This window comes from Mesoplodon mirus, assembly GCF_964341445.2.
Source record: "Mesoplodon mirus genome assembly, chromosome: 14".
Lineage (NCBI taxonomy): Eukaryota > Metazoa > Chordata > Mammalia > Artiodactyla > Ziphiidae > Mesoplodon > Mesoplodon mirus.
The window spans coordinates 75,037,831-75,182,009 of record NC_138990.1 but is presented as its reverse complement, the minus strand read 5'-3'; the positions used below and the strand labels follow the sequence as shown (position 1 = coordinate 75,182,009).

General features: G+C 43.8%; 1 pseudogene across 1 annotated transcript; it reads right to left on the bottom strand.

Annotated features, from left to right (window-relative positions):
- Positions 1–28,422: 28,422 nt before the first annotated feature.
- LOC309815522 (small ribosomal subunit protein uS19-like) lies at positions 28,423–109,615 on the bottom strand (annotated as a pseudogene). Its single transcript has 2 exons — positions 109,509–109,615; positions 28,423–28,856 (listed from the first exon to the last, which is right to left on the bottom strand). The product of its transcript is annotated as a small ribosomal subunit protein uS19-like (transcript).
- Between the last annotated feature and the right edge of the window lie 34,564 nt (positions 109,616–144,179).

Sequence of the window (144,179 nt, the reverse complement as noted above, 5' to 3'; positions counted from 1 at the left end):
TGGTCGAAGCTCTAGATCAGGTCCCAATATTTTTTTATGAATGCAAAGAGAAAGCACCAAGGCACAGAATGAATAAGGAATGTGAAGGCACAGCAAACCTGCGATAAAGTGAAAATCCTCTTACGTTGGAGCCTGAGGTTGAGGGTGGGGGCTGGGGACTGCCAACTGCTGGAGTAGTGTGTTTAGAAAGAGAGTCTGTGTTATGTCTAGTGGTCCTAGTATTTTCTGTTACTCTGACCCCGGCATTGTATCATTTCAATGCAGTCGGGTGCGCAAACGTTCAGTTCTGGTCCATGGAAGGCATTTTGTATTCAAGACAAATCTACATTTCAGATTTGAAATGGGGGGAAGCTGGGGGGAGAAAGGGGGTGGGGCTGAATGGGGGCGAAGGTCAGTGTTCACAGGTCTGAGACCATGTTTAATATCACATGACACCTTTGTCAAACAGTGTGTCACCCCCACCCCTCCGTACACTCAGGCTGTCTGGGTTTCAGTACCTAAGGGACCTTCCTCTGTATTGTCTTCCTGCCCAAACGCTCAGACTTGCTTTCCGTAAACCAGATGAAATGAATGAAATTTGACCTATCACATGATTTTTTTTTTTTTTAATGTGGTGGCATGAGAAGCCCTGGAGGGTCATGTGCTCCCTTCTCTCACTGTTCAGGCCTGTCTGCAGCCCCCTCCTGGGCTCCTGTGGGCTATCTGAGGCCTTGGGGATTGACTGGAGGCTGGCAGGGAGGGAGTGGTGTTGTGTTTCGTGCCCATGACCTTGCAGGTGAGCCTCGGGTCTGCAACCCTAGGGTCGGGTCATCTTCTGAAAACTCAAAGGAGATGAATAAACCTGGACAGTCAGATGCATTCCAAATGGCCTCAGAGAGCAGTGATTAGGGCTCTGGGTTCTGGGACTGTCTGCTGCCCTGCTCTAGTAATGCCCTGCTCTAGCCCACAGGGAAGTGTGGGCTAATGGTCTACCATTCACCTTATGGACCAGAGTTCATCTCTGGCTTTGATCTTCACTTAAGACGCCGTGGTCTTCTGTCCCTATCACTATGGTCCCTGCATAAGCACTGCTGCTCTAGATGAGACCCTGGCTGGGATGGTGCAGTGACATACCTCTCTGTGTCTAGAGTCTCTGGGTCACTCATCTGTGCTCTATAAGAGGGGGTAACATGGATGGATATTGTAGTTGCTTTCTTCTTTCATCTTTCAGACCAGAGAGAGGTTTGAAGACCAGGGAGAGAGAGAATGAGCCACCAGAAATAGCAGTTTCCCAGTGAAACTTTATCTGAGCTTTATGAAAGAGAGAGCTCCATTAATGAGCACAGATCAGCAAAGGCAGGACTTTGGAGGCACAGAGACCTAGGTTCAAATCCCAAGTGTCAGTTGAAGCTGTACCTTCTCTGAGCTCCTTCCTTCCTCATCTTGAAAATGGGGATAATAATAACTCAGCTGTGAGGTTACTGTGAGCACGGATGAGTTATTGCGTGCAAAGTGTCTGGTGTGGCTATGGCTTTCGATCTATGTTAGTCATTATTCATTTCTTAAGATTTATATCTAGCTCTTATTTCAAAGAGTTAGAGGCAGTTTGTACATATATCCATGGGGCAAAGGCAGAGTTTTGAGATGGGCATCTGGAGAGGGAAAGGGATCTTGCTCAAGAATGAGGTTTGAATTCTTTGATCAACCAATACTCCTGACAAAATCACGACTTCCCTTATTTTGGGAGCTGAAGAATTCTCCTCTCCTTGGTGCATTGTGTTGGGAAGAATCCATGCAGAAGCCAAGTGGTACCCCCAGGATGGGCATGAAGGCTCAGTGCCCTCCTTTAGACCAGCTGCTATTTTGAGGGCTGTTCTTAAATGGATTAAGGTCAGTTTTACCTGCTTAATGATCTGCCTGGTTGAGGAAACAAGATGTCGGGAACCAGTTGGGGGAGACTGGACAGTGATACCGTGCAGAAGAGTCCTAGCAGTGTCCCGGCCCCCCTCCATCCTCTTCCCTGCCCCTATCTCCCAAGCCCTGCTTCCAGACTGCTAAGGTTGCTCTTCAAAATAAGACATAATCTTTGTAATTATGCCTGAGACATCACAAATCATACACAGCAAGTCATTAGTTCCTTCTATATGAGCTTCTTAATTCGTTAAAAAATCTGGTCCCTTTCAGTGTGGGAAATAACTGCTCACTGCCGATTTTGAAATTCCTAAAATCAAGGAAAAAGCCAGAAACACTGGGCAGAGGGAGATACTGTGATATGGTAGAGAGGCCAAGAACTGAATTTCATCTCTGGCTCTGACACTAATTAGCCACAATTAGCCATAAGATCTTGGGCAGGTAAATCTTCTAACCCCTGCCCTCTCAGTTTCTTGTTCTGTAAAATGGAATGATGGTTCCTGCTCCATCTCCTGGCTTTGTTTTGATATACACTGAGATAATGGATGGGAGGGGAATAAAGTGCTCTGTGTATTATTATTTGTCCCCCCACCAAGCTGTGATTCTTCCTTGAAGAAGCTAAACCCAGCTTCACATGGCCAGTTAGCCTGCCGTTCCGACTCAGCGTATTTCCCTGAGTATTAGCAGTAGTCACCAAAAACCCTAACAAGGTCCAACTTGCCTAACCCTGTGGCTGTCTGGAGGGCTTGACAGACTGGTGACCATGCCCAAGACTTCAGTCCTCCTTGACACTGTAGCATGGAAGATGGCAAGATCTTCAGAGGCGGCCCTGTGATGCTCAAAAGAAGTCACAAAATGAGGGACTTGTTGGTATAGAACAGGGGTTGGCAGACTACAGCACGGGGGCCAAACCTGGAGCACCGCCTACTTTTGTAAATACTGTTATATTGAAACACAGTTGTTCTTTTATGGATCTATGTCTGCCTAAGTCAATGGCTGCTTTCAACGGCAGAGTTGAGTAGCTGTTGCAGAGACTGGCCCTGAAAACCAGAAATATTTACTACCTGGCTCTTCACAGGAAAAATCTGCTGACCCCTGGTATAGAATGTTGATCAAAGTAGGCTGTCACACAAGCCTCCTATGAATGTGTGATTTCACCAGTTATTTAGCTTACTTACTAATGAATTCCTATTTATATCTCAGGGGAGTTAATACTGGTTCTGGGCTCAATGGGGAAACAAAGTATCATTTTCTTTGTTTTTTCCCTTTTCTGGAAGTTTCCTCCACAAGAGACAGAAGAAAATTAACCATCTCTGTGCCAGACACTTTAATTATGCCATTACCTTTACTTTTTAGGATAAACCAGTGAGTTAAATATTTTACACGTGAAGGAACCGACCTTCAGAGAGGTTAACTCAGTCAAGATCACACAGCTAGTATGGGGTGAAGCCAGGATTTCAATCCAGGCCTGTTAAATACCAGACTCTTCCCATCAGAGGTTGCTGCCTCCATGCCCTCTGGCCCTCCCTCTGAAAGCTCCTCAGAGACCAGATCTAGACATTATCTAGGCCTTGGAGGCATGAACTAAAGCCAGGGGGTTACCTCTTGGGGCATGTTATAGCCTCAGTTCCAATCGTGGAGTAAAAGGCTTTCTAACTTACAGAAGGGATTTGAGGCATCAAATTGAAAGATGAGAAATGTTTTTGGAGAGAGGGGATTAGGAAAGTGTGACAACCTTCCCTGAGCCCTAAACTCACCTTGAGGGGTGATGCCTCATCACCCATGTGAGGGGCAGTTTAGAACTGTTGCTAATTTATATGGATTTGTCTATGTAACTACCCCAATCTTAAATGAGTTACTCAGTTTCACTGCATTAGCAATCCTTTACATACCCACATTTCTCTCAAGTAAGGGGTAGAGATCTGATAAGTACTGACCTGGAGGACCCAGGATCCGATAGCTCCAACCTCATCCATAAACTTTTGTCCATCCACCCCACAGCCTCTCCACCTGTAACAGAGCAAGTGCTCTTGCTGGCTTTGCTGTCTGGGTTGTTGGTGATGGCCCTGTTTTTGAAGGCAACAGGAGAGTTCCTGGATTCTGGAACCAGCCTGGACATGGGGACTGTCTGTGCTGGCTGAGCTGTGCTTCGGCACTGAAGCCAGCCTGGGAGAAGAGGCATCTGATCTGTGATAAGGATGAGAAGCCAAAGGTATCTGCAGCTGCCTTCGACCTGGCCCTTTTGCTTAATATATGGTCAATCTTCTGATGAAAGGGCTGGGGGTTAAAGGTTGGCTCTGAGTTGACTGTTAATATACCTGCCCTCCTCTTGCTCTCTGGGGGAGGGATTTTTTTCCGTAAGGTTAATTCAGGGTAAATGCATTTTAGGGAGAAGCAGGAATGACAAACACGTTAAAAAAATTTTTTTTAAAGGAAAAAGGCCAATGATTAATCTATTATGTTCTGAGTTGCAGATCTGAGTGTTACACATGTCTAATTCTTTAAAGGCTCAAAGCTCCTAGGCTTACGAAGGGATGTTAAATAAGAAATAGTAAATAAATTAAGGATGCGCACACTGGCCCCTCTCAATTCCAGGAAGTTTGAAAATGGACTCACCCTTTGTCATAATTAAGGCCCTCACTAAGGATGTTCTGGTGGTACTGAGCTGAAGGAGGCATCACAGGATCTCCCCCAGGGGCGCCTCAAGCTGTCGCAGGTTAGCATCTCCTTTGGGAGAAGGAGAGGTGGAGAAAGAGAAGGCCCTGGGCAGGGGCTGAGCTGGCTGTGGCTGCATGGCAGTGAGAGGGAGAGGCTGAGGGGTCAGACAGACGTTTACGGCATGGGGCCGGAGCTGTCGGATTCTGGGTCCTCTGGGGCCATGTTTATCAGATCTCTATGCTAACTTGAGAGAAATGGGAGCATATAAAGGATTACTAATGCAGTGATTTATTTGGGACTGGGGTGGTCTTATGGAAAAGTCCGTGTAAAAGCCACACTGTCTCCTCTGGAACTGCAGCTCTGCAAAAGGAGGCTGCAGCAGGGACTGAGGGGGCCACTTTTTTAGCCTCACATGGAAACCTTGAGCCCCTCACTTTCCCAGGGCTGTCCCACCCAGAGTAATGTTGAAGAGACAGACCACAGCTCCAGGAACAATCAAGGATGGCCATTGCAGCTCGTAACTCAGGCTATGCGATTTTGAACAAATCCGAAACATTGAGATAATAATTCCTGGAGGGAGGAGGTCCTGGCAGCCAGACATGTGAGGGTCAGTCTTCATGGAAGAGAAGGATCAGAGGCATTGATAACATCTGGATGGGTGCGAGTGAGGAGGGACAGAGTCATGGGAAAGTCTGTCTCCTGCAGTCACTCGTGGGGCTGAGGGAATTGGTGTGTGTGTGGGCTGAGGTGGGAAGGGCTGAGCCTCTGACCTCTGGGTTAAGGAAATGCCATTTTCTTTCTTTCCTTAAAGAAAACACACACACACACACACACACGCACACACACATGCACCAAAAAAGAAAAAATTCCAACAGTTCATGGTCCTGTTTATTCTCAGACAGGGAGTGGACGGCCTTTTGGAGGTGTCCGACTGTGCCGTCCAGCCAGACTGACATCTGTGGGAGTTCAGGGTTTTAAATGTTTAGTCTGCATGAGACCCCCAGGCCCCAGCGGGCTCAACTCCTGATAGGCCTGACTTAGCCATCTACCCACACCCCTCCTGTGAAATGGAATCTTGGGGGTTTGTATGAAGGAAGCTGGCTCCCCCTGAAGTCCAAGGGCAAGGACCGTGTGCAGGGCTGTCATCAAAGTTGTCGGGAACCTAAGCCTGGGGACTTAGTTAAGGCTGTAGGTCAGTATCTGCCCTCCCCTCCCCTTCTCCCCTACAGCTAGCCGACATCTTCTCCTCTGATGGGCATGGCCAGGGCTATGCTCTGTTCACTTAGCCCTTCACACTTACTGCTCTCACTGCACTTACACACAGCCCTGCAATTGTTTGTCAGCATGTCTGTGTCCCCCCAGTAGTTCTGTTCTTTTTTTTTTTTTTTTTGCGGCACGCGGGCCTCTCACTGTTGTGGCCTCTCCCGTTGCGGAGCACAGGCTCCGGACGCGCAGGCTCAGCGGCCATGGCTCACGGGCCCAGCCGCTCCGCGGCATGTGGGATCTTCCCGGACCGGGGCACGAACCCGTGTCCCCTGCATCGGCAGGCAGACCCTCAACCACTGTGCCACCAGGGAAGCCCAGTAGTTCTGTTCTTTATTTTAAGTCTACAGCTCCTAGAACAGTGACTGGCACAGAGCTTTTGTTCAATAAAAACTCTTGGACTTGGCTTGAACTGAACTCAGCTGAACATGCTTGTCAAAAGCCCAAAGATTTCACTGGGCCTGGTGGCACTTTGGGCACACGCAGGGAGAGAGCTTTGCAGATCTCTGAGTCTGTGTCTGTAGAGTTCCTGGGCCACAGTCCTGGAGTAACCAGTGGGCAGGGGCTGCCCTCTGAAACCTGTGCTCAGCTGTGGAAGTTGGCCCATTTGGCCATAGAAGATGGACAGCTGGGGTCCGTGGGACAAGGAGGGGAGAGAGAGGGGATTACCCCTGTGCTGCAGGTGTGCACTGCAGTCACTGCTTTCCTAACTGGAGGTTCTGCAGGGCCTGGGAGAGGGGATACCCTGGGAGTGACATCAGGCTGGGTCTCATAATCACCTACTTAGTTCCTGCTTGAATAAGCAGCAGGCAAACTACAGTTAAATAAGTCTTGTTTAAAAAATATGTTGTTGCTAAACCTACACTTTTTAACCAGTTTATGTAACACTTTGTCCTTCAGGGTTCCCAGACACTAAAGGGCGTGAAGATGCATAAGGCAAAACAAACAAGTTCAGCCAGCAAATTATTTACATTGATAAACATAATTTATATAGATCAATTAGCAGAATATGAGTTGTAAAAAAAAAAAAAACACCCCCCAAACATCAGTTTGAACTGTATGTTAGAACAGTGGCTTATGTATTGTGCTAAATGCCTAATTTAGAGGTCACCTCCAGGAAGAGTTCTTGTCCTCCTGGGGTCTCTTTTTGGCAGCTCCTGCAGTTTGGCCAGTTGTTCTCAGACCACAGGAGCTTCGGATTTGGAGATTCTTTACATGCCAAGGACAATTCAGGGGTTAAGCTTAGCTTCGCTATTCTTCAGCCTACACTGTCTGCTCTGATGTTGATCCATGTATCTGTTTCTACTTCCATTTAACATTTATTATAGTGAGCCTACTATGTGCATTATGTAGCATTGTGACATTGTGAAGGTGATTCCAAAGATATGGAATGCCTTCACCCTGAGGAACTCACCATCTAATTCAGGATTTCTCAACCTCCGTACTATTGACATTTTGGCCTGGAAAATTCTTTGTTGTCAGTGGCTGTCCTGGGTATTGTAGGATGTTTAGCAACATTCCTGGCCTCTACCGGCTAGATGCCAGTAGCGCCCCTCCCCCCACTTCACCCTCAGTTGTGACAATAAAAAATGTCTCCAGACACTGTCCCCTGGGGGGCAAAATCACCTCCGGTTGAGAACTGCTAGTCTAATTGAAGACAGACACACCTGACACAGAGCAATGTGCTTTAATGGATGTTTGCTCCACTGGTTATGGGATGAGAAAGGAGGGAACAGGGGACATTTGAGCTGCACCTTGAATAGGGTGTGGAAGTTTGCCAGGCACAGCAGAGAGGAAAGGGCATTGTATGCAGAAGGAAGAGTATGCAAGGTGGAAAGGCATTACAGAGCATGGTGGGCTCGGGGAGCAGAAGGAGTTGGACATGGCTGGTGCGTGGGCTGAATTATGGTGGGGGAGGAGGAGGCAGGAGAGGGGGCTAATAAAATAGCCAGGACCAGGTGAAACAGCACCCAGCAGGCAGTGATACACTTGGACGAAACCCTTTTCTGACAGTAGAGTATGAAGATCTTCATACTTAGTGAAGCCTGGGGTGGGGTGGGCAACTGGGATACCACTTACGTACTAACCAGCCAATTAAATCAAATCAAATCAAAGGAAGGTAAGTGACTTATACTTAGTCTTCCTCTTCCTTGATCACCTACTCAACCTTAAAAACTAGAAACTAGAAGTAAAATGAGCTGAACTCATCATATGTAAGCCAAGATTTTTCCTGGGAGCATAGGAGTGTACTGTGCCCCTTCCAGGCGATGACTATCCCATTTTCTTTTCCTCTTTCACCAACCCTAGGGGAATGACGCTTCAGAGCATGTCAGAGCCACAGGACAGAAGGAGCCTGGGCCCTTGAAAGACTGTGTGGGAGAGAGCTGCTCACAGCCAGAGCACCCTCCCAAGAGCTTACACAAGCAAGAAATAAACTCCTGAGGTGTTAAGACACTGCATTTTTGGTTACTGCATCTTACACTTTCTTAACAAACACAGAGACTGTATTTGCTAATCCAGTCCTAGAGCACAGATGTCTACTCTGTTGCCAACACTGAACTGGATATGAGGCTGAACACTGCATGTGAAATGGCGATGTTTCAGGTGAGATAGCTGGGTGGAGAGTGAGGTGCTGGCTTGAACTGATCCTCCTTCCCAGAGCTTGCAGTAAGATTTGCAGATGGTAGCTGCCCTCTGTGCTTTTACACCTTTCCCTCCCCACCTACCATTCCCTCTCATCCCCCACTATTCTCTCCATCCCCTTTCCCCTATTGGTTACAAAACCTCCCCAGGAAAAGCTGGAGGACTCAGCCTTTGGTTTTCTGCTAAGGCACCAGGCAGAGAGCTCACTGGAGCTCTCAGGAAGGTACAGATGTCCATTGCTTCTCTTTCTGTGGTTGAGCCCTAACACTCCAGGCCAGCTGTGTCATCTGGTCCAACTGGCTGCAACTAAACAGTAGATTCCTTCTCATGCTCCTGAAAATAAGAGGGCTGTCCGGTGTGTGTGTTGTATGTATGTGTCTGTGGGCTGTGGGCCTGATATTAGACACAGGCAAGTGAAGTGTCATCTGTTTACATGTGGGGATCAGAGGACTGGATATGGGGACTTACAAGAGCATACACATGGATACCTTTTACCCTTAGGCTTGGTGAGGGAAACGACCTGTGAGATTTTAACAGGAGCTTCGTATGTGCATGTTGGTGACTGTTGGCAGCAAGATAGCAGCAAGAAAGGCATTGCTTTATGAACTCCCTTTCCCAAATGACCCCTTTTTACCCAATCTGCCTTACCTGCTTGCATACTGTTTAATGGAGGGGAGGGGGAGGAGGAGGAGGGGGAAGTGAGGGTGGTGGTGAAAAATAGAAGGGAAACTTGAGTGTGCCTTTTCTTTCTCTTTCTCCACCCTCAGCCATCATTAACAGAAAAATATTTTTAAAAGATCCCTTGATGGCATCCCCAAATGCAGAGCCTGACATTTTCTTAGCTGATGGCCTCCTCCGTGAAGGTATTTTGTGTCCTCCCAGCATGCCTGCTGGATCCCTGGCTTGCTGTGGTTGCTAAGGTAAATACTCTTTCCATTAAGCACCACAGCCCAGGAGTGGCCTAGAGCTCAAATAAATGACCAAGGAGCAAGTTAAACATTCCCTGGGGTGATTTTAACCTATGCAATGACTTTTTGGGAAAATTGCCTATTTTTTCAAGTTTTGGCCTGGGTGGGGGGGCTGTCTCTTATTCCCTTCTTTTCTCTTTCCTTTTCAGCTGAGTATACGTTTTCTTCATTTATTCATGCATTGGATGAAGGGTGGAAGCAGGATTAATAAATCACACAGGACTGCCCCCCCAGCCCCATATTTGTAAAGAAAGCCAAGGCAGGATACATGCGTTATGTTAACTTTGGGGGGACCTGGGCCATGTAGCCAATTCAGGCAGAGGCCCCACTTCCCTTTCCTGTGAAAATACCACAGCACAAAAGGCACTGGAGAACAATGTCCTTCTGGAAGACTTCTCTGGCAGGAGGAGGATTCAAGGATCCTGGTCCCCTGTGACATTTCCAGATGAGTGTGCCCAGAGGTTTGCACATGGCTTGGCTTTGCTTGTTCTCCTTTGCCTCAAGAAGGATATGTTCACAGACCTCAGGGGAAAAAAGTGTCCTGACAGTTGTCATGCTTCGTTATTTGACTAAGACGCCATAGGACAGTCTTATCTTCTTTTAATCTTTCGTGGTGGAGTATGGATTGCCTGGCAGAAGGCGGTGTTTGGCTGATAGAAGGAAATCATGAACGGGCAGTGGCCCCTTGATGCCGCTGGACCCCCGCGGAAGAGAATGTGTCAATTCTTCCCTGACTACCCCATCTGGGGCTTTGCTACTTGGCTGGGTGTGCTTTATCTCCCTGCTAGATGACACATTCCTGCTGCCCCAGACTCCTGTCTCTTTCTTCTACACTCTATAATGTCTGCTATGCCCAGGATTCTCAGCAAAATGTCCGAAAGCACCTCTCGTCACAGAAGTCAAGCACTGAGGGGACTGAAGACCGTGATCATAATTCCCCAGGTTGGTACTTTTCAGATCATGTTTCTTGGCTTCCAGGACAACGAGAGCCATTGGGCATGGACGGTGGTTTCTTGGCCATCGTGATCTTTTTGGAAACGTGAACCAGATCATGTCACTCCACTCACTGAACTTTGAACAAAACTGCGTTCCAAGAGTTTGGCTTGTGTGACCCCACCTTTCTCACTGCATCTCATGTCCTTTTTCTTCCGGGGGGCTGAGGGCTCCTCAGCTCCCTCTGCAGTTCTGGCCTCCATGGCTCTTCCCTTGCACGTCACCTGGCTACTTCTGTGCATCCTTCCTTTGGGTTCCACTTAAACGCCTGTCCTCTGAGAGGCCTTCCTTGACCTGCAGACAAAGTTGGTGTCCCCGAGGGCACATTCATAGAGCCTGGTGGTGCTTTTTCTCCATTGCATGAGGCCCAACCGAAATTACGTAGGTATTTGGTGTGATTATTTTCTTAATGTCCATCTTCCCCACTAAACTGTAAAAGCCACAGGAGCAGGAACAGGCCTGTTCCATTTGCAGATGTATCTCTAGCCCATGGCATATAGTAGGTGCTCGATAAGTACATGTTTAATGAAAGAGAGAATGATTGAGTGGCACTGCTTCTCCCTGTCAGAATGGTATCTGGCTTCCTTTTAATTTTTCTCCCCACTCTTCAAGTTGTCTGTCAGCTGTTTAACAGAGCAGATTAAAATAATTTCACAAGCACTCTTTTTTTAAAAGGGAGGGATGAGTGGGCCTTTTAAAGCATCTTCTTTAGGCAGCCCTCAAAGGATATAGTCTTTCTTTCCCTTCCTGGTGTGGGAAATCAGAGCTCCCGATCAGTACTCACGGGGTCTGGATCCTGGAGATGTTGGAAGTGACCTGGATGTCCTGGAGGCTGTCCAGGGCCTGGAACCAGTTGAAGGGGCCCCACTGCCCATTGCTGAGGCCTGAACTCCTTGTTCAAGCAGCCTCTTTGCCAAACCGCTTTGGGCTACAGAACCAGGCTCCAGAGCAAGACTTGGATGGAGATATTAAAGAATAGTTCTGACACCCCCCTCCTTTTCCTTCTGAAAAAGCCCAGCTTTATGGCCCTTTCAGGAAATATGGGAGGGGAAGGCCCAGAATGTAACGGGGGCAGGAATAGGGGTGGGGGAGAGATGGAGGAAAATTCTTATGTTTTTCGTTCTTGACGCTAAGTCAGTCTGTTTTTGTACTTGTGTCTTTTAAGCTTTTCCACATGTGCCCCAAGGGCCCATCGGTGAGTGTGTTTTATAAACTGGAAAAATGAATAAAAATAAAACCCAGAAGGGAAATACCAGAAGGAGTGTGAAGGGAAAAGTGTTAGTTCCTCTGTACCTCCCAGCTAGGCCTGCCCTGCATTTGTGGGAGTCCCAGGGTCAGCTTTATTTGGCTTTACGGATAAAATGTGGAGTCTTCACTCAGAAAAAGCCTCATCGGTTTTGTACTTGGCCTGCTCCGTTCAGCATTAATTAACTTCAGGAAAGTAAAAAGTGATCCCGTTTTATTTGGCTATCTGGCTCCACAAACCTGGTTGGCTTCCTGTCCCATAGGTGTTGGATTGATGGGACTGCAAATGTGTAAAGTCTTGTACAGGAAGCCCCCCCGGCACGGCCATTCAGAGGCTCTCACCTCCCGCCAGACCCTGAAAACAAGCAACGAGGAGGCCCAGACTCCATCTCTGAGTTTGCACTTTAGGAAATGGTACCTGAAAGAAAACTCCATTTTCTTCTCTTACCATGCTTGGGCCAAAACAAGAGCCCAGGAAAGGGGCTACTTGGAAAACAAATTTTCCAAATTGACTGAAAAGCCAACCACAACCAAAACCCAAACTATTTTGAAAAGCAGCATATTTAGGGAGTTTGAAGAACTTCGAAATAACTCCAGAAGGTTTATGTTGACCCCAGCATGGTCTCTGTCTTGTGACCTAAGGCTTTGTCTTCCAAACCCTGCTTGAGCAACTTTATCAGCAAAAACATTTTTGAGAATGTACACCTAAAATATGTTTGTTTGTTTGTTTGTTTGTTTATTGTAATTTATGTATACACACTTTTGTATTCACTTAAAAAATTTACTTATTTATTTTTGGCTGCACTGGGTCTTCATTGTTGCGCACAGGCTTTCTCTAGTTGTGGGAATAAGGGGCTACTCTTCACTGTGGTGCGTGGGCTTCTCACTGCGGTGGCTTCTCTTGTTGCGGAGCACGGGCTCTAGGTACGCGGGCTTGAGTAGTTGTGGCACTCAGGCTCGGTATTTGTGGCTCACAGGCTCTAGAGCGCAGGCTCAGTAGTTGTGGTGCATGGGCTTAGTTGCTCCGCGGCATGTGGGATCTTCCTGGACCAGGGCTCAAACCCGTGTCCCCTGCATTGGCAGGCGGATTCTTAACCACTGCACCACCAGGGAAGCCCTGTATTCACATTTTACATATATTTAATAACAAACCCCTAAATAAAATGTTAAGAACTGATATAAATGAAACAAATATTTTAAAATAATGATTTTAATCTATTAACAGTACAAAAATCTTTTTGTTCTTACTAAGATATATGATGAATAATTATATTTTTAGTGAGAGCAGTGGATTGGTTAGGCTCACTGTTTTTGAACATATAATGCTTTGTGACACAGTGAGTCAAAAGTCTGGTTCTAGGTTTAGTTTTTCAAAACCTGGGCTGTAATAGCTTAAAAAAATATATGATACATAAGCCCAAATGGAGGAAGGGCACTGGGGCTCTCATTTCTGAATCCCAGCCTCTGTGAAGGCATAAATTTTAATCTGTCCTAGTGTGCCACAGCAAACAAACAAGTGAAGGTGCCGCTGTCAATCCCTCTTTGTATGGGATTCCTGCCTTTCTCTCAAGACACATCCAGTGCCTTATATGACAGTGATCCTCTGTAACACAGCAGCAGTCTGTCTATCAAATATTAGTAAAGCTTATTTTCTTTATTATTGTGTAGGAAGAATGTTCTCCAAAGGTGTTCACGCCTAATTCCTGGAAACTATGAACATGTGACCTTATGTGGCAAAGGAGACTTTGCAGGTGTGATTAAGGTTAAGGACCTTAAAATAGAGAGATTATTTTAGCATATCCAGGTGTACCCAATCTAATCCCTGAGACCTTAAAAGCAGAGAACTTTCTCTGACTGGAATCAGAGAGATGTGACAAAAGGGGAGGTCAGTTCAGAGCAATTTGAAATGTGAGGACTTGGCCCACAGTGGCTGGAGGAGTCCCCATGGGAAGATGGGTAGCAATGCAGGTAGCTTCTAAGAATGAGACAGCTGGCCCCCAGGTGACAGCCAGCAAGGAAACAGTGACTTCAGTCCTACAGCCACAAGGAACTGAATTCTGCCAGCAACCTGAATCAGCTTGGAAATGGATCCTTCCCCAGGGCTTTCAGTAAGGAATATGGCCTTGACCACGCTTTGGTTTTGTCCTTGTGTGACATTAAAGAGAGGACCCAATCAAGTCCAGCTGGACTTCTGACCTACAGGAACTGTGACATCATACATTTGTGTTGTTTCAAGCTGCTAAGCTTGTGGTAATTTGTTTTGGTAGCAACAGAAAACTAATGCAATTATACATTAGAAAAACTGTAAGTATAGCCAGGACATGGAAGCAACCTAAGTGTCCATGGACAGATGAATGGATAAAGAAGATGTGGCACATATATACAATGGAATATTACTCAGCCATAAAGAGAAATGAAGCTGAGTTATTTGTAATGAGGTGGATGGACCTAGGGTCTGTCATACAGAGTGAAGTAAGAAAGAGAAAAACAAATACCATATGCTAACACATATATATGGAATCTTTAAAAAAATATATGGTTCTTATGAACCTAGGGGCAGGACAGGAATAAAGATGCAGACGTAGAGAATGGACTTGAGGACATGGGGAGGGAGAAGGGTAAGCTGGGGCAAAGTGAGAGAGTGGCACTGACATGTCTACACTACCAAATGTAAAATAGGTAGCTAGTGGGAAGCAGCTGCGTAGCACAAGGAGGTCAGCTCGGTGCTATTTGACCACCTAGAGAGGTGGGATAGGGAGGGAGACGCAAGAGGGAGGGGATATTGGGATATATGTATATGTATAGCTGATTCACTTTGTTATACAGCAGAAACTAACACAACATTGTAAAGCAATTATACTCCAATAAATGTGTTAAAAAAAACAACAACTGTAAGTAGAAGCTCTAATATTTCCTTCCCACACCCCATTGGATCAACTTGTGCCCCCCTTGAGGTGTGGGAAAACCCCTTGAAACCACTGTCATCTAGGATTCTAGCCCCTACCTGGGAAAAGACCCAGATACAACTTTTAGACTGTATTTCTGAGCCATTCACAACAAACCTAGAGAGAAGATGTAGCCTGCCCAAGTGCCAAGCAGCATGATAGTAAATTCTGGATGTAACAACTTTAACAACTGTATCAACTCTCCAAATGTCCTCATAGCAATGAGAGAGAAGGAGTGATGAGAACCAGGATCCCAGCTGTTGGGGTACTGTGGCTGGAGCTTGCATTTTGAGTGGAATGTCATTCTTGTTCATGGCCTGATCGTATCCTTTCAGATTTTGTAGCTGGTTATGTTTGCATGGCAACTTCTGTGAGCACAAAAATGGTGTGGTGGCCCTGATCTGCAGGACCCTTTCCTGCTTACAGTGACTCAGTGTGGACTATCTCTTGGATATTTACAACAACCAGATGAGTGCGGGCACAAGCACCAAATAAGCTCAGAGAGAGTAAGTGATCTGCCCAAGGCAATAAGGCAGTAAGCCACAGACCCAACATACTCAGGGTGCCCGGCTCCAACAGGGGTCTGGACTAGGGACCAGGGCCTACAATACCAGGGCACTGGGGAAGAGAGAACATTGACACGTGGGGGAATGAGCATCCCCCAGCCAGGACTGACTTGAGGATGTGTGCAGCTGTGTTACAGAAAGTGGAAGAGCCTGTGGCACTAGGCCTCACCCAGCCCAAATGTCTCACTCATTTTCACCACCATAAGTCTGCTTGTCCCAGTCTATATTTGGGATCCCCTCCTACTTTCTCTCAGCCTCTCCATCCTTCAAAAAGCCGTCCTGAAATGCCTCTCCCAGGCTTTCTCTTACCTTTCTTTATTCCCTTGAATTCCCATTGTGTTAATTGTTCAAAAGACTAATTCTGGAACTTACCATATGCTACTTTGTATTACTATTAAAAAAACAGCTGCTATCTTGACTGTTGAGATGGACCTTACATGCCATGCTTTATACACTGCTGTGGCCCTACCCTACCTGGTGCAGTGGGGGCTTAATAAATATGTATATGTTGAATGAATGAATGAATAAGTGAGATGATTTCATTTCCTTTGTTCTTTCATTCTGTCTGATTTCATGTCTTAAACAGTGTCCCCTTTAATAACAATAATTATTTGACTTACGTATAGGTTAAAATAGGGACTATAAGCCCCTGCAGTCCCAGCTGGGTTAGTGAGAGTATACCCATCTCTGCCTGAAACACAAACACGGAATCAGTTTAAAGGCACTGTGTAAAGAAGGCAGGCTGGATTCGATTGGGCTTAGCCTTGGAAAGAGCCACAACACCAACTCATCTGTTTCCATGTTGTGTCTGATTTCAGGCAATAGCTTTGGTCCCCCCACCCCCCATCCCCAACCAGGACTAGATAGTGGAATGTGTTACTAAAAACCAGCTCTCAGCCTGGCTCCCAGTAGACTCTCTAAAGGTCCAGTCTAGCTGCTGAGTGATGGTGGCATTGGACCCCAAACCTGCACATACAGGCTAGTTCTGAAGACTCACTTTGGGCCGTGAGGCTGTGTCAGTGTTGGATCCGGCCCCTGACGTGCCCTGACCTTGCCTCTGGCTCGGCTCCGTCTGCTCTTGAGCTTACACTGAACAGGACTGGCTGAGTTAATACCCCAGCAGGTAGCCTTCGCCCTTCTCAGGGGGACTGACCTTTCCTGGACCCCCAGTGCCCAGCAAGTCAAGCCCCATACCCTCTACCTGGCATTCAAAGCCTGCCAAAAGGATTTTGCAAATTTTCTCTCTTCCCTCTCCCATAGGGCTCCTGTGACCCAGCCAAGTTGGGCGCCTGGATTTCCCCTGCACACACCACACCCATTCCTGACTCTGAGCTACTTTGTCATCCCCTTTTTCACAAGCATCCATTTTTCTCTGTGTCCCTCCCAACTTCAAATCTTGCTTTAAAAAAAGCCATTTCTGATAATGCTGACCCAACTGGCCGTTTCCCTCCTTGATCACCCACAAGTCCCATTGTTTGTCCCACACATTTTGCCCATGATATAGTCTTTTTGAATTAAATTTAAAAGTATTTATTTTTAAACACACAGAAAAAACACTTTAAAAATTACTAGTAAGTCTTCTGCCTGGTACTTAAGGGGGATCCAGAGGAACATGGGCTACCAGTGATTGGACACTTAGTAGGTGTCAGGTGTGGTGCTGAGTTCTTTGTGATTCTGGCTTTATGTGATCGTGATTAACAAACACCCATGAACAGGCAATTCTACTTGGAGGAGCAACCCTAGAAAAAATCTGGTGCACGTGCACAGGAGATGGGTGTCAGGGTGTTTCTGCAGCCTTGTTTGTAATAGTAAAGAACAGCCTGAATGTCCATCAAGGTATATAAGCTGTGTGAAGTTCATGTAGTGAAATCTTATAAATAAGTTGTGGTAAGTTCATATAATGAAATCCTATACAGTAGTAAAAATGAATAAACTAAAGGTTACATGTAATGGCTCAGACAAATCTTAGCAAACATAACTTTAAAAAAAGAGTGACCAGTTGTGGAAGAAAATGTACTACATAATACCATTTATATGAAATTAAGACACACCAAACAACACTGTATTTGGACATACACATGTGGAGTTGCAGTATGGAAGTGTGTATGGGAATGATATAGACCAGGGGTTGGCAAACTACACCCACTGGCCATGTCCATCCTGCCACTTGCTTTCTTTATGGCCTGTGAACTAAGAATGGTTTTTGTTGTTTTCAGTAGTTGATAAAAATTATATGTCAATTATATCTCAGTAAAGTTGGAAAAAAATGTAAGAAAAAAGTAGCTGATAATAAAATCAAAAGAAGAACAATATTTCATGACACCTAAAAATTATATGAAATTCAAATTCCAGTGCCCACAAATAAAACTTATTGGAACACAACCACACTCATTCCTGCTTTTGTGTTCCACAGTCCTGGTTGAATACTTGTGACAGGGACCATATGGTCCACGAAGTTGAAAATGTTCACTATCTGGCCCTTTACAGAAAAAGTTCGCCAACTCTGGCTCTATATTAAATTCAGGGAAATGCTTACCTCTGGTAAGGGAGGAAGAGGAATGGAATGGAGAGGGGCACAAGAGGGGTGTCAGTGTTAACTGACAAGCTGCTGATGGTTGTATATTATTACTTATATTTTCAATATCTAAACTATTTCATAATAGTCAAAGAGGTAAAACACAATGCTTCCTTCCACCCACCGAAAACCCCTCCTATAATTGGTCCCCTTACCCTTCCTAGTTCATAGATGAGAAAGCAAGGCTTGGAGCTGGCACAGAGAGTAAATGCTGTAAGAGGAGTGAACTCAGGAATGTCTGACCTGGAGCTTCCAAAGCACTAGCCTGTGCTGCCCACCAGGGTCTGCAGGCCAGCTGGGGAGAAGCGACTTAAAGCGGAGCTAGTCTGGAGTTAACATTTGCCCCCAGAAGACAGCTGTTGTTTGAAATCTTCCACCCACATCATTGGCATCATCTGAGGCTGAGAGGAGTGCGGCGGACAGGCCATCGTCTGCAACGTCAACTGGGACTGGATTGCCTAAATAGTCACAATACCCAATATTTTAGAGAACTTTCTGTTTCTCCAGGCTGTTTCCACAGACTCACTCAGGAAGCCCGGCTGGAAGCAAGGCCGTTGTTCTTGTCTGCATCATGGAGATGCTTAAAGGGACGTTCTGAGCAGGGCTCAGTTCTTTAACATCCCTGCGGCTCTGTCAGGAGCTCGGATGCTGGCGTCTGACTCCAAGCCCCTGTGGTCGCCCAGCTGAGTGACCTTGGACAAGACCTGCATTCTCTCCAAGACTCAAGAGCCACATCTATAAAATGGAGACAATAATTAGTTCCTACTGCATAGGCCTGTTGTGAGGCTCCCTACACTCCACCTACTGTATTGTTTTTGTTTTATTATTAATCAAATTCAGTATAGAATTCCTCCCCACAGTTCTCTTTATCACTGTTAAGACTTGACCATGTTCAGGATGAGTGGTCTTTGACAGAACCCTGGTGGTCCGTAATATTATGTGACTCCCAGTGTAACTGTAAGGCAACTGAGTCTCAGAGAGCAAGGGCCTGTCTCTACTTTGTGTGTGGGCACGAGTGTCCCACGCTCCAGGCACGGGGACCTGCCTGCTTTTACTCTGTAAACATCAGAAACCTGAGTGTCCCAACCATCAGGGCAGGACAACCATGACCAAGTGGCAGTTGCTGGGCACTTATCAAAGTGGGTGTGGTTTCCTTTCACGTGGTATACAATTCATGGCAGTTATTCTTTTCTGAAGCAGGGCTCCTTTTCTTTCCCTGGTGAGGTACTTGTAACAGATGGGTGGGGAGAGGCACTGGAGTGAAGAGTTGATGGTGGGTGCCGGAGAGTGAGATGGGATTGGCATAGTTCAGAGGCTGACGGTCCAGACCAAGGGGGCTGGCAAAGAGAGGCAGGAGAGGCACTGAGAGATGGAGTGCTTGCTGTGCTCAAGTGGTCCAGGAGTTTCCATTCTCATTGTTTTTGGTAGTCAGTGTTGACATGGAACAAGGAGCTTAGTGTTCAAAAGCAGTGGCTGCAGGTTCTTTGAAGGGGCTTGACCTAAGGTAAACACCTTGGCTGGGATTTGCAGGCAGACCACTTTAGGTTGCGGGTGGCAAAAACTCAGCTCAAACTAGCCATAAAAAAGAGCAGTTGTTGGATCATGTATCTGGGAGTGCAGAGGAACATGGGATGCAGGTACGGCTGGAGCTGGGTATTTCACAGGGTTGTCAGGATTCCGTCTCACTCTCCATCTCTCAGACATTTCTCTGATGCAGGCAGCCCCAAACTCACAAACTGTTAGCTGAGATGGGAACATACAGTCTTTCTGTATGATGCCAGTAGACTGTGGGGTTCTGGCTGACTGGACCTGGGTCACTGTTAGGAGAAGAGATATTTACTCCACAGTACAGGGCAGCAGGGGCCTCAGGTGTTTTTTGTCACTTCACCATGAAAATGAGGATGATTTTGGTGGTTAGCACATTCCCTCTTATTTTGCCTTAGTCTCATCTACACAAACTAGAAAATATAAACGTGTACATATTTTTAAAACTGTTTTTAAAGAGGGAAATGGGAAGAATCTGTAACACTGGAAACTTAGAACAAGAAAATCTGCTGTGTCCTGCATGAGGTACATTTATACTCTCAGTTACTCTCTGAGGCCTCCTTGCCCTGCTATCTCCTTTTGGCTGAGTTGGGGATGATTTCTTTTTTTTTTTTTTTAACATCTTTATTGGAGTATAATTGCTTTACAATGGTGTGTTAGTTTCTGCTTTATAACAAAGTGAATCAGTTATACATATACATATGTTCCCATATCTCTTCCCTCTTGGTCTCCCTCCCTCCCACCCTCCCTAGGGGATGATTTCTAACTTCAGTTTTGCTTGTGAATGTAAAGAAAGTCTGACCTCCCACCCCCAGAACATCAGGGCTGTGCCCACAGGGACCCAGAAAATGTATGGTTTTCCCTAGAGCCCGAACCCACATTCCTTGGGGACAGACTGTCTCTCTAGGCCCTGGGGAGAAACCCAACTTCACTTGGCGGTGTAGACGGCTGCTCCGGGGAAAAGCTCTGGCCATCCTCTGGTAAATCTTCTCCTTTCCTTCTTTTTCCTTCCACAGGGGATGGAGCTGGTCCTTTGCATGAAAATGAAAGATACTAAATTGGGGTTCAAGAACTGACTTTGGGGGATCTTTAGTTACAGGGTAGAGTCCACACATGTGGCTCAAGTCTCACTGGCTAACCCAGTTTGGAGGGCCCAGGATCAAAAGGCAAGTCCATTCGTTTTCTAGAAAAATGTCTTGCAGAATGTTTGCAAATCTTGCTCTGAGGCTGTGGAAAGTCTTTCGTGTCCTTCCTTTATGCCTGTCTGGAAGCCTTTCCCCTAACTGTGGCATGTCCACCTGGAGCCCCCTTGGAGTAAGCTAGAGGTGTTTTCCTTTCACAGGGCAGCCTCCACAGCTTCCTCCTCTTCTCCGTGATGGCTAATGCAGCTCTTCCCTTTTCTAGAAAGCTGGTTAGCAGAGTCCCAGCTCCTCTCATGGTGGCTGAGAGGGCACTTCATCCTCAATCCTCCCTTCCATCCTCAGCCCTGTCGTTTCCTTCTCCCTCCTGCCTTTGCAAATCCTTCCCATCCTTTACAGCTGCAAGTCTGACTTCCTTCATAATCTGAACTTCAAAAGCATTTCTGATCTGTACTGCCTGATGCTTATTTTTCCATGTTGTTCTCAGTTTACGTGTACCCCCCATGTATTCTTACTACTGGGCTAAACTGTGGGAGGGTGGGGGTCATGGCTTCTCCTTCCCCAGCATCCCCCCATCCTAGAACTCACCCTAATGTTGGGCCCATAGTAGAAGCTGAAGAGGTACTTGTTGATTGAGATTAAAAAAAACAAACAAACAACAGAACTCTTTATTCAAATGGAGTCTTCAGTGGAAACTAAAACATATAAAAAGAGCAAGCAGAAGTGTTCTGGTGGAATGAGGAGCCTGGAGTCCCACCAGCTTGGACTTTTCTTCCTATCTTGTTACTGGCCCCCTCCCCAGACCCCTGTCCAATCCAGCCCTAGAGCAGCTCATGGAAGTCTTGGGGACTGGCCCACAGCCATGGTCACTACATACCTGTTGATTTACTTGATTGATGTTGATATTCATGGCACCTAGTTTCTGTGGCTTGAGTCACTGTCATTGAGCAAATCCGTTCTGCTGAGTAGAGGCCCTGAGTGTGGTGGGGTGTCCTCCTTGCCTGCTGGTCACCCTAGACCAGGGTTGGGCAAATTTTTCTGTAAAGGGCCAGATGACAACTTTTAGGCTTTTGGGGCCATAAAATCTCTGTCACAGCTTCTCAACTTTGCAGTTGTAGGGAGAAAGCAGCCATAGATCATAAACAAATGAGTGTGGTACAAATGTTCTAGCACAACTTTATTTACAAAACAGGTGGCAGATCAGGTTTGGCCCATGAGCCACAGTTTGCTGACCCCTGGTCTAGACCAAGGATTTAGTTGGCTTCAGGGAAGGCTCTTTATGATGACTGGAAGAAGGAGATTAATAAATCAAGTGTACTTTGAAAGTGTTACCAGCACTGGCTGTCTGTGCTGAATACTTTAGGTTGTGCTTCATCCTTTAAGGCTCAGAAGGGCAAATGAGGGCCAGTTAACCTCCTTTAGAGGACCTGTCATTCTCTGCTGTCCCCACGAGCCACTTGATGGGAACTTCAGTGTCTCTGTATAAGTTAGATGCTTCCAGTTTAAGGAACGATGACATAATCCCATCACTTTAGGAGATGGGGGATTATCAGAAGGACACACAAGGAGGTGAGGATGAACAGAAAATCGTCAGAGTGGTCACAGAGCAGGCTTCACTGAGAACCAGAACATCACTCGTGGCCACATGGTGTGATTTAACAGGAGCGTGTGAAACCTAGTGAATGAAATCTCATGTTCCATAATCAAACTGCCTGGTTCAAATTCCAGCTCTGCTATTTACCAGGCTGTGTCGCTTCTCTAGCCTCAGTTTCCCCACCTGCAAAATGATGACAATAATAGCACTGACCGAATAGGGTCCTCGTGAAGATTCAGTGTGGTCACATGGGTAAGGGCTTCAAAGTGCCAGGCACAAAGTTATGTTCGACCAGTATGGTTGCTGTCGACAGTGGCTCCATTAATCGTGTTGTTGTTAATACTTGTTATTAACAGGTTCTACCGACAGAGGTAGTTATCAATGACTGTCTACTCCAGTGCTGGGTAGTTGGAGTGATTCAGTTACATTTTTCTGTTCTGCTGCATCTATCACTACTTGCCGACGGTGGCTCCCCTGTCACAGCCAGATGTCCCAGGAGAAGATCTGATAGCTCTGCCAGATGTTATCCATTATTCAGCAGTCCTGCTGGGCACAGTTTTCACACTAGGCCATCTCATTGGCCTCCTGGCTGCCTATGAATAAATCCCTGTTCAGTCAGAAGTGGCCAGGACAACCCATGACTGAAGACCCCCTCAGACTGTGGGCAGGAAGGCATTTTGCAGAGCTTATCCAATGAGACACTCTGGGAACTCATTTACCCATCAGGAGCCCTGCCCGGATGACATGAGGGCACTTGTGCTCTGCCACTGAAGGCCCTATCTCCATCTCACACCATAAGCGTCCCTCCCTGCCTCTACTGGGCTTCCATTTTCACTTTTCCTCTCACATATTCTCAGCTTAAAGCAAAAATGAAATATCTATATTGAAAGCTAGAAATGTTGGGTTCCAAAGCAAACTTTTCAGAGAGGGTCCCCTTAGACCTATGTCCATGAGCTAAAGATAAAGGACAGAGGGCTGGCCTTGTCACATTTCCTAGGGAGCCCCAAGTCACGTAACTAAGTGTCCTTCCCCGAGATGACCCCTCCCTCATGGAAATGGGAATTGTAGGTAAAAGGGGTGCTTGGCATAACTTTAGAAGTCTGCTGGCTCTCTGAAAACATCCCCTAGTGAATGGGCAGGGAGGGGGTAGCTGTCTCATTGTTTTCTAGACTGGCTTCTTAGAGACCCATTTGGATGTCGTCTCTAGAAAATTTGCTCTTAAGCTCTTGGTAGATTGGAGGTAGACTGTGAGTTGAAGCTTCAGAATCTCCTTTCTTCGATTCCTTCAGCAAAGTCCCAGCCTGTTGACCTTTGGGTCCCAGTGCCGAGCCCGGATTTATCTACCCCACTGGGGCTAAATGCCTGACTTGTTAGCCATGGTGAATGGTTTTATTTGTTTTTGTTGTGCATTTTTATCATTTTTGTTCATGTGTCTGGAGGCTTTCCTTAGAAAATGATGGATGCGTTTTCATAAATCAAAAAATAAATGAGAAAGGATATAAAGGCAAGAAATAGACACAAGCCTGGAATTTGCCACTCTAGGCTGGAAGGAGCTGCTAGCTATTTCCCAGTGAGAATGCACTTTTTGATTTTACGAGGGCAGATCCTGACTTATTTCACAGAGAACAGTTTTCAGAGCATTTCCTAATAGTAACAGCCACAATAATGATGATGGTAATTCCAGCGGTGCCTGGTACCGTGCTAATCACATTTAACTCTCACTCCAATCCTATGAGCTGTGTTCCACTTCCATTATACAGATGAGTAAAGAGAGGTTCAAGAGGTTTTATTTAACCAAGGTCACACGGTTGGTAGGGAGTGGAATTAAAGTGCAAGTGTCCCGAACACAGATCTCATGCACTTGACTGCTACACTGAACTCCTTTTTAGTACTTGTTGGAGGTGCTGAGGGGTTGTGGGTTCTCCTACCAGCTCTGCTGGAAGGCAGGTGGCTGGGAGAGATTTGGCAGCTCCCAGTTGGAGGCATTCATGGAGAGAATCTGGTGTCACTGGCTCTGTTTATGGAGTGCCCCAGGGCCAGAACACCCACCTTGCTGGGCAGCATATTGGGACAGTTCCTCACAACTGTTTATGATGTTTTGGACAACGTCACTGTCACCACCAGCAGAAATTCCCCCCCCATCCTCTTTTGTCACCCTACAGCCAAGGTCCCCTCTTCCCCTAGGGTGTCCTCTAGGACTAGACACAGGATGGTGGTCTGATACAAACCAGAAAGCAACTGGTGAGAGTCCACATGCCTCCTGCATTAGTTATGAGTCTTCTGATTGCAAATAACAGAATCAGCCCTGGGACCAGCTTGAGAAGAAAGGACGTGTAGGATGTTTATTGGTTCATGTAACCAGAGCAGAAAATGTGTTTTCTTCCTCTTGGGGATGAATCCTGATATCCCTGGTCAGTCCAATGCCAATCCTCAGATCAATGAACGGGATGGGGAAACTGATTGGCTCAATCCTGGTCACAAGCCCACTTCTCTGGCAAGAGGATAAATGACTGTGATGGGCTGCTGGAACCACAGAACCAAAGTGGGGGTGGATGAGGCCCACAAAAGAGAAAGTTGCTGTTCTTCAAGACAATTTGGTAAATGTCCAGGATCTTTTCTATTGCTTTTCTTCTATCCCATGCCTCCCTCCTTTGTCTGGGCTATAATATGCCCAGCCCACGTTGAAGTTGCGGCATAAATCTCTGGTGAACTTGTGAAAAATCCCACTTGCTCTTTCCCTGCTCAGAACCATCCTGGGTGCCCCATCCCACCGGGGGTGTCTTTTGTGGTAGGTGTCCATATTCTGTCTTAGGGCTGCTGACGTCAGACCCTGCCCTTTGCTCAGGCTTGGAGATTTCAAGTGGTGTCACTAGGAAGAGTGCAGGATTAGAGAGGGAGTTAAGCCCATAGAGTTTCTAACTGACCAAGTTTGGAATTTGCCATTCAGCAGAGCTTAACCTTTGTGAACATCTGGTAGGAACTGAATCCCATCCCGATTCTGTGTTCTTTTTCTGACATTTGAACAGTAACAACGTGTAGTTTTGCAAAAGGCTCTTTCACAATTTTATGAGTGGGTGTAAATAGGTTAATTAGCCAATCACTTGCTATTTCTTCATCTGTGTGGCACCACCTGGCCCAGGAGCATGTAATCCCTTTTGAGCTCCAGGCAATGAGACGTGGCAAACAACCATCTTGACAGGGTGCAGGATTAGGAATTTCAAGACCCTGCCCTGGAACTTTGGCCAGGAAACCCACTCTTTCTTCTTGATGGGCAAGGATGAAGGTTTGGGGACTTTCTGAGCAAAATATCTTAGAGCAACTTAAAAAAAGAAAACAAAGAAACTTGCAGGAACTGTCATGTGCCTTTGTAATGAACGGTTCTCTGCTTCCTACCTGGTGACCCTGTTACGTAATGGTCTCTCAGCTCCTCTGCTCCACCCACATCCCCTCTTGTGTTGTTCCAGTTTGTCTTTCAGGGTTGATCTTGTCTCGCCAAAGACGTCCTGAGCTCTATGAGGACAGGAAGCCTATCTCCTGTTTCTTTTGCCGGGCACTTGGTAGGCACTTGAAAAGCCTTCCCTGGCTGAGGAGTTATAATTGTAATTGTGTGTGTGTATGTGTTGGGGTGGGGGTGGTGTATGTATTAGTTCGCTAGCGCTGCCATAATAAAGTATCACAGACAGGGAGGCCTAAACAACAGAAGTTTATTTTCTCACAGTTCTGGAGGCTGGAAGTCTAAGATGAAGGTGCTGTCAGAGTTGATTTCTAGTGAGACTTCTTCCTGGATTGGTAGATGCCTTCTCACTGTGTCATCACATGGCTTCTTCTCTGTGTGTACATGGAGAAAAAGAGATCTCTTGTTCTTCTTATAAAGACATAAATCCTACCGGGTTAGGGCCCCATGTTTATGACCTCGTTGAACCTTAATTACCTTCCTAAAGGCCCTACATCCAGGTTCAGTCACATTGGGGGCTAGGGCTTCAATGCATGAAAATTCAGTCCCTAACCGGGTGGCAGCTACAAGCAAGGGCCCTGAGATCCCTGTGGCCCTGATCTCAGAGTCACCTAAATTGCATATATAGAGGTTTTAATTTTGGGAGGGAGGTGCTGTTTCCTAACGGTGCAGATTTCCAACTGCCCCCTCCCGTCATTGCTGGGTCAGTGAAAGCTCTGAATTGTGCATTGGAAACGCCACTGCTTTCCATAACAGTTATGTATTTACATGGGACCGAGCTGAGGCCAAACAGTGCTGGCAGCTATTCAAAGCCTTCCATAACCTCCCAAAGTTAAAGGCCAGTCACACGCCTGACCTGATGTTTTGGCTTCTCTAAAGCCACATTCCAGCCTTGGTTGATTTTCTGTTCATTTGAAATAGATCTGTATGAGATGTATGTCCTGTAGGAGGGTGTGGGGGGAGAGTGAAGTGAGTCAGAAGGGAAGAGGGGGATCTCTGTCCTGACCGTGCTACTGCCTGCTCTCTTCTGATGAGTCTAGATGGGTTTAAGGGATTTGATGTGGCCACGTGAAAGCATGCCTTAGAAAAAGCAAAATGTCAGTGTTTTGAGGCCTTTCCGTTGGGGAGGGTGGGAAGGCGGTGGTCACTGCGTGTTCTCCTTAGACCAGGCAGGGGAAAGGGAAGTATGTGCGAGTCTCTGATAATCCTCTTCTCTTTCTTCCCCTCGCTTTTGTTCTTCAATAAATCACTCAGGACAATCTGCTTCTCTTTAGTGGTGTGTTTTCCTGGGATTCAGTCTTTGTTTGAAATTCTAGAACAACAGAGTTGCAGTAAATATGGTCAACCTACGTGTAATTATGCTGGTATGTCAACTTTGCCCCTCAGAGTCGGGTCTGCTCTGGTTAACCAGAGGCCCCCCCTGAGTCAGAAACAGGACCTCCTGCAGGACCCTGTGGAGGGCCGACCCGAGCCCTGCATCTGAAGGGGGTAAGCGAGCCCATAATTACGCTCATTGTTTAGGTCGGAGCACAGGAGGGTTTACATTAAAGACCTCAGCTGGCACACACAGCGCGCCTATGGAAAACATGAACCGGCTCCTTCGCCTGCCCCGTGGTCCCGCATTGCCTGTCCAAGGGCTTAGGTTTCACAGACGCCTTCTGTGACTCCGCTTCTGACCACTCCTGATTAGAAGCTTGGATTCCCCCAGTTCCAGGAGGCATCTCAACCCTGAGGTCTGGAAATTGAGCCACGAGCCGCCTTTTGAGAATCTCAGAATTTAGGTCTTGGGAAGGACATGGAGATGGTCTCAGCTGGTGTATCGCAAACTTTACTGTTCACACGAATCACCTAGAGATCTTATTAAAAGTGCACAATTGAATGCAGCAGTCCTGGCCTGGGGCTGGAAAGTCTGCAGTTCTAAAAAGCTCCCTGGTAATGCCCTGGGGCTGATTACTGGACTGCCCTTGGAGTAGCCTGCTAAGCCTTACGGAGGATAAAAGGGAGGCCCAGAGACTTGAAAGAGCTTGTTAGGGCAGAGTAGAGACTTGATCCTTCTTGTCCTTAGAGTGGTTGCTGCCCAGCATGGGCACTGCTGGCAGGGCTGGGTGGGTCTTAGCAGAAAATACCCTCCTGTGACCACACCTGGAATCTTGGAGCAGGGGCTCTTTCTCAGACGCTCTGGGTAGATGTAGATCCCCAGAGCTCTTGACATGAGCCCGTGGGCCTCAGCAGCTGGGAACCTGGATAGGAGTGGATCACTGTGTGTTCCTTCCAGGGCTTCAAAGGGGCGTGGGAAGGGAGGGCACTTTGAGCATGTTGTCTATTGAGAGACGCGTGCAGTCCCTAACCCCAGGCCACTGTGGGAGATGTCGGGCAGGGCCAGTTGGATAGGCAGGGGAGTGTATGGCATCGGGGTAGAGGGGAATGAGTGTTTTTAGTAGAAATCAGAGGATGTGAAGCTCTGTTTCTGTCCACACTACCATGAGGCCCTGGGCAAGGGAGTAAACCTCTCTAGACCCCACCAGTATAATAGGGTAGAAACAAAACAGAGAAATCTACTCCTATATGCAAAGCCTACCTGGCTATAGAGTGGATCAAGGAGTCTAGGATATTAGTAAAGAGCCTGAGCTTTGGAGAGAGACAGACCTGCAGGTGAAACTGGGCATTTGTAGTTCTTGATTGATGTGGGCATGTTACTTAATGCCTTTAAGCCTCGGTTTTCCCATCTGTAAAATATACTTACCTTGAAGGCATGTTGAGAAGATGAAATGCAATCAGGTATGGAAAGTACAGGGCATGCAGGGAGCACTTCATAAATGGTTGTTGTTGTGATTATTGCTATTATTATTACTTCTGCCTTTATTGGTGGTGTGATTTACTTACCTATTTACCTTTTTTTTTTTTAAAAAAAAAGAGAAGTCTGTGCCTTGGTTGGCCAAGCAGGCTACTTGAGGGGGATGAAGCAGGAGGAGTGAGTGGCCCCCGGCCCTGCTTCACAGGTTTGTAGGTGATTCAGAGCATGCCTAGGTAGTGACCGATCATCTCAGGCTTGATTTCCACCTGGTTGAAGGTCTTGTGGTTGTAGATGCCCACCATGCTGGCCACCTCCTCAGGCAGAATGATCGTGACCCACAGGTGTGTGTTCACCACTGCCGGCTTCTCCTTGGGCGGTGCCTCCTTCTGGGCCTTGCGCAGGCGCTTCTGCAGGGATGCTGTTTCCTCCACAGGCCTCTGTTCAGCATCTGATGCTGTTGTGCGCTGTGCAGCTGCATAAGCTGCCGGTAGAACACATCCAGTATCTGACCAAGGTCCACACTGCGGTAGGTGAACTTGCGGAAGGTCTGCTTCTCCTGCTCCACTTCTGCCGTCTTGTCGGTTCTTCGGCAGCCTTATTTACTTTTATACTTACTAACATTTTGCCTTGTTCAAAAAAGTATTTGAGTGGCCCATATACATGGAAATAAGATAGCCTGATAAAATAAACTACCAAGAAGTAGAAAAAGAAGTATTGGGTAATTGGCAGCAGCAGCTGAAAACGTGGGATGCCCTCTTTGTGGGGTTCTCCAGGAAGACCAGGTCTGCTGAGGGGTGGGCTGCAAGATTGGGCCTGGCCATCTAAGATTGGGAGGGCTGCCACCAGAGGCATGGTGACACGTCTTTACATCAGGGGTAGGGGATGATCTTGTGGAGGCCAACAGTTTAGAAGGATAGCAACTCACCTGGCTTGGAGGGGAAGAGAGAGTCAGGTCTTTGGACTTCGCATCTTTGGACTCACTCAGTCACAGCTTCTGTGTTTTTCTAGTTGGTAAGTAGAATGTTCATTCATAGAGGTATGTGCTATGCTGTAAAGAGCTGGGGTAGAGAATAGAGGTAACATTTGTTTTTGGAAACCTTTCACCTCTACTATCTATTCTTTCTCTTCCTTTTGTCACCTCCAGGCATTGCCAAGTCTCTCCAGAGGCTATATTTTTTCTTACTTCTCTTATTTTTTATTACTTCATAACTGATAAGGGTTTTAGACATTGGCCCTTCCAAGAAGATTTCTATTTTAATGGGAGTGGGGAGAGGTCTCCTTATGAGCCACTATAGTGATAAGATACGGTGATAAACTCTATTGATAAATAGTGAAACTTAAAAGGTAGAACAAAACATTCTCTATCCCCATACCCTCAACTCAAATCCTAGAGAATTGTACTGAAGAAGTTCTGTCTAACTGAGCATTCCAGAGTCCAGCAAATCAGAGTCCTGAATTACAGCTCTGACATTGACTAGCAGGTCACTTAATCTCTCTGTGCCTCAGTTTTCTTATCTGTAAGAAAGATAGGGATAACAATAGTATCCACCTCACAGGGTTGCTGGGGGGAATAAATGACCTAATAATATAAAGAACCATTAGATTTTGGTGGCCAGTGGTGTTTCAATTACAAAAAAAAGTTGGATATTAGAGTAGTTCAGTCTTTTGATCACAAAATACTTGATTTGCACAAGTTGACCACTGGCATCTTGGGGTCCCTTAAAGTTTTCATCAGTGGGTTGGGAGTCCAGCAGAACAGATTAAAAATGTGGAAAACAATGTCCTTTTGTCATTCATCAAGTCTGATTAGCAGTTGGAATGTTTGTGGAATGGATCCTATTTGGTTAAATAATGGAAATCAACATTCTTTTTATTTGGCAATGAAGCATTGAAGTGTTGGGGATGAACAGTCCCTGGTTTGATGGCAGGTCCAGATTTCCCCAGCCTTCTCTTTGACCATGGTCTTCAACTGCTGGATCTTGAATTAGAATACAGTTGCAAGAGCACAGTGGAGAGAGTGCAGGATCAAACATTAAGACTGAGTTATGCATGGGACTGGATAGATGACAAATTTTGTGAGTCTTGGTGACTAGAATGAACACTACAAAACTTCCTTCGTAGTGCTGTTAGGACTAAATGAGATGATGTGTTTGAAATGTTTTGGAAATGATTAAGGATAATGCAAATATTTTTTATTGTTTTATCCTTGAAATGAATTGACTCATGTCATTGCAACTAGAAGGAGGCCCAGATGGGTTCAGTGCCTTGCTCAGGATGAATTAGAGGGAGGAGGCGATGTGCCTTGGGGCTGTAATGGGGCTGAGCTTAGCAATCACCTCCCGCACTTGTCCAGCATGTCCAGCTGTCTGCTGATCAGGAACAGATTTGAGTCTGTTGTTTTTTTTGTCTGCTTGGTTGAATTGTAAAGATCTGTGCTGTGTGTTGGATTAGGTTCCATTCTGTGTCCAATCACTGATTAATTCTGTGACTCAATTAAGTCATGTAGGTCTGGTGTCTCCACGAAATGGGTAACCTTGGCTCTGCCTGTCTCAAAGGGAATTTGGAAAGTAAAGGCAACTAAAGGATTGAAAGTAAAAGCACTTCTTGGAAGATGCTTCCATTCTGGAGGCAGGATAGCATCGAGTTTATGTGCACAGACTCCTGAGTCAGATGCCTATGTCTGAATCATAGCTCTGACACTGACTACTAGGTCCCTTAACTTCTCTGTTCTTCAGTTTTCTCATCTGAAAATGGGGGATAACAGTAGTAAGTTGGGATTGTCGTGAGGATTTAATGCTGAACGGCTTCACATGGTGCCTGGTCCAGGTGGGTGCTGTGCACTGGTTAACTACAGTAGAGCAGGGCCTGTCCTTTGTCCCCTTGGAAGGTAAGATTCCTGCAGAAGACATCAGTCAGGGATGTCTGGGACACTTTGGTCCCAATTTGTTTGTAGTCTTGTCCCTCATAAGTCACTGGTAAGGGGACAGTTTGCCAAGTGCTCTGCCAATCTTTGTAAAAAAGTGGATTAAAAATGTTTAAAGATAAATCTCCAAATATTAACCTCTCCCTGACTGTCCTAGAGCCCAAAAGCAGATTTGTATTTATATGAACTTAAGGGGAAAGAGGCCTTTAGTGGCTGAATTAATGCACGCAATGAGTTGTTCAGTGGTAGTTGTACCATCACAATGGAAATCTCTCATGTTCTAGAACTGATGGACAAGGTCATGCTACAAAGTTGATCAGTTAATTCTACCTTTTATTTGTAGAGTCCGTCTTCCCAAATGCTGAAAGGAATGGTGTCTGTTCTCTGACCTGTTATTCCAAGTTCAGTGCAGGCACGCAGCTGCCCGTTTTGTAGACCATGAGCCTAAGACCCAGAGGCACATTTACTAGCCATTTTTACCACGAATACTGATAATGGTTGTGTTATTTTGACACCAGTCGTGACAATTTTGGACACTTCTGGATAGAAATCCCACTTGAAGGAACTTTGGAGTGTTTCATCAGAAAGCATGCCGGCCTAGGCCTGGTTTAGGAAGGGTTAGTCGTCATTCATTATGAGTGTTTGTAGAAAAATGCAATCAACGTGACATTTCTGATATAGCATCACCCAAAGAATACCAGTGTTGATGTAGTTGGACACAAAACACTGTCCAGCTGACTGGGGTCCCAGCTCTGTGTTGTAGCTGGTCCTGCCCTCAGAAGGTTTGTGTGTCCTTGCTGAGGCTAGAAGGAAAGAAAACAGAGCTGGGCGAGCAGGATCACCAGCAGCAGCTCTGGATCCACGTGTGCTGAAGTGCTATTTGGGATAGAACAGGACTGAATTTGTGCCCCAGGACATCTGCTCCTGGTGCAGCAGTGAGGTTTCCAAGAAAGCTTTGCATTGCTCTATCTCCCCTCCTAGAATTGTTTTTATTATTGTTCATAAAGGAAAGAGTTTCTTTGTTTGTTTGTTTGTTTGTTTTTTCATTTCCAATCATACAGGTGAAACTTGTCCAGTGGAATTCAGTGCTCTGGGCCAAAGGGGAGGAAAATGCCATCCTAGCCATTCCTTATTGGCAACTGTAGTTAGGTCCTGTGTGTGTTGTTATGCAGGGTATGGCATAGTGCAATATTCTTGGAAATCATGGGAACATTAGGTATGACACAGGAGCTGTGTCAACATTTGGGCTGTAGCATTCTCTTATCTGTTCACTCAACAAGTTTTTTGTTTGTTTGTTTGTTTGTTTTTTGCTGTACGCGGGCCTCTCACTGTTGTGGCCTCTCCCGTTGCGGAGCACAGGCTCCAGACATGCAGGCTCAGCGGCCATGGCTCATGGGCCCAGCCGCTCCACGGCATGTGGGATCTTCCCGGACCAGGACACAAACCTGCGTCCCCTGCATCGGCAGACGGACTCTCAACCTCTGCGCCACTAGGGAAGCCCACTCAACAAGTTTTTTTTTCCCTCCTATTTACTCCTCATCCTTTCTAGAAGAGAAACATTTTTTCTAGAAGAGAATGTTTTGGAACATCTGAGGGTCTTGTAGTATATGCTGCAGTTGGCTTCCCAGCTCCCCCCTTCAAAACCAAGAGATGTTGGCTCCTGCTCATTCACAGCTGTACTCTCTCTGGAACCAGCCCTAGAAGAAGGAAGCTGCCTTGCCCAATCTTACTCCTTCTCCCAAGGGCTCCCTGCATCCAATTATTAGTTACTTGAGAATAGGAAAGCCTGGTTCCCTTGCTTTAACTGGGGCAACTCAGAAGGGCATCTCAACTCCTGAGTTCCCTACGGGATTGTCACGAAGGCGACAGCTGCATCACACAGTTCAACTCTTCCACCTGTCCTTTTCTGTTTTCCCTTCTCTCTTACAGGTATTATTTCCAAGCATGCTCCCCAATTTGCTCCGCACCCAAATCTCTGTCATGGAGTCTGTTTCTAGGAAATCTGATCTGAGGTAGATCCCTTGGAGCCATGATTAGGGATGAAGTGGTGACACTGGTCTCTGACCCTTTTTATCTTTTCCAGAAATGTTTCCTAGTCATTCTTTCCTAAGAATGATCTTGGAGGCAGGGCTTCTGAGCCTGTCTAGGCCATTATTATTTCCATGTATATATATGGAAAATCTGCAAGGATACCACTGAGCTGTTAACAGTAGGAGAGGAAGTGAGGAGTGAGTTTCTGTTTTACCTGTGCAAACTTCAGAATTGTCTAAACAGTAAAATAAAAATGCATAATGTATCAACTGTACAATTATTATATTTCTTACTTATTAGTCGACTTTAATATCTGAGTGTGACCAGTGCACAGCCCTGTATTCACCATCGCTGGTCCTCTGAGTGTTTAGTGGAGAGACCATGGTGGGGTGAGGGGTGGGGGAGTGGGGATGACTCCCAACCATAGGGGTCAGCTTCCTCTGCCTCCTTATTTAAAAAATTATTTTATTTTATTTTTGGCTGCGCTGGGTGTTGCTGCGTGCGGGCTTTCTCTAGTTGCGGCGAGCGGGGGCTACTCTTTGTTGTGGTATGTGGGCTCCTCATTGCGGTGGCTTCTCTTGTTGCAGAGCACGGGCTCTAGGCGCATGGGCTGCAGTAGCTGTGGCACACTGGCTCAGGAGTTGTGGCTCGCGGGCTCTAGAGCGCAGGCTCAGTAGTCGTGGCACACGGGCTTAGTTGCTCCGCGGCATGTGGAATCTTCCTGAACGCGTGTCCCCTGCACTGACAGGTAGATTCCTAACCACTGCGCCACCAGGGAAGCCCTCTACCTACTTACTGACATGAGTCAAAGCAGAGCAATGCTCTGTACCCTTTACCACAATGAATGGAACCCTCTTACCCTAGTGTTTGAAGAAGTGTTTCCTAGTTTTTTTTTATAGGGGATGACATAATTCATGGAAACCATCTAAGGTGGCTGGGAAAATGCTTAATAAATGACGGTTATTTTACCATTATTATTATGTTGTTGTTGTTGTTACTGGGTTTTGTATTAGAGCATTAGCTCTGGAGTTTTTACCAGAAGGGTTCCCCTTCCTGCCCCTGGAATTCCATGGCAAAGCAGGAGAATTTAATGCACAGTGAGCACTGTGATGGGGCTCTGTCCCTCCAGTTCTTTCATGGGCCAGGAAGCTGTGTCTGGTCCCTGGTCTGCTGATGCAGGATGGTTAGGAAGAGGGACCCATAGAAAGCTGCACTTCTTTCTGAAAGTTTCCTTTAGCATTTAGGGCTACCTCTTTGGCGTTATCTATAATGAAAAATGTCAAAGACTGATCCTTTTCCACTGGGGGACAAGGATGAATTGTCTTCACTTTGGGGAGCGCAAAGAAGGGTGAACCCTCATACTCACTCCCCTCTCTCCCATATGTGAGCCCTAGTCTTCTTTGTCTCTTCCCCAGGTAGCACTGAACACAAGGTGTCAAAGGACAAGCAGGCCACAGAAATCGAGCCTGTTAAAATAATTTACCAATTTGACAGTAATCCACAAAATGGAAACCCAGATCCTATGCCTTGTTGTTCTAAGAAAAGTTACCTCCAGCCCCCTTGCCTCAGTTTACTCCCATGGGACATTGAAGTAGCCAAACAGAGGCTGGAGAGATGGAGGTGGATGTTTGTGAAGTGGGACTTGGGGCAAATCCTTTCTTATTACCTGTCTGGCCTCCCTCACAGTGCTGTTTGGACCTTAATTGGCTGGGTTAATGAATGTGGCTATATAAAGCAGATTGTATGTAAATATAAGATCAATGAAAAACATAGTTTATTTGCTTTAAGTAAACTCTTCAAATAAATGTCTTCCTAGAAATCAAATGCTACAGTGCAGCTACCATGATAGATAGATGTGGTTAAAAAGAAGCAACTTTGCTCTGGGGCAGTGTTTCCAAATGTGTTCCAAGGAACCCTAAACCCAAAAGATGTTGCTTTGAAAAAAGGCTGCATGTATTGACATTTGTCTGTGTGTATATATTTGTGTGAACAACATGTTTGGGAAACAAAGCATGCACTTTAGAAGGAGGGAGGCTCTAAAAGTGAATTCATATACAGAAGGAAAAAATAAATCAAATTATATAATTATTAAACATGCTGACAAATGCTACAAACATGACAAAGTCTAGAAAACTGACAATATTTTGAATTAGTTACTTGACATACTTCTATGATACTTTTCCTTCTATATTCTTTGTTCAGCTCTTTGTACACAACAATTTTGTGATATTTTCTACAAAGAGAATAGAAAGATAATTTAGTCTTTCTCTAACATGGCTGATAGAAATTTGTCTTTTATTATTGACAATTAAGAAAATGTCAGCTTTGCTGCTTGTAATTGGTAATGTCATAACTTTTTAGGTTGTTGACAAACTTGGGACAACCTCTATCCAGTTTGCTTTGTATGTAAGCTGTAAGATTTCAGGGTGTTTCAGGTTTTCTGGTATAGTAATTCATCTTACCTACTCTTTACCTTGATGACCCTCATTAACCTACCAGTGTCTTGGAAGGGCTCCATGTAGTGAGGGACCCTGACACTTAAGCTTCATCCACTTCAGGGTAAATTTGCCTTTGTATAAGACTCCTTCCCCTATCCCCAAGCATTTTATTTGGAAAAATTTCAAACCTAAGGAAAAGTTAAAAGACTTGTACAATAAACATTTATATACCATTCACCAAGATTCACCAACTGACATTTTTCTACATTTGCTTTACCTCTTTCTTTCTCAGCCTATACCTTCCCGCCTTCCCCATCTAAACACACACACACAAACACACTTCAGACTACATCTTCTAGGAATAAGGACATGTTCCTACATAATCACAATACTATTACCATGTTCAACAAATGTAACATAGATATAATAGTATAAAGTTTCCCCCTACAACCCTTGGGAGGACAGCTTTGGAGACCTTGGTACACACCCTGAGCTAAGGAGAGTCAGCAGGCATGGGCCCTGAGGGGGCAACTAATGTGACAGCCAGGGTTCCTTACATGGACTTGCTTCCCCGGAGTCACTTCACAGAGTCATTAATAAGTTTTGCGGGTGTTTTTTGTTTTTTATTTTCATGTTTTTTTGAGAACTGTCCTTTGAAAGAGTCCTAGGGAGGGGCTGATTCTGTAAAGATGGTGCTACCCAGAAACCAGAGGGCCAGACGAGCTGGCAGAGGAGATGAGGAACCCTGGAGATGCTATCCCAGCTGTTAACTGGAGTGCTCCAGGAGAGGCCCTGGGGAGGCACTGATGAGCTGGAACTGGAGGTGGCCACTGTTGAGAGCTGCCAGATGTGGGGACAGACAGGAGAAGCCACCCAGCTGCTGCCACGCATAGCAGCTTGCACTGAGACCGAAGACCCTGGCAGGAAGCCCTTCCATTGGAAGCAGAATTTCCCATTGTTCTCCTGCCTGGGCAAGTGACTAAGGGAGAAGGTTGGAATATCAGTTAACCTTTCTCCAATGTGATTTCCTCCCCTTTAAACCAGGGGACTGGATAAGATGACTGGTTTTCATGACTTTTTAAAAAAATTAACAAAACGAAGCCTTCTGTGGGAGCCCGATTAGGTAGAAGTACAGCTGCTCTACTTGAAGAGGAAGTTGGGGCCCCAAAGCCTTCCCAGAAGCCCCACCCCCTCACCTTCTTCTACCTCTCAATGGCCTCTGAAAGGAGTTCTGGGTTTTTACAAACAGATTCCATCTGGAATAAAAAACAGAGATCTAAAATATTTTCCTCATTTCAAACATGCAAATGCAGGCAGAAAATTGATTAATTGGAATCCTGCATGGAATGCGTTTGTGAGTGCTGGTTTAGGAGGCAAAGGAAGTGCCTCAGAACCATGTGTTTATATAGCTGGGGAGGAGAGCCATCGAAGGACCCCAGAATCATTACGACTGTTGGCTCTGATCAGGGCTAGAGGACCAGATAAACCCCAGTCCTGTGGCTGTGACTCTTGGATATAGGAAGTCAACAAAGCCTTGGGCTCCAAGTTTGAATGCATCCCAAGTGCCTTCTAAAGGCTTCATCCTTTCTGTTCTGCTTACCACGGGTCTGCATTGATACTGTGTACACAGGCTATAGCCTTTAGGCTTCCTAGAAAATATGAGCAATTCTGGTAGTTTTGGGACGCTCTATCCTATCCAATTCTTGTTGTAGAAGAAGGTGTATTCCTTCTAGTTTTGCACAAGATCCATAAGAGTATGAAAATACTAGATAGGACGTTATGCTTCCAGAAGATTTTAATTTTCAGAGGACATATCATGACCTCATTTGATTCTCACAACAAATCAGAAAAGTAGGCATTAGGCTCATTTTTCAGATGGGCAAACAGAAGCCGAAGAGAAGGTAAGTGACTTGCTCATGGTTACATGGCTGACACCCGGTGAAGCTGGGACTGGATTTTATGATTCTGCTAAGCCAGCCCCAGATGGCCACTTCTATCCAGATATTAGATCAAATGCAGGTGCCTAGAAAAGAGTTTTGTTCCTGTGGCTCCTGTGGGGAAGGTTAGCCATGGGCATCATTAAAGGTGGTATTATGACCCCTTGGCACCAAGTGCCTGCTCCAGGTTCCAGACTCCACAGCACATGTTGGTACCCACTGGGGAGGGTAGTGCTACCTGCTCCTGCCCGGCCTCCAGCTGTAATTGCTTTTCCTCTCACTCTCTGGGGCAGTAGGATGTCTACAGATCTGAATACTGCTCCTAACTCCACTGCCAACAGGTTATGTGTCTTCGGCAACTTCTCTGAGCCTCAGAGGATATTGGAGTACATCCTTGTTTCTCAGAGTGCTGTGCTTGGGCCACCTGTGACAGAGACGTTGTGTGTGGGCAAGCGCCTGGCTGGCTTTCAGTCCCACTGCAGCAGAATCTCTGGGGCTGGGTCACAGGCTCCTCTGGTGATTTGGTGGCTACCACTAGACTGAAGAGTCCCCAAGTGTCCTTCCAACTTAGTGCCTCCTTTCAGCAGTAACTCTTTGCCTTGACCCTGGACGGGCTGAGGTTTCTATAGGGAGAAGGTGGCACTTGACTTAACTGCAGATTTAAGAAGCTGTTTCAGGCAAAGACTTGCAAAAACTTGAGAGTCTAAGGAGGAAGTTAGCAAACAGGTGGTTCAGGTGTGGTATGAGAAGATGTCCTTCATGCTTATTTCAGGAACTGCTCTAAGTTCTTAAACTCTGCTCATGCCAAGCGTGTGGGGACTGTCTTGCCTCTCATTAAAGCCAAAATAAATGACCCTTCTGGGGAGATGCCTCTTGCTGTCCTCTGCCTCTCTGTCTTAATTCAGGGGCTGTCTGGGGTTTGAACCCAAAGGAAGACCTGAATTCTTCCTTCCATTTCCCTGGGCAGACATGGCTGAAACGACTTACTATGTTGACTAAAGAAGTGATACCAGGAGCACTGAGATGAGGAAGAAGGCCAGCAAAAGAGTCACATTTAAAAATATGTGCAATGCTTATTATAATTGTTTTGTGTGCTCCTATGGTGTCTTAAAAGATTTCACACTTTATAAGGTCTGCCTTCCAAACTGAATGTGATATTGTCATGTACTCAGGTTGCATATAAAAGTAGCTAAAACAGCCTAAAGAGCTAGTTTTAGGATTAGACTCACGAATCAGTGTTAGATAGTTGATGCTTACAAGCTTGAATATTTTAATACGCTGGGGTTGATAAAGTTATCAAAAGTGTCATGGCAAGAAGTCAAATCCTAAAGGGAGGCCATTGTCTTAAAAAGTGGTTAGCATTTATAGCTTATATGGGAACATAAGGCTTACTCACCTAAGACTACAGAAAATTATGGTTTTTTGATGCAGCAACATGTGACCTGTACGATTTAATGTGAAGTACAAGAAGTGCTGCCAAGTGAGTGGGACATCTTGCTAGATAAGCTTTTGGTTATCTATTGTCTCTTTATGTAATTCAGAATCTATTACTGTTAGCTAATGCCTGTAGATTATTATTAGCTGCCCATGAGATAAATTTTAGGTATACTCTTTTCTGTGGGGTCCAGAAGGCTGTAGTTTGGAAATGAATTCTGGTCAAGAAGTGGACATGATCCACTGGAACATTAAGAGGTGCTGTTTGGATCAAAGATATAAAATTGGCCCCCACCAGAGTTCTGACTCTTTCATTCTCATTCTTTAATTCTTCAAAGATCATACACGGCAGATCCAAGGCCAAAGCTGCAAGTTGTTTCAGTATCCTGGGATCTTATTCAACAGAGCTAAGGAGATTCAGGTTTATTTTAAATTGCTAGGCTCATTCTTCCCAGCCTCTTATCTCTCCTGTGTGGCTATTCCAGTGTCCACCCCTAAGCAGCTTCATTGCAGCCAGCCAGCTGGACGCCAGCATCTGTGGTTAAGCAGAATTCTGACTTTGCAGCCCTCAGTTTCAGCTACTGCTGCTTTCTCCCATCCAATGATTATATTGAAATAAACTGTTCAGGTGGAGTGAAAATATCTAGAAAGAGGCCTGTAAATCTGAGTCAGTGGAAAAGTCTGCAGAAGGGGATCCTCCCTGAGATGTGTGTTAGTGGTGGGAGCAGCAGTGTGGGGTGATGCTCACCCTGCCAGGGTTGCTGTTTCCATGTGGAACATCTTAATTAGAGCTTCACATAGTTAGAATAGTTTGCATATTACTGTTTTTTTATTTCAAAATTATAGCTACTTTAAAAAAAGATAGTTCTTAAAAAGTTGCTGGGTTTTCCTTTTGTTTTTTAAATTATAAAAGACACCTAACATTACTGATAGTTTGAGAAGTAAAGATAAGGGAAAATAATCATTCATAATCCCTAACACAATTATTATTTTTGTTTATTCCTTTCTGGTCTTTTTTTATATATATGCTTTTACCTAGTTGTAATCACAGTGCAATACAATTTCCAGTCCCTTTCCCACTTAGCATGTGTCACTTGCATTTTTCTATGTTGCCATGTGGCCTTTATCCTCCTAATGGCTGCGTGATGGTCCATTGCAGTGTATTTACTTAACACTTACCTATTGTTATCATTTTGATTGCTTCTAGTTTCCCAGTGTTATAAAGCATATTGTGATAAGCATCTTTGTACATACTGTTTTCCCATATTTGTGTTATTTGTTGCATATTTTAAAAAGTGTTATTCAGGAACCAAGATATTTACTCAACAATGGGAGTTACATTTGAAGCTAATGAGGAAATGTGGCATTATTTAACAATTTGTTGGGTCTTCACTATTCCGTAAATTGAAGGGAACATGCAGCAGAATAGTATTAGCACAATCATAGGTGTTTAGACATCTGAAAAGTGCCTCTGGTTCATTCAGAGGTCCTGGGTATTGTTAGACTCTTCCGTCCTTAGCGACATGATTAAGTACTTTGGTGCTGATCTTCATTGCTTCATTGCAATTTCAATGCCATATGCAGATACATAAGAGGCTATGTGAAAAGGTAAAAAAAAATCAGCATATTCTTTGATCAACATCTCTCAGGAAGGATACCAGTGATTCCTCTTTTCTGAACTTCACCTAAAAGTGTGGGTTTTGTGGCTGTCGTAGCAATGCCATTCTCATCATGTTCAATGTCAGTAATATAGTCCTTAGGGAGTGTCCAAGCGAAGGCTGTGATCTCCTACTTAATATTCCTGAGGCATTGAACATATTGGTCACTCACATGCCAAGTACAGGCTCATAATTATAGTGACGGTCTATTTTTTTCAAGGGTCGCAAAGGTTTTATTTAATGAAACATGCTTAAAACTAACTAGAACACTTCTCTGTCTCTCTTTCTACCCCTTTTTTCTTGACTGAACTTCATTCCCTCAGTGTGAATGAGTAAGGGTGAGTTTCGGGAGGCAAGGAAGCAGGGTTCACGGTAGTGGGTCTCTGTGAGGTAATAGCAGGGAAGAAAAATAAGCATTGCAGTTTTTAAATGGGGGAAAAAATCAGGAAAAAGGCATGCATAAAGGATTTATCCTTTCCACGAAAACACTGATTAATGAAATCTAGTATGAACGGGGTGTCATGCCCTTTAAATATTAGATTTCATTCTTAGTGGATAGTAGTCTTCTGAAAGGAGATATTCTGCCTCTGCCGGCTCTTTACGGACACATATGTTTCAGGCCCTTGCACTGATTAAGGATGCAAATGCTTCAGGTAACCGAATCACTGGACGGGGTGAAACATTGTGCTGGACAGATGTGTTGTCAGGAAAGGGCTTTTGCTGATAAAAGGGACAGCTGCCCTCGGGATGGGGTGGTGGTGGTTGGGGGGAAGGGGAGTCAAGTAAGAGGGAAGGAAGTATGCAAGGGAAGGTGACCCAACCACACGAAGCCAGCCTCTCGAGCCCCCAGCTGGGAAACTCCACCAGCTTGCTAGCTCTTCCGGTTCTAGCAGAGCTGGCCAGACATCTGGCCTCTGTTCTAATTAAAGTGGGCAACCAATTTGGTGGCTGTAGTGAGGAAAACAGCAGTGAAATCTTGATGCCTGTAGGGTCATAACAAGGTCCCACATAGTTCTTTAAGACTGAGGCTTTGCGAAGTCGTATCCATTTCCTAAGGGCCATTTAATTCAACTCCACTTAGATTTATTGAGTGCCAGTTATATACAAAGCCCAGAGCTCAGCCCTCAGAAAACCCTTGTCTTTTGGGGAAGGAAGACAAGGGGACAACAAACTATGTTGTGGAGAAGATTGAATTAAAGACCATGATAGAGGACATTCAGGGTTCTCTAGGAATGTAGCAGAGGAAGTATTTTATTATTGAGAGAATCTGGGGAGGCTTCCTGGTGGAGTTGACATTTTCTCCAAACTTGGAATTTTGAAGTCAGGTTCTAGGCAAACATTCTAGAGGATTGCTGTGAGCAGAGAAACAAGCTCCCTAAATGAAATTTCCCACCTGGAGCTCTCTTCTCTTTCTGGGAGTGAGACAAAAGACTCATTCCAGTATAGTCATGGAATTCCTCACATTTCATGGGTGGCAACTCAGGCCCTGAGACCTCTAAGACTAGGACTTTAGACAGATGGAATGAACCAGGAGCCTGGCTTTTCACACGACTCCAGTTGTTGGAGAAGGATCATTTTAGCCCCTCGATATCTGGCTTTTGTTTATGCTCCAAACAGTGCATATGGTAACCTGTTACTATCAGGAATAATTAAGCCCAATCGACCCAAGTTATCTCCTGCTAGGTAGTTAACCTGACTTGGCTCTGTTGGTGGCATTGGCTAAAGGCAAAGTGAGAGCTATCTCCATATAAATGAGCCAGTTGGAGCTGATTTGTTAATTGTTTTCTTTCCCTTCCTGCCCCCTCTGCTATTCTTCCCCCCCATGTTCTCTCTGAGTGCCAAAGGACTGGTTGGCAAGACTGTGCCAGGGATCTGAAAAACTCTTATTTTATCTTTATTACTGAAGGCAAAAATGATGTTATATATATTTTATAAGAAAATGTGTTTTGTTTGTAGCTCTACCGTCAGCCCTCCCTTTCCCCCTCCTAATAAGCTCATGTCAGAACTCTGAAGTAAGTTTGCCATAATGGTAGCCTAAAGGACATATTTTGTAAGAATGAAAAATGAACATATTATTTATATATCAATAGTGTAAGAAGCATTGATCAATGTAAGTGGCCTGATGTTTTGCTTCTCTGTTTCCCCTCCAACCCTCCTTTACCTTACCCTGCTTCCCCCTCCCTTCTTGCCGCAGGTGCCTGCGACACTCCTACTATTTAGAAAGCGAGTTCTAGCCTGTCCTGGTCAGTTTGTGCTGGGCTTTGGTCTTTAATACGGAGCCTTCAACGGCCGAGCCTCCGAAATGACTCTCTGACAGCCAGCCATTAATTACCATCATCCGCATCTAATTCATTCATCCCTCTCCCTCTCATGTAGAGGGACAGCTAGGGCTGAGGGCACTCAGGGAAATGTAGGCATGATTCCATGTTCTTTATGCAGAGAGGGCTGCCGGAGACTTTGTTGGATGCAGGGGCTTTAATTGAATTGGCTTGCCAATAAAGCTGTTGTCATTCAGTAAGTGAATTTGTTGTACTACTCAAACCACAGCTGCTGCAGACAGCCCGGAATTTCCTGAAGGCAAGCCAGGCCATGGGCTTGCCTGGGTTCAGCCTTTTCGATTGATCCTGAAGGCCATGCAGAGTGTGGCCCTGCCCTGTGAAGGTTGATTTTGGCACCCATTTGGATGACAGTGAGTTACAGGGGCAGGCTGGAACCTGTTGAGCCGGTGGGGTGTGACCTTGGGGGATCTTGTAGGGATCAGGGAACCCATAGGTATGTTAGGGACAGTAATTGGTGGGTGGAAAGCCTTACCCACCACAACTGGGTGCTTTCGTCAGTCCCCAGACAGCCGCTGCCCTTGGCTCCATCGAGCTAGTCATAAGAGGATATCACTTCCCATTGTAAAAAAAAAAAATTGAGAATATGACAGTTAATATACTTGTAGAGCCTTGTTTAAGAGGTCGAGTGGTATTGAGGAAATGCTGCAGCATTAGAACTGGCATTTGTTACTGGGAGATCGTTGGGCCAGAAATACTCTACCTCTCGCCACGGTTTATAAAACATGGCAAGATTGGCAGGTTGTGTGATTTATGATGGCTTTAAAGTAACATCAAGATTAAGGAAAGTTTTTCAAGGGACTGCAGGACCATTTTTATTTTCTGCATCCAAGCACATGCATGTAGTTGGCTCAAGCGAATGAGAGCAGGACTGGCAGGCAGATTTTCATGTTTTGGTGTCTTTACAATTTAAATAGATGGGGATCTCTTGTTGAACTCTTCATTCAAGTGATTTCTCCCCCTTGTAATTTGGAATTCCCTGACCAGTGCTCAGACCTTTTCAGGGAACCAACTCTCTCCAGCTGTGGAGAGTTCATAGAACAGAAGGATCTCTAGTCTGCTTTCAATTATTCAAGAGCAGAGCATTTTTCCAGCCCTTTGCACCTGTTCTCCATCGTCTAACTACCTTTTGGCTATTTTGTTGTATCTTCACCAGGAAGTGGGAGGGAAAAAAACCCTCTAAGTCAAATTTCATTTTTGTTTGCATCCTGAAATTCTAACAACTCAGAAACTCTTTAAATTAAGCCAACATATTGGCCCTGTTCTTGACCTGACAAATGAGAACTGAATTGATATGTCACATACATGACTCTAAGCTTATAAGGAAAAAAGAGGGTGGAGCATGGGAACGAGACTTTGGGATTCTCTATCACCAGGAATACATTCAGAGTGAGGGAGAGTGAGGTGGAGTGTATATGTGCTTGTGTGTGTGTGTGTGTAAGAGAGAGAGAGAGAGAGAGAGAGAGGGAGAGAGAGAGAGAGAGAGAGGTTACTTTGATGTCTGACTTTGGGGTGAAATAGAGAAAACAGTGCCCCTAATTCTAGTCAGTAAATCCATTGACTGTAACTTTCCCTAGGTATAATCATGCTTTTGTAGACTCTTCTCCTGAATTTAATCATGAAGGAAAATGGAAATATATTAATTACTATTTCATTGCAAGAAGGTGGATTGAACTACAGGTAAAATTTAAGGTCCATTTTCTGAAGCTTCAGGCTTAGGTTAATTTTTTTTTCCAAAACTGGCTAACTTTTAAAGTCAGAGCCAAATTTAAGTTATGTTGAGTTGAAGGCGAGATCTCTTTTCCTTCTTGCAAATGAGAAGTTTGTTTGTCTAAGCCACAGATGTTCTGAAACAATAAGAAAAAGACAAAACAAATTAAAGTTATTCCTCCAAATGGCACAAGCATGCCTCCAGAGGACAGGATTTTGGTGGCTGTTCTCCATTCCCACCATCTGGCCTCTTTTGTTTTCTGTTCTCTGTCTTCTGGCCTTTGTATCGTTCCTACTATTCCCTACTCCTTCACCCTGATCTCCTTACTTCCTCTTTCTCCCGTATGTCTCAATCTTTTCCTCCTGATCTCATCCGATCATATATCAAATTATATAGGAATAATATTAAAATTTTAAATGGTCTTGCCTTTAAACACACAATTTCCTTAACCTTCTTCCCCAGCTGCTGCTTCTTCATTCCTTAATGTTGGGGGGTTTGCACAGCTGGTACCCAGTGAGGAGGCCACCATGATCCTGGTGATTTGCTCCCAGATGCTGCTTCCCACTAGCTACCGTCTCGGGTGGAAGACTTAGATCTGTGTTGAACTTTCCAAGGTAATAAATTCAGGGAAACCCAGCTGAGACCAACCCACAATATTCTTCATTTTGGGTTTCTGCTTTTCATAATGAATGCCTTTCTGTACTTCTCTTTGATAAGTGGAATTAATATCTCCACCTGAACTGGAAATGCTAAATTGATGATAGTCTCTCGAGGATTTTGCATCTTGCTCTGACACCTTCAGTGACTTCATCAGAATTTAGGTGTATTAAGGGATTAAGGAGTTTGGCTTTTATGTATGAAGTTCTCAAGGTGTTCTCAGAGGCTGTTCCTAAGCCAAGTCCTGATGGTCCCTAGGGGAGAAAACTTTTCAATGAACACAGTTCAGTGTGAAACCTCATGACAAGCCAGCATAATACTTTAATCATTTTCTAGCAGTGGCTATGGAAAATGGTTATGGAAAAAATATAATCAGTCTCCCCCTACTTTGGTAAGCATTGTTTTCACTTCTCTTTCCAAGATTCAGAACTCTGCTTTGGTTCCCTCGTTGCTTTTCTTCTCAAGCTGGGGTATGTGGGGTGAGGTGGTGGTATGCTGGCCAAACCTTGGGGCTGTAGGATAAACGTGGCAATTTCCCCGGAGCATTTATTTTATTGAAGGATTTTTGAGGAAATGTTAATTAATGGAAAGATTATTACATTATAAAGTTGAATACAAAATTTGCATTAATTTTAAATAAAATAAGGAAACTTCAAACTTCTGCTTTAGATTCTCTATGTTATCCTCTATGTTGGGCCCCCAGAAGTGTGATTTCACCGTTCTCGGTATGAGGGGTTGGAAGTTGCATGAGCCTTGAGCCAGTCACCCAACTGGTCTTCTTATCAGAGCTGAGAAAGACTGATTTGTCTGACAGTGGATCTTAATATCTTTGGAGCGTGAATCTTATTGTATATATAACGTCAATTCAATCACCCCTAATAATGGTGCTAGATATTAGCAGCTGTGTTATAGGCAAGTGTAAGAAGGGTGAAAGACGTTGGGCAATTTAATCTCTTCTTGGTTTATGAAAATGTCTTGCTGTGCATATATATATTCAACCCACAGTCATCTGGGGACATGACATTTGTGTGTGGATTATCTCAGCTTCTTATGTTCCAAATTTCCATTTATCTGCTCGTTCAGTCAGTTGTGATGAGTTGGAAAGCTATTTAACCAGGTCCTAAACGTCAACTCTTAGATCAGGCTCAAGGGAGATATGCAGAGTGGGCACTCTTGGCAAAGGCATCCTATTGATTTCATCATGGCTTTGGCCCCATGCCCTAGTGTGAAACTTCTGTTCCTGCTGAAATCTGCACTAGCATGGGTCACAGGGCTCCTTTAGCCCTTCTGGCTGAGGGCCTGGCTCCGAAGCAGTCTAGTGATCCCTTTAGTCCTGTAGCTCCACACTCTGAGCTGAGTCTTTCAGTTTTGCCTCTTGAGATGAGAAAAAGTGCAGGTCTTCAAGGAAGAGCCAGTGAAGAGGACATTTCTCTTTAAGGCTAGCGTTGAGCTAAGACGCCCACCTTCGCCAACCCACAAAAGTAATAATCCCCGGTTCAGTGGCACAGGAATACTAAGAGAGGAGTATGAGTAGATGAGACCGGAAAAAGCACCGGACCCAGACACTCCACACTTCTTCACCCTTCTCTCATCACAGGGAGAAGCTTGGGAGTGGGAGAAGGGGAAGAATTAGGGCACCAAGGCCGGCTAGTGAGGAGCAGGATACAGAGGAAAGTTTAACGGAAGAAGCTGTCAGGGTTCTCCTGATGGCTGGAGTGTGGGACTACCGTTTTGTCCCCCACCATAAGAAGGCCCCTGCGGAGAGAGGCAGTGATGTTACACACTCCTTTATTTTTTGTTTATATTTCAGGTTCTTAGGTGTGGTAAAACGGCTCCGTTGTGGTGGAAAATATATTGTTTTCTCAAGGTGGCTTTGGATTGTGTGTGTGCTTCCCTGGCAGGGCACCTGGTGCTAATGCTTACACGATCCACGAGGAAAGGCTTTGCTGACCAGATTAGCAATGTGAACAAGACTACAGGAGAGACCATTTATCTGCCTGAGAATAAACTGTTTTCTAGCACTTCAGTAGCACCACTTACATACAATTTTAATGTGCTAATGGCAAGTGATTATTACTAGTGAGTTCACTTGAAAGAAATAAAATAGCCTTCTCTGTTCTCTAGTTCAGACATCTCACTAACTCAGACTTGCCAGGTGCTCTGAACTAGAGAGGTGCGACGGGAATGTTCTCTTGGATTTGGGGCGTTGAGCGTGCATGCAAGCAGGGTTCCTTTTCTTCAGAAGAAAAATAAATGGCAACATTCTGTTTTGGGGTTTGAAATCGCATGACTGAAAATATAAAGGTGACAACTGTGATATGCTTTTTTAATGAGGGCAGAGATGTCAAGAGAAACCAGCCTTCTAGGAACAAAACAATATTCTGTCAGGTGCTATGGACTTAAGACCTTTTTCTCTCTTGGAATAATGTCCTTAAAAATAACCAAATTTTCCATTCAATAGAAGAATGTTCATACTTCCCTCCCCATCAATATGAATTGTTGTCATAGAGCATGGGGCACTAGTAAGCCATATTGACTTTGGAAATTAAAATGGGAATGTTCAAGAACGTTTTTGAAGAATTATATGAGATTTTAGCCATCTTAATGGCTTTCTTTTTAGGGTCAGTGAGAGTGTTCTTGCTAAAATGTAGCCCATTGCTTTAGAAATAGTTTCCTTAATGTCTTTCCTGTTGCCCCTGCTGGGTCTGTGCAGGAAATGTAAACCAACATACAATATGTGTGTTTATTTTCATGTCCCATTTTATGGGAAATTGGATGGGATATTCCGCTGAGGCTTCAGCTATGAACTGTTGACAATATGGGGAGAGCAGGGCAGGCTATTGCTGAAAAAGTTTGCCAGGGAAGAAGGGGCTTCTGAAATCTTTTAGAGCTTTGGGGAAGAGCCAGGCCTCCCTGCAGGAGTTTCGTTACTCAGGGGCAAGGAGGGGAGGAGTGCAGTAATGAAACTGGCTGGTGAGCTACTGAGCCAGGAAACAACAACCTCACCCTCCAGCCCCAGTTGCCAGCACAGTAGGGTAGGTCTGCTGTACCACACCTCATCTTGTGGGATGTTAAGTCTGATACTGTGTGGTCTTCCTACCTCTGCAGGATACAGGAAACTCAGGATACCAAACACCCAATCCAGAGTCCAAAAGGAGTCATTAACTCGGCAGAGGGCAGAGTTACCCCAAGGACCCCTGCAGAACCGGAGAGGCTATAGGTTGTCAAACCAGTCATAACCTGGCCATGTGCAAGTGGTAGCTAAATAGAACCTTTTCCTGGGATCCTACTGGAAAAGTAATTTTAAAAGTGTCTGGGCAGTGTGGGGCCTGGGCAGGGTGTGTGTGTGTCAGTGTGTTTCCTGTAGTATGTTTGAAATCTCAGGGCTAGGCCCATCTGTAAGGCAGCGGTAGGTGTCAGGGGGAATGCAAGTTCTTCCTACAGAAGTAAGGAGTTAGTATGTTTGCATTTTAAGCTCATAAACAGCTGTAGCTTGGACCATCATCACAAGCACATTGGGGCTGGAGGCGCTAAGGGCGGCCGTTTGCCAGTGCGCTGTGGCAATTTCCAAGCTGTAGACTGAAATAGTGTATAAACTTCCAATTTGATTAGGATTTTGTCTTGTGTTTCTAAACAAGAAAATTGAAGAGTGTCAAATTAATTTTGTAGTCTTGGTCACTTTTTAATTCCAGTTGGCCATCTCAGCCTAGATTTGTGCAAATACTGATTCCAGGAAATAGTCAAAGTGCTAAACTTGGTAAATAAATGTGTTTATTTTACAAATGGATTCAAGATGAAATACCCAGCACTTCTCCAGGGCATTTCTGTCCCTGCCTGTTCATTTTAGCAGCTTGACCAAATGAATTCCCTTCCCTTAGTATAATATTTAAATGGACTTCTGGCATCTGATGCATTGCCTGCTGCTCCAATTTCCTAAGAAAGTCATTTAAATAAAACTTGACTATCTTGCATCTACTATGGAAGCCAATCCATTAAAAATCCTGGTCACTTCTCTCTCTCCCTCTAATTTTAGACAAGCCATGTGGAATTATTGGCGTTTGAGAAAATTCATCTTATCAGAGCTGAAAGTTTTGGATTTAATTTTTAACAATTTTTTTTCTTTCCTAGCTTTCTAAATGAACAAAAAGACAAATAAGAAAAGGTTGCCATGAGAAGTTAGCAAGCTGTCAATGGGAATTTCACTACTAAATGAAACCCCACTTCAGCTTTTTGGGGGAAGAGTTGCACCTCGCTTCCTTCCAATTGCCAGCCTTCCCTCTACCCTGCTCTTCCCGTGCCCAACACGAGAAAGGCAAAGAACCTTGGCAGGTGTCCTGTCTTCCAGGAATTTGCAGTCTGGTTAAGGAGACAGGCTCTAGCCATTCAGAGGGTAGCCTGTGTGATTTGGGTTGTTTGCTGAGCACAAGATGAGGGTGCAGAGTGGAGAGGGCAGAGAGATGGTTACGCACTGGTCAGGGGCCAGGATGCGGGGGTGTTGTTAAGTTGGTCTGAAGGGTAGTGGGAAGTGGTTATATGAAGAGCAAGGGAGGAGATGCTGACAGTAGCGCAAAGATGGTGAATATGAGAGGAGCAGCCTCCACAAAAGAAAGAAGTGCAAAGCAAAAGGTCAAGCTGGAGGGAAGGGACTTGGCCAGCTTGACTGCACCCCCAGAAAGAGAGGGGATCATGGAATTGCCGGAGACAGGGCTGAAACAGCCCCGGGGCTAGGCTGGGCGAGGCCTTGAGGTGGGGTTAAGGAGTTTAGATTTGTGGTGTGGCTGGTAGGAGGGGATGTGCCGGGAAGTGGTGGAGAAGAATGAAGCCCAAGGTAGAGGGCTTCTGTTCTCAGTGTTCTTGGGCCTTGGGTGGCGCATGTGTCATATCACAACGTGGGTCACCAGAGCCAAAGCCTCCTAGAGGCAGGGGCCAAAGCATGGCTCCACGTGGCGCGAGGTAGAGGATGCTGCAGACTGGGGGTGGCTGGGAAGGTGTCTAGGAAGAGAGGAGGGCTTTGTGACATGGAGGGCGTGGTCCTAGGTAGTACTTAGAGTCAGCTTTTATCACAGGAAGATGATTATTAAAGCAGCACTAGATCCTACCTTGGCATTCAAAACGTATGAGTAAAAATATATTGGTTGCCAAATTTACTTGTTCTCTTTCTTCCCGTTCAAAATAGTAATTGGTGCTTTTTCCCCCCAAACAGATGTTCTCAATTTTTTAGCACGTTGTGGGGTTGCAGAGTGTGTGGGGGGGGCAGCAGCTGGTGATAACATCTTTTATTTTTTATTTTCTGGCTGTGGGTTGGAGTTAGAATCAGGATTTAGAAATGAGGAAGCCGTGGCTTGTGCTCCTGCATCCTGACATCTCACACTGCATCTCAGGTAGCAGTTGTCCTTATGAGTCAAACCTGCAACCTATTAGCACGTAGGTTGCATCTTTATATTATGTAAGTTATACCTGCTTGTGGTTAAAAAAAACCCCCAAAACCAGAACATTTCCTTTTCTCCAGTATCTCTCTCCAGAGGAAACCACTGTTAACAGTTTGGTATTTATCTTTTGTCTTTTTTGCAGATAATAATACTGATGACAACTAACTTTTAATACGTGCCAGATACTTTTCTAAGTGCTTTACCCAGAGGAACTCCTTCAGTCCATACATTAGTCCTATGAGGCAGGTATTATTATTTTCTTCATTTGACAGATAAGGAAACTGAGGCACAGAGAAGTTAAATAATTTGCTTAAGTTCACATAGGTAGTAGGAGATGAAGCCAGGATTGATACTCAAGCAGTCTGAGTCCTGAATCTATGCTCTTAATTATGGGTTTATGCTGCCTCCATGAATGTGTATAATATACATACACAAAATTATATATTTAGTTCTTAAAAAAATCATTCTTTTTAAAATCTGCATAGAATCTAACTGATGTACCACCAATAATTTTATTTTTATTTTTACATCTTTATTGGAGTATAATTGCTTTACAATGGTGTGTTAGTTTCTGCTTTATAACAAAGTGAATCAGTTATACATATACATATGTTCCCATATCTCTTCCCTCTTGCATCTCCCTCCCTCCCACCCTCCCTATCCCACCCCTCTAAGTGGTCACAAAGCACCGAGCTGATCTCCCTGTGCTATTCGGCTGCTTCCCACTAGCTATCTATTTTACGTTTGGTAGTGTATATATGTCCATGTCTCTCTCTCGCTTTGTCACAGCTTACCCTTCCTCCTCCCCATATCCTCAAGTCCATTCTCTAGTAGGTCTGTGTCTTTATTCCTGTCTTATCCCTAGGTTTTTCATGACATTTCTTTTTCTTAAATTCCATATATATGTGTTAGCATACGGTATTTGTCTTTCTCTTTCTGACTTACTTCACTCTGTATGACAGACTCTAGGTCCATCCACCTCATTACAAATAGCTCAATTTCGTTTCTTTTTATGGCTGAGTAATATTCCATTGTATATATGTGCCACATCTTCTTTATCCATTCATCCGATGATGGACACTTAGGTTGTTTCCATCTCCGGGCTATTGTGAATAGAGCTGCAGTGAACATTTTTGTACCACCAGTTATTTAATGATTCTCTTACTGCTGGCCATTTGTTTTCTTTCCAGATTTTTGCTATTATAAACAATGTTGCAGGGAACATTCTAACAACAGTAGCAGCAGCAACAGCTAGCTACCATTAATTCTGGAGAGTATGATTACTATGGGCAGCGTCCTGTTCTAAGCTCCTTTCCGAGTATTTCTACGGGTTAGATGCCTGGAAGTCAGGATGCTAGGTTAGAGTCCAAGAACATTTAAAATTTTGATTACATCTGCCAACTTTTCCTCCAACAAAAGAGCAAGTATTTATTGAGTGTCAACTTTCAATTCAACATTCTGTTAGGGATTGTTTGCAATGCAGAAGCATGTAAGACTGGGGCCCTCCTGGAGGTCTACAAAGGAAGAGAGACAAGCGGTACAAGTCATCAGGTGATTCAAATAGACTTTACATAGGGCAAGTCTGGTGGTATAGCTGGGAGCACTACCGGGGTGCAGGGAGAAGGGAGGTCTGTGAGTGACAGAAGGTTTCAGCAGAGGCTTCACATGGGCTGCAGGAAGCTTGGAAGGATTTGGAAGGGATGGGGTGGGGAGCAGTCCTGGTGAGGGTTGGAGAAGAACAGCGCTGGGGGAGGAGCTGGTGTAGTTTAAGGATGAGGCGGTGTGTCGGTGGGATTGTGGTTCCGACTGAAGCGAAGGGTGTGTGTTGGAAAATGGCGAGCCAGCCTATTGCCAAGAAAAGAGCAGGATTAGAGTACAAACAGAAGCCTACCTGTCCCATGTCTAAATGTTTTAAAATTACAAATAAAGTGAATAAATTGCTAAAATATATCCTATTCTTCTGCCTTGACACATGAATCTTCATAATGACCTGGAAGAGGTTTGAACTTAAAATTCTCACCTCCATGGAATATGGCACTGGAAGGTGATGAAGTATGTTTCCAGATCAGCTGCAAGTCAGAAAGGGACTAGGGCTTGTGATAATCTGGTATATTGGCCTTAGTCACTTTGATTAGCCCTTCTCTTCTGTCAGTGCTAAAGCATACAGGTGGTATAGCTGTTTTCAAGAGCAGACAATCACAGCCCAGAAAAGGTGTGTGGGTGCCCTGGACACACAGAGGTTGAACCCTCAGTCTCTGGCTTGAAGTTGAGAGGTGGAGATGGAAGTGTCCCTCTTCCTTCTCCCTTCTCACCTCACCCCCAACCAACAACAAAGAAAGACATGCAGGTGCTTTTCTATGACTTTCTGTTCTGCAATGGAAATGGCCTCCGTGTTTTTGTTTCACAAGCATGGTTAAGGTCTGATTTCAATGCTACAAAGGAAACGAGGGCAATGGTAAGAAACCCAGAACTTGGATGCAAATCATGAACCATTTTTAATTTGTTCGATATATTCAGGTAGGGGAAATTCTGTATTTGAATATAAGTAGCCACTTTGAACCAGGTATGGAAGTAGCTATGTAAGCAGTGTTTGGTGACGCATTGCTGAAGTTGTAAAATTTGTACCTCTCAAAACAAGGACATTGAAAAGTTAAGTTTCTCACAGCAGTACTAACATACCTACATTGCATTGCATGGGCAATTCTGCATCATAAATAATGGATTTACAGGCTTAACTACTACTCAGGAATATTATACATGTGGAATGTGGCTGAATTAATGTCACCATGACACCCTTAGCTTTCTCTGAGGAGGTTTCTTCAGCCTTAGGCTGGAGCCAGGCAGGGCTGGGCTGGAGAGAGCCACTGTTGCCTGGCCCAGAAACTTTGCCTAATGGGCAAGAACACTGTTTGGGACTCAAGGATGTTGAGTGCCACAGGCTACAAATCGCAGGAAAAGAGAAATCAAGCATTAAGGTCTTCCCCAGATTATGACTGCCTGGAACAGTCTGGAAATTGTAGGGTCCTTCTAAATGTTGGCAGGGACCTGTGTGAGGTCCAGCTCTGCAGCGGTGTTTGCTTTTACTGCTGCCGTTTCTCCATTTCTGGTTTTACTTGCTCTGAGCCCTGTCAGAGCGAGTATGGAGAGCTGCTCTCACTGGCTTTTCCTAGAGCTGGAAGGAGTCCTGGGGGAGAGTTGGGTGGTGGGTAATGCACAGAGACCGGGGCGTGACTTATACGCAAGTCCTTATGAGCCCCGTGACCACACCAGTCTTAACTTATCCACAGGAGGAATTGGGTGAAAAGAGACTTGAGGGGTAGCAAAGGAGGGAAAATGCAAGGACATCGCACGTGTGTGTGTGTGTGTGTGTGTGTGTGTGTGTGTGTGTGTGTTGCAATGTCTGGAAGGAGGTTGGAAGGTGGGACTTACCGGTCCTGGTCTGCCACACTGCAGCTGGTCCGTGAGTTAGTGTGGAGCCCGCCAAAATGGGTTGACTTCTGGTCGTTGCACCCTGGAGGCAACTTGCCATGATGAACTCCTCTTGGCAGAACCTCCTGGGGTGCTGGTGTGGGGCACACATGTTGGTTTCCCTTTCCTTCAATGGGAGGAACTGGAATCAGTTGACCAGCAAGTCACTATGGTGCACTTTTTTATGTGTTCTGCTGGGCCAGGGGCTGTGGAGGACGCTCAGAGTCTTTGGTCAGATGATTGCAGATGTATGTGCATTCTAAAGAGCAGCCCAGGACATGTCATGGGAGCCCAGTTAAGAGGATGGAGACCTTGAGTGTGTGTGTGTGTTGGGGGGAGGGGCAGGGGGTGGGGGGGTTGGGATGGGGGAGTATAGTCAGGGAAGGCTTCAAGGAAGAGGCAGCCCTGAGCTGCTTTTCAAAGGAGAGAGAGAGGATTTTAGACAGGCAGAGAGAAGTGGGTATAACTCAGTAGAAGGAGGAGATTCCAGAAGCCCTGAGGATCTCTAGCCCTGTAGGGAACAGGGCTCCTAGTGATAGCTTTTTGGTCTGAGTTGAGGCCCGAGTCCCAATTTCAGTCTGAATGCTGGTCAGCTGAAGAAGACACTGCCACTTCACTCTCCTCCCTCCTGTTCTGCTCATGATAGTCATGATAAGTTTATAACCAACATTGTGCCCCCGGAGGCAGGCAGGCAGGTAGTTGGCCTTCGCCACTGGTGCAGAGAACCAAATCAGCCAACCGGGGTTCCCGCCAGAACAGGAAACCATGGGGAGTATCTGCCTGGCTGCGTCCTCTGAGACACTTTCTCACCCTGTTCCCTGAGAGGAGAGCCTTGGTGTGGCACCTGCCTCACTGCGGACATGTGGACAAGGCCTCCGGAAGGAGGGAGAGAGCCCCGGCTGGCTTTCCCGAGACAGGTTGGGTGGCTTATCATTGATGACTGTTCCCCCTCAGGCAGCTGTTTGCCCTGGGTGAGTGAGTTCCTCTCTCTGGACTCAGTTTCTGAATCTGTAGACTGAGAGGGTGGACCAGATGGCTTTGGAGGTCCCTTCCAGGTCAGCTCTCTCCTGTCCCTAAAGGCAGATGGAGGCAGGTGGGGAGGGCAGTGGAGCAGAGAGAAATCGAGAGGAATTCCCCAGCCAGGCTCTCGGGAACCACACAGTTCCCCATTCTAGTGCCACCTGCTCGGAGGTTGCGGGTAAGAAGGGTGCTGGCCTTGAAGGCTCCATGGATGGGTAGCTTGGCCTCCCCAGATGTGCCCGTAGGCTTCTTGGGGTCCATATGTGGACAACTGTGGAACCCTTGCTTAGGCCATTCTTGACTTATCAGGAAAAGTTCAGTCTTGCTTTGGGTATACAGCTGCCTGTGGTCCTGGGGAGGAAACTGTTGCCCTGAGATGCTCACTCACTGTCTTGTGACTGCAGCAAGGGCTGTGTCATCAGCAAACACAGGTCCAGGGGAAATGCCCCAGGTGCCTTCCATGAACTCCTGGGTGCAAACATGCCCTTACGCCCACAGCACATGACATCTGCAGAGCCAAGGCTGGAAGACCCTGGCCAAGGACTGCCCTGATGCTGGAAGCCTCTTTGAAGAGTGAGACCCAGAGAGGACAGATGACTTGTCCAGAGTTTTGCAGCCACTTGGGGATGCAGTTGCAGCTGACTCCAAGTCTCCTGACTCCCAGGCAATTGTGCTTTCTCTTCCACCAAATTGAAAGGTGGAAGGAGGCTTGGCATACCACAGAATAAAACTTGCACTGACCCCCCTGAGGCTCAGACCATTCTCTAAAAATGTGTCAGAGGAAGTGAGAATGCAGGGCCTCTCTTCACACGTTGGAGTTGTAGGTGGGGCACGTGCTCTCAGCTCCAGGCAGGGCAGAGAAAGTTGTGGAAGGGCAGCCAACCAAGAAGCACTTATTTAAACATTTGTGTGTGCCCAGCCTTGAGCTAGTCATAGTACAGCATGGAGGAGCTTTAAGGTACACACCTCACACGGCAGTTTCACTGCAGCTGGCAAGGCAAATTTAACTCCCAAATTAATTGCAAAAACACCTAAATGCAAGCTCCTGTTTGTGTTATAAAATAGAAGAACATATATTTACATTTGCGTAAAGAAAATCTGGAAGGATACAAAAAGCTAATAAAAGTGCTTAATGAGCAGTCACGTGACAGGAGTGGGGGGATAAGGTGTTGTCCTTTGTGCCTTTTGATTATAAAAAATATTTTGGACTATGTGAATGTATTATCTTTGCAAAAAATTAGGTGTAAACGACAACACCAAAACCAATCAATCACATGCTGAATTGAGTGACTGGTGGCCAAAGGAATTCAGAAAAAGCAGAGCTCAGGGGGTCCCCTAGAGCCTTCTAGGGCTCCTGGAAGATTAGAACTGGAAGGGACTCTAGGTGCCATTTTATCTGACTTCCCACTCAGTGCTGGCATGTCTCGTACAACTACCAAGACATGGATGTTCCAGTGTCCCTCACCCAATAATTCCTAAGTCCCATGACATGCATGGACAGTGCTAATCCAGGGATCACAATGCACAAAGAGGCATCTGTCCTTAATGGTCTTATGCTCCCAAAGTGCACCTTTAATTGAAACGCAAGAAGATTTTGAGTCCCAGGGGAATGAACAAGGTACTAAGGGGCTTGGAAGGAGGATGAAATCAGGGAAAGCAGCAGAGTTAATATAGCATTTGAAATAAGCAAGGATGGGTCCCATTTTGACAGTCTGAGGGCAGGAATACCAGGTAGGGAGAACGTGAATTCATGAGTTCAGGAATTCTCAGGATTGGCTAGAGAATAGCCCATGTGTGGTGGAATAGTGGGATGGAAATTTGGGTTGGGCTAATGTTGTGGACTGTACTGAGTGCCAGTCTGAGGTGTTTTTTTAAAAATTCAGTAAAAAGTGGGGAACCAATAAAGATTTACGGGCATGTGCTTGAGTTATTTTTGAGATTCTCTAATGAGTGAGTACTCTCTACTTCATCCAAGAATCCATGAGGAGAAGCTTCCTGGAAGCAGTAGGAATTGAGCTGGACCCTCAAGGATCAGTAGAATTTAGAGAGTATTCATTCTTGAGGGGGGAAGAGCATGAGTCCAGTGTTGATGGTCACCACTGGAGGACTTTGACCGTGAGAGAGCATGTTGATGCTGTGCATTGGAAAGACAGCTCTGGCTGTGCTATTTAGGATAGAATGGGGAAGGATTACCTGAAGCAGGGTGATTGGTGAGGAAGCTTTCTCTGCAGTCTCAAGGCAGGACACTGAAGGCGTGACTTAGGTGGCAGTAATGGGAATGGAAAAAGTCGGACACACTGGAAAGACCTTTTCCTCTCCTATCCATAAGGTCCTCTTTGCTTGGATTTAGCTCATTTGCCAGTCCTGAGGGAAGAGATCATTCTTAGCACAACACTCCAAGCTCTCTATTTACCGGATGTTTTCCTGGGTCATTTCACCACTGGCAGGGAGTGGCAGCCATGTTTACCCCAGCCCTGCTGTTCATTGGCACTTTGCTGCAATTTGGATTGTGTTGATGGTGGGATAAACATTTCCATCTTGGGCATCTTCTTCCCAGCAACTTAGAAAAAGTTGCTCAGTGGTGGTGGGACATCGCTAATACAACTAGACTCAGCATACTCATTTTGCATGTAAGGGTTTAGAGGTTTGGAGATTTAAAGGAACATGCTCAAACCAGAGAGAGAAGTGGGGACATGGGAGCAGAATTATGTCTTTTGACTCCAAGTCCTGGACATTTTTTTTTTAGCATACCTTACAGTTTCTGTTGAATAATGCTAATATTTACTGAGCACCTACTGTGTGTCATACACTGTGCTAAAACTTCAGTATCATTATTTAATCCCCCAATGACCCTATCATTATCCCTATCTCTTCAGATGAGAAATGGAAAGTCAGAGAGATGAAGTAACTTTCTCAGGGTCACATGACTAGGAAGTTGCAAAGCCAGAATTTGAATCCAGGTCTCTCTGACTCTAAGTATCTGTTCAGGTATAAGAAACCTTCAAAATTATTTATTAAAAATAATTAACTCTCAATAGGAGTTCTACTTTTGACATTTACTGTTTGAGAAGATACAGTGAACTCAGTAATACCTTTAGGTGAATTTGTATTTGAATAATCAGTGTCTACATACATTTTGGGAAATAACATATTTGAAAAATAATAGTATGTATATGTGCCAGACCTGGCAGGAATGAGTTTTTAGAACTCATCAGTTGGGTGGAAGAGGTAGTATAGTAAGTTAGGTGGGAGAAAGTGGTGGCTTGGGAAGTACAGTAAGTCAAGCAGTCTCATTGGAGTGAGTGAGAATTTTCAGGTCTCTGGTGTAACCTGACCCACCAGCCTGTGGGTATGAATAAAGTCACACATTTGATTGGCTCATTATTCCTACCTGTATAGCTCATGACCTTGGGTCCTCCTGCAAAATTTCCTACTCAACACTAGTACTCCTGGGACACTCTAAGAGGTATTGTGTATAAAAAAGTTTGTAACTGCTGATGGACCCTAGATATTTGTTACGTCTTGCTGCTCTTCCCATGTCCTGCTCAGTGCCTCTGTGCTCCAATATGCTGCTGTGTTGGAGGTTGGTGGTCTGTGGTAAAGTGGGGGGAGGGAGTTGGACAGGGGAATGTTCCTCTTCTTTGTAAGAGGCATTTGTTAGAGGGGGTCTTACAGAGGGCTGCTTGAGCATCAATGTGTCACAGAGTTTAGGGAAACATTTCTTTCTGATTTTTGATTGAGTATAATTTATATTCAATAAAGTACACATATCTTTAGTATTCCGTTCAATGATTATCGACAATTGTGTATGCCTATGTAATCAAAAAAGATACAGAACATCTCAGAAATTGCTCTTGTATCCCTTTAGAGTCAATTTCCTTGTCCCCAGAGGAAACCACTTTCTAATTTTTATCATCTTACTTTAGTTTTAACTTCATCTAACTGGAACAATAAATATGTACTCTTTTGTGTCTGGCTTTTTCCTCTAAAAGAATGATTTCAAGATTTATCCATGCTGTTGCATGTATATAAATTTTTGTTCATTCTTTACGCCGTTGATTTATATTCCATTGTATGGATGTGCCACAATTTATTTTTCTATTCTCCTATAGATGGATATTTGGGCTGTTTCCAGTTTTTTACTATTATGCATAAAGCTGCTATTAACATTCTTGCATAAGTCTTTTTGTTGAAGCATGTTTTTATTTCTTTTGTGTAAATACCTAGTAGTGAAATGCTGCACCATAGGATAGATGTATATTTAACTTTATGAGAAACAGCCAAACAGGTCTGCAAAGTGATTGTACTATTTTATACATGCACCAAATACTGCTCCACATTGTCTCCAATATTTGGCATTGCTAGGGTTTTTATTTTAATTGTGCTAGTAGGTGTGAAATTATGGTTTTAATTTTCACTTAAAGATGATGTTGAGCAACTTTTCATGTTTAATTTGCCGTATCTTATTTTGTAAGATGTATTTTTCCTATTTTAAAAAAATAGGGCTGTTATTTTTTAAAAGCTTGATTTGTAGGTATTCTTTATGTATGCTGGATACACATCCTCTGTTGAATATATGTATTATAAATATTTTTTCCCAGTCTGTGGATAGCCTATTTATTTTATTTATGGTGTCTTCTGATCACAAAATTATTCTTATTTTCAGAATGCTCCAGATACTATTATTACATAATAAGCTATCCCCCAATTTTTTTTTTTACTTAAAATAATGACAGCATTTATTTTGCTCATGAATCTATAATTTTGGTAGGACTCAGTAGGGATAACTTGTCTCTGCTCCCTTAGATGTCAGCTGAGGTGGCTTAAAGAGTGGGACTGAAGTCATCTGAAGGCTTGATTACTCACATGTCTGGCCATTGATACTGTCAGCTTAGATCTTAGATGGGACTGTTGGCAGGAATAAATACTGTGACCTCTCCATGTGGCTGGGTTCCAAGGGTGAGAGCACTTCCAGAAAGAGAGAGAGGAAAGAGAGAGTTAGATGGCAGCTGTTTTCCTTTTCTGACCTAGTTTCATCACTTCTACTTTAGGAATTGAGCAGCTACAAGCTCACCCAGGTTTCAGGGAAGGGTTAATCAATTCAGCTTCTTGGTAGGGGAGTGACAAAGTTTTGGAAGAGCATGTGGGACTGCTGTAGCCATTTTTGGAGAATAAAATCTTCCCCAGACTAATTTTTCTTTTTGGCCATGCTGTACAGCTTAGTTCTCTGACCAGGGATTGAACCCGCACCCTCAGCAGTGAAAGTGTGGAGTCCTAACCATGGGACCACCAGGGTATTATTCCTCCCTAGACTAATTCTAATACGTGAGTTTATTTTGTATTGGTTAGTGCTTTTTGCAACCATCCTAAAAGATCTTTGCCTATCCCAAGATCACAAAAATATTCTATGTTCTCTTCCAGAAGGTATATAGCTCTAATTTTTACATTTAGGACTATGATCCATCTTTCTTGAATTAATTGTTGTGTAAAGAGTGAGTTAGGTGTTGAGGTTCACTTTGTTTTTAACACAGATATCAAGCTGATCTAGCACCATATGTTAGAAAGACTTTCCTTTGTAACAGAAGTTGAAATCAATTGACTATATATATATATGTTAATTAATGGATTCTCTATCATGTTCTATTGATCTATTTGTCTATTTTTACATCAATATCAAATTATAACTTTCTGATAAGGCTTGAAATCATGTAGTATAAGTCCTCCAAATTTGTTATTCTTTTTCAAATATTTTGGATATTCTATGGCCATATAACTTTTAGACTTAGCTTGTGAATTTTTCAAAAAGGTCCACTAAAATTTTTATTGGAATGGCATTGAATCTATAGATCCATTTAGACAGAGTGGACATTTAACAATATTTTGTCTTCCAATTCACGAGCATGGTACCTTTCCATTTATTTATCTCTTTAATTTCTTTCTGCAAAAATTTTGTGACTTGCACACTTTAAAATAGTTTTATTTATCAATATTTAATGTTTCTGATACTGTAAATGGAATTTAAAAATTATTTCCAATTATTCATTAGAACTATATAGAAATTAAATTGTTTTTTGTACATTGGCCTTGTATCCTGTGACCTTCCTAAACTCATGTATTAGTTCTACTAATTCTTTTGTTGTTCCATAGGATTTTCCACCTGTGCAATCATATTGTCTACAGATAGCAATGGTTTTACTTCTTTTCTAATATTCTTGTGTTGTATTTTTTTTCTTGCCTTATTGTACTGACTAGGACTTCTAACATAATACTGAATAGAAGTGGTAAGAGTGGATATAAGTATGACATTAGCAGTAGGTTTCTGGAGATTCCATTCATCAGATTAAAGAAGTTCCCTTCTCTTCCTGTCTTTCTATATGTATATATAAAGCTAAATTTTTTGCTAATATTTGCTTAAAGATTTTTGTATTTATGCTCATGAAGGATATTTGTATTTTCTTCTTGTAATGTCTTTTTCAGGTTTTGATATAAGAGTTGTATGAGCTTCATGTAACAAGTGGGGAAGTGTTTCCTTCTCTAATTTCTGAAAGTGCTTCTGTAAAATTGGCACTAATTCTTCCTTAAATGTTTACATAATTAATTGGTGAGGCCATCTGAGCCTGGAGGTTTCTTTTTTAGTAGGTATGTTATTATGAGTTTAATTTCTTCTTTTAAAATTATTTATTTATTTATTTATTTTTGGCTGCATTGGGTCTTTGTTGCTGTGCACAGGCTTTCTCTAGTTGCAGTGAGCAGGGGCTACTCTTCATTGTGGTGTGTGGACTTCTCATTGTGGTGACTTCTCTTGTTGGAGAGCATGGGCTCTAGGCATGTGGGCTTCAGTAGTTGTGGTATGCAGGCTCAGTAGTTGTGGCTCATGGGTTCTAGAGCACAAGCTCAGTAGTTGTGGTTCACAGGCTTAGTTCATCTGTGGCATGTGGGATCTTCCTGGACCAGGAATTGAACCCATATCCCCTGCACTGGTAGGCAGATTCTTAACCACTGCACCATCAGGGAAGTCCAAGTTTAATTTATTTAATAGATATAGGACTACAAATTTTGTTATGTTGTGTTTTCTTTATTATTCAGGTAGAGATATTTTCTAATGTTCCTTATGATTTCTTTTTTGAGTTCTGGATTATTTACAAGTGGTAATTTGGTCCAAGATGGCAGCATGGGAAGACCCTGAGGTCACTTCCTCCCATGGACCTACTGAATTTCACCTATATATACAGAAATTCCTCTTAAAGAAGAACTGAGGGCTGATTGACACGAACTTCTACACAAGAAACAATAGAGGGACAACATAGAGCTGGATAGGAGAGATGGAGACATGGTATTGACAACCTGCAGAGCGAGGGATATCACTGAGGAGGGCCTGCATGTAGAATCAGCCACCCTGGAGCACAGAGAAAAAACAGTGGTCTAAAAGGCACCTAGATTATGTGAAGGAAATCCATTTAATAACCCTAAAGCATCTGCCAAATGGGTGGGGAATTGTTGGAACTCTCTCCAGGGTTGGAGGCACTGGAGAGCACCATTTTTTTGCATTCCCCCTCCACCTTGATAGCATGGGCAGGAAATTTAGCCAGCCTGTCAAAGCTGCCTCAGCATACCCCTGGCCTACACCAACTCTAGTTCTCCCATGAGAGCAACCCCAGTGTGGTGCACACTGGGACACCCTGTCCCATTCCAGCTGTTCTGCCAGGACCGCCCTATTGTGTTGAGCCCTGGAGCCCCCCTGGCCCATCACTGCTCCAGGTCTAGCTGGCCAGCCAAAACCACTTGGCACATGCAGTCACAAAGAATCAAACAAAACGAGAAGACAGAGAAATATGTTCCAAAGAAAAGAACAAAATAAACGCCCCCCTCCAAAAAGCCTAATGAAACTGAGATAAGTAGTTTACCTAATAAAGAGGTCAAAGTAATAGTCATAAAGATGTTCACTGAACTTGGTTGAAGAATGGAGGAACACAGTGAGATCTTCAACAAAGAGTTAGGAAATATAAGAAAGAATCAGTCAGAGCTGAAGGATGCAATAACTGAAATGAAAAACACTAGAGGCAGTCAACAGCAGATTAGATGATACAGAAGAATGGGTCAGTGATGTGGAAGACAGAATAGTGGAGATCACCCAATCAGAAAAACAAAAAGAAAAAAAGAATTTAAAAAAGTGAGTATAGTTTAAGGGACCTCTGGGGTTAACATCAAGTATACTAGCATTTGCATTATAGGGGGTCTCAGAGGGAGAAAAGAAAGAAGGGGGTAGAAAACTTATTTGAAGAAGTAATGGTTAAAAATTTCCCTAAGCTGGAGAAAGAAACAAATATCTAGGTCCAAGAAGCACAGAGTGTTTCCAACAATATGAATACAAAGAGATCTACACCAAGACAGATCATAATTCAAATGCCAAATTTGAAGATAATGAGAGAATTTTAAAGACAGAGAAAAATACTCAAATACAAGGAGACTCCCATAATACTATCAGCTAATTTTTTAGCAGAAACTTTTCAGGCCAAAGGGGAGTGGCAGGATATATTTGAAGTGCTGAAAAGGAACAATCTTACAGCCAAGAGTACTCTTACCTGTCTAGGTTATCATTCAAACTGAAGAGGCTGTAAAGAGTTTCACAGACAAGTAAAAATTAAAGGAGTTCGTTAACACTAAACTGGCCTTATAAGAAATGTAAAAGGGTCTTCTTTAAGCAGAAATGAAAAGGCCACAACTAGAAATAAAAAAAAATATGAAAGAAAAAATCTCACTGGTAAAGGCCAATATATATATAAAAAAGCAGTGAATCAGACTTAAAAAGCTAGTATAAAGGTTAAAAGACAAAATTAGTAAAATCAACTATAATTACAATAAGTAGTTAAGGGATCCACAAAATAAAAAGAAGTAAAATGTGATATCAAAAACTTAGTGTGTGGGGGGTAATAAAAATGTAGTGCTTTTAGAATGCATTCAGACTTAAACTGGTTTATATATCATATATATGTCAATATATATGAACCTCATGGCAACCCCAAACCAAAAACCTTCAATATATACGAAAAAATAAAGAGAAAGAAACCCAAACATAACACTAAAGAAAATTATCAAACCACAAGGAAAGAGACCAAGAGAAGAAAAAAGGAACAGAGAACTGCAAAAACACCAGAAAACAATTTAAAAAATGTCATTAAGTAAATACCTATCAATAATCACTTTAAATGTGAATGGACCAAATGCTGCAATCAAAAGACATATATGGTGGGACTTCCCTGGTGGTACAGTGGTTAAGAATCCGACTGCCACTGCAGGCAACACAGGTTTGAGCCCTGATCCAGGAAGATCCCACGTGCTGTGGAGCAACTAAGCCCGTACGCCACAACTACTGAGCCTGCGCTCTAGAGCCCAGGAGCCACAACTACTGAGCCCATGTGCCACAACTGCTGAAGCCTGCATGCCTAGAGCCCATGCTCTGCAACAAGAGAAGCCACTGCAACGAGAAGCCCATGCACTGCAACAAAGAGTAGCCCCTGCTTTCTGCAACTAGAGGAAGCCTGCATGCAGCAGCAAAGACCCAATGCAGCCAAAAATAAATGAGTTTAAAAAAAGACATATGGTGCCTGAATGGATAGAAAAATAAGGCCCATATATATGCTGCCTACAGGAAACTCACTTCAGATCTAAAGACACACATAGACTGAAAGTGAAGGGTGGAAAAGGCTATCCCATATAAATGGAAACAAAAAAGAAAGCTGGAATAGCAGTACTCATGTTGGACTAAATAGACTGTAACAAGAGAAGAAGAAGGGCATTATATAATGATAAAGGGGTCAATGCAAGATAACATTTGCAGATATTTGTGCACCCAACATAGGAGCATCTAAATATATAAAGCAAATATTAACAGACATGAAGGGAGAAATTGAGAGTAATACAATAATAGTAGGGGACTTTAATACTCCATTTACATAAATGTATAGATCATCTAGACAGAAAATCAATAAGGAAACATTGGCTTTAAATGACACATTAGGGGCTTCCCTGGTGGCGCAGTGGATGGGAGTCCGCCTGCCGATGCAGGGGACGCAGGTTTGTGCCCCGGTCCGGGGGGATCCCACATGCCGCGGAGCGGCTGGGCCCTTGAGCCATGGCCGCTGAGCCTGCGCGTCCAGAGCCTGTGCTCCGCAATGGGAGAGGCCACAGCAGTGAGAGGCCCGCGTACCGCAAAAAAACAAAACAAAACAAAACAAAAAAATAAATGACACATTAGATCAGAAGAACTTAATAGATATATAGAGAACATTCTATCCAAAAACTGCAGAATAAACACTCTTTTCAAGTGCACTTGGAACATTCTCCAGATGGATCACATGTTAGGCCACAAAATAAGTCTCAATGAATTTAAGAAGACTGAAATCATATCAAGCATCTTTTCCAACCAACAGTATGAAACTAGAAGTCAATTACAAGAAGGAAACTGGAAAAAACACAGTCACATGGAGACTAAACAACATGTTACAAAACAACCAATGGATCAATGGAGAAATCAAAGAAGAAATTAGAAAAAATTCCTTGAAATAAATGAAAATGGAAACACAACTTTCCAAAATCTGTGGGACACAGCAAAAGCAGTTCTGAGAAGGAAGTTCATAGTGATACAGGCCTACCTAAAGAAACAATGTAAAGAAAAAGACCCTCAAATAAACAATTTAACTTTACACCTAAAGGAACTAGGAAAGGAAGAACAAACAAAGCCCAAAGTTAGCAGAAGGAAGGCAGTAAAAAAGATCAGAGTAGAAAGAAATGAAATAAAGACTAAAAAATCAATAGAAAAGATCAGTGAGACTGAGCTAGTTCTTTGAAAAGATGAACAAAATTGATAACCCTTTAGCCAGACTCATCAAGAAAAAAAGAGGGCCCAACTTAATAAGTCAGAAATGAAAAAGGAAAAGTTGCAGCTAATACCACAGAAATACAAAGAATCATTAGAAACTACTATAAACAATTATATGCCAACACATCGGACAAACTGGAAGAAATGGATAAGTACCTAGAAACGTGATCTTCTAAGACTGAATCAGGAAGAAATAGAAAATATGAACAGACCAATCCTAGTAATGAAATTGAATCAGTAATCAAAACCTCCCAACAAGAAAAAATGCAGGAGCAGATGACTTCACAGGTGAATTCTACCAAACATACAAAGAAGAGTTAATACCTGTACTTCTCAAACTATTCCAAAAAATTGAAGAGGAAGGAGTGCTTCTAAACTCATTCTACAAGGCCAGCATTACCCTGATACCAAAATCAGTCAAAGACTACAAAAAAAGAAAATTACAGGCCAATATCCCTGATGAATATAGATACAAAAACGCTCAACAAAATATTAACAAACCTAATTCAACAATACGTTAAAAGGATCGTACACCATGATCAAATAGGATTTATTACAGGAATGCAAAGATGGTTCTATATCTGCAAATCAACCAACGTGATACAACACATTAACAAAATGAATGATAAAAATCATATGATTATCTCATTAGATGCAGAAAAAACTTTTGACAGAATTCAACATCCATTTATGATAAAAACTTTCAACACAATGGGTACTGAAGGAACATACCTCAACATAAATGTAAAGGCCATTATGAAAAACCTACAGTTAACATCGTAGTCAATGTTGAAAAGCAGAAAGCTTTTCCTGTAAGATCAGGAACAAGACAAGGATGCCCACTCTCACCACTTCTATTCAACATAGTATTGAAGTCCTTGCCACAGCAATCAGACAAAGAAAAAAAAATAAAGTAAAAGGCATCCAAATTGGATGGGAAGAACTAAAACAGTCCCTATTTGCAGGTGACATGATACTATATATAGAAAGTTAGAGACTCCATCAAAAAAACTATTAGGACTAATAAAGAAATTCAATAAAATTGCAGGATATAAAATTAATATACAAAAATCTGTTGCACCTCTATACACCAATAATGAACTATCAGAAAGAGAAATTAAGAAAGCAATTCCATTTACAATTGCATCACAAAGAATTTAAAAATTGGGAATAAATCTAACCAAGGAGGTGAAAGACCTGTACTCTGAAAACTCTAAGACATTGATGAAAGAAGAAACTCCCAGAAGAAAACTTAGGCAGTAAGCTCTTTGACATTAGTCTTAGCAATACTTTTTTGGATCTGTCTCCTTAGGCCAGGGTAACAAGAGCAAAAATAAACAAATGAGACTACATCAGAGTAAAAACCTTTTGCACAGAGAAGGAAACCATAAACAAAATGAAAAGGTAACCTACTGAGTGGGAGAAGATATTTGCAAATGTTATATCAAACATGGGGTTAGTATGCAAAATAGGTAAAGAGTTCATACAACTCAATATCAAAACAAAAACAAAAACAACCCAATTAAAAAAATGAGCAGAGGACCTGAATAGACATTTTTCCAGAGAAGACATGAAGATGGCCAACAGCACATGAATTCATGCTCAACATCACTGAACATCAGAGAAATGCAAATCAAAACCACAATGAGATAGCATCTCACACCTGTCAGAATTGCTATGATCAAAAACATGAGAAATAACTAGTGTTGGTGCGGATGCAGAGAAAAGGGAATCCTCGTGCACTGTGAGTGGGAGTATCAGTTGGTACAACCACTATGGAAAACGGTATGGAGCTTCCTCAGAGAATTAAAATAGAACTTACATATGATCCAGCAATTCTACTTCTGAGTATTTATCCAAAGAAAATGAAAATAATAATTTGAAAAGATCCATGCACCCCAAGTTTCCTCATAGCATTATTTACAATAGCCAAGATATGGAAATGACACAAATGTCCACCAATAGATGAATGGATAAAGAAGATACGATGTGTGTGTATATATATAGTCTATTGTATATATATATATATATACACACACACACATATATACATATGTATATATATACACATACATATATATATGTATATACATATACCCACACACATACACAATTCACTATTACCCAGCCATAAAAAAAGAATGAAATCTTGCCATTTGTGACAACATGGATGGATCTAGAGGGTATTATGTTGAGTGAAATAAGTCAGAGACAGCCAAATATCGCATGATTTCACTTATGTGTGGAACATAAAAAATAAGTGAACAAACATAACAAGAGAGAAACAACTCATAGATATAGAGAACAAACTGGTGGTTGCCAAAGGGGAGGAGGTGGGGGCATAAGTGAAATAGGTAAAGGACATTAAGAGGTAAAACTTCCCATTATAAAATAAATAGGTCTTGGAGATGTAATGTACAGCATAGGGAATATAGTCAGTAATATTGTACTAACTTTGTATAGTGACAAACAGTAGCTAGACTTATTGTGGTGATCATTTTGTAATGTATAAAAATATCGAATCACTATACTGTATACCTGAAACTAATATAATATTGAAAGTCATTATACTTCAGTTAAAAAAAGGGTATTTAAGTTTTGAAATAATTCATTATTTTCTAGGTTATCTTATTGCAATTGCTGTCTAACTTAATTCTTTTGTGATCACAGAATGTTATTTTGATACTTTGATATGATTTTGAGTCTTTGATAAATTTTTGAGATTTGTTTTATATCCCAGCATGTAGTCCTTCTTGGTGAATGTTTTAGGTGCACTTGAAATTAATGAATATTCGTAGGTATTGGGAACAGTGTTTTATAAATGCCAGTTATGTCAAGCTATTTAAAAGTGGTGTCCAACTCATATTCTTACTGATTTTTTTGGTCTGTTTTTTATGTCAGTAACTGAGAGAATGGTGTTAAACCTCCAACTATAAATGTGGATGTCTCTCTTTTTTCTCTTTAGTTCTGTCAGTTTCTGTGCTGTGAATTTTGAAACCCTGTTTTGAGTATACACTAGGATTATTAGGTGTTCCTGATGAATTGACCTTATTTATAATTATGAGATGCTCTCTTTGTCTCTGGTAACATGTTTTGTCTTAAATCCACTTTGTCCCATTTAAACATAGCACACTAGTTTTTTATACTTACAGTTTACTTAGAATATCTTTTTCTGTTCTTCTTTTCATTCTATCTGTGTCTTTATATTTAATGTATGTTATTTTAAAATAACATATAGGTAAGTCTTACTTTTATCCAGTCTGGCAATTTATGCCTTACAGTTGGTGTGTTCAATGTATTTATATTTAATGTAACTAAATGTATGAGTGGGTTTAAGTCTACCATTTTGGTATTTCCACCATATGCTCTTTGTTTCTTTTTTTTTTTTTTCTGTATTCTTTTGGATGAATCAAGTATTTTTTAGTTTTCTGTTTTGTCTTCTCTGTTGACTTTTAGCTACTTTCTGTGTTAATTTTTACAACATAAGCACTTTAGAAATTAAACTATGTATCTTTAAGTGACCACAATCTACCTTCAGATACATTCATTCATACATTATGAATAGTGTAAGGACCTTACCTGCCTCTTGCCCTTTGTGCTTTTGTTTTCATATATTTTACTTCTGTTTATGCTATAAACCTCATAATTCATTGTTGTTGTTGTCTTTTTTAAGTCTGTAGTTTTTTACGGATATATGTATATATATTCTCTCTCTGTCTCTCTCCATCTCTGTTTCTGTCTTTGTCTCTCTATATATATATGTATATATGTACATATATACACACACAGAAGTGTTTATATGTATTTCTATATATTTATCTACAGAAGTATATATATCTCTTTATATTAGTGTTTGGATAGATCTCTCTCCACACACACACACACACACATACACAGAGAGAGAGAAACAAATATCTGTACACACATGCACACACACATGTGCGCACACACACACACACACACACACATATATATAAAACATTTTGAGGGGGACATTTCTTGTAGTACTGGTCTGCTGGAGACAAATTGTTTCTGTTTTTGTCTCTCTGAAAATGTCTGTATATTGCCTCTGTTTTTGCAAGATATGAAACATTAAGTTGATAGTTTTTTTCTTTTTTCCTTATAGCACTGTAAAGAAGTTGTTCCAGTTTTCTGGCCTCATTCTCATTGTTGTTCCCCGTTAAGTAATGTATCATTTTTCCTCTGGCTACTTTTATGAGTTTCCTCTTTATCTTTGAGTCTTAGCAGTTTAAGTATGACTAGGTGTGATTTTCTTTATGTTTATCCTACTTGGGTTCATTGAGCTTCTTGTATCTATAGGTTTATTTTGGAAAGCACTTGGCTGTTATATCTTAAAAAATAATAAAAAATATATTTACCCTATTATCCCTCTTTTTTTCCTTCTAGAACTCCAATTACATGTTTTCTAGACTGTTTGTTATTATCCCAGATTTCTTTTTTCTTTTTCTCTTTATTTTACTCTTTGTTTTTGTTTGGATAATTTCTATTGATTTGTGTTTAAGTTCACTAATCTGTTCCTCTGCTATATCAAATTTGATGTAAAGTCCATTAAATAAACTCTTCAGTCTTGCTATCGTATTTTTCATTTCTGTTGTTTCCTTTGGGTCTTTTTTTTGTAGTTTCTTTCTCTCTTTTGAAATTACTAATCTGTTCCTGCATGTATTTTTTCCACCGGTTTCTTTGAAATATTTATCACTGTTGTTTTAAAGTCCCTGCCTGGGCAGTCTCTGGATATGATTCAGTTGACTGTTTCCTCTTTTGAACATGGGTAACATTTTCTTGCTTCTTTGCAGCTTTCATATATTTTGATATATGGGACATTTTGTATAGAATACCAGTAGAAATTAAGTAAATAATAGTCACCTCCAGCAGAGGAGATCGTCTTTTTCTGAGGGCATGTGTTGGGAGATGAGTCAGTCTCATCTGAGTAGTTCAGCTGAGTCTGGGCTTGATTGCAACTGAAGTTAGATTCATTTTGCCACTGCCTTAAAACAATTTGAGGAAAGAATCAGAACTCCTTTTAGCAGGGTTTGGGATCTGAGCACTGGTGAGATTTCAGAAAATTCTTCATCTTTTAGGAATATAAAATATTAATATGAAAAATATTCTCTTTGCTTTCCAATTTTACCCCCATGTTTCTGCATCTTGATAGTTCTCTCTCCACACAGATGCCCTGCACACATATTATGGAGAATGGCTGTAGTGCACTTGGTAGAGGCCCCAAGTGCCTTGGAGGGATTTCTCTCAGATCTCCTGCTCCACCCCCAGCTTCAGCTTTGCCCTTGGGGAAGGCTCTGGGTACCTCAGGAGGATCTATCTCATCCCTCTTTCCCTACCCCCCACCCCGCCCCAGCCCCTTAGCATACTGACTTTGGGTATAGATGAAAACAATGGGAGTGGGGTGGTGGGTAGGTACAGATTTACCATCTGGCTGGGACCCCTCAGAGTCCTAATCTGTTGTGCTAACCCACTCACCACTATAAGTTTGTCAGAAGTTTGGCAGGTTTCTCCTTACCCCCATCTATGGCAGATTTCTGTGTCTTCACCAATGATGAAAGCATCATGGCTCTCTTCTTGCCAGGAAGGGGTTATTGCTTTCTGAAATTTAGTTCATTTTCCCTTCTTTGCATCTTCGGTTCTCTGATGATTTTTAAACAATTGTGATTTTGTCGCTTATCTGTCTTGCTGTCATTGTTAGTGTGGTAGCAGCGGTCTCTTGTGATTTTCTGCACTCTAACTGGAAATGGAGCACAGTTCTTTCTATTTCATTTACTTTCTATGCCCAGGACCTAGACACCTATCCATGTAGCTGGGATAGGGATAGGTTTGATTGACTCCAACTCAAAACCCCTTATCCTGTTCTGTGGCAAAGGCCTTCTATTGGGTGAAGCTCATAATTCCCAACTCCTTCACTCAGGAGGAGTTGTCCCCCCAAAGTCTCTTCAGACCCCATTAAGTGGGTTTCTGTTGGGCCCACCCCATCAGTGTAACAGAGATATTTGCATCTCACCATTCAAAGTGTGGCAAACTTCCCCACCCCTCAGCTATACACTGCATTGTATTAAAGTGAGAATACCTCAGAGAGGGGCAACAACTTAAGAACATTTTCAGGTTGGTGACATCAAGTTCTACAGCCATGAGAGAGATCTAAGGGTAGGGGTCACAGTAGGAAACTCTTACCTATTAGTATCTACTTTTGAGTCACTCTTTTTCACAGTTAATCCTGTGGTGTCCCCTTGAGATAGATATTTTCACTTTACACCTAGGGAAGCTGAGATTCAGAGACGTTATACAACTTGCCTAAGTGGCAGAGCTGGGATTTGAACTCACAGCTGACTCATTCCAAAACCAAGGCTTTTATTTTTCTTTACCAATATGGAGGAAGGCACAGCAGAAGGTGGGACTGGGCAGACTACTCCTGCAGATGTTGGTCACGGGATCAGAACCAGCAGTGAGGGTCTAGTGTCTGAGACCCAGCTTTTCCCATTAGGACCCCACTATAAGCAAACCTTGTATTTGATGGGTGACCTTGAGCACTTAATCTATTTTTTTTGAACATCAGTATTTTTCTAAAAATCTGAGTTTCCCCAATTCTTTTGGGGAATTCAGAGCAGCTCCTCCAGGGGTCCTCTTTTCAGCAGGCCTCTCTCCCAACAACTGGATTTGTAGAAAAGAAAGGAGAGAAAACAGCAGCCCCGTCACCCACCCCAGCCCCTACCCATCCCAATCTGCAGAAGCCTTCTCTTCATGCCAGAGGCCACTTCACACTTGGCCTCTTCTCCCAGGCACAGAGGCAAACACAGGAAAAGCCAAAGTGTAATTAGTTAATAGCAGAGCTCCTCTGTTAATGGAAAGGGCATTTCAAACTGACTTATGCAAACACATACTGAGAGATTTGTCAGAAACCATGAGTAGGATGCAACAGAGAGGACTCACAGGTCACTTGTCAAGTGGGGACAAAGCTTGTCTCATTTAAGCTTTGAGACCTAGAATAGCTCTCTGGACCACAGGCTAGCTTGGAGGTAAAAGTACTGGGAAAAGAAGCTGGAGACCCCTCTCTGAACATCTTCTCCCTAATAATAGCCAGGTGTCAGGACTGTGCTACATACCCAGCATTTTCTCAGCTTTTACTCTCTACAACCTGATGAAGTAGACAGATTACTGTCCCCATTTTATCATGGAGGAACTTGAGACTTAAAGAGCTAAGTAACCTCACTAAGGTCAAGCAAGTGGTCAGTGGTGGGCCTGGGATTTGAACGCAAGACTACCTGAATTCTAGGTCTAGGTCATTCACCTCTTTGCATGGTGCCGCTGCACTCAGTGGTTGGGCATTCGAAAACCTGAGTTGCTAATAAAAGATGACACTTGGACCTTCTTAAAGCTGGTAATTGATCACCATAACTCTTTTCTCCTCTTCCTGGGCTCACAACCACACTAAATTTCCCAGACTCCTTTGCATTTGTGTTAGTCATGTGACTGAGTGCTAGCCATGGCACAAAGATGGTGGACCCACAAGTTAGAAAGAGCCTGGGTCCCTGATTCACCAGTTGGAGAACATTCCTACAAGGAACACGGGTGTCAGACTCTTTTATTGTGTTAACCCACTTAGAAATGAAGGTTTATTAGATGAAACAGCCAGTGTTACCTTAAGCAATACAAGTATAAGTCTCCAGGAAGGGGTTGGGAAGTCACTAAGGAGCTGAGGGAGTGGGCCTTGATCCTGTGGTTTCCATGATTAACCTGCCTAGCATGGTAGAGGTGAGCAAGCTTGGTCTTTGTTGTTGCACAGAGTTAGGCTTGGGTGCAGGCTTCACCATGGATTAGCTGGGAGACCTTGAGCAAGTGATTTAATTTTTCTGAACATAACCCTTTTTTTCTGAAAATGAGAATGATGGTTACATCATTCTGTATGAATTTAATTCATGCAAAAAATTTTATTGAGCACTTACTACATGCCAATGATTATTCTAGTTGCTGGGAACAAAGAAAAAAATCCTTGCCTTTATGAACTTACCTTCTGGTGGTGGTGGCGGGGAAGGGGGTTAGATAGTAAATTAGTAAGCGTGTCCTATGGTGATCAGTGATATGGAGAACTTACAAAACGGTAAGGGGGGAGGTGAGAATACCAGGAGTAAGGGGGTTAGGGGCAGGTGGTCAGAGAAGGTGTTTCTAATTAAGGACACTTGAGCAGAGACCTCAAGGTAGGGAGTGAGCCTGTTGGGTATCTGGGCAAAGTGTGCTTCAGGCAGAGGGACTGGTGAATGCACAGGCCTGAGGCTGGAGACTGCTTGGAATGTTGGAGGAGCCAGGAGGTGGTTAGTGTAGCTGAAACCATGAAGGCAAGGGGTAGATGTGGTACTGCTGGGAAAAGCATCTAGCATGGGAACTTTTAGTAATGTTAGACCCTTTCCTTCCTCTCTAATGGCTTGTAGTCATCCTAGGAAGTCTTCAATGTAAAAACAAACAAATAAATAAAAATGGAAGCAAGTCAAACACAAACTTCCCTTATTGACTGGGCTGATGCTTGGAATTTCACCAGGAGGTCTTGCTCTTTTCGTCTAAGGCTCTGATTCCTATATCATGCAAATACTTAAGGCGAAGAATAATATTCTAAGCTATTTTTAGTGGTTATACTGTAAAGGGGTTGATTGCAAGTTTGACTGAGGTTGGTGGGAAGAGAGGGGTTTGAGAAAGGAGGTAACTGGGAGTCTGGAAACAGGTGAAGTAAAGATGTAGCTAGGACTGAGGAAGGGCAGGAAAGGGGAGATCATTGAAGCTTAATGTGGCCTGAGGTCACATTTTGAAGCTCTTCTGTGTTACATAGCTTTAGGGGGGTGTCAAAGGAACTTACATCTGCAGACATCACTGATTCAAAGGAAGGACTGCCTTACCTTAGGAGGTTGCCTTGCACTGAAAGAATTAGTTCCCTGTATCCCCAGGAAGGGATGACCCCTTTCCTCTACCCTGTCACCAGTGGAAAAGAGTGCCCCCTCAGAGCATGGACAGGTGTCAAATGTCTGTGTGCCCCAGGCTCCTGCTCCTTGGCTTCTGAAATGCATATTGTCAGTGTTCTTAATTGTAGGCAACAGAAACCACTTGGACTGTTTGAAGAAGAAAATGTATTTATTAAATGATATTTGGTTCCCTCCCACCCCCCAAAATCATTGGGAGTTGTGGGAGAAACAGATTCAAGGTTAAGCTTCCAGGAAAAGTGCCCCAGCACTGTAGAGTTAGTTTGAAGATGAAACCACCATTGCAGCTGCTGAGGACTCAATGCTAGGAACCCATCATCTCAACTCAACTGCATGCACTGCTGTCTGTAGCATTAGGGCAGCTTCTGTGTCTGGATCCGTACCTGGTGCCCTGAGGCCTGATGCCCCTGCTGCTAATGGGGTCAGCCAAAGGGATGCCCTTGACAGAGCCTGGTTCCTTGTGTTGCTGTCTTGCTCATTTCTAGAACAAAATCTTATGTGGATGTGTATAATGATGGAGCTAGGTCACAGGCCTGCCTCTCAGTTGCAAAAGAAAGTGGGAGTTTGAGTTGTGACGACAGTGAGGAGGCAGGAGTGATATCATGGGAATTTCTTCAAATATAGAAAGGATTGATAAAGATATGGGCCAGTGTTGCCTGCAGGCAATGTCTGCATAAGACCCTTATTAAAATTTAGAATCTTACTTAGAACAAAAGGCCTAGATGACCTTATTGGGCCCCTGGGAAGTATGATGCCTAGGAAGGTGGCCTTTGTCATGGAGTAATCACCAAGGATGGCAGCATCTACTAGGGCATGGCAGAGGGGTGTGCTGGGTGTGGGGTCCTCATGAGCATGGAAGCAGCCACCTGGGAACTGGAAGGAGCCCAAGGCAAGCTTACATCGCCTTGGTCTTTCTGACAGTACCCTACCCTGCAAAGAGAAAAAGGCCTTCATGGGAAATGATGGGAGAGCAAAAAATCATCTGAGTTTGGTTTGTGTGGGGACTTAATTACTGAGTTATCCTGATGCCTGCATAAACTCACAGCTCAGAAAAGTGAAGAATTCTTTCTGAGAAAGTTCTGGTAAATAGAAGCCCATAAGTGTTTAGAGGAATCCAGGGATGTTTTCCATTTATCCTGAGCTGGACACCAAACAGATGAGTTGGTCTTTCCCTGCCCACTTAGAAGGCCTCTTTCTGTCCTGAGTTAATATATTTCAGGTTTGAAGGGGATGACATCCACCTCCATTTTCTTTTTTTTTTTTTTTTTTTTTTTTTCTTTCTTTTTGCGATATGCGGGCCTCTCACTGTTGTGGCCTCTCCCGTTGCGGAGCACAGGCTCCGGATGCGCAGGCCCAGCGGCCATGGCTCACGGGCCCAGCCGCTCCGCAGCATATGGGATCCTCCCGGACCGGGGCACGAACCCGTATCCCCTGCATCGGCAGGCGGACTCTCAACCACTGCGCCACCAGGGAGGCCCCCACCTCCATTTTCTGATTTGACCTAATCCCATTTAGAAATTTTGAATAAATTTTGAGTAAATTGGAACCACTATCACAAGTCAGAACTCCAAGATGACTCAATAATGAATTCCCCACATAACTCAGACAAAGATAACTTTGGTGTTTCCCAAAGCACTTTCCCACGAAGGGCGAGATTCTCTCGGCAGGGTGGGGCATGGTCAGAAGGGAGACCTTCATCTCCTGCTTCAAAACAAGCTTCCAGCCCAGCTGTCGTTCACCCCCTTGTACATAGCACTATGCTTTGTTTTCTGCTTCCCCACCCTGCTAGGCCTGACATCTTTTAAGGTAGGCCAGGACCTCCTTCTCCAGGAAGCCTCCTGCCCATGGCATGCACCTCTCTGGTAGCTCCAGTCTGACTATTTTGTGAGATGACATACAGTACAGAGATGCTCTGGGAGTCCCAGAGGCCAGTTCAGGTCTGACTTTCGGGCTGCAGGACTCCTGCAAAGCCTGATTCTTAAAGACATCGCATTGACTCATTTGGTCCCTGAGCCTTTCTTGGTTTGAATTTCCCTGCTAAGTTCCTTTTCTCCAGCAGCATATGCCCGCCTTTTTCTACTTCAGTAACCTCAGTGGTAGCTCTCACCATGTTAAACAATGGTCTGATTTGGCATGGAAAAAAGCAGTCAGTTGTTTCCTTTAAATCTTAATGTCTTAAGCCCTGCGAACATTTAAAGTAACTAATGAGAAGACTTCTGGTGAAACACAGGTAAGATCTTAAAGGCTCTAAATGCTCCCTAGAGAAAGCTGTCAGGGTTAAGGAACCTCATTCAGGTGGTGTACATGGAGCAGGATGAGCAAAACAAGGCAGAAGTGAGGCCCAGAGGCTGCAGGGAAGATGCCCCCAATCTAGTGGATGAAACTTCTTGCACCTGGAAGATTTCTAGAGCCATACCTTGAGCTGTCAATAGCAGGTACCTGCTGGTCTACCATTAGGCCCCCAGATGGTCAAACAAATGACTTACTTTTTCCTGGACCTAGCTGCCTTCTAATTTAGAACCCAAATTATAGTTCTTTCTTCTCCTCTTTCATTTAAATACAAAATGAAACCAAACAAAACCAAACCCCAAACTCTGTTTTCCCTTCTCACCCCCACTTGAACTTTTTATTTGTGCATCATTCATGTGTTTATTCACTACACAAATATTTATAAAGTGCCTTTTGGGTTTCAGGCACTGCCCTAGGCACTGAGGGTGTACCCAGTTATTCCTTGTAGATAGTGGCAATAAAATGAATTTATGAACAAAGAGGCGAGAGAACAGGAAGACACCACATCTGCTGGCAGGGGCATCTTCTAGGTGGATTTCCACAAAAATGCTGGTGTTTGGGGCAAATCAGTATCCCCCCCACCCCTAAGTTAGGACTGTGCATGGTATAATGGGGGAGTTTTGTCACAGAAGAATAACATTCACTGTGTGCCCAAGGCAAGGGAGAGCGAGGCACTTTGGAAATGGGGCTCAAATTGACTTCTTACTTAATTGAAACAAAAAGCCCTTTGTGTGGGCCTTCCCCACCTCCAGCCCGGCAGAGGTGGTCTGTTCATCCTGACGGTAGGCCCTGCAGCTGCCTCAGGTAGAAATGCTGCCTGGCCCCGAATAGCCACAATGTCTGTGACCATTACACAGGCCTAAGTGGGTTTGGAAGTTATACCCTTGGAATTAGGTAAGAAAAATGGACGCGAGAGCAGGGCATGCTGTAGCCCAGACAATTCAGTCTTCTCTTGATGTGAGACCTAAATTGGGAAGTATTTGGCTGATGGCAAGGGCAGATAAACGTTACGGATTTGATGTAATCCCAGACCTCAGGCTTGAAACTGAGCTTGACCCTTCCCGTTGAGCACTTTTGTGCAATACTACTGGACATGTAGTAACAAGAAAGGAAACAGAGGAAGGATATCGGCTCAGCCATGTGTCAACTGTGGGAGAGCAAGGCATGAGATGTGCATGGAGTCAGGAGCTGAAGGAAAAAAAGAAAATTCTGTAAAGTTTGAGGTAGCGGGTCCTTGAGGAGACAAATGAGCTGATGGGAGGGGGATGCTGTTCCATCGTAGGATAGGGGAGGCGGGTATATTGGTGGGGGAAGCTGGGGATGTCATCTGGTTGTTTAGAAGTCCAGAACAACCATATGGCCTGAAACCCAATTTAAAAGAATTACAGATTGCACTCATTTGTCCTCATAAGCCTAAGTGTTCACTATGCCTGCATTTAAAATGGGGAAACTGAGGTAGAGGGGGTTTACATGACTTAGTAGGATAATACAGTTGGTGGTTGAGTTTTGTACAAAGGGCAGTGCTCGCATCCTGTCCTCCCGTAATGATGATGCCCTGCATTTATCAAGGACATTTGCATTTGTTATCTCATTTGACCAGCCCCAAACCCCTGTAGGAGGTGGAATGGGTGAGAAAACTGAGGACCAGAGAAAGATTGAGAATGAAATGGAACCCCCATTTCTTGAATACTTACTGTGTGCTATGTGCTTTATGTATGCTGTCTCAGAAATTACAGTCTTTTAAAGGTAGGTATCATTAATCTTTTTTGTTTGTTTGGTTGGTTTTTTTTTGCGATACGCGGGCCTCTCACTGTTGTGGCCTCTCCCGTTGTGGAGCACGGGCTCCGGACGCGCAGGCTTAGCAGCCGTGGCTCACGGGCCCAGCCGCTCTGCGGCATGTGGGATCTTCCCGGACCGGGGCACAAACCCGTGTCCCCTGCATTGGCAGGCGGACTGTCAACCACTGCGCCACCAGGGAAGCCCTAATCTTTGTTTTAAAGATGAGGCTAAATCATGGGAGAGTAAGAAACCTGCCCAAGGCCACCCAACCAATAAATGGTAGACTTGAGATCCAGACCCAAGTGTCTGATGCCAAAGGCTGGGCTGTTCCATCACAGCAGATGACTCCCACGCTCTACGCCCTGCTTGAGATGCCCTGTAGCCAGTCAGGGCAGAGTCAGCATTAGAACTCCATTTTCTGTACTCCTAACATTTCCATCAAGTAGCTTGCAAAATAACAGCTTGGTGGTCAATAGTGGAAGTGTGGAACCACAGGGGCCTGAGTTTGGATCTGGGCTCCCCTATGTACTAGTGAAGGATATAGTGTAATTAGTGCCTCTTAGGTCCAGTTGCCACATTTGTAAAATAAAGATGAAAGCTCCCTCCAGAAGGTTTGTGGTGAGGGTTAATGAGTGTAAACTGCTTCACATGACACTGAAGGTGTGTTGAGTGCCCACAAATGGTAGCAGGGAGAGCATGGGATAGCTGGGCACCTGTATCCTGACTTGGTCTATCCATTTTCCCCTATCCTGGCCCCTCCTCATTTCCACAGGCAGGCACACATTTTCGAAATCTTCATGTGCTCTCTCTCCCAGACCTCTTCTCTCTTTTCTCAATTTCTCCTCTCCCGAGTTCTCATCACGGGTGTAGAGTGACCTCCTGTTTTCACTCATATATGCCAAAGCCAACGCATAAAGGTGCAGAATGGATCCATCAGTTCTGACCCCGCCTTGGCTTCTGTATCAGTCAGCGTTCTTCAGAGAAACAACAAGGAATAGACTTATGCAATTGTGCACACTAGCAAGTCTGAAACCTGTAGGGCTGGCTGGCAGGCTGGAAACTCAGGCAGGAGGTGGTGTTGCAGTCTTGAGGCAGAATTTCTACTTCCTCAGGGAAACTTCAGTTTAGCTCTTAAGGTCTTTCAATTGACTGGATGAGGCTCACTCACATTATCTAGGATGATATCCTTTACTTAAAGTCAACTGATTGGAGATATTAACCACATCTATAAAATACATCCACAACAACACCGAGATTAGTGTTTGGTTGAATAACAGCCTAGCCAAGTTAACATATAAAAATATTGTAGCTTCCACGGCTGCCCTCAGATGAAGTTTCTTCTTTTTTTTTTTCTATACAGCAGGTTCCTATTAGTATTCCATTTTATACATATTAGTGTATATATGTCAATCCCAATCTCCCAGTTCATCACAACCGTCCCCTGCGGCTTTCCCCCCTTGGTGTCCATATGTTTGTTCTCTACATCTGTGTCTCAATTTCTGCCCTGCAAACCGGTTCATCTGTACCATTTTTCTAGGTTCCACATACAAGCATTAATATAAGATATTTGTTTTTCTCCTTCTGACTTACTTCACTCTGTATGACAGTCTCTATATCCAACCACGTCTCTACAACTAACCCCATTTCGTTCCTTTATATGGCTGAGTAATATTCCATTGTATATATATACCACATCTTCTTTATTAATTCTTCTGTCGATGGGCATTTAGGTTGCTTCCATGACCTGGCTATTGTAAATAGTGCTGCAATGAACATTGGGGTGCGTGTGTCTTTTTGAATTATGGTTTTCTCTAGGTATATGCCCAGTAGTGGGGTTGCCTGGTCATATGGTAATTCTACTTTAAGTTTTTTAAGGAACCTCCATACTGTTCTCCATAGTGGCTGTATCAATTTACATTCCCACCAACAGTGCAAGAGGGTTCCCTTTTCTCCACACCCTCTCTAGCATTTGTTGTTTGTAGATTTTCTGATGATGCCCATTCTAACTGGTGTGAGGTGATACCTCACTGTGGTTTTGATTTGCACTTCTCTAATAATTAGTGATGTTGAGCAGCTTTTCATGTGCTACTTGGCCATCTGTATGTCTTCTTTGGAGAAATGTCTATTTAGGTCTTCTGCCCATTTTTGGATTGTGTTGTTTGTCTTTTTAATATTGAGCTGCATGAACTGTTTATATATTTTGGAGATTAATCCTTTGTCCGTTGACTCGTTTGCAGATATTTTCTCCCATTCTGAGGGTTGTCTTTTCGTCTTGTTTGTAGTTTCCTTTGCTTTGCAAAACTCTTAAGTTTCATTAGGTCTCATTTGTTTATTGTTGTTTTTATTTCCATTACATTAGGAGGGGGATCAAAAAAGATTTTGCTGTGATTTATGTCAAAGAGTGTTCTTCCTATGTTTCCTCTAAGAGTTTTATAGCGTCTGGTCTTACATTTAGGTCTCTAATCCATTTTGAGTTTATTTTTGTGTATGGTGTTAAGGAGTGTTCTAATTTCATTCTTTTACATGTAGCTGTCCAGTTTTCCCAGCACCACTTATTGAAGAGACTGTCTTTTCTCCATTGTATATCCTTGCCTCCTTTGTCATAGATTAGTTGACCATAGGTGCATGGGTTTATTACTGGGCTTTCTATCCTGTTCCATTGATCTATGTTTCTGTTTTTGTGCCAGTATCATATTGTCTTGATTACTGTAGCTTTGTAGTATAGTCTCAAGTCAGGGAGTCTGATTCCTCCAGCTCTGTTTTTTTCCCTCAAGACTGCTTTGGCTATTCGGGGTCTTTTGTGTCTCCATATAAATTTTAAGATTTTTTGTTCTAATTCTGTAAAAAATGCCATTGGTAATTTGATAGGGATTGCACTGAATCTGTAGATTGTTCTGGAGAGTATAGTTATTTTCACAGTATTGATTCTTCCAATCCGAGAACATGGTCTATCTCTCCATCTGTTTGTATCATCTTTAATTTCTTTCATCAGTGTCTTATAGTTTTCTGCATACAGGTCTTTTGTCTCCCTAGGTAGGTTTATTCCTAGGTATTTTATTCTTTTTGTTGCAATGGTAAATGGCATTGTTTCCTTAATTTCTCTTTCAGATTTTTCATCATTAGTGTATAGGAATGCAAGAAATTTCTGTGCATTAATTTTGTATCCTGCAACTTTCCCAAATTCATTGATTAGCTCTAGTAGTTTTCTGGTGGCACCTTAAGGATTCTCTATGCATAGTATCATGTCATCTGCAAACAGTGACAGTTTTACTTCTTCTTTTCCAATTTGTATCCTTTTCTTTTTCTTCTCTGATTGCTGTGGCTAGGACTTCCAAAACTATGTTGAATAATAGTGGTGAGAGTGGACATCCCTGTCTTGTTCCTGATCTTAGAGGAAATGCTTTCAGTTTTTCACCATTGAGAATGATGTTTGCTGTGGGTTTGTCATATATGGCCTTAATTATGTTGAGGTAGTTTCCCTCTATGCCCACTTTATGGAGAGTTTTTTATCATAAACGGGTGTTGAATTTTGTCAAAAGCTTTTTCTGAATCTATTGAGATGATCATATGGTTTTTATTCTTCAATTTGTTAATATGGTATATCATATTGATTGATTTACATATACTGAAGAATCCTTGTATCCCTGGGATAAATCCCACTTGATCATGGTGTATGATCCTTTTAATATGTTGTTGGATTCTGTTTCCTAGTATTTTGTTGAGGATTTTTGCATCTATATTCATCAGTGATATTGGTGTGTAATTTTCTCTTTTTGTAGTATCTTTGTCTGGTTTTGGTGTCAGGGTGATGGTGGCCTCATAGAATGAGTTTGGGAGTGTTCCTTCCTCTGCAATTTTTTGGAAGAGTTTCAGAAGGATGGGTGTTAACTCTTCTCTAAATGTTTGATAGAATTCACCTGTGAAGCCATTTAGTAAGCCTGTGTCTTTTGGTTGGAGCATTTAATCCATTCACGTTTAAGGTAATTATCGATATGTATGTTCCTATGACCATTTTCTTAATTGTTATGAGTTTGTTTTTGTAGGTCCTTTTCTTCTCTTGTGTTTCCCACTTAGAGAAGTCCGTTTAGCATTTGTTGTAGAGCTGGTTTGGTGGTGCTGAATTCTGTTAGCTTTTGCTTGTCTGTAAAGCTTTTGATTTTTCCATCGAATCTGAATGAGATCCTTGCCGGCTAGAGTAACCTTGGTTGTAGGTTCTTCCCTTTCATCACTTTAAGTATATCATGCCCCTCTCTTCTTCTGGCTTGTAGAGTTTCTGCTGAGAAGTCAGCTGTTAACCATATGGGAGTTCCCTTGTATGTTATTTGTTGTTTTTCCCTTGCTGCTTTCAATAATTTTCCTTTGTGTTTAATTTTTGCCAAGTTGATTACTGTGGGTCTCAGTGTGTGTCTCCTTGGGTTTATCCTGTATGGGACTCGCTGCATTTCCTGGACTTGGGTGGCTATTTCCTTTCCCATGTTAGGGAAGTTTTCGACTATAATCTCTTCAAATATTTTCTCTGGTCCTTCCTCTCTCTCTTCTTCTGGGACCCCTGTAATCTGAATGTTGTTGAGTTTAATGTTGTCCCAGTGGTCTCTTAGGCTGTCTTCATTTCTTTTCATTCTTTTTTCTTTATTCTGTTCCGCAGCAGTGAATTCCACCATTCTGTCTTCCAGGTCACTTTATCTGTTCTTCTGCCTCAGTTATTCTGCTCTTAATTCCTTCTAGTGTAGTTTTCATTTCAGTTATTGTATTGTTCATCTCTGTTTGTTTGTTCTTTAATTCTTCTAGGTCTTTGTTAAACATTTCTTGCATCTTCTTGATCTTTGCCTCCATTCTTTTTCCGAGGTCCTGCATCATCTTCACTATCATTATTCTGAATTCTTTTTCTGGAAGGTTGCCTATCTCCACTTCATTTACTTGTTTTTCTGGGGTTTTATCTTTTTCCTTTATCTGGTGCATAGCCCTCTGCCTTTTCATCTTGTCTATCTTTCTGTGAATGTGGTTTTTGTTCCACAGGCTGCAGGATTGTAGTTCTTCTTGCTTCTGCTGTCTGCTCTCTAGATGAAGGTTTTTAACTGGCCTCTTTCTTCTTCCTTTATCTGATGGGCAGGCTCCTTTTTCCTCTCCCTGCCCTTTAAATTTTACTGATCTTCAAGGTTCCATCATTGGTACTTTTCTCATTCTAGATGCTCCTCTGGGGCAGTCTTATCTCCTCACAGCAGCTGAACCTCTCTCTGTACACTGGTGATGCCTTGTTTTATTTCCAGAAGCCTATTTCTGACTGGCCACTGAACACCTCCACTGGGTGCCCACCTCAGCTTCCACCTGATTCCCCACTCCATCCTTTCCATCTCGCTGAACTCTGCCTTCCCCACTCACCTAGTTGGCCCAAACAGAAATCTGGTGACCATTCTTTGCTCTTCTCTGTGGCTCTCTCTTCCCACTCAACTGGTGAAGAAGTCCTACTGATTTTCACCTATTAACTATCTCACTCAAGAAGATATTTATTGATTATCTACACTTGGCACCGAGCTAGGTTCTAGAGCAGAGTTTCTCAACCTTGGCACTATTGACATTTGGGAGTCAGATAATTCTTTGTTGTGCAGAATGTCCTGTGCATTGTTTGATATCTAGCAGCATCCCTGTTCGCTAGTGCTGCCATAACAGAATATCAGAGTGGGGGAATTGTGCAGTAGAAATCTATTTTCTCACAGTTCTGGAGGATGGAAGTCCATAAACAAGGTGTCGGGGGGTTGGTTTCTCCTGAGGCTTCTCTCCTTGGCTTGGAGATGTCCACCTTCTCCCTGTATTCTCACATGGCCTTTTCTCTGTGCATTTGCATTCCTGGTGTCTCTCTTCTTGTAAGGATATCAGTCATATTGGATTTAGGCCTACCCTAAAGGCCTCATTTTAATATCCTTTCATTGATGACCTTACCTCTGAGTACAGTTACATTCTGAGATACTGGGGTTTGTGTCTGTAACATGATATTGGAGGGACAAATTCCACCCATAAAACCTGGCCCCCACCCACTAGACATCAGTAGCATCCTTCATTCCAGGTTGGGATGATAACCAAAAATCATCTCAAGATATTGCCAAATGTCCCCTGGGGGAAGAATTGCCCAGGTTGAGAATCACTGCTCTACATAGCAGTAGTTTTTAACACTGGCTGCACATTAGAATCAGTTGAAGAAGTTAAAAAAAACCCAAAAAACCAACATCCACAGAAATTCTGTTTTATTTTTTGGGGGTGGAGCCCAGGCAGGGGTATTTTATAAAAAGTGTTCCAGACTATTTTCACATGTAGCCAGGGGTGAGAACATTCTAGTAGTGTGAGAATGAACAAGACAGATATTAAATAACACATTTCATGATTAAAATTTTAAAGCACCATTATGGTTATATTCTGCATACTGTTTTGTAACATTTTCCTTAGCAATGTATCTTGGACATTTTCTTGTGTCATTAGATAATCTATAGGTAAAATTTTAATCATTTTGCCTGTGGATATGCTGTAAGTCATGTAATCAGGGACTGATTATATATTTTGGAGGATTCAAACTCCTCTATTGAAGTAATATTGCAAAGAATATTCTTGTATGCATATCTCTGTAAGTAACTTTGATCATTTTCTTAGGGTAAAATTCAAGAGGTGGAAATCCTGGGTCAACACGGTAAATATTGGTATAGTTTTTTATACATATTACTAAATTGCTTCTCAGAAGTGCATTAATATACAATTCTGCTAACAAAATATATAAAAAAGTCATTACCCTATATCCTCACCAGCCTTGGATATTTCAGTTTTTGAAATTAAATGAAATGTGGTGCTTTGTTTTAATTTGAATTTATTTGGTTATTATTGAAGCTAAACATTTAAAATACTTGATGTAATCTGCGTTTTTCCTTTTTTGAATTACTTGTCCATCTCATTTGCTCACTTTTAACAATATTTTGATTTTTCTTATGGATTGCAAGAACTGATTGTAAGAATATTAATTCTTTATCTGTTTCATGTTGCAGATGTTTTTATCAAGTTAATATTTGCCTTCAATGTTTATGTCATTTTGATTTTTAGAAGCAATTTTCAAGTAGTTAAATCTGTTAATATTTCCTCCCTTCCTTCCTCCTCTCTCCCTCCTTAATTTTATTCATAGAAAAGTTTTCCGTACTCACCATCAGATTGATATTCATCTACACTTTTGTTCTTTCATTATTTTTTGAACATTTTATTTTATTTTTTGAACATTAAAAATCCATTTGGAGTTTTGACATGCCATATAATGTAAGGATTGAATTTTACATTTTATTTCAAATAGTTGCCCAGTAGTCCTAGAAACCATTCTTAAAATTTTTATCTTTCCTGTTCATTTGAAATGGCACACATTTCCTAGACTAAGTTTTTATCTGGTTGGTCCTGTTTTGGTGCTTACTGTTCTGTCCTGCATTGTTTTATTTACTAGATTTATAATTTGTTTTGGCAGCTGAAGTTCAGCTTGTCATTATTCTTGATTTTTTCAAAACAGTTTTTGAAATTCAAAACCATTTTTTTTTAGATTCCCTAAATTCTCACTGTTATTTTGAGTAAAAGTCCATTAACTTGGGGAGAATTTACAGCTTTCCAATATTAAGTCTCACCTTTCAGATACACTATATAACACTCTTTCTATTCTTTATAGATCTTTGTGAAGCATGTCATTAACTTTATAAAGATCCTGCACATTTTTGTCAAATTTATTCCAAGGTACTTTATAGTTTTGTTGCTATTAGAAATGGAAGCTTTTACCCTTTATGTTTGCTGGGTAGTTATTGCTGCTATTTAAGAAGCTACTGTTATGTATATATTTATTTTGTAATTGTCTAGTTTACTGGGTAATTTGTTTCAGTGGTTTACTACCTTGAGTTTTGTGGATGGTGACTATCAGTTATGCAAATAATGCTAATTTGGTCTCCTTTTCAATGTTTACATTTCTTATTTCTTCTTGTCTAACTGCATTGGCTAAACGTCTAGAAAAAAAATTTAACTACAGTGGGAATAATGAGCATACTTAACCCTCCTTGAAGTGTTTTGATCTTTTTACTTCTACTAATATGAGATTGGCCAGAGTTTTGTTAGAATGTTTATTGTGCTGTTTTTGTCTTTGTCAGATTTTTGTATTGGCATTAGGCTAACTTCACAAAATAAACAAGGGAGATTTCAAAAAATTATATGGTCTGGAACATTTTATATAGCAATAGAATAGTCAATTTCTTGAAAGTTTGAAAGAATTTGCCCATAAAGCCATCTGGGTCTAATCCCTTGGCAGACTTTTCCAATTTCTTCCATGGCATTTGTTTGTTTAAGTTCCCTACTTCTTTGGGATACAGTTTTTGTAATCTGCATTTTCTTAGAAAGTTATCTATTTTACAGAGATTTTATTTTTTATTTGTTATACTGTGGCACATGAGATTCTTATATAAGTAAAAGTATTTTCATGTTGGTGGATTATACACTTTTTTACTCCTAATTTTGAATATTTATATTTTTCTCTTAAATTTATATATAAGACCAACTCTTTTCTAATACATTAATTTCTGTTAATCATTTCTTCTTTACTTTTTCTAAGTCATTTGATTTGAAATTTTAGTTTATGTATTTTTATCCTTTTACAAATTACTGATGAAAACATTTAAGGCTATATATTTGCCCTCTAACTGTAGATTTGAGAGCATCTCCTAAGTTCATGTTTATAATTTTCTGTAGAGTCCTGAGCTATACTTTTTCTCCTTCTTTAACTACAATTATTTATGAGTGAATTTTTAAAAATTCAAGGAGCTAAGGGTATTTTGGTAGGGGATTATCACTTTTGTTAATGATTTCTAGATTTGTTCCATGGTGAATTGAGGATGTGGTTTAAACAATTTCTACTTTTTCAAATTAATTATAATTTTCTTTATTAGAAGGGTATCCACTTTATACATACCCCTAGTTCACTATGTACATTTTTTTATAGTTACATGCCCACATGTCCATCATTCCATTAGCCAATGAGCCCAGTGTGCCCTTGGTCATTTCTGTATTTTTAGTGTTGAGAGCAGTTTCTGGTAAATACCAGACATCAATAAATGTTGGCTGAATTGACCTTGAATGACAGATGGGAGCATGACAAGTTCAGTTGGCTAAGGGGGCTGAGATTCAATTGGCTAAGGGATCTGAGATTGTAAGTACCATTTTCAGATGTACCAGTTGACTTTAGTGACTTACAGAAAAAGGCCAGGTACAAGGGGATATTTGTAAAGGAGGGTAAACATACTAGGAAAAAATTAGTATCATTACTGACAGAATTAGATCTAACTTTTCTGTGGTGCGACCAAGTAGGAGTGTACCTAGTCCCAAAGTTATGGGGAGAAGCAGTCTAGATAGTGGAAAATAGCTGTTCTTAGAGATGCATCTAGCCAGAGGTCAGACCATGATTTGCTCTGGTAAGTCACATAGGCTCTCAGGGCCTCAGTTTCCATGTCTGTCAAGAGAGGTCACTGGACAGGGTGATTTCTAATGATTAAAGAAAAAAAAAAAAGATATTTGGTAAGTGGCAAGAAAAAAAAGTAACTCAGAACACCAAAAGAAATTTTGTTAAGGGACACAAGAAACATTTTTATTCTTTGGAATTAACTTTTTAAATTACTTAGATCTCTGAAACAGAATGTAGAATTTTGTATTTGTGTGTTACATATATATATATATATATTTTATTTTTATTTTTATTTTTATTTTTTTTCTGCAGAGAGTCTAATTAGGTTTTAAAAGTGTCCACGATCCAGAAAAAGCTAAGAACCACCTTCTTAGCAGGATTCCACATCCAAGGGTCAGATGTCCTAATGAAATATGGGAGATGTTTTGTTTCCTTTTCCTTCCAAACCTTCTCATCACATCATCCCCTCACCTGTCAGTCAATCAAATATTTATAGAGCAGCTCCCATGTTGAAGGTATTCTGCTCTTCCAATGAGGAGAAGTAAAAAAGGGACATGATCCTGTCCCTACCTTTTAGAAGCTTAAGGTATGACAAGGGAGAGAGGAAAAATAAATGTGGAAGGTTAGCAAATAAGACTTCTGGTGCAGGGCAAATATATTGGCCACAGGCTGAAGCTTCCTCTTTCTACCTTAAACACTTACAAATGATGGGGAAAAAATTTAACGAGTACCCAGTCAATGCTTAAATCAAGAGAGGAAATTTCCAGCAGTCATAAATGCAGAGGTTTCCATAAAATAATTTAATACATGGGCCACACTGAAGGAGGACTTAGCTGTTAGGCTTGTGGGGACTGGGAATGGGACTGACTAATCAATAGGCTCAGGCTGGGACCCTGTTACTCTGAAAGCCAGAGGCTTGAGTTATACAGCCTACATAAAGCTAAGGCCTAGGATCAGGCTCTCCCTATTAAATGTGGGAGGGAGGCAGCAGAAAAACCCTGCTTTCCTGCCTAGGGTTGTGGCTAAGCTCCTAAGAAGCACAATCCAGCATGACAGGACCTTGGGAACTTGCTGTATACTCAGGGCCATGGTTAGTAAGCATATTACTTTGAGCTGAGATACCTGAGTCTAATTATCAATTCCTCCTTAAGACTGCCCTGGGTTTTCTGGATATTGAGAGAAAGAAATTTTCATAAAAGATAATTTCACAAATAAAAATTACACAGTGCCCAGGAAGCCAGCACCATGAAAGACAAATAACAAACTCAGCAAATGGATGAATCAACATTCAAAGAAAGGAGGTAATAGAGCAATCAAAAAAATTTTTTTTCAATAAATAATTTAAACGTTTTCAAAGATAAGGGAGGGCAAAGAAATGAAATAAAAACAGAAGGCAATGAAACAAGAACAGGTGGTTATGGAAAAATTAGAAACTTCAGGGATGAAGAAATAGTTACTAGAATTAAAAAAATTGAGTCTATGGGTGGATTAGTTAACAAATCATGTCAAAACTTAGTAGCTTAAAAACAATAAACATTTTTTATCTCACAGTTTCTTTGTGTCAGGAATTCAGGAATTGCTTAGCTGGCTAGTTTTTCAAGGTCTCTTATGAGGTGGTGAGAATGTCAGCCAGATCTGCAGTCATCTGAAGACTTGACTGAAGCTGGAGGAAAGATGGCTCTTTCATGGGTCTGTTAGCAGACCACCTCAGTTCCTCCCCATGTGGGCCTCTCCATAGTGCACTATGATGTGTCCTCATGACATGGCAGCTGGCTTGCCCTAGAGCAAGTGAGAGAGAGCATAGAGGAAGGAAACCACAATGTTTTTTATGACCAAGTCTTGGAATTGCACATTGTCACTTCCACCATATTCTATTCATTGGATGAAAGTCATTAAAACTAGCCCTAACTCAAGGGGAGAGGAGTTAGACTCCACCTCTTGGAGCAAAAGCTATTAAAGAATTTTCTGGTATATTTTAAACCCCACACAATAGGCCAGATAACATATTGCACACAGCCAAAAAAAATGAATATGAAACTGTAAGTCTGAGCTGAGGAAATGTCCCAAAATGTGGCATAAAGACCTAATTAAATGAAAAACATGAAAAAAAGTTAAGAGATCTGAAGAACAGATCAAAAGGCCCCAACATCTGTTTAATAGGAGTCCCAGGAGGAGAAAAGAGGGGAAAAAATGCAGAAGCAATATTTGAGGGTGTAATGGCTGAGAATTTCCCAAGACTAGAGATAATATTTCCCAGATTATACAGTATCATTAGGACGGAGCATTATAACTAAAAGTTAGCCAACTCTACAAGGTAATTACATGGGCAAAAAAGAGTGGTGAAAAAAATTGCTTCAAAGAAATGAAGGGCAAGAGATTGCAAGAGCTGGAGTAGCCAGAAAACTCTTTATAGGTGGTAGTGGCAAGGCTGGGAACTTCTGTTAGGTCTGGGGCAGTGGAGAGAATTTTGAGCTCAGAGGGCAGAAAGGGACCAGCTGTGTTGGTCCACCATGATAGTGCCCTTGTGTCTTCCACTGACCCCGGGACAACTTCCTCCCCATCTCTGCCACTCTCAAAAAGCCAACAAAGATGAATGATGCTGCCCTGGAGCTCTGAGGCCCAGGGTACAATGGTGAGGCCTGAAGACATTGCACTTCTCCTGAGCGGGATAAGTTGGCTTTCTGCCCCAGGATCCCCTCTCTAGCTCTTGGGCCTCAACTGTCAAAATGCTGCAACCAAATGAAAACAGTTCTCTTCTGCACCAAGGCCTCAACTTGCCACACTGCTGTTTATTTCCACCCCCCAAAGCTGTAATTAGTAGTCAGACTTGGTTTTCCCTGCAGACCTTGAGACAAGAGTAAGTGTTAATTTGAACACTTGCAACTAACAAATGTCTTCCCATTGGCCATGCATAACCCAGCAGTTTTGAGAGATGCTGGGCCCCCTGAGGCAGTGGTCAGGGAGAGGGGTGGGAGGTGGGAGGTTCCAGGGAGGCGGGAGCTGGTGCAGTCCAGCCCTGGCTGCATTGCCCGTATCATCAAGCTGAGACTTGGAGATGCCGCAGCTTAAAAAAAAGTATGGCCTTGATGGGAAATGGCAGGAGGCAGACATCTACACCCAAACCCCGAAGAGACGCAAACATCACTCCTCTTGCAAGGGAGTTAAAGATTTGGCTGGGAAAATCAGTCACTTGAAGAGAGAAAACAATATCAGGGGGAAAAAAATCCCTCCGGCCAGGCAGTGTGATCCGACCCCCTGAGAAATTTTTCTTAGGGTCAAACCTTTGCCCTTTGTGTCCTGGTCTCCAGCCTCAGGCTGAGGCTGCCTGGATATATGTCTCTATGCTGAGGTCACTATTGTCTGAGGTTCAGTAAAGCGAGGCCTAAGGGAACAAGTCTGGGGGGAGAAAAGAAAAAATTATTGGCAGGGAGAAATCAGAGTCATAAAACCACAACAATTTGATGGCCACAGGAACTTGCACACTCAGTTCTTAGTCCAGTCACTGTCTTTTCTTCCAGCTGTTGCTGTTATTGTTTTCCTTGGTCTAGATTTTCTCCCCAGCTTCCTGCAGACTGTTAAAAAATTGGATAGAGGGAAGACATCGTCTGCTTTCCCTCCCCTCAAGGAAAAAGAAGTTTCCATCATCACCAACCATGATAGTGATTTATTCATTGTGGTTTCACTTCTAATCTCTGGGAACATGGAGGAGAGGAGGGCACCTCCTTTGTCTTCCCTGCCTCTTTGTCTCCTTGTCACTCATCCTGTCTCCTTCGATCACTTGGTCTCCTTCTAGGTCTCTCTCCTTTTCTCTCTTTCTCTCTGTGTATTTGGGTCTTTCTCTTCAGCTAGATTCTTTGCAGAGCCAAACTGTACCAATATATCAGTGAGCCATTCAGCACCCTCAGCCAGCCACGATCTCACGTCCCACACAGCCATCACATACCGAGTTGTATTTTCACCCTTGTTTCGGCACCCCTAGGCAGCGTGCACGCTGAGTAACTTTAGTTCTTTCAGCCCTCTGGATGATCTTTTATTTTAGTGACCCTGGGCAGACCACAGACTGAGCTCAGGCTGCAGACCGAGACCTGACCTCTTTTTACGCAGTTATGTCGAAAGGAGCATCTGTGGGATAGCCAAGTTTTCAGGCCAATAGTTTTGGGATGGTTACATGTGAGTGTGTGTGTTTGTGTGTGTGTGTGTGTGTGCGCGCGCGCGTACGTGTGTATGTGTGTGCGCCATTTATTTGGTGGATGCTATTTAATTTCTTAATTCCTGTGAAGTAACTTGAAAGCTTTTTTTTTCTTCTTATGAGAGAAGAAAATTGGCAATAATGCCAGTTACTGAGGAAAAGAGTGAGGCTTTCTGTAGCGGGGGCAGTGCTAAAGTTTATATCATGATGCAGGTCAAAGGAATCAGGGCAGAGAAAAAAAATTGTGACTCTGTCAGGGCTAGAAATAGCACGATGGCAGGGAGGCCGCTGGCCAGAAGCTCCAGGATGATTCAGACGCAAGGCAGCTTTTCTGTGACTCAGGGACTCTGATTCTGAAGGCCAGGGGAAAGCATGACATGTGGTTTGAGTGAAATCCGTGGCTTTCTTGGGTGCTGCAGTGGTTGAGGATGGAGGTCAAGTTTTTTAATAAGTTTGAACAGCACACCAGAATTTTAGGGAAAGAATTTTTGTTTTACAAATTGCTGGATGCTTTCCGGTGAACAGGGTGCTGGTTGACCTGTTTGGGCTCCTGGCATTACAGAGATTTGTGGGAAGCCCTGGGGAAGAAAGAGGAGGCCAGCTGCCTAGACAGAGATCAGGGGGAGTTTCTCTATTGGTCCAAATATTGGGGGGCCCTGGAGTTTTGCATTTAGACCTGGTTCTGGAACCCAGGCTTACTGACAGCTGAGCAGAGATTTTTGCCAGTTTCTTGTCTCTTATAAATATAACAGTAACTCAGAATCTTGGCATTTAATGCTAGGGGTATTTGCGTGATCACCTCTTCATTACCAGCACTAACCTCAGCAGAATTGCAAAGTGGGTGAATCTTGCCTCGGTGCCTTAGGCTTTTGAATTTTCGTCCCTCACTTCCTTCTTCCCTCTCAACTTGGTGCTATGCTCCTTTTCCCTCCCTCACTAAAAATCCTATAGAAAACACAGACCTTGGTCATTTATGTCTTAGTTATCTTTCCCCAGACTGTTTGCATCTCTCATTGTCTTTTGAAAGGCTTCATCCTTCGTGGAGGGATAGAATGTAAGTTCCATGGGGACAGATATTTTTGTCAGTATGGTTCACGGTTGTATCCCCAAGACCTAGCACAGTGCCTGGGATATAGTAGGTGAACAGTACATCTTATTGAATGAATGAATCAACTAAGTGAATTCAAATTTTGGTCAGCACATAGGGACAGCTCTTCCTTGTTGGGGTGTTGGGGGGCATGACTGGGGAAGGAGAGGCCCTAAGACTGTCCCTGCTGTCTCTGGAGTTTCACATGCAGGCTCCCACCTCCTCGGTGCCCCCTGAGTAAGGCCAATCCCTTAAATAACTCTTTAAAGATGTAGCTTTATTTCGTCAGGCTCTCGGGGATCCTAAAATCCTCTGCTCCGGTTCCTGGCAAACTTTCCGTACTTTCAGGGCAAAGATGGTTTCCTTTTCCACTCTCCCAGGCCCCAGCCTTCATTACTGTGACCTCTTCCAGTGTAGTGGTCAGTGCCTAACGTTCATGCGCCCCTGGGGGATTGCAACGCTGCATATGCACTGCCCACCTCTGTCCTCACGGCGTCGGGAATGGAACAGTGTCTTCCGTTCTGCAGACCTCCAGTGTCTGCGTCTCCTTTGTACAACTGCTTAATGGGAAAATTGACCTGCTTCTGGGCAGGGGATTGAGGCCTGGTGACTTGGCCTTGAAGTCATACATGCAAAGGATAATTGCTCGGAGCTGTCCCTCTCTGAGGACTGCCCCTTGTTAAGGTGTGAGATGGAAAGTTGACAATGGAATGAAAATATTTTGGGCTGTTTGGAGAGCTATTTTTAATACGTGCAAGGGATGTGGTATTCCTTGTTTAGACCATCTTCAGTTTGCCAGGGAGCTCTGTGAATGGAAAATGTGAGCCAAAGGCTTGAGGTGGAAAAGGGAATATAAACGCAGGGACATTTGCGATCTGGAAATTCACCGGCTGTTCCAAGCTGCTGGGGGTTTGAGTTCTGTGTGTATTAGGGATGGCTCTTCCTTTATTTCTAGATATTCTCTCTTCGTCCTTTCAGCTGGTGAGTAAATACCCATCAGCACCCCGGTCTGCAGGACCATCCCAGCCAGCTGTACCATCCACAGTGTATTGTATACATAATGCAACACCATTAACTATAATGCTGTCACACGGCAAAAAGAGTGCTTGGGAAGTGCTGGAAGGAAGGCAGGAAGCTGCTGACCGGCTGGCTCTTTTTTATATAATCATAAACTCAAACCCACATTTCTATGAAAGCAAGAAAAATCACCCAACTGCCTTTTGATTACACTTTTACACAAATTAGTGTCATTTTCCTTTCTAACAGTATTGACTACAGGATTCAATTTGGTCCAGCAGGCTCTGGGTAACGGGAAGGCGGCTAAGAGCCGCTGCGTTAACAGCATCCCTCTTGAGAAAGGATTCTCTGAGGAGGCTGAGAGGAAAGAGGGAGAAGAAGATGAAGAAGAAGAAGAGAAGGGGGAAAAAACAACAACTTGCACACACGCACCTCCCTGCGTGCTGCGGCTGCCACCACGGCGGCTGCTTGGATGCATCTGAGATGGCACCTTGGTGCCCTGCCACATTCGGTCTCCTTGGTACCGAAGCGGCGCTCAGCTTCTTGTCACTGAGTGGATGATGATTATCTGCACCAGGGTCTCAAGGGTGCTCAAGCTTTGCTGGCGACTGGAGCTGAGATGCTTCAGCTGAAGGATTTTAAAAGCTGTACAAGGCCAAAGAACCATTACCAGTCACTTGCTGTGTGATGCCTGTTGAAGAAGGGGTGGGTGTGGGAAGGAGGTGCTGGGGGTGCAGGGTAGGGCCTATGAGATCTTCATCCCCTTCTGTTCACGCTCTCTCCCTGCTCCTCCCACCTTTCCACCTTCCCACGCCTTTTTAGCCACTGTACCCTTGCCGAGCCACAACAAGGTTATGTCACTGTGGTCTGAGAATCTATTGATCACAGCCATCAAAGATCTTTGTGGGAGTTTAGGGATTTGGGACTTTGCAAAACACCTCACTCGTCTCGGTTAACTCCTCCTGTCCCGGCCTGGGCTCCCATCACCTCAGAGCTGAGCTGTTGGCAAAACTTGCTAATTTCCGTGACAGCTGTTTTCCGAACTATACTCATAAGGCTGTCAAAACCATTGTAACTGCTATTATAACAGAGCTCAGGTGCATGGCCTGGGCAGCAAAGAAGCAGAGGGATTGGACCAGACATAACAAAGGGGAAAAAACCACCTATTATATGCTATATGCTACCCGCCCCCAACAGACCTGCACACACCCGCACACACATGTGTGAATGCCCAGATACATGCATGTATTTGCCTTGTCTTCTTCCCCTTGAGGGACCACAAAAGAAAGGCTCAATAAGCAAAAAGGATGGTGTCGATCTCCTGCCCAGGCAATTTTTCTTTTAATCTGTGAAAACTAAAAGAAATGCCAGAAACCACTGAGATACATGCTTGCATTCTTCAGCATATAAAACTTTTCAATAAATGTTTATTGAACATGAAGTGACAGCCAGCATTGTTCTAGGTGCTGGGGCTAAAGCAGTATACAAAACAAAGTCCCTGCCCACATGGAGCTGACAGTCTTGACACACTGACCCAAAACATTCTGGATGCCTGTCTTCAAAAGCTGTGAGCAACTGAGACACCCCACCCCCCACCCCCTTTGACCAAAGGATGACTGCATCACTATTTCCCTCGGTGTGATTTGCACAAACACACATACTCATGCACACATTCACACATAATCATCATAGGCTTTAATGATAAAAAGATGAGAAAATACTGGATCCTGCAAAAACGAAAAACGAAAATGTCCCAAACCAATGAGCCTTGGAGAAAAATTATGGTAGTTTTTCAGCCTGAAGGTCCACTGTGCTGTGGGAGGTCTTTGTGTGAGCCAGACTCTGTCCATTAGGAAGGACAATCACAGGGACTTGTAGTGCATGGAAAAGTCCATTTCTTACAGTGAGAGGTGATATTTGCCTGGAAGGTACTTGGATGGGTGGTACGCATGGATACCCGACCACAGGTTTCCTGGGATGGGGAGGGGAGGGTGGGATAGAGCACAGATACGAGTGTGGGTGGAGTGGTCCTGGACAGGAGAATCAGGGTGTAGAGGAAGAGGCCAGGGCTTGAGGGCACCATTGTACTGGGCAAAAAGCACCGGGAACCCTCCTGGGATGCAGGGCATCATCAAATCTAAGACCGTGGCCCTTAGCTCCCCACTCGGGTTGGGTCAGATTGCCCAGATGCCCGGGGAACAGGACACGCTCAGCCTGGCCAGAGGAGACTTGCAGGCTTCTGGCCACAGCTGGCAGCAGAGAAGCCTCTGCTTGTTCCTCTCTCCTCTAGCACTGGGTGTCACTGCAGCGAACAAACGAACGAACGTGCATCCCTTTAGAGACTGTCTTGGAGCTTGGAATTAATCACCTGGCTGGGGAGGGGGCAGGGTGGAGGCTGGAGGGAGAGCGAGTCAAGAGGAGGGGAGAGAAGGGCCATCCCAGTTCAGCAGTTCCCAGCCCCCCTCAGAATCTGACGCTGCATCCTTTGCTGTCCTAAAAGCATCATTTGTGGAGACAGATGCAATACCTCAGCCAAATCCAGGCATTTTATGCATTAATGTGCTGCCTTTGAACATGCTGGGGGCTCTGTAGGTTGGAATCCCAGACAATTCTATTTACAGAGCCCTCCTAACGGCTTTGAGAGGCGGTGGCATTTGTGTCATTGTCTCAGAGGCAAGGGCTCTACGTGGGAACGGGGAACATTTGGCCACCACCTCACTGTCCAACAGGGAGCCCCGATCCCAAAACTTCTGTTTGAATGGGAGCCTGCAGAGGGTCAGTGCAGCACATAGCACAACCTTGTTTCCAGCCTGCAGCCGAGGGGGGAGAGGAAAGAGAGTTTCTTTTCTCCTTTCTTTTCTCTTTTCTCTTTTCTTCTCAGTCTTTATGCTGTCTTCAGAGTTGGGGGGGCTGAATTTTGGGTGGTTCCCAAAAGGCATCTTGTTGTAGTTAGGCGCGTCTCCCCCATGCTTTTGAATCATACAATGACTTTATTCATGAGGTCACCCCTTTCGAGGCAGTCGATCAGGGAATGAAGAGTCTAGGTACACAGTAACATCATTACCAGCCAAGCCCAAATCAGGGGTCTGAGCAACAGAAGTTGACATCTTCCTCCCCAAAGGATTTATTTTTAAATAATGAGAAGAAGATAAGTTGTGTGTGACTGTGAGTTTGTGTGTGTGTGTACACCATTCGTGGACTGTATCACTGCATAACTCTGGGTGAACATGGTAAGCAACTCAAACTTGGTCTTTGTGATCCCTTGTATTTTTATAAGTAAACAGAAACATGGAAAGAGAGTCACTGAACTCCAGCCCCGCCTCCAGAAGGCTCCCCCTTCTCATCCCGGTCCTCCTCCTTCCTCTCTCCTCCTGTCCCCTTTCCTCCCTCTCCCTCCCTTCTCCCTCCTCCTTGTCAGGCAGTTTCACTTCTGTCATGTTCTATCATTTTCGCCTTTAGGTTTTTTTGCCTTACTGAATACCTTTGTAGTGAGGTGTGGGCTTCCTTCCCACCTCTTCTCACTTCTGCCGTTTTTGTGATCTTGCCGTTTTAATGAGAGCACAGTCAATAACTACGGAGAGGTGCTGACGACATTACAAAGGAACTTGCCCTTAACAAGTCAACTGTAGACGAGGTGCCAACGGGATGGACAAGAGGATTAGAGTATTTATGCCAAAATATTAGAAGCACACGCGGAATTAGTTCTCCCGTGTTAGATATTTTACTTTTGGCAAGTCCGTATTTAAAAATCCGTTATCCTTGTTTTGCTTAAAGTATTACAATAAGCCCCGGATTTTTCACAGTTACACTTGTATATTTTCACAGCTGTTTTAATCAGAAAAAATTAATGTGCTTTTGATAGCTCAGAAATCTATCACTAGCAAGAGCTTTGCAAAAAATGTGCTACAGAGCAGAGTGGAATCCTCAACATTATATATTTTGCTGGCTATTTGAAATTCATAGAATTTCCTCTAAATATTTCCTTTTGCAATTCTTGCCTAAATTAATCTAACAGCTCAGGCTGACTTCTTTGATAATCTCTTTTGTTATGAATGCAGGGATTGCTATTGTTAACATTCTTTGGGATCCAAACATGAGCTGTCTGTTACTGGAGGAAAATACAGTTGCTATTTTTGCTTGTATCGGAAGTATTTACTCAAATAAAATATACAACATAATGAAAAGGCAGGGCTGGCAGTCTCCCTGATGGCTTTATGGCCACTGGTTTAGCTACAGTGCTCCCCTGGATTTTCACAAGGAGCACAGAAAAGAACTTGACTTTTGCCTCTCCAGGTCTGGGACACATACAGATCCACAGACGCACACTTGAGTGTCAGGCATGATGAGTACACATGGTCTTGGATTCAAATGCTAGGCACACATCCTGCACAGTGCAAGAGAGGGAACTACCAGGACTAAAGCTCTATGAGTGTACATCAGTGGTAATAAGAACACCCACCCATAATTAAAAACAAAAAACCAAAAAACTAAACTAAAATCTTGCAACAAGGGAAGGAAAAGATGGGAAAGGAACAAAAGGGATGGACAAAAGTCTTGGTTGCCCCTATCTTCCTGGCAAAGAAGAGGCTGATTTCCAGGGGAGGGAGGATCAGTGGATTAATGTGAACTTTAATACTGAAGCAGTGTGTATTTATTGCTGGTGACCACAAGACATAAATCTTGCAAGCACAATATACAATACGATGCAGCCCCCAGTTGTTTTTTTTTCCCCTCTCCAGTCTCAATTTGTGTGTAAGTGTGTGTTAAGTGCTGTTGAAAAATAGTGACCTTTAATAAAGGATTGTATCCTGCGACTATTTTCCCAGACACACAGTGACCTTTCAAACCAGACTGAGGTGAGGGGGTGTGGAGTTTGGACTTTGAACTGGCCAGACCCTGCTGTGCTCCTCTGTTAGCCTGGCCACTTTTTATTGTGTCACCAGGGAGCATTCTGTATGCAAAGCAGCCCAGGCTGGCAGCCTGAACCTTTGCAAATCAATTTGTCTGTGAAGGCGAGTCCACTGGAGTGAAAGATGGTCTAACAGGGCACACTGCCCCCTCTCTTTGTGACATCATTGCTTGTGGTACTCTTGTCAGTCATGTCTGTCCAAAGGACTGTTGGAAGGAGGGGGAATGCTGGGGTGTGGGGTGAGGGGGTGGGAGGGGTTAATCCTGACCAACTGCAGCCTGAGAGACAAGGGGTGTTCTTCTTAATAGGACAGAGCTGGGGGTAGTCTGCTGGGCTGGGAGGGTGATGAGGGAGGGCGCCATTTATACCCGATATTGTCGCCTGGCTGCGGTCGCCAGCCCTACTGTTGCCTCTCCCTCCTGATCTCAACATGTTACGGGAGCGGATTACTATCTCCTTGACCAGGAGAGAAGCTTGGGTTCAGAAGAAATGTTAAAAGTCACAGTAGCATGAGAGTTTGTCCCCCGCCCCACTCCCTGCCCATAGCACCGGTGTCCGTGGACTCTAACCTTTGGCTATTTTCCGTCGAAGACCCTGAGCTACAATTCTTTCTCATAGCAAACCTTTCCATAAGGGTTCATATTCTTATTGATCTCCCTAAGTCTTTCCAACACTCAGGACTCTACATTAATCAGTAGCTAAAAATGGGATGGAAAAATTAAATTACTTTGTTCCCTAATTCAAATTTCTTTGAGAAGTTCCTTTAGAGTTATGGAAATCCTGCATTTTTCATAAAATAGTGGTTAGATCAATTTCTGTGTAAGCAATTAATCATCTTTATACTCCATAAAAGATGGGGAGCAAAGCTTGACCTACTCCAGCACTGCTGACTGATTAGTCGCCTGGTGAGCAGGCTGGTGGGAGGACCGCAAACTCCGGAGCCTTGTATAGGTTTAAAAGGTCACTCTCCTCGGGACCCTTCAAGAGGAGGAGCACATGAGGTGGTCACCCCGACCAGCTCTGGAGGTGGATGAGCTTGAGCTCTAATTCTCACTGTCATCTTGCCAAATTATGGGAACTTTGGCAAGTTATTCCCTTTAAGCCTTGGTTTCCTTGTCTGTAAAACAGGAATGATAAGAATAGCTGCCTCATGGGGTTTTGCTGAGAATGAAAAGTTAAGGCATGTATGCTGCTTAGCAGAGTGCTGGCACTCGGTTAGCACTCAAGTGTTAGCCCTGGTAATAGCATATGAGATGATTATTGAGGTAAAGTGCTAAACAGGATGTAATTGTACACATGGATAAAGTATATACAACTAGGGTTTTGAATACCTTTATCATCCATGAGACACTTGTTTCACTTTAAAGATCTTAGGATGTTTGGGCAGAAGTTGTGTTTCATTTTGCAGATTATCATGCTGGTTTTAAGGCTATTGACATATGTACCATATATGTAGCATTATATATATATTATATTTGTGCTATACACGTCATTTTTTTCTGACTACAAATCTGTTTTCAATTATAACCCCCAAGCACAAGACACTACAATTTATTTGTGTATCATATCTTTTCTACATGGGATCACAGGATGATTTGCAGAGAGTCAGTGGTGAGCTGACAGGGAGAAAACGTTTTGGGGGAAGGATTAGAGAGGAAAAGTTACTGTGAGGCAAGACTAACCATCCATTTGTAAAGAACACAGATGTGACTGGCATGGGCTCAGGTCTGAAAGAAAAATTCCAAAAACTATATGATTTTTAAGTTGAGTTTCACTGTAAAAGTGGTGAAGGGGAATTGGTTGGCTGTATCGCATTTTGAGGGGAAAATTTTTTTACTGACCCTTTTATTTAAGAACTCACAACCAAGGGAAGAGTAATGGGGGATTTGAGAAGGATTATGGACACAGGTAGGGACTTCAGAGAGGTCCAAAGTAAGATGGAATGTTCTAGGTGATGAAAAGGAAGCATTAGAGGCAAAAAGCTAAGAAAGAGGTCAAATATCAGATACTGGAACCAAAGTTAGGATCCTAGGATCTCTTAAAAATAGTAATAAAATGCAACAAACAAACAACCTCCCAGACAGGATAATGCAGAAACAAAACAGTCCTCTAAGCCACAAGTTAGTGGTGTAAAATGAAGACCTTGAAAGAGCAAGCAAAACAAAGAAAACAAACAAAGAAAAAACTTACATTGAGCATTCCTTATGAAGCATTGGAGACTCTGGGATTGAAAGCAGATATAATGTTTAGTATGGAAGCAATTAATGCTATATTCCAGAAAATGAAGAGAGGATGATAAAAGCAGGACATGCAAGTTCAATAGGATCTTGTTTTCTCGTTTCCAGATTCATTTATCCAAGGTGTCACATCATATTTCCTGGATGATAAAACTAGATTCTTCCAAAGCCTAAACCAACAAAAGCAGCATCTGAGGTGGGCTGCTTTCTGGTCCCTTGGCTTCAAGTCACCTTACAAGGAGTTCCATTGCACTCCCTAAGTGAGAGGTGAATCAAGATGGCTGTAGCCAAGCCTGGACAAGGCCAGGCTGAGAAGCGGGGCAAGGGGGAGTAAGTTATTGGGAAAAGATGAGAAACTGTTCTTAGGAAATCTGGCAGTGTTGATAGCGTTAAAAGTGCTTAGGCATAATGCTTCCAGGGTACCCAGGGGCTGAGCTGGAAAAAGTGGTAAAGGAAGTTGGAAGTAGTGTGGCCTCTGTGAACCTGTTAGATTCTGCTCTGTTTTTCTTAGATTTTGGAAAACCCTTGTTGAATCATCTCCTTCAGCTGCTTATGAATAAAAGGGATTACATTATCTCGAAGTCCTCTTCTACAGTGAGAGAAAGTTGATGACTATTATCAACTGGAATTATGGAGAAAAATGAGAAGAGATTAGGAATCCATAATGAGACAATAGAAGGGCATTGGTCACCTAGGGCAGGGCAGCCATTTGCCAGACAGAAGTGAAAGTCTGGGTGAAAGTGATCTGGGAGGAGGTGACTGGTAGGACCACAGACCTTTATTAGGGAAAGGAAACTCAGACATTGTCTTTCTCCCTCTGTCCACAAAGGAGGGATCATGGAGCCATTTTCTGCTATTCTTTGGCCATAACATGTGTTCTGACAGGGGCCATGTTTTGGGACCCAGTCCAGTTTGTACTCTAAATGCCCCTGAGGCATGAACATCTTAATCAGTTTAAGGCAATGTGTATGAGGAAAGTAAGAAATGGAAAAGAGCAGGGCCCCTTATCCTAATATACTCAGATTGGTGATTTTAATTATTCATCAAATAAGAAGCCAGTGTCTCATCTGGCATCTCTAACAGCAGGGTGGGAGCTTCCTGGTGGTTTCCAGCTGCTCAGACAGGATGCTCGTGATTTCTGGACAAGGTGTTGGGCGTATTATAGGAGATCCTCTCTGCGAATGTAGCTAGCGCAATGCCTGGTGAGGACAAGGTGCCCAGTGAGTGGGAACTGTATCATTACACTCCTGCACTTAATTGTACACTGTCTTTTCAGTCACAGTGTGATGCCTTGAGTGTAGGGCCTGTACCTCTACAGTAACATTCCCCAGACTCTAGGACAAGGCTGACATGCAGTGGCCAGAAACTTAGCAAGTGGGATGACCTTGCCATCTAGGTATTGAAGGGGTGGGGGAAGGAGGATAAGAGGCTTAAAAAGAGATCCCCCAGCTGTTGGGAAGGGCAGTGTGTGGGTGGTGGAAGAGGACATATGGGTGGTTAATATTTTTTCTGAATCCTAGTGAACTTTATCCAAGTGTCTTTTCTGCTTAGAGCTTATCTGATTTCCACAAGGGCCATGGAAAGCTGCTCGGGCTGGGTGCTTGTCTGGATTTATAGCTGTGGATACCAATGTCCCAGGACAGTGCCTGTCCTCAGTTAGATGGGAATTAGGATTAAAAGCCAAAGAATTTTACTCTGTGTAGCACTCTGCCATTCTGCAAGTGCATTCATAAAGTGGATCTCCAGGTAGAGTTACCAAAGAGAGTACAAAATACCCAGTTATATTTGAATTTCAGACAAATAACCAATAATCTTTTAATATATGTCCACCCAGAATATTGCATAGGACATACTTAAACTAAAAAATTATTTGTTTTTTATCTGAAATTCAAAGGTAGTTGGGTGTCCTGTGTTTTCTGTTTTTTCCCCTTAAGTCTGACGGTGCTATCTCCAGGTGGAGGACTGACATGATGGTTAAAGCACAAACACTGCTAATATAGACATGGTTTGTGCTCCCGGCTCTGTAACTTGGCAGCTTTATGTTTTGGGTAAGGTTTCTTTTCTAAAATGCGACCAGAGTTTTCTGGCCTGTGCCAGGCCATGCTGTGAGAATGTAATGAGAGGATGCATGTAAAGTCTCAGTGCATAGCGCCTGCTAAGGAAGTTGTAGTTACTGCTATTCTCTCATTTGAGCCTGGTGGTGGCCTGGAAAAAGGCAGCCAGGCATTTCTCTGCCTATGTAGTGGAGATGTCTCAGGCTTTGATTGCCAGTTCAGCTTTTCATACTAGGTTGGTAATACTAGGCTTTTGTTTTGCTGCCGTCTTGACACGGAAAAGCAGACTCTGCTGCAGAATCGCCTGGTGCTACCTGTCTTCTTAGAGCAGGGAGAGCAGGCCTCTCCCTCCCACATCCAACCAGGAGGCTGGTGAGTCCCTTCGCCCATCAGCTACTGCAGCCAGCAGGGAAGAAGGGGGCATTTTTCCCAGGGGTTTCGGTCATGAGCCTTTGATGCTGCAGGCCATGACCCAGGTCACAGCAGGCTGAGAAGCACTACCTGAAAACACCCTTCCTGTACCCATCAGAGGCCCTGCTCAAGAGGAATCCACGGCTCAGTTCTTGGCACCCACTTGTGCAGGACAGCCTAATCCATACTTGTTCCTGGACTAATTTACATGCCCCTCCTGGGAAGTAGATATGTTATGAGGACACTCTGGGTGCAAGGTTTTTTTTTTTTTAATAAATTTATTTGTTTATTTTTGGCTGTGTTGGGTCTTTGTTGCTGCTCACAGGCTTTCTCTAGTTGGAGCAAGCGGGGGCTACTCTTCGTTGCACAGGCTTCTCATCACGGTGGCTTCCCTCATTGTGGAGCACAGGCTCTAGGCGCGTGGGCTTCACTAGTTGCGGCACACGGGCTCAGTAGTTGTGGCTCACGGGCTCTAGAGTACAGGCTCAGTAGCTGTGGCGCATGGGCTTAGCTGCTCCACAGCATGTGGGATCTTCCCTGACCAGGGACTGAACCCGTGTCTCCTGCATTGGCAGGCGGATTCTCAACCACTGTGCCACCAGGGAAGCCCCTGGGTGCAAGTTGATAGAAACCCAACTTAAGCAAAAGGGAGATCTGGGATCCCATTACTTAGTCTTCAGCAGAGCAGCAGGGGCTGCCTTAGGAATCACTGCAGCCAGGGCTCGACCGTGGTCAATTCTGAAGTTCTGTCTTCTGTTTTTTTCCTTCGTTTTCTCTAAACACAGGTGGTTTCTCTCTTCCAAAAGAGAACAGGCAGCTCCTGATTTTCATGCTTACACCCTCAAATTCAGAGAGGGAGGAGTTCCTCTCTGCCAGTTCCAGTTAGAAAAATCTATGGGGAATGGTCTTATTGGCCCAGCTTGGGTCATCCCTGGACCAATCATTGTGACCAGAGAGATGGGTTGCTCATCTTTATGGTTATCCTTGGACGAATCATTGTAGCCAGAGGGATGAGATACTCGGCCCTGATCAGAACCATTGGTTATGTTGGGAGAAGAGCAGTTTCCAAAGCGTTGGATGGGGGAGTGTTATTATCAGAAGAAGGAAGTGTTGATGCCTGTGCCTCCTTGTAAATGAAGAGTTCAGGGCAAGGAGGGGCTGGGTTGGGTTGGACTGGTTGGATGATCTTCATGAGGTGGGAGGTCACCTGGGTCATGGAGGTCGGCTTACTGACCTCTAGTTTGGTCTCTGCTGGACCATACGTCATTCTGGTTTGACCTGGGCAGTCGGATAGGGCTGGTGGTAACTTCCAAAGAAAAAACAGAGGTATGCCTGTGACTTTTAGTACTTAAGAGGGTAATTACATCTGTGGACATTCTACTAGGCATTTACTTGATGCCAAGTAAAGTACTAAGCACTTTAGGAGTTTCAAAATCAACAGAAGACAAGATCCCATCCTTTGAGGAATTCATAAGCTTCTTAGGTCGACAAGATGTCCATATGTGAAACACTTAGAAAACCCTTTAAGGAAGTGCCAGAGAACAGGCTCTGAGCTCTGTGACACATCAAGATGTGGGGATTGGGCCTGGGGCTGAAAGAAACGGGGAGGCTGTCTAGGGGGATTTGAGCTGGGGCTTGGAGAACAAAGTGTAAGGTGAATGCAGAGGCTTAACTCACAAATAATAAAAGTTTAAAAATTTTTATTGTGCCTTAGGATAGATAAATGAAAACTGGGTTTTGTGAAGGCTGTAGCCAGGGTGGATGCTGCCTTAGGAAGAAGATACAGATTTCTTGTCCCCCAAAATATGAAAAAACTTGTTTTTTTAACCAAGCTAAAACTTGGGGTTTGGCAAAGAGCAATTTGATTTCTATGGATATCTCTGCTTTGCTAATGTGCCAGGAGGTACTTAGCTGTGGATCATGTATTGATAAATAAATGCAGAATAGGGAAAATCACTGATACTTTTTATCTTAAGCAAGCTAAAACTTGTTTATGAATGAATAAATGGGAAAGGGAAAATGTTAAGAGAGAAACCTTTAAAAAGACCACACAGGCAAAAGTTTTCATGAATATTGTGAGGATACAGGAAGCAGCAGATGTGCAGGAAAGAACAGGATATTTTTTTTGACTGAGTTGGGTCTTCATTGCTGCGCTCGGGCTTTCTCTAGTCACGGCGAGCGGGGGCTACTCTTTGTTGCGGTGCGTGGGCTTCTCACAGCGGTGGCTTCTCTTGTTGCAGAGCACGGGCTCTAGGCGCACGGGCTTCAGTAATTGTGGCTCGCGGGCTCAGTATTTGTGGCTTGTGGGCTCTAGAGCGCAGGCTCAGTAGTTGTGGCGCATGGGCTTAGTTGCTCCGCAGCATGTGGGATCTTCCCGGACCAGGATCAAACCCGTGTCCCTGGCACTGGCAGGAGGATTCTTAACCACTGCGCCACCAGGGACGTCCCAAGAACAGGATTTTTAAAGTCGAGAGGATCCTGGTTTGAATTCTACCTCTACAGCTTACTAAGGGGCATGAGACTGGCATATAAAAGGGGAATAAGGGTGGTACTTCAGAGGATTTTATTTTTGAAGATGCAATAGATTATCTATGCAAAATACTTAGGGTGGTACTTGGCAAGCAGTAAAGACTCAGTAAGTGGTTTGAATTATTGTTGTGAAATATAAACTAGTTGTGGGCCGTTGGAGCAGGAACCATTGTGGTTCAGTGCCTATTATGTGCTGGACACTGGATTATGTAGGCTTTTTTCTTTTTTTGGTATGCGGGCCTCTCACTGCTGTGGCCTCTCCCGTTGTGGAGCACAGGCTCCGGACGCGCAGGCTCAGCGGCCATGGCTCACGGGCCCAGCCGCTCCGTGGCATGTGGGATCTTCCCGGACTGGGGCACGAACCTGTGTCCCCTGCATCGGCAGGTGGACTCTCAACCACTGCGCCACCAGGGAAGCTCCTATGTAGGCATTTTACATGAATGATTAAATGTCATTGCCACAAAAGACATGTGAGGGGGATATTGTGATTTTCGTTTCAGAGATGAGGAAACTCAGCCCCAAGGAGGTTAAGGGGCCCCAGCCAGATCAGTTGGAACCAGGGTGTGTCTGAATCCAGAATCTTGTTTTCTTTTCCTTATGGGTCAGATCAAAGGTGGCTGGTGGGGATCCATCTTTGGATCCAGGCGATTTCCAGGCCAGGGCCCTGCATTGTAGACTCTTCGTTCAGATGCCTTAGAAGGAACCCAGAAGGTTGGGGGTGAGGGGGCAGTGATGCACACCCAGTGGAAATGGTTGGTAAAGGCAAGATATAGGTGGGCAGTCTTTTCTTGAGCCAAACTCCATAATGAGCTCCTGACACCAGCATTTTCCCAGGAATGCCAGAATGAGAGAGAGAGAGAGAGAGAGAGACCCTAAGAACCGACTTGCTGAGGAGCTTTGCTAAGCAAGTGTGACCTTTTTCCCTTCCCTTGGGTCAGTGCTTCCTCTCTCAGGGACACCTGGAGCCCTTTTGCTCCTGTGACCCCTCTCCAGCCCCACGGAGGAGGGATACTGGCTTGAGCTCCCCATGTGCGGGTGGCAGCTGGCCTCTGCCATGGCAATGGCTCCCATCTAATGAAAACACTGCAAGATGGGCAAGGCATAAAGCAGAGCAGAGCCACTAGTGTGTGAGGGCAGGTGTAGGCAAAAAAATAAAAGGTGGGGGGAGGTTAGCATTCAAAGTTGAACTGCAGAGATGTGGGATATCTTAGTAGTATGGGCAAAGGGGATTGTGAGATCAAAGGCTGTGATAAGAGAGAGATTATTTCATCCTGACTCTGCTGAGGAAAAGGACAGTCATATATGCAGGCAGACACCCCACACACGCCCATTTCTTTGATTTCAAAGTGGGAAACACTCAACCCAACCCCACACAGCCTGGCCCCCTTCCCTGACTCCCCACCCCACTGGCTGATTCTACCCTGGTTTTATTTTATTTTATTTTATTTTTATTTTTTATTTTTTGCGGTATGCGAGCCTCTCACTGTTGTGGCCTCTCCCGTTGTGGAGCACAGGCTCCGGACGCGCAGGCTCAGCGGCCATGGCTCATGGGCTCAGCCGCTCCGTGGCATGTGGGATCTTCCCGGACCGGGGCACGAACCCGTGTCCCCTGCATCGGCAGGTGGACTCTCAACCACTGCGCCACCAGGGAAACCCTACCCTGGTTTTATTTGCTGGTGGGATGCCTGACTTCCAGTGTCCGCCACATTTGCTCTTGTGTGATTTTAATTTTATTTCCAGCTCATATTTTTGCTCATATTTTTATTTCTTCAAAGCGAAATAATTTTCTCTGGTGGAGCATCCTGACTTTTGCTTGAAGTCTCAGCCTATGTTCTTTACTTGGTTGTAACCATTGGGAGTTGATTTGGAGGCTTTAAAAAAAAATTATTGTGTTTTAAGAAAGACAAACCAGTTTGCCAGCATTATTTCTAGTTCTTAAAATTCAAAGCAGTTTTTTAGAGACTGTTCTTTGCTTTTGGAGATGGAGCTGATTTCAGTTTATAGCTTGTTGTCTTCACACCCATCTCGGTGACCAATACTGTAAGATGATTTCCTTTTTTTTTTTTTCCTTCCTTGAAGTGGGTTTCAAATCCCCAAAGAATTTCTGGGAAGGGAAGAAAAATCCTTTAATTGAAAGCAAGAGAAAACAAAACAAAAAAAAGCATAAGAGAGCTGACAAAAATATCATGTTTAATGAAACCAAGTTCCATTCTTGCAGATGGCTGTGGAGGCACAGAATGACCTAAAGATAGAAAAACGGGTTTTCTTTACGTGCCTTGTGAAGGGTGGTTTTTCTTTTGAATGTCACGTGTGTGACTGGCCGGCGCCTTGCAGAGCCCCTCAGCAAGAAGGTAGGGGTCCAGCTACCCTCCCGGCTGTGGAAGGTCCCCTGTGACAGTGCTGAGGTGGCCTCTGCAGGCGTCCTGGGTGCTGCTGTCCACTGACCGCTGTAGCACAGGCAGCGTGTTCCACATTGTTCAGCATTTGGTCAGTCACCTTTAAATCTGGACTCAGCCACTTAGTAACTGTGTGACCTCAGGCAAGGGACTTAACCTCCCTGGGCCTTTCTCCTTCGTAAGCTGGTAAGACTCATATCTACCTGCATGGGTTTCTAGGAGGAGTATTTAAGATTCAGAGGGGAATGTTCTTGGCACGATGTCTTTAAGAAAGGGTGCTGGTCCTTCCTGTGGCCTGATCCTCCCCCTTGTGTCCTGTGAGGTGGGGCTGGGCCTTGCACACCTGAGGAGCTTCTTGGGTGCTGGAGACCAAGGAGACCCTTACAGTCTGTGGGGACTAAACGAGTAACCAAGAATAATGGAGTTACTCAGGCAGCCTTCTTAAAATCACACAAGAAAGTACCAGTCTCTCTGAACTTCCCTCTTACACAAAGTAAACAAAAGCCATAAAGATATAAACACATTTAAAAACCCCACAAGTTTGAAATTAACTTTATTTAATTAGGAATTAATGACTTTGAACGTTTTCCTGTTCTGCTGTCAATTCTTGCATCTCCGGTGACTTTTCCTTTTCCACCTTCTGTCTGTGAAATTCCTCTCCCTGAGGCTGAGAGAACTTGGGCAGGTTTTGCGGCTGGAAATGGACTTGACCTTTCTCCGTTAGGGAAGGGTGCTGTGGTTGTTAAGGATGGTGTATGGACCTCTGGTCCATGAGACTCCAAGGTGGCAAAGGCACAGTTTATTTTGGAATCGTCTTTGCTAGAGAACAGGGAAACCTGTGTATCTCAAACCCCCCTTTTCTACCTTCCTCTTCGTACACACTGTCTCCTCCCAGCCCAGGGCTATTTCAGACACTTGGCTGGAGTCTCCGACTTCCCCCAGTACCCCTAGCCTGCATGCATTTTCCTGACCTCACTCCTTTTCTCCTCCTTTGCTCTCTGTGTAGTTACACCCTCTGTCTTTGGTTTTCCAGCCTGACAGTTCATCTCTCTGCATGCTCTTTGCTCATCTCCGTCCCTTTTATGATGGGCACAGACATCTTAATTCATTGCACTGGGTTTGCCTAACCCAAGGGCGCATTGTCTCTCTCTTTCTCCTCTTTTCCTCTTCTTTCTCTTTCTCTCTCTTAGTTTACTTCAGTCCATATACCTGGCAGCTGCATTTCTGGTTGGAGTTCCATACTTTAATAAGTTCAGGAAACACTTTTTTTGATATCCTTTACTTTATAAAAATTCCATATCATACCTAGCAACACAAATTGGCCCAAAAGATAAATAGCAGCTACTTTTTCAAATTACAAAAGGTTTCCCTCTAGGAACAATAGCTGGTATGCTGACAGTGAATCCATTTATTAAAACGATTTATAGTTCACTTTTACGAAATATATCTATTCTGTAACTTGAGGCAAACCTGTGTTCCGTTATGGGTTTTTCACCCCGTCACTTTTTTCACTCCAGCTCTTCCCTGCCCTATCCTAGCCATTGCCAGTTTGGTAGAAACTTAGCAGCATGTGCACCTTAATACAGTCATCTGGTGAGTCAAGTCTAGGTCTCTTCGATTTGCATCCTTCCCTCGCTTTGTCAGGGCAAGGTGGCAGAGGTGCGGGTCGGGATGCAAGATAGGAGTGAAGGGGCTGACACTGCTTTTTAATTACTTGGAAAGCATACCCTTCCCTTTGGCTTTGCTTTTATTCAGAGGCTTTAAAGCCTGTTAAGTCACACCTGGTCTCCCAATCATTGCCTCCTCCGCATTAAAGTTTACTGCCCCCTTCAGTAGAGATGGAGTGAAAACTGGGGAATTTAGAGACAAACCACAGGCTTTCACTGAGCAGCGAGATTCCTCAGGGCATGATACTGGGGGGCTGCAAAGCATCACCAAGGAAGAGGAGACTCGCAGGGGGCTAGAGAGCATCGTCACTTCCCAGGGGGCCTGTGGATTCTGAATGCATGAAGCCTGTAGACCCTGAACAACAAGAGGGATGCGTGCTTGGGAGACTGGTTCATGATACCCCCTACTTGTATGGTGATCTTTTCATTCCATATTTTTAAAAATTCTTTCTTTCAAAGAGCCTCAAGCTGTCTTATTGCTTTCATCTCTGCCAATGCCAAAGGAGCATCATGGGTTAAATCTAGTTAGCTGTGCTTGTGCTTAATTTCTGTCTCTCTGTCTCTCTGTTTCTCTCTCTGTCTCTCTGTGTCTCTAGACTTAACTGGTTTAATTCCTGTTATGAAAGGTGAAGTCCTGGTAGGGAGTTGGGGCATTGGCTTTGGGAGCAAACTTAACAGCACCCAGTTGGAACACTGCGCCTGAGAAAGATTACCTTTTTTTAAAGGGCGATAAGTTGATTGATCTGGGCACAGGCAGGACACCCCAGGAGAGCCTGGTATACTGCACACAGGCTGTTTTTGTCCCCTTTTCTGGTCACCCGATCTCTCTCCATGTGCTGCTTTTAGAACTTCCTGGTGCTCAGGCCTGGTCTCACAAAAGGGAACAGCCATTCGTGTCCAGACACATTGCAGACTTCTGGCAAAATAGCTGTAGCTCACGAAAATTTACACTTTTTCTGGCACCTGGCCGAGAGAATGAACAGGACTTGGCTTGGGTTTGCTTTCAGTTAGAAAAGCCCTTTAGGGTGGGGGTGGTGGTGGGTGGAGAGTTAGGGGTGGGGTGGCAGCAAGATCCTCCTGAAGGGTCAGAGCTGCTGAAATAAATATCAGCTCGGCTAGAGAGCAATTCCTGTAATGATATCTGCCCGATGACTTATAATCAGCATTCTTAGCAGAGTCTGTAACTTTCATGTCTTCTTCTGTGTGCAGTATGGGTGGCACTGACGGTGGGTGTGCTGTGAAAATCACCTTGATTTTAAAAATGTGGTGGTGTTACTGGTGGTTGTTACTGTTCACGTGAATATCATTCTCACTGAAGATTACCTTTGAAATAATGCCAGTGGGGCATTTGCTGGAATTTCTGGTGTTGGGGAAGGGGCCTGGGGACTGTGTATTGTTTTTCACTAGGGAGAATCCTGTGTATATAGACATTTAAAAGAGCAAAACAAAGCTGAGTGTGTGAACAAAGCTCAGACTTGCCATATTGGTCCTGCCTTCCAAGTGAGGGTCCATTTTGGATCTCAACCTAATGTAGCCCATTCTCCATCTCCCCTCTTTGAAAAACTTGAGAGAAACCAGCTGTCTGCCAGTCCACAGGCTGTGTGTCATTTCCTTCCCTCTCCAAGCCTCAATCTTTCCACAGAGGAGTCTTTTCAAATTAACGTTTTCAGTTCATTGAAGACCTTTTCGCAAACATTTCGTTCTGGTAAAGGCAGCAGTTCATCTGGAAATGGTCAGGCTCACGATGGCACAGAATGGCATGAGAAAGGGAAAAAAATCAAATTCCTTCTCATCAAGTGGACAGACAGTGTGCAGTAAGCCTCAAATGGGTCTTCCTTAGAAGCTGGGGAGATTTCTTCGGAAGGAAGAAATAAAGTCAATGAATGAAAATTATTTGCTCTTGTTTGTTTTGCAAAACTAGCAAGGGAATAGGGGAGCTGGGCTTTCATTCCTTTTCTTTAAAAAAAAAAAAAAAATGGATTCTCTGGGAAGAAGCAGCTCACAACTGTGACCATTTGTCTTGCTTTTGCTAACACCCACTGCAGCCTCTCCAGGGCTCATTCTGTGTTTGGGCAGGAATGCATGAAAAGCCTTCTGCCTCCAGATGGAAATATGGTCTTCCCTTCCCTGCCTTGTTTGAACTAGACACTCTGAGAGTCTCATGCAAATGGCCGGCTTCCCCAGAACAGACCAGTGGAGCACAGCAAGGTACCAGGGGAGCTGTACCTTGACGAGCTTGAGTGCTTGGGGCTTGTGGGACAAAGTTACAGAAAATCTTTGCTTGACGTAGGACTGGAGGTAGGCATGCAGAGCATGAGTTGCTGCTGCTGCTGTTGCCCCAGCCTGGGAGAAAAGAACCCAAGAATCTTCTAGGAAGTAACCTGAGAGATTAGCTAGTCTGTGTGGTGTTTGTTTGTTTGTTGTTACTATGTTTTGCAGACAACCTTAGGATCAGCTCCATTTTTATCTGTTTCATGTGGTGGAATTTGGCATAAGATTTCCACTAGGCCTCAAGCTTCCTGAGGCCTGGGCCACGTTTGTGCTGTTCATGTTACTTACACAAAGTCGGTTCTAGGTAAATATTTGTTAATGAATAAAGAATGAATAATGTAGCTTAAAAGGCGTTTGAAAACCATGGATCTAGTCCTTTTGCCCTCCCCTGCCTCCAGCCATATTATGTCAAGGCCAGAGAAACTTGGTGAGTTTCGCAAGGTCCTCCACCCAGCTGGCCACAGGCAGGGCCAGGACTGGGAACCCAGGCTTAGTCCATAGCTTGTGTCTTAGTATTCCTTACACCAGTGGGACCCAAAAAGCTCAAAGATGCCAGCTTCTTGAAGGCAGCTTTCAGATAGGGACACCATTCCCCACTCACCATCCAACTAGTAGGCATGACTAGCTGGGGTATTTGTTTATTATTATTATTTTTTTGAATTTTATTGTATTTTTTTAAATACAGCACGTTCTTATTGGTTATCTATTTCATGTCAATCTCAATCTCCCAATTCATTCCACACCCTCCGCTTTCCCCTCTCGGTGTCCATACGTTTGTTCTCTACATCTGTGTCTTTATTTCTGCCTTGCAAACCGGTGCATCTGCACCATTTTTCTAGATTCCACATATATGCGTTAATATACGATATTTATTTTTCTCTTTCTGACTTACTTCACTCTGTATGACAGTCTCTAGGTCCATCCATGCCACTACAAATGACCCAATTTCGTTCCTTTTTATGGCTGAGTAATATTCCATTGTATATATGTACCACAACTCCTTTATCCATTCGTCTGTCGATGGGCATTTAGATTGCTTCCATCACCTGGCTATTGTAAATAGTGCTGCAATGAATATTGGGGTGCATGTGTCTTTTTGAATTATGGTTTTCTCTAGGTATATGCCCAGTAGTGGGATTGCTGGATCATATGGTAATTCTATTTTTAGTTTTTTAAGGAACCTCCATACTGTTCTCCATGGTGGCTGTATCAATTTACATTCCCACCAACAGTGCAACAGGGTTCCCTTTTCTCCACACCCTCTCCAGCATTTGTTGTTTGTAGATTTTCTTATGATGCCCATTCTAACTGGTGTGAGGTGATATCTCATTGTAGTTTTGATTTGCATTTCTTTAATAATTAGTGATGTTGAGCAGCTTTCATGTGCCTCTTGGCCATCTGTATGTCCTCTTTGGAGAAATGTCTATTTAAGTCTTCTGCCCATTTATTGATTGGGTTGTTTTTTTAATATTGAGCTGCATGAGCTGTTTATATATTTTAGAGATTAATCCTTTGTCCGTTGATTCATTTGCAAATATTTTCTCCCATTCTGAGGGTTGTCTTTTCATCTTGTTTAAGTTTCCTTTGCTTTGCAAAAGCTTTTAAGTTTCATTAGGTCCCATTTCTTTATTTTTATTTTTATTTCCATTACTCTAGGAGGTGGGTCAAAAAAGATCTTGCTGTGATTTATGTCAAAGAGTGTTTTTCCTGCATTTTCCTCTAAGAGTTTTATAGTGTCCGGTCTCACATTTAGGTCTTTAATCCATTTTGAGTTTATTTTTGTGTGTGGTGTTAGTTAGTGTTCTTAATTTCATTTTTTTACACGTAGCTGTCCAGTTTTCCCAGCACCACTTATCGAAGAGGCTGTCTCTTCTCCATTGCATATTCTTGCCTCCTTTGTCATAGATAAGGTAATCATAGGTGTGTGGGTTTATCTCTGGGTTTTCTATCCTGTACCATTGATCTATATTTCTGTTTTTGTGCCAGTATCATACTGTCAGGATTACTGTAGCTTTGTAGTATAGTCTGAAGTTGGGGAGCCTGATTCCTCTAGCTCCATTTTTCTTTCTCAAGATTGCTTTGGCTATTCGGGGTCTTTTGTATTTCCATACAAATTATAAAATTTTTTGTTCTAAGTCTGTGAAAAATGCCATTGGTAATTTGATAGGGATTGCACTGAATCTGTAGATTGCTTTGGGTAGTATAGTCATTTTCAAAATATTGATTCTTCCAATCCAAGAACATGGTATATCTCTCCATCTGTTTGTGTCATCTTTGATTTCTTTCATCAGTGTCATATAGTTTTCTGAGTACAGGTCTTTTACCTCCTTAGGTAAGTTTATTCCTAGGTATTTTATTCTTTTTGTTGCAATGGTGAATGGGATTGTTTCCTTACTTTCTCTTTCTGATCTTTCATTGTTAGTGTATAGGAATGCAAGAGATATCTGTGCATTAAGTTTGTATGCTGCAACGTTACCAAATTCATTGATTTAGCTGGGGTATTTATGACTGTGAGCTGCATAAAAGCAGGGAGTATGTTTGTTTTGTTCATCACTGGGTTCTGTGTGCCTAGCACAGTGGCTGACAATAGCTGCTCCATCACTGTAATATTTGTTGAATGAAAGAACACAAACGCAATTCCAGCCCAAGTTACCTTCTCTAGAGAGAAGATAATTCACAGTCCCAAGTTTGTCTTCAAGAACTCTAAGGTCACAAAGGTTTTTGGGTCTTAATTGAAGTGTTAGCATCAATAGAAGTTCACTCTGAGCTGCACCCAGCCTCTGTAGTCATTGTCATCATCAGCATCAGCATCATGAACAGCAGCAGGAAGGTATGAAGTGCCTTATTCTTATGAGGCCGCACAGAGAAATAAGCAGTTCTTGCCTTGTTTGATAATGGCTACCAGTTGGCCTTACCCCTATAATCTTCTCACTCTTGCCCTGTGCAAATTATAGACCTCTACACCCTGAATTCACGGGTGATGCAAAGAGCACTGGACTCCTGAAGTAGCAGATTTGGGCACTAGAGTTGGCTCCTCAACTTCCTGGTTCTGTAAACTTGTATGAGTTCCTTGTCCCATTTGACCTTCAGTTTCTGCATCTGTCAAAAAGGAAAACAAACCATGTGGATTTTCTACTTACCAGCTAAGTGACATTGGTCCAACTACTTCATCTTAGGTCTAAGCCTCAGTGTCCTCAACTGTAAAATGGGTCACTAACAGTATGTACCTCTCGGGGTTAATGTAAGGATTACATGAGCTAATGTATGCAAAATGCTTGGCATAGTAAGTGCTCCATATATAGTGATACTTGTTTTCATCACACAGTAATTGTAAAACTCGTATGGAATGGTTCATTTTGCAGAAGAAGTCTATATATAAGGGATAGCTATTGAAATTTTAATTATTTTGTCTGTGTATCCAATTACCTACTAGCATTCATAGTTAGCTGTTTTACAGAAATACCAGAGGTAAATGGTTCCAAATGGAAGTCATGATCTTAGCTCATTTCTAGCACTCTCCCCACCCCCCTCACCCTTCCTGCCCCCAACTCATCTCCTCTTCCTGTGTTTCCTGTTTCAGCGAATGGTGTCAACATCTTTGCAGTTGTCCAAACCAACAGTTGGGAAGAAGTCAATTTCTATCTCACCTTCAAAACCAACCAATTTCCAAGTCCTCTCAATTCCCCCAGTTAGGGGGACCCTCTCCTGACATGCGAGGGAGACATGCATCTCCCTCGGCACTGTGCTCCCTGGTGTCATGCCAGAGCCCGTGCCTGGGCTTGGACAGCTGTCTCTCAGTGGTCCTGCTCCCCCATTCTTGCTCTCTACCCTCATACATTTGTGTCTTCCCATTTCTTGCCTCTCGCCTTTGCACAAGCTGCTCTTCTTCCCCTCGCCTGGATGACCCTTCAGAATTTAGCTTAGATAATTCCTACAAAAAGCCCTCCTTGACTATCTTTCTGCAGTCTGAGTGAGGAGTTCCTTCTAGGGGCATCTTAAATATACTGACCTGGGCACACCTCTGTCATGGTATTTATCATCAGACGTACTAAACTTTTTAGAGACTTTAAACCTGGAATGGATTAAGGTATCTTTGTTTCAACATGCAGTCTAAAAAACAATACCAAACTACATATGTCATAGTAATAATAGTTAACATTTACTGGGCACTTGTTATGTACCCGGCTCTGGTGCTTTATGTATATTAAAATTCACATCATTTTCACTGCTAACAATCACATAATATGCTCGGTGCTATCCCCATTTTACAAATAAGAAAATTGAGGCCCAGAATATTTAAGTAACTTGTCCAAGGTCACAGATCTAGCAAATGGCAGAGCTGGGCTTCAAATACAGGCAGAATTATTTCAGAATCTATGTTCTCAACCATGCACTGTAAAGAAATTTAATAAAGTTCTGATCTTTCTCTATTTTGCAGTTTTTGGAGAAAAATCCACTATGAAATTTGTTCAAAAATATTTCTCTCTCTCCTGTTGTTGCAACTGCTATGCTGAGCCCCTGTGCATGCGCTTAGCTGCCTACTAGTCCGCCTGTGTGCTCACCTCACAGTATGGAATTGCCTTTGACATGTCTGTCTTCCCTCCAGACTCCAATCCCTGAGGGCAGGTCCTGCATCTGTGTCTGGGTGCCCAGTGGGGAGAGGCTCATCCAAGATGCAGAGCCAGTGAGGGTCACTACAGCCTAACTAGACCTCCAGCTCATGCTGGTTTCCTCTTTGTTCCTTCCCCATCCAGGTTCAGCTTACCTTGCCTAGTGATAGGGCCGGCTGGGGTAAGGATGCCTTAAATGTGTCTAGAACCTTCCATTCCCTATCCTATGCTCCTGCAACCAATTTCCTAGTAGTTTCCTGCCTTTCCCCATAGTTCTCACGTGCTCTTAAAAACTGTGTCTCTTGAGCGGGAACTCTGAGCAGTAAATACATTGTAATATACTAAATATAAATGATAAAGAAATAAAGTTTCTCCCTCGCTCTCTTGTTCTCAGTATCCCTCATTCTAAAACACTATAAGCTTAAAAATACATAGAGGGAGCTGCCTCTACTGGGTGGAGGTCTAGCTGAAGTTTCAGCAGTATTATTCTGGAAGGCTCCTGTCCTCTGCAGCCACCCCCAACCGCAATGCTCAAAATATAGATGGGCCCATGAGTTCTTCAGTTCTCTGGGGGACCGCTCTCCTCCATGGGGCTAGCTAGTTTTCTACGTACTGTTTTGTTTTTTTGTTTGTTTGTTTGTTTTGCGGTTCGCAGGCCTCTCACTGTTGTGGCCTCTCCCGTTGTGGAGCACAGGCTCTGGACGTGCAGGCTCAGTGGCCATGGCTCACGGGCCCAGCCGCTCCGCGGCATGTGGGATCTTCCCGGACTGGGGCACGAACCTGTGTCCCTTGCATTGACAGGCGGACTCTCAACCACTGCGCCACCAGGGAAGCCCTCTACGTACTGTTGAGTTACATTAGTGTGTGCTTATTTACTCAGCATTATGAGGAGAAAGCTTGCGTTTGCCTTGTCAATGTTTTGTTTGTTTGTTTCTCTTTGGATGCTAGAATCCCTTTCTCTTTGCCCCTCAAATAGATTCCATCCCACAAAGGAAGCAATGATGCCTTTCTCCAGGACTTTCACTTTTCTGACTCTTAACAGTTTTATCCAACTTGAGCTAACCTATTGGAAATGTGGCTTTCAATATGCATTGCATTTTATTCTTTCCACAAATAAGGATTGAGCCTACTATGTGCCAACAAGGGTGCCAGCCTTGTTGTGGGAGAGAGTTCAGTGTGACAGGGGAGCAGGGGTTTTGGGTACCACTGAGGAAGGATGCAGAGAAATGACTGTATTCATAGCCATGGGGATTCGTTCTGGGTGCAAACAGCCTCCTGGGTCTGACAGTTGTAGCTTTCTTAGTGAGAGTTCTGAGTTCTGTATGCATGCATTGGTTAAGTTTCCTCTGGTCTTGATTACTTTAGGTGTAATATCATGGGAGTCAGAGACAAAATTACTGTTAACTTTTCCATCACCCTCAGATTCTTTGACAATTAAACCGGGGAGTTTAGACCTCTCACCTTCACAGCTGATTGCAAGTAGGACCCAGATATGTTTAGGATTAGAAGAGAGCATTAGATTTTTGGATTAGAGGCTCAAAGACTCTGATTCCATTTGGGCAACTAGTTTTGTGCAATGCAATACATGAAAAAAATTGTTTTTAGTATAAGTATATCCCAAATATTGCCTTGGATATGCTTATACTAAACAATTATTTTTTGTTTACATGAAATTCTAATTTAACTGGGTATTTTGTATTTTTAAAATTTTTGTGTAGATCTGGCAAACCTAGAATGTAGGCATTTGAGGAATGGGCTTTGAAAAGATTTATGTTGTATGTGCCTGGGTGGGTATGTGTTTTAGGTGTGTGTTTGGGGGAGAGAAGGGAGGGTCTAGAGGAAAACGTCTTGGGCAGTTGGACAAGTGCACGTCATAGGGAAAGTCTGATGGGAAAATTAATGGTGAGTATCTACTCATAAAATAATTCTGATTATCTCAGGAGAGGTCAACCTGGGCTTGGTGATCTCCTAAGGAGGAAGGTTTCTAGTTGTTCTTGGCACCAGGGCTTTAGGGAAAGACATGGTGAAAGGAATTCTAGTGTGTGCCAGGAAAGCTGAGTTCCTTTATTATGGCCAGTGAGTGTGACCTTGGGCAGCTCACTTAAGTCTGGTTTGTCTTACTTTCTGCATCTGTCAAATGGGGCTTAATGATAATTATTTTATTTACTTCATGGGTACAAGCAATGCTCAAGCTCTTAGAAACAGTGTAAATTACTATACCACTAAAGGAAATGGACCCTTTGTCTTGGCAAAATACACTGGAGCTGTACCACATAGCTTTGGGAGTCTGGACCGTGGAATCCATGCTTTGGGCACTCTTGGCAGGAAGAAGCAAACTCATCTCCCAACCAGTCCCCTCTCCTCCTTTCAGCAAGGAAGCCCTTTGGATAAGTTCAGATGATTTTGTCTTTCTCTAAATGCTGTTCTGAGGTGACTCCTGTTCTTGCTACCTCAGTGGGATGCAAAAATGTGACTGAAGTGCACGTGGGATATTTATGTACAAGTTGGTTCAGCTTAGCTGGGAAGGAATATCTGGGTAAAAACTGAGAGGAGAAAATGACTGTACATGGATTTCTCCACAATGATTTCAGTATCTCTACTCAGGTGAATAAACAGAATGTGTCACATGCATAATAAGACAGATAATTCACATAGCACTTGAAAGTTTACAGTGTGCCTTTTCACACACATTATCTCATCCATGTATATATTATCTCCCTTTGGGCAAAAACAGGCCTTTTGGTTCTCTGTACACATCCGGGGAGGAGCACAGGCTGCGGAAGGGGCGACTGAGCAACCAGACCCAGCTCACACCCGCCCTCCTGCATGCAGGTGTCCTTGACCATTTGGGGAGCACCATCTCCTTCACTCCTCACTCTGCTCCATGAAAAATGCTCATTTAGCATTTTTATCATTGGAGCTTATGATGAACTTGGTTCTTTCTTATACTGTTGTTCAAAGGACTGTTGTATTGTTAAGCTCCATGAGGGGAGGGAATTTTGTGGGTTTTCATCATTGCTTTGTTCTCAGTATCAAGAATATTGCACGTAACAGGTGATCAAGAGATATTGAATGAATAAGTGAATTGTTCTTCATAGCTTAGTCCTGTCTCCTCAACTAGATTCTAATAGCTGTGAGGGCAGGGACTCTATCTTCACTTCTCTGGTCCCCTCAGTGTACCTGGCATGCTGCTGAAGAACTTGAATATTAGTGGTGTTATTTATATGTAAATGACCCACATGTGCACATGGAAATGTGTCTTGGATCAGTAGATGTGGCCACTTTAGGACCTTCACAAGCTGAAGGCACCCTTATTTTTGGAAGCCTCACCCAACATTATATTATCTTTAAAATGCATGTACCTTCCACTATATATTGTGTGTGTGTGTCTGTACACACACATAATTTTGCTGTAAAATGTAAAATAACATTTGTAATTTGCCTTGTTAATTATTACTTCAATTACCATGTTGATTTCACAGTTTCAGTTTTGTTATCTGGAGCCAAAATAGTTTTTTCATCTCAAACATTTTCTTGGCCCTTTACAAGCTCACAGCCCCTAGGCACTGCAGATGTATCTAATGGCTTTGCCTATGGGTACTTCCAGGACAAGAGTGGCTGACCTAAAAGGAGTAAGAGGATGCATTAATATCGCCTTCAGCCTCCCAGCGAAACTGTTCTCCATCCCCTTTTATCCTGTTCCTGGGCCTTCTCTCCTGCCCTGCCCCATCTGCCAGACTCCAGGCGTGTGCTGAGAGAGGATGAGCTCTGCGTTTTATGGTATCCGTAGTTGTCCCCCAAGTGTAAGCGTCTAATTAGGCTTGACACTACCGAGGCGTTTCCCTGACATTTATGTCACTGTCTCTCAATCTTTAGCAGCATTCGGTCTTGTGGGAAGCACAACAAACAATGTCAGAAACAACATAAAATTCCCCATTAGAGGGGGCCCTAGGAAACCGAGCCGCTGTTTATTAGGCACACTCAAAGGGAAGGCTGAAGGGTGGGGCTGGTGTGTGGATTCTGGGCTTGGAGGAAGAAATAAAATGGCTCATTTAAATTCTTAAGAACTGCATAGGAGGCAGAAGACACAATGAGTATCTTAGAGAAGAAAGGCCATCAGTTGAACAAACTAATCACATGGTAATCAAAGGGGAGTGATTCGCTGCCTACTGAGAAGTACTTTAGAAGAAGTTCCAGCCAGGGAGAATAAAGACCTTATCGAATGACAGCTTTCATAACTTATAGATTTTTAAAAATTACACAGAGGAATGTGTAATAACGTGCGAAATGGATTTAAAAACGAAAAGTGCCCAAAGCATCTGAGAAAGACCAGGGAACAGGAAAGCCTGAGGAGGGAGGGGCTGCGAGAGCCTTAGCGGGAAGCCCCGCCTCCCGCACAAGCCCCGCCCCCCACCCGGATCTCCTGGAGTGGTTCTAGGGGTACCCTGTGTGATGTGATTGCTGCCCGGGTTTGGATTCCTGGAGCCTCACTCTACGAAGGCCCTAAAAAGGGGGTCGGTGCCAGTTCTCCCTCCCCGCTGCTCACCGCACCCCCAGTTTTACAGACTGGGGATTCTAAGCTTCAGCCAGGCCCTGGGAAGACTGGGAGAAGCTGCATGACTAGGTCTGGCTTTGCGCTGAGGCCGGGCTCTCAGCCCAGGAGTCATGGTGTGCTCCAGCCTTTGCAAACCAGTAGACCCTCCTCCTGCCTGCGCACCGCAGCTGCCTTGAGGCCTCTTCTTTCTCGGGTAAGTGTCAGCCAGTTCCATATGCACTGTTAGCTGATAACCAAGGTGATAACTGGTAATGCCTTCATATGTGACTCTATCCAGGAGTTTTTGTCTTTGAAAAGGTGATTTGAGAAGTTGGGAAAGTCATGATAAATTAGAAGTGTTAGGACTGGGTGCTCTTTCTAGCTGTGTGATCTGGGGACAGTTACTTAACCTTTCTGGGCCACGTTTAAAATGGAGATATGACTCGCACCTTCTGAGTTGTGATGAGAGGCTCAAATGAGGTCCTGGATGTAAAGTGCTCAGAACATAGCCCGGCGCAGAGTAAGTGTTCACTAGTGTCAGTCATTGTGCTTCTATGGTCTCCCTGAGAATGGCGGCCGAGGCAGAGACAGGCATGGGCAGGTTTACCTCTCTTCTGACCTCCTAGAGGAGCAGCAGTGGAGAAGGAGTGTTGGCCCATGTTACTAATATGCCTCTGAGGAAATGGAAAGCTCCTCCTCTCACCACCAGATTCACCCTAGTGAGTGAGTGAAAGTCGACTGCAAGACTTAAAAGTTTATGATGCCCAGGCTCTATTGCTGGTTCACCCCTTCTCCCCTTTTCAACAAGGTTCTTAGGTGATCCTAATATTAAGCCAGGGCTTAGAACCACTCCTCTAGGTGAGGCAGAGGGAAAGGGAGTGCTTGGGCTGGATATTTGTATGAAGGAGCCCTGTGTTAGGGTAATTATGCTAGCTACTGTAATGCATGACCCCTAATTCTCAGTGGCAGACCACAATAAAGCTTTATTTTTAGCTCATGTCACAGCCCTGTGTAGACTGGTTGCGGGGAGGTGGTCTGTCCGGTCCATGTTGTCATTCAGGGATCCAAGCTCCTTCCATGTAAAGGCTCAGACATCTTCATTGTGCAGCTTCAAAGCATCCCTGGAGGGACATCTCTGGTGGTGCAGGGGTTAAGAATCCGCCTGCCAATGCAGGGCACATGGGTTCAAGCCCTGGTCCGGGAAAATCCCACATGCCGCAGAGCAGCTAAGCCTGTGCGCCACAACTACTGAAGCCCACGCGCCTAGGGCCCGTGCTCTGCAACAAGAGAAGCCTCTGCAATGAGAAACCGCACCGCAAGGAAGAGTAGCCCCTGCTCGCCATAACTAGAGAAAGCCCGCACGTAGCAACGAAGACCCAACGTAGCCAAAAAGAAATACAAATAAATAAATAAATAAATAAATAAATATATTTAAAAAAAAAACCAAAAAACATCCCTGGAGTCATCCAGCTGGCAGACCAGGGAGGAGAGAGAGTGGGGAAGGTGTGCCTGCCCCTAACTGCCTCCAACCACAAGGGACACATCATTTATGCTCATGTCCCTTTGCAAGAATCGGTTATACATCCCCATGAATGTGCAAGGGGACTGGGACCTGTAGTATAGCTCTGAGTCCAGAAGAGAAAACAGCCTTGATGAGAACCTAGCTGTCTCTGAAATAGACTCTAAAATGGTACAGGATAGCTCAAAAAGTGGGCCCGAGGTTCTTAACCTGAGATCCTTGAATTTCTGGAGGGTTCATGCATCTCTTGAAATTGGATGCAAAATGTTGTGTGTATGAGCTTTTTCACTTTTATCCTATTCTCAAAGGCTGAGAGGGCTGAAGTCCTGTCCCTGCTTGGATTAGAGTAGTATTACAGTACCTACTTTCTGTGTCTGATATTCTCTGAAAAAATGATGGTGCTGGGTCAGGATTTCTTGTCTCTTTCCTTTTCTTCCTCCCCTCTAGTGGGGAGAGAATGATGGATAAGAGGCGGAGGTTTGTTGGCACCATATCCTGTGGCAGTGCTGCTATTGAGAGGCTGTCAGCATTAGGGAGAGGAGGGTTTATTTGGCTGTGAGGAATCTGAGAGACTGCAATGGGCAGGGTAAGGACCCAGCTTTGCCCTTCCGGAGTGGCAGGGCATCCAGACCTTGCCAGTTTTCAGTTTATGGGGGCAGTGAGAAGAGGGAGATCAGAGGGGAGGGACTCCCAGACGTTCATCTGAGACAGCCTCTTTACGGAATGAAAGGCGACTAGATGAGAAAATCGACATTTTGCACCATTGTCTCAGTGCCGCATCTGCTTGTGATGGGTTCAGAGTGCCATTGTTTTCTTCCTGGTAATGGGCTCTACCTGAAAGCCCTTCCAGACGTTGAGGGCATGGCTGAGGGGTTATAAACGGTTCCGTGGCTTAAAAAGAAAAGTTGGGAAACCACTAGTGTAGCCTAACAATGGAGCTTTGTGCTCTAGCCTGACCCTGCCTACCAGAGGGCCTTTTGTTTCCAACAATTGCTGGCACTGGACTTCAGGAGGCCATCGGCCCTGTTTCTTTCTTAAAGTCAGAAATACTTGCAGCTGGCATCTTGTTTTCTCCCATCTCCTTAATTCCAGGGACCGGCCCCCCTCTGAGGCCATGGCTGAACAGGAGTGGCCTGCTCTCTCCCACACGTTTGTAAGGCAGGGCAGGAGACAATGCTCCGGCCGGCCAGGAACGCTGGCTGTCTGGATGAGTGCGACGCCAGCTGTCAGCCTGGGATGAGGTCAAACAGAGGCCACCATGGTCCCAGGTGGGCAGGGGTCACCAGGTGACCAGACTGCACCGGAGGCCCAAAGAGTGTGCAGGAGCATGAACTGTGAGTCTCCTCTGTGGGAGAGGAGGCGCAAGTGCTGATGGGAATGAACTGCAAACTCTAGCCAGGGGGCCAGCGTTCCAGGTGCCTCCATCCCTTCAGGAAGTTTGGACTTTTCATTGAGCTTCTGTGTCTGCAACCTGAACACAGGGGCATCTAGGCTGTACTGGTGGGGCAGCCTGTTCCCGTTAATAGTTTTATCATCTGTGGGAGTGCTTTAGGCAGGGGAGGGTTTGTTGGATCAAGCCCTCTTTCTGGCTTTGGAGGCAGTGAAATATGATTAAGGATGAACATTCTGGAGCCAGACAGCCTATGTTCAAATTCTCAACTTAGTAGCTCTGTGACTTTGGGTAAGTGACTTGTTTTGTCCATCTGCAAAATAGGTGTAGGGAATTCCCTGGTGGTCCAGTGGTTAGGACTCTGCTCTTCCACTGCAGAGGGCCCAGGTTTGATCCCTGATTGGGGAGCTAAAATCCCAGAAGCCTCACAGTGCAGCCAAAAAAAAAAAAAAAACCTAATAAAAATATGTACTTATTTCATAGGGTTGGTGTTAGTTTGAATGAGTTGGTGCTTATAACACACTTAGAGCAGTGCCTTGTAAACAGTAAGCCGTCAATAAATGTCAGTTTTTATTAATAGCAAAAAGTACACAGCCCATGAGCCGATCTCTAGGGGAAAGGCACCTTCCCACTTGTGACAATGTAAGGGCTCTGTGAGTGGTGTTTCTGTCCATCCATCATCATCCCTGAGAAGCCTTCTCTTATCGCTCAAACCCACAGGGGTTGTCCTTTGTTTTAACTGCCCTGGTATTTGTGTTCTGGTACCTTCTTAGCTACATAGTTTCTTCAGATTGGGGTCCCTGCCTTATTTATTTATTTATTTATTTATCTATCTATCTATCTATCCATCCATCCATCCATCCATCCATCTATCCATCCATCCATCCATCCAACCAATTCTCCCAGCTAGTAATAGGGTGAATTCTTATTAAATATTCTTTTTGGTAGGATTATACACTTAAAAAATAAACTTGCACTCTTTGTATAAATATCCTTCATGAAAGGAAAAATCTCTAATCTAGGATAAGGTCTTGACAGTTTTGTGCATTTTATGAACTACAGTTTAAAAAAAAAAACAAAACACTCTACCAGACCAAAAATATATTGTAAAACTATGGTAATAAAACAGTATGGTACTAGTTCAGGAAAAAGATAAAGCAATGGAACAAAATAGAAAGTCCAGCTATACAGCCAGAAATGTATGAGACTTTATTAAATTATAAAGGTGGCATTGCAAAGCAATAGGTAATTGATATATTATTATTCAATAAATGGTGTTGAGACTGCTGGCAAGTCATTTGGAAAAATAAATAAGCCTGGATTCCTAAATGTAAAAAGAAAAAGTAAACCATAAAAGTATAATCACAAAAAAAGAATGAAATTTTTAATGATATTCAATTACAGCAGACATTTCTCAGTAAGACATGAAACCATGGGAGCTATTAAAAAAACTGACTAGTTTGATAATGAAAAATCTGAGACTTCCACGTGGTGAAATATCATAAAAATAGGAAATAAAACATGGCTAATTGATTCTACATAGCCAAAATACCATAAACAAAGAAATGACTAATTGGGAAAAATCTTTCTATATTTCCTTAATATGGAAAGAGCTCTTCCAAATCAATAAAAAGGCAAATATACCAATAGGAAGATAGGCAAAACTCATGAATAGATATTTCATAGAAAAAGGCATATTAGTGGCCAATAAATATATGAGAGATTATTTTGTAGTTTTAAAAAAGTCTCATAGGTAGTTTCAAATATTATAATTGCAAGAGTCTCATAATGCCTAATGTTTCCAGGGTGTTAGGTAACACACTCTCAAACAGTGTTCATGGACATGTAAATTGGCATTATTTTTTAAAAAGGCAGTTTGATAATATCTATTAAATTTCAAAATGTATATTCCTGTTGACACAGACATGCCATTTCTAGTAATTTATCATATATACACTTGTGTGTGTGTGTGTATATATATATATATATATATATATATATATATATGTCTCCATGCATACGTAAGTGAACATTTAATGTGAAGTGTTGCTTATAATAGCAAAAATTGGAAACAACCTAAATTGTCATTAGTAGGAGAATGGTTAAATAAATCATGGTACTTTGATAGAAAGAGATTCTGTTCAGCTGCTAAAAAGAATGAAATAAGTCTCTCTCTGTATTTTTATAGAAACATGTCCAAAATATGTTGAGAAAGAAAAAAGTAGTAAAATAGTATATATGGCCTTGTGTCATTTGTATAAAAATGTTTGTATATAATATATTCTTGCATGTGTATAATAGTTTTGGAAGGATATACATCCAAGGAAGGGTTAACAGTGTTTACCTGGGGGAATAGGACTGAAGGGGTGCTGGTGAGGGAAGAGGGGTGCTTTAACTTTATGCCCTCTACAGTCTTCTAGTTTTGTTTATAACAAACTTGTACTACCTTTAAGATAAAAAAAAATTTTTTTAATTAAAAAATCCTTATTGAGGTCAACACAACAATAGCAATATCAATAGTGATGGATTTCAGAAAATATGTCCAGTTGCAGAGGTTGTTGATTCTGCATATCCAGAGGGCACTGTTCACAGAAATAATCTGCACAACCATGTATACATGCTGTGCATATGTGCTTTAAAATAGTCTTTGAGATCCACCACTTCATTTTCTTTGTCTGATCAACAGGTGTAAAGTCCTTGATCTCTGTAATACTCTCTGTTAGGGCAGGCCTAAACAAAATAAAAAGGAAACCTTAGGGTCAATCTGAAAAACCAAATGGCAAATGAACATGGCATCACTCCTGAACCAACTCCACAGAATCTGTGGATACAAGATGAAGTTTGAAACACAGTAGGTACCTATTGCAATGGGTGGGAGTGGAGATGGAGGAAGAAAAATGAAGGGAGAATGAAAAGATTAAATGAGGGAGACTTGCATGGACTAACAGTGATGTGTGCCATGAATTGGGGCATAAGAGTAACTTAGCTCTGGGCACCTGTCACTTTATTCATTACCCATCCTAGACTCCAGCTCTACCTAGCATACCATCTGAAGAAGGATAGAGTTGGCATGGAAGATCCCCCACCAGTCCCCACCACCCTTCCTTTTCTTCTGCATGCCCTTGCTAAGGGCTGCCCACCAGCTGGGTAGAGAACAATATAATCAGGCCTCCCATTTGTGGCCTCTTTCTCCTTTTATTTCCATTTTAGGTGGCTTCCCCTCTGCCTGGCCTTGCCCTGTCCTGGTACTGGTGTCACATTTTCAGATGTGAAGGAGTGGTGCAGATCTCCCTCCTTGCATTCCCTATGCCCTTTCACACTGTGTTTGGTCTGCTACTCAGGAGGCCACCGTGGGCACACTTGACCTTCAGCGCTCATCTCTGAGTCCAGAGATACCGTTTCCTTATGGAAGGTCTTCTTTCTTGTTAGAATGCCATTGTTGTCAAGCTTACCTCATATTCGTTGTGGCCAGCATCTTGACTTGATTAACAGAGATGCATGTGACCATTTAATAGCAGAACTGACTGAAATGAACTTTCAGTAAATTTAGTCCTTTAGATCCTGGCAACTCTAATCTCACCTAGGCTTTAGCATCCTTGCAAATAACTTGCCTGTGTTAGTGAAACGTGTAGCTGGTTAAGGCCTCTTAATTGTGCCCATGATTCAGGTGCAGAATGCCTCTTGCCATTGGGCGGAGAATTCAGGATGTTAACTGCCTCTGGCCCTGCCAGGGCAATGGGTATGTTCTCCAAGTTCACCAGCTATGAAGCTATGGTGCATTTGCCCATCATGATTTTTCTTTGTAAGTCTTCAAAGATGAGGAAAGAAGTCAGGAACCTGAATATGCAAATCCTGGGATTTTGAGCCAGATCTATAATGGGGAAATATTAAAATATTTTCGTCTGGATTAATGCCCTGCTGGTAGTATCTCTCTATAACTATCCAATGATAAAGTCCAACTGGAATAGTAGTGATTAAAAAAAAATCCCAATCGAGCCTCCAAACATCCTATCCTCACCAGAAACCTGGCAGCATCATTCCGGGGTGGTTTTTGTACAGCCCTGTTGTGAAGCAGAGGCTTGGAACGGTACACTTTCATAGCTTCCCTGTCCAAGCTCTGATTCCAGGATGTGAAATTTTTTCCCCTCTTGGTTTTGTACACTTGATTTATTTTTTCATCTTGTATTTTCCCTTTCTGAAGCTTTAATTGATGTACCAACATGGCAGTAGGTGATAGTCTTCTGAAAAGGGTTCTTTTGCTGTGGAAGTGGTGATACAGGGTAGAAGTAAAATGGAAGCATGTGGAGGCTGGGGCACATGGACATTTGGGGGCAAAGGGTACCATTTGGCAGAGCCTGTCTGCAGGAACCACTGGAGTAGAGGCTTCTCTGGCTCTAGAAGCTTCCACAGGATGTCCTAAGCCTGGGGTCTCCCCCTTTATCTACTATTGTGAGGGAACCTGGGGCTGGGGACCAAGACCAGGAGCACCCACCTTGGTCATTCAGTGTCTTCTTGCTTTTATCAGGGATTTACTAGATCGATCCTACAATAATCGAGGTCTTGAGAGTTCATGTGGTTTGAAACAACCTTCCCTTTTTATAAATGGTGGCATCTGGGATGCATGAGAAATGATGTTACCCAGGTTGATATTCACGTTGGTAGTGAGGGGAGAAAGACACCTGGTGCTAGAATCAGTATGGAATCTGGAGCCAATTATTTTGTCTAATTATCTGGCATTTTGGTAGTGGACAAGGCATTTGCCCCTCTCTGATTGAGATGAGGGCAGTAACTTCTGGTAGGTTCTGTTAAGACTGCTAGGAAGAGAAGGTGTGGTAATGAGTCTGTAGGAGAAACTGGGGGATAGAAATAAGAATGGACTCCCATTTGAAATGTGCCTAGATACTGTTCAGAGGAAATGAATGTTTTAAAGCTGGCAATTGGAGCACAAACTGTTATACATTGGCTTAGTGTCATGGTGTTAAAAATAAGCATAGAAATATATCTTGCCTATACAAATGTTTTCTCAAATGCAAAGATGTTGGAAGGAGAGTGGACAAGATCGGTATTTATTTTTCCTACTGGTAAAAAATTTTAAAATGCTGGTAAAAAATTTAAAAAGTAAATAAATAAACCAGGTTTGCAGTTAAGGACTTATTTCCAAGGCTATCTGAAGATAACCTTTTTTAAGGGAGGTGGGACTAGGATAGAGGGTCATGGTATCCATACACAAGAAGAACAGTAAATCCAAGTGCAGTTTCCTCTTAATTGTACCCCGTGTCTTTGGCCTTGAAGGGCAGAGACTCAAAATTGGTCCAGTGTGATGCTTCGTCAGTCATAAAGATTTAATTACAATCCTTATTTGACTAGGATTGTAATGGGAGGCCTGGTGAGTATTTGCTGGGATTCTCTCTCGTTGCCCCTCGTTTTCTCCCCTTCCTGCCCACCTTCCTCTAGCCCCCCGCACCCCATTAAAAGGATGACCAGTTTTGAATTACGGTAATAGCTGCACCCTTGGTTTAGGACTAACCTCCCTGAAATTTTCAGGACCACTAATTTGTGGTTATTCCAGTGCTAGAATGAACTTGGCTCTCTGGCCTTTAGACTGGCAGCGCAGTAAAAGTTGAAAGCGAAGACCGCCTCAGAGCCAACAGAAGAGAAAAGATGGAAACCTAAAGGTTATCCTGAAATGCACTTTACTGTTATCTATGAGAACAAATGAGTTAAAAAAATTTCAAATACCAGAATACCCTACAGGGAGGAGATATAACTATTAAAGGGCTGTTATAGCTGCAATAAATGTAGGAACAATAAAAATAAATTGATGAAGTAAATGTCAGCGCCGTTCCCCTGAGCTGCCCCCACACCTTTGTCCAAAAGTAGAACATCTCCAATTACAGAGGGTGGAAACAGCCTTCAATGACAATATGACAAGGACAGAACACAGAACGCTGGCACAGAGAACACAATTATGCACAGCCTTGAAAAACTGTATCATAGCACAATGCATGGGAGAAATCAATTAATGATGCAGGGCTTCCACTGCTGTCTAATAATCCTAGAAAGGAGAGGAGGGGGAAAAAAAACCCCGTACACCCAGTGCATCAGAAAGGTGACCCTTAAGTGGAAGTCTACTTAATACCAGAGGTCAGTCTTCAGAGTTTATAGCATCCGAAATACTCTTTTTTTTTCTTCTCATTTTTTTTCCTCTTAAAAAAATCTAACAGTCTTAAGGAGGCATTTAAGTAAAAGTCACTTCTTCTCTGGTTAAATAGGCTTGCAAAAGAGAGTTCTTTGGCAGAAAGGGCAGGGATGAGCAAAGCGTGTGGCTGTCATCGTGAGCCCACCAGCTGAAAGGGAAAAGGCAAAAGTTAGGCATAAACACGGTGGAAGGTAGAAGGTGATTTATCGTGTGCAATTTACAACAGGTGCTAAACATTACGAAAACCAGAGCTATTAAGCAATCAAATTAAGCTATAATTATAACCGAAGAAAACTGTACAGGAATTCTAATTAATTCAAATCTGAACATGTCCAAGAGGAATGCTCCAGCAACCCCACTTCTGAATAAAACAAAACAAAAATAACCCTTGGATAATGCCTTCAGATTGCACATGAAATTAAGAAACACTTCTCGGCCGGAATATCCCAGGCATTCCTTATTAAATGGTGAGAGAAATTACCTGCAATGCCTGAGCACTTGGCTTTTCAGGTACGCACCATGTAAAACGCGTAGTTGAGGGGGGGCCCTTAACTTGGCGGGATTTGAAGATGGAGTGGACCAAGGGATTCCACCTTCCGTGTAAGTACTTCAAAGAGTCTGAAGGGGTGGCTCATTCTTCTCTCCTTTGAAGGTTTCTCCCAGGGCATGTGAGGCTTTTAAAGAGCTCTTCACACTCCCCTTTTATTTTTTTTGTGTCTTTTGGACCAATTCCATTTTCTTTTCAGCCACTCCTCTTCCAGTCCTCAATCCCAGTTGTTGCATCTGACTTGAGCTTTCTGCTTTTCTTCCATCCCAGGGAGCCCTGGGATGTCAGAAGACCAGGGCAGGGTTTTCTATTGGATGTACCCGAATCATGCAAGTTGTGTCCCATTAAGCCACAGAGTTACGGGAAGAAGTGGATGTTTAGATATTTGAATAATATTTCCAGCCCAAAGACTGAACCATTTGATTAGGGTATCTATTTCCCTAATTCATGATTCTTTAATTTTAACAATTTAAGAACAGGAACAACAGCATTGACAGCTAACGTTTATCAGAAGCTTATTACGTACCAGATATTGTACTGAATTCTTTACTTGGATTATCTCAGTTAATCCTCTCAACCACTGTATGAAATAGGCACTCTTAAAATACCCATTTTATGGAAGAAGAGTCAGGGCCCACTGTTGGCTGTCAAATCAACTGTTAAACAAAGACCCCTTTCGTTTTATTCACATGATGCTCTTGCATTTCTAAATCATTTAATGTAAATACTCTTTGCTTTTCACTCTCTCAGGTTAAGGTGGTGGGGAGTGTGTGTGGAGGGAGAGTGATTTTCTCAGGATGAGTTCGCTTTCTGGGCTGAGTGCAGCATGGCCCCTGTCGTTAGCACAGTTTTGCCTGCCATTTTGAGTATTCACCTCTGAACACATCCTTGACTTTTGCTCTGACTTTGCTTCCATTCATATTACAAAATGCCGCTTGAGGGCAAAGATGTGTGAAGAAGCACTGATTTTGTGCATACTGGAATTCATAGCTCTTTTAACCATTACTGGAGTTTGTGTTCTCATAGGAATCTCCATGCTGACTTTTGACTGTGTTGATAATGGGCATGTAGCTATTTTCCTTCTGTGCTATGTGGGTCCCTCAGAGCCGTCCTACAAGGCCTCAGGGACTTGATTCATGGGGTAGGGTAGGATTGGTAGCTTCCTAGTTTGGAAAAAGTAGTCCGTAAATGCTTGCTGGAAACAATTCTAATAATAGCACTGTGGAGAAATTCTAATTCCCCTGGATAGATGAGGAAACCAAGAATTAGAGAGTTAGACATTTGACCAAGGTAACATTGCCAGTTACGTGGTAGACCTAAGAAACGAGCTGGAGTGTAAATGCTCTTCCGTGTGCCATGCCACCTGTTCATGTACATGGGCACCCACACCCACAGTGTCCCTTCTCTGCCCCTGCAGCACCCTGTAGGAGATATGGAACTCCCCGCAGCCACCCTGTCTTTCCTTCTTGCTTTCCAGGGCATCTGCTAAACCTGGGACTGAGGGGAGTACAGAAACTGCCCAAGGCTTGCTGCAGGGAGGGTTATGTGAACAAAAATGGCTTTTGTGCAGGGTATCAGGGCGTGAGGACCTCCAGCCTGGAGCCTCCTAAAGGGTAGCTTAGGGATTCACCAACCTAGCAGAGGACTCGACACAGTAGCTCCTCAGTAGAAAGTAGACGATGTTATTATTACAGCCGGGAGATATGAAGACACCTGCTCTCATGGGAATATGTACTAGCTGACCAAAAGCTACACTACACATACATTCAAAGAGATAAATAATAATCCTTAACATTCACTAAGTACTTATGTGCTGAGGCCATTGCATACATGTCATTCAATTCTCACGACAACCCACTGAGGTTGATAGAATTACTGTCCCCAATACAAGGCTGAGGAAATTGGACCTTAGAGAAATTCAGTGACTTTTCCAAGATCTCACAGCTAGTTAAGGGCAGACTCCTAGGCGACAAACTATGCCTATCACAAACCCGTAGTGCAAGGGGGAGTTCCAAAAGCAGAGTGTGCAAAGCTCAGTGGGGAAGGGCTGTGGACCTGGGGTCGGGGTGGCTAGGAAGAGGGTCTTTTCAGCTGGAATCTCACAGTTAAGTGGGGTTTGGGAAGGCAGTGAATGATGGAGGAGGAGTGAGATGTGTAGACCTCACAAAAGGTGTGAGCAGAGGGCAACCCCAGCCAGGGGGCCTGGAGCAGTAGGACTCACTGGTCTCCTTTCACCTCCCTTCCCTTTCAGGGTTCTGCCAGGTACAGTTTGCACATGGCAGACCCCCCTCACCCCTAATGTGACCTTGGCCCTGAGGTACTCTCCTGAGCTTGCTGCTCCTGTGGGGGCGGCAGGTGCCCTTGGGGTCCCCCAGGGAACTTCTAACTCTGGGCTTCATGGCCCGAGGTGTAATCTGTGCTTTCTGTGCTTTGAGAGACGTGGGCTGCAGCCTGCAGTGGCCTGTTGCGATGACAAGCTCTGCCTGTCAGTCTGACCTACTGGGAATTTTCTCAGCCTCCCCTCTGCCCCAGGTTGTCCTGTCCTCCCCCATGAGGAGCTTCTGGAGTTGGGGAGGCCCTGGCATTCCTTATGTCTGCACACTCTGCTTTTGGCTTTTGAAATCCTTCCCAGTTTTTAAGTAATGAGCACCTCTCTTGCCTGTGGGTTGAGGCTGATTTTGACCTCATGCAGTGAGACTTGCTTTAAAAATTTTTTTTTTAAATTTATTTATTTTTGGCTGTGTTGGGTCTTCATTGCTGCGTGTGCGCTTTCTCTAGTTGCGGCGAGGGGGGGCTACTCTTCGTTGTGGTGCATGGATTTCTCATCACGGTGGCTTCTCGTTGCAGAGCACGGGCTCTAGGTGCGTGGGCTTCAGTAGTTGTGGCACTGGGCTCAGTAGTTGTGACGCATGGGCTTAGTTGCTCCGCGGCATGTGGGATCTTCCCGGACCAGGGCTCGAACCCGTGTCCCCTGCATTGGCAGGCGGATTCTTAACCACTGCACCACCAGGGAAGTCCCAAGACTTGCTTTTAAACTGGCCTAGCAGATGACCCAAGGGCAGCTCCCAGGGTGTGGCTGGAGCTCTGGATGGGCAAACCAGTATGGCAGCCATCCAGGTGCCCTGTGTCCTGCTTGCTCTGTAAAGTTGGACCAGGAGTCCTATCTGGGATCAGAGCATGGTGGTGATGAGCTCTGGCTCTGGGACCTGACTGTCTGGGTTTAAATCCCACGTCTCTCACTACCAACAGCGTGACCCTGGACAAGTCACTCAGCACTCCTCTCTGCAGTGTCCTCACTGCACCTCTCTCAGAGTAATGGAGAAATACATGGAGAATACTTAGGAGAGCAGCTGGCATATAATAGCTGCTCACTGAAAGCTAGCTGTCTTTTTGTACTATTAGAGCTCCAGGAAGCTCATCCTACCTGCCCATTTCACTGATGAGAAGTCTGAGGCCCAGATAGGTTGTTTCCCTACCTAATATCACCTACTTGGTATCAAAACCAGGTATCAAAACCAGCAGCGCTGGGCTCCCACACCAGGGCTTTTTCCACTTAGCCCAGGTTCTGGGGTTGGGTCTGTTTCTTGAAGGAGAACACAAGATCCCATGCATCTTGTTAAAAATAGATTCCTGGGCCCCAACCTGGACCCATTAAAATGGAATTTCTGGAGGGGTGCATGAAAATCTATATTTTAGCCGAGAGCACACCCGTTCCATCCATACCTTCCACCTCCCACTTGATTCTTATGTACTTTAAAGCTTGAGAACTGCCGCCTTAGCTTTCAGTAATTTGGTAGAAATACTGCAAGGTCAACCCCAGCAAAGTCTCCACAGTCTTCAGTCAGCCCAAGTTTGTGTCCTGCCTCCTGTGTGCCCTTCACGCAGCCCCATCAGCCTGTCCTCAGGGAGCTTACAGATCTGTCGATCAGCATCGGGGGGGAGGGGTGCTGGTGAGAAAGGGGGAAGGTCAGCAGGGGTTCAGGTGCTCAGGAGGAGGCGGAGATGATTGGTGACGCTGATGTTCAGAGAGGTCCAGGGCCAGTGAGTGGGCAGTCACGAGGGACTTCCAGTAGAGGAGCTTGGGGTAGGCAGAGGAGAGAAGCAAGTGCAGCTCCGGGCGGGCCACCCCTGGGGAGTGGAGCTGCAGGGAGCAGGTGTCACTGGGGGCAGCTGCAGGGTGTGTGGTGGGGATGGCCTGACTTCCCAGCTGCCAGGACACCTACCCCCTTCTTTTGATACTGCCAGGCTACTCTTTTATGATTAACAAACACCCTCTCTCCAAAGCTACCGTTGATTTGATTTCATCTGTATGCTTGATTTTTATTTGTTTGGGGGCTGTGGGAGAGCAGTTTGCCCCTTGATGCCTTTGTTCCTACAATCCGCTCGGGGACAGTAGAGGCCAGCGTGGACCTCCTGGTGTGGCCACAGGAGACGTGGGAGCAGCAGGCACGCAGGGCAGGAGGAGAGTGGTCTGGTGGGGAGGGGGTGCCATCTCTCCGGTGCTCTGCAGAGGCACCACCACCCTCAGCAGCTCCCTGGATACCCCCGTCTGCTTGGAAGGGACGGGGTGGGCTGACCTTCGTGGCAGGTGTGAAAGAAGAGAGTTCCCTGGTTCCTGTCACTGGAGGTGACGAAGATTTATCTGTGCTGCTTTACGTTCTTTCTGAAAGCTTGCAGGGTATAAATTAGAAATAAATAAAAATAGATTTATCAGCACTTTCCAAGTTTATACCAAATTTGGGGGTGGCAGTAGAAGTGCCTTCCTGAGCGCTTTAATTCAGAGGTCAAGGTGTGTGTGAGGATAAAGACCAAATAGCTGCTGCCATCCTCAGACGCTGACACTGAGCAGAGGCTCCCAGCCGGACATCTTGATGAGAGAGGGCACATGTGATAACTGCTCATATTCCCGAGTGCTGACTATAGACCATTCGCTGTGATAAGCTCTTTATGTGGATTAACCCTTCAAGATGGGTACCAGTATCACCATTTTCCAGATGAGAAAACTGAGGCCCAGAAAGAATAGTCTGCATTGGTGAGTAGTAAATTGGAACTGGAACCTAGGCAGCCTGGCTGCAGAGGTCACACTCAAACCCAGGCCACAGAACACCTACCTTATTTGCTCAGGGGGAGAAGGGACTCTGCATGTTTATTACTAGTTGGTTAGAGAGACAGCTGATGTGCTTGGCTCCACTGTATTCGGAGGCTGGCTGGAGTCAGCATTGTTTGTGGTGGGCGGACTGGCAGCTCCTGGAAGGCAGGGCTGGGGGATGGTTGAGTTGCTCTGCCAAGACCCTAGCATCTCTGACTTTTGTGCGTGATGCCATTGGCTGCACATGGTCAAGTGCAGCCATGTTGCACTGCCCAGCATTGATGGAGAACCACCTTTTCATTACTAGCAAGCTCTCCCCTTCCCGTCGTACTTTTGCCCACTAGGTTTAGCGTCCATAAATGGTTCTTGCCTGTCCCAGTTACTGCAGTGTATTTGCTTAATGGTGATTTTCTATTTCTTTTATTTCTTCCACATTTATTAATTGGAATTCCGCTGTAAGAAACAGATGGCCCCTCTCTCCTACCTATCTATCTATCTACTATTTTGGCATGGACGTTGGCTATTTATTCTGTTGAACCCATGGGTTACCTTTAAGTTCCATTGCCATGCTTGCGAGTTCAGCCTTGCTCCACTTCTTGCCTGGATCACAGCAATAGCCTTCGAACTGGTCTCCTTGCCTCCAGCCTCCTCCCTTTCAAGCCAGACTTTACATGTGCACCTGAGGTCATGTAATGCCAATCCGACCATGTCACAACCCTTCAGCTGCTTTCTTTTGCCCATAAGTTCCTTTGAATGGTAATATAATGACAACTAACATTTGCTGAATATTTTCTAAAGGCTTTACATGCATATTCTCACTGAATCCTCCCAATACTTGGACGAATTGGGTAATATCAGCCTCAGCAGCAGCAGCATCCCCCTAGTGCAGATGAAGAAACTGAGGCACAGAAGGATTAAGCAACCTCCCTAGGGTTGCTGAGCTGTTAAATGTTGAGTTCATAATCTCAGCCACTAGACTTGCCACCTGCTAAATAGGCCCTTAATGGTTTGACCTTGGCTACTTCTGCAGCCGCATTTTCACCAGCCCTGGCATTCATTGCACTTGCCATAAATAGTACTTGTAATGGAAGTAGGCTTTCTCACCCAATGTTGCTGAGGATCCAGATGACATTTTGGCCGCAGTGCTGGTAGGGACACTGGTAGCAGCAGCAGGAGTAGTTTTCTAAGAAGTATAATTGTATAAACAGTGGCCAGCTGTCCTATGACCGTACATGAGTCTAATAGTTCAGTATAGTCAACTAAATTGCAAGCCCTTGTGAATTTCTCACTTACCTGCCCACCCCTGGACTGCCATCCCAGGCCTTTATTGCTTTTTCTCTTTTTTCTTTACCACTCAGCATAAGGTAAACCTCCTCTGCAGCATTCTTCCTGAGCATCCAGTCTGCCATGATGCCTTTCTCATCAGATTCCTTCATTGGCCCCAAAGCATGTTGATGCTGCTTTAGGTCTTCAGGACGTTCTGTAAGAACTCTGGTCAAGGATCATGCATTTTAACTTGTTACATGCCTCCACTGCCTGGAAAGTTGCCTTCTGTATAGTATGCGCTCAATTTGAGGATTCCCTGATTGATAACTAGATATAAGACACAACGAGCCATGACTCCAGTGCCAGTGGATGCAGGCCCCATATTCATTATCTAAAACCCTTTGGGCCATGTGTGTTTTGGAATACAGGATTTTTCTGATTTTAGCAAGATATTATGATGTGTATCCAGTATAATTTATACTACCCTTTGTGGGGCCTGGGGAATTATTCCACAGTCAAAGATGTTAATATTTTTCTGATGAAATATATGAAAATTCTAGGAGAGGCAAATAAAAATTTTAAATAGCTTCATGACAGGTCTTACTATCACATAAGTTCCAAACTTTTTTTTTTCATTTTCAGAGCTTTTTCTCTTTTGGAATTGCAGATAAAGAATTGTGCCCTGGCATTAAGGTATTAGTAGGTGGCGTAAAGAGGCTCCAACGCTGTGTCCTGGGAGTCGAGATGAAAGACTTCCAGGGATGAGAATGACAAAGCCACTGACAGTTGTGGGCAGGGGAGTCCTTTGGCCCCTTGCCTAGTTGAGAATTAAGAGCCAATGACAGGATGGAGAGGCCAGTGAGGAGCAATTACAGCTATCCAGGAGAGAGGTCCCTGACTTGGGGTGCTGGTAACAGGATGGAGAAACAAAGTGATGTGAAATGCTACAAAGAAATGAGCCACGGAACTTGAGAGGGGTGGTTCAATCAGATGTTCCTAGGCTTTGTGCTCCACAGTTTGGAAGGATGTTGATGTCTTAAACAGCATGAGAGTAGAGAGGAGATGGGCTGAGGAGAAGATGAATGCATTTGAGCACTTGGAATGCACTTTAACCTATCAGGTGGAAATAACTTTTAAGAATAAAAGAGAAAATAGTATGACACTACTTCTATAGTGATGTGTGTATTACTGAAAATATTTAATTATTGTCATCAATCTTTCTATTGTTATTATGACTCTATTATTTTGCAAGTATCCTCCTCACTAGCATGCAGTCCCCAGCTGTCCAAGGCCAGGCCCATTCTCAGACCAGCATCCACCCAGTCCAGTCTGATCTGCTCTCAAGTCTCCCAGGAAAGCGTCATGTGCGTGCTCTGTTGGTTTGCATTGTCAACCTGTAAATGGTCACTTATTTATTGAGAAAACAGGCTTTGTCTGTACCCGGCGGTGCAGGTTTCCTGGCTGGGTTATGAACCCTGGGAAATAGAGGACCGAAGGAGTGTAGTGTCAGGCTTGGGTAGGTCATAAAGTTCATGGTTAGGCTTTTACAAGTAGAATTCTAGAGCTGGGAACAGTCACAAAAAATAAGCTTGCTCGGGCCTCCCTTGTGGCGCAGTGGTTGAGAGTCCGCCTGCCGATGCAGGGGATACGGGTTCATGCCCCGGTCTGGGGGGATCCCATATGCCGCGGAGCGGCTGGGCCCGTGAGCCATGGCCGCTGGGCCTGCGCATCCGGAGCCTGTGCTCCGCAACGGGGGAGGCCGCAGCAGTGAGAGGCCCGCATACCGCAAAAAAAAAAAAAAAAAAAAAAAAAAAGCTTGCTCTCTTCTCCCTCTGCCAAGATTAAAACAGCCCTTGACCAGCAATCCCTGAACAAAATGACCGTCCTCAGAGCTACCTGGAGCCTCCTGCTGTAGGACTGGTTCACCCTTCTTCTTTTCTCCACTTAGGCAGAGATGAAGGTAATGAGACATCCTGGGTAGACCTCACCTGCAGGGCTACCTGGTGCTGGGTGGGAAGATGGGTCCAGCAGGCCAGGTGGGTGATTGTGTATGTTTCTGAAGGAGTGGGCAGGGATGCTCTTTCTCCCTGCTTTGTGCCTCTCTCACTGTTTGCTGGTGCTGCTGGGAGCTCTGTAGGAGAGAGCTCTCAGGACTAGGATGCAGGGAGGAGAGAAGACTGGAGTCCTAGAGACTCTCAGGACTAGGATGCAGGGAGGAGATAAGGGGAGATGGGTTGAGGGATTACAGAGAACAGGAAAATAAAGTTGGCAAATTTGATTCAACTCTGATCTCAGCTCCCAAGGACTGCTTTGGATAGAGCCAAACAGTCCCCAGGAAATGAAAGTTGTGCCTCTTGGGAGAAGTTGTAGCTCTCACAGATGATTTGCATGCTTGATGATACCCATCGTCAGTCCCCAGATACAAGCGGTTTCCCACTCCGTCCTCATCCTCAGCCTGTCCTTTGACCTGGCTGGGGAGCAGGAGGAAGGAGGACCTGGTCTTTGTCTTTCTCAGTGGTTCCAAAACAGCTATCGTAAACACACTCTGGTTGACCCAGTACCACATCTGCAGTTAAGGGGAGAGGATGCCTGACATCCAAAAAGGCTCTTCTCTTGGAATTTAAGTGCTCCCTTAAATGGCTATAAACTCGCCTCCAGAGATGGTGGAGGCTGGAGCCCTCTTTATCATTCTTGGACTTTAGCATCTGCTGCCCTCCCGAGGGTGTTCAGTTTTTTAAGGAGGAGATGCCAACCTCAGTGAGGTTCCTGCCCTGAGGTAGATCTGAGCAGCGGCTGTGATGGGGAGCAGTTTCAGCAGTGGCCTCAGTGGGAGGGCATTTCCTCCCTGGGATGGATGCCAAGAGCTCTGAGGGTCACCATCTTAACTGAGACGCATGCTTTTCCTTCTAGACTTTTCACCGCCACCTGGCTGAAGCTACCACCTGACCTCGAAAACCTGGATACTCCTTTTTTAGGGGTCTGCGATATCTTTTATATGCCCGCAGCTCATGTTGCTTTCACCAGGGAGAAGTAGGAACATGGGAATCCCAATTCTGAGGTTTGCATTGGGAAGCAGCTGTGGACACGATTGGACTTCATAGTCAGTCACATTGAGTGCAATGGACTTCATAGTCAGTCACATTGAGTGCAAACTCTTGTGTCCCTCTCATCTCCCTTTCCAAGTTCCTGAACTACTCACTTATTACCTCTGCTCCCACCTTTCTATTCTTCAAATCCATATCATACGGGCCCATGACTTTCCAAGTTCAAAGGGATCCTTTGCATTTTTGGCAAACTCAGCCCCTCTGTGGTTTTGGACACTCTTGGCCACTCCCTGCCTCTGGAATGTCTCCTCCATTGACTCAGGTGACTTTACTCCCTTGGGCTTTGGGCAAGTTACTTAGCCTCTGTGAGTCTTGGTCGGCCCAGTGCTCAGCGGGGACAGTTGTCATATAGCGTGGAGTTGTTGTGAAGAGTACATACATGTTGTGGTGTTTCCCCAGATAAGGTTATAGGTGCTGCTATAGGTGATGTTTGTTGGCCAGTTCACTGAATATTATAGCTATATTTATTATTCCAATGTATTTTGCCAAAAAAGAGCATATCAAGCCCATGGTTGTATTACGATACTGTGAGATTTTTCTCCTAAAATAGTAATGAATGAGTAACTATATTGGAAGAAAAACATTTAGCAATGATACTATGAGTGTACACGGATATGACCAAAACTGGAAAAAATACTGAGACAATACACACAGAGACACTAGCAAGGTGCCTGGCATGTAGTAAATACTAGTTATTAATTATTTTGATTGTCTTACTTTCTAGGCATGTTTTTTCCTGTCTTTTCTGGGTTCTTTTCCTCATTCTGCCCTTTTAAACAAAACACACTCACACACAGTATATGTAGGATGTGAGTGTGTGTGTGTATAGAGACTATATATACACACATATATATAGAGAGAGACAGACAGAGAGACAGAGACAAAGAGACAGAGACAGAGAGAGAGACAGAGAGGGGGAAGAGAAACATGCTAGTACTCTGATTACAACCCAGAGTTTCTACAACTGATTGTGTTTAATGTATGAACCTGCCCCCAGTCGACATAGACTTCCAGGAGAGGGGAGATGAGCATAAACTGAAATAAAGGAAGGCATTCTTGATAGAGAAAAACACGAGGAGACTTTTAGTGTTGTTCATCAATGTGACCCACTGGGAATTTTCCACTTGTGGCATTTTCTATTCCCCACCAGCCCCAGGTACTCCCAGAGTTACCCACAGAGCCCTTTGGGGGTTGGGAGAACTGCATGGAAATGAAACAGTGGCAGCCAGGTGTGGGTCAGGTGTCTCCAGGGGACTCCAGAGTTCCTGGCTCTCACCATGGTCCCACTCTGTCCTCACCTGACAGAGCTGGGTGTTCTGGAGACCTGGGCGTGGGCAGTTACCTGCTCTCCTGGTGGGCTGAGTCAGGACCCGCATCCCACAAATACACCCTGATCCTCCACCAGGACTGTTGGGATGTGTTCTAAGGTGCATCTACAAATGATAATTATATTTTACATATTCATGACCCATTTCCCATAGCAGACCCTACTACCACTGTGTAGAAGTGTTCCCTAAACTTCTCTGGAGATCAGTTGGTCTTGGAAAGGCCATCCCTCCTCCAAAGGGGATACGAGGTCTTCAGATCCTGGGGTTGCATTAGGTTTTAACCCTGGACCTGTGCTGGCTCCCATAGGCTTATATCAGAGTTTTTATGCAAATAGGACAATGAGAGAAATGTACCAAAATGTATTTTCCTGATGGGGGTATAAATTTACCTAACTCAGTGGACTGATTTAAGGGGTGTAGTGGTTGCAATTCTGTCGATAGTGTATTTTCTGGAATAAGAGATGGAGTGAGTTGAGTAGAAAATTCACAAGCTCCCTTATCTTGGCTCTCTGATCCCAATCCTCCCCACAACCAACCAACTGGCCCAGAACCTATCCTGGAACCTGAGCTGGAAGGAGGGGGATAGGACTGGCAGAGATATCCTCTCTGGAATTGTCTCTCTCCCAGGGGAGCTCTTGAAGAAACCCTGAAGCAGAGAATTTTCCTGTTCTCCTTATGAAAGAGAAGGACTTCATTTGTTCGTTTATAAATGGGGGCTGTCTAGTAGTTAAATCTGCTCGGGGACTGAGGTATGGGAGCATGTTTGAGAGTTTCTTGTTGATAAATAACACATGGAAATGGCATTCTGCTAGCATAAGCCAACTCCTGAAAAATGGGTCCTTTAATGTCCTCTCAGTGAGACCAGCTACATGACAGCTAGCCTGGGGAGCTAAAATACTGGTGAGAAATGGAAGCCATAGATCTGTCTCAGAGTGCAGCCTCATCAGCTGTGATTGTTAGGTGTTAAGTTGAAGACTCTACAGCCCTCCAGTCTTGCCTGCACATGATGGATGGCAGCTCGGGGATCAGCTAGGGCCGGAAAGGCTGGTGGTGGGTGCTGTTGCTGCTGGGTGCTAATTTGATATGTGTTCCCCTCTGGGACATGCACTGGGGATGCC